The sequence below is a fragment of the Mus musculus genome, chromosome 2 (genome assembly GCF_000001635.26).
Source record: "Mus musculus strain C57BL/6J chromosome 2, GRCm38.p6 C57BL/6J".
Taxonomy (NCBI): domain Eukaryota; kingdom Metazoa; phylum Chordata; class Mammalia; order Rodentia; family Muridae; genus Mus; species Mus musculus.
The window spans coordinates 85,620,758-85,764,936 of NC_000068.7; the positions used below are offsets into that span (position 1 = coordinate 85,620,758).

Below are 144,179 nucleotides of genomic sequence, written 5' to 3' on the forward strand. Positions count from 1 at the left end.
AATGTAATGTGTTCCCTGAGGGCTGAGAATGAAAACAATCACTCAAGTCAAATATCGTTGACCATAGCAAGAAGTCTGTATCCAAAAATCGTGCCTACAATTGATTCCTTGGCACAGCAGAACTGTCAACTCTTAGCTTATCTACTATGGAGGTAAAATTCTTTGGTGATGTGAGGGACATTCAAGTACAGCCTTATTACAATGAACTCCAATGTCCAAAAACTGTTCATATTTTGTGTTTGTACCATAGTAAGAGCCAAGATTTTAAGTTCTAAATTAAAACAAAACAAACAAACAATCAAAAAGACTTTATCTATTTATGTTCATTAAAAAACTAATAGTGATATATTATTTTAAAATATCATAAGTTAATATATTTGGAGTTATTAAAAATTTATATTGAGAAAAACATATGTATTTCCAGAATTGCTATATAGAAATATCTACATAAGTTGGTATAATTGATTGTTATATCAAACAACTTTTATAATACTCATTTTTTCTGTTACAATATTTTATAAATTATAAATAATATGATAAAAATGAAAGGTATTGCAGGTTTTGAAGGGGGTTTGTCTGGGAGGAGTTATGGTAAAAAAGAGAAAGAAGACTGTGATGTAAGTCTATTTACTCAAAATATGTTTTTAAGTGTTAGCAAATTCAGATCAATTGAAATCATGAATCTTTTATCATCATAATGTAATAAAACTTAAATCATAGAAAAAAAAAAGAACCTCAACAGATAACCAGGTATACTGAATCTAATAGAAGAGAAAGTTGTGAAGAGCTTCAAACACATTGGCACAGGGAAATATTTCCTGAACAGAACACCAATGGCTCAGGCTCTGATATCAATAATCGATAAACATGACCTCAGGAACTTTAAAGCTTCTGTAAACAGAGGACACTGCCAATATGACAAAATGGTACCCTAGATTGGGAAATGTTCTTCACTAGACCTACATCTTATAAGGCTAATATCCAAAATATACAAAGAAATAAGAAAGTTAGATTCCAAAAACCCCCAAAATAACACAATTTTAAAAATGAGGTACAGAGCTAAACAGAAAATTTTCTATAGAGGAATCTCAACTGTCTGAGAAGCACTTAAAAAAGTCTTCAACATCCTAGTAATCAGGGAAAGTCAAATCCAACAACCCTGAGATTTCACCTTTCACCAATCAGAATGGCCAAGATAAAAACTCAAGGAACAGCGCATTTTGGTGAGGATGTGAAAAAAGGAGAACACTCCTCCATTGCTGGTGGGATTGCAAACTGGTACAACCACTCTAGAAACAAACTTTGTCTCTGTAACTCCTTATATGGGTATTTTGTTCCCCATTCTAAGGAGGGACAAAGTATCCACACTTTGGTATTCCTTCTTCTTGAGTTTCATGTGTTTTTCAATTTGTATCTTGGGTATTACAATTTCTGGGCTAATATGCACTTATCAGTGAGTGCATATCATGTGAGTTGCAGACCCCTTCAGCTCTTGGGTACTTTCTCTAGCTCCTCCATTGGGGGCCCTGTGTTCCATCCTATAGATGACTGTGAATATCCACTTCTGTATTTGCCAGGCACTGACATAGCCTCACAAGAGACAGCTATATCAGGGTCCTTTCAGCAAAATCTTGCTGGCATATGTAATAGTGTCTACGCTTGGTGGCTGATTATGGGATGGACCCCCAGGTGGGGCAGTCTCTGAATGGTCCATCCTTTCGTCTTAGCTCCAAACTTTGTCTCTGTAACTCCTTCCATGGGTATTTTGTTCCCTATTCTAGGGAGGAATGAAGTATCCACGAGTTGGTCTTCCTTCTTGATTTTCCTGTTTTGCAAATTGTATCTTGAGTATTTTAAGTTTCTGGGCTAATATCCACTTATCAGTGAGTGCATATCAAGTGACTTCTTTTGTGATTGGGTTGCCTCACTTAGGATGATATCCTCCAGATACATCCATTTGCCTATGAATTTAATAAAGTTATTGTTTTTAATAGCTGAGTAGTAATCCATTGTGTAAATGTACCATATTTTCTGTATCCATTCCTCTACTGAGGGACATCTGGGTTCTTTCCAGCTTCTGGCTATTATAAATAAGGCTGCTGTGAACATAGTGGAGCATGTATCCTTATTACAAGTTGGAACATCTTCTGGATATATGCCCAGGAGAGGTATTGCTGGATCTTCCAGTAGTACTATGTCCAATTCTCTGAGGAACTGCCAGACTGATTTCCAGAGTGGTTGTAAAAGCTTACAATTTCACCAGCAATGGAGAAGTGTTCCTCTTTCTCCACATCTTTGCCAGCATCTGCTGTCACCTGAAGTTTTGATCTTAGCCATTCTGACTGGTTTGAGGTGGAATCTCAGGGTTGTTTTTTTCAGGTGCTTCTCAGCCATTCGGTATTCAGTATTCCTTAGTTGAGAATTCTTTTTTTTGTTTGTTTGTTTTTTGAGACTACAGGGTTTTTCTGTGTAGCCCTGGTTGTCCTGGAACTCACTTTTTAGATCAGGCTGGCCTCGAACTCAGAAATCTGCCTGCCTCTGCCTCCCGAGTGCTGGGATTAAAGGCATGCACCATCATGCCCCGCTTCAGTTGAGAATTCTTTATTTAGCTCTATACCCCATTTAAAAATTTTTTATTAGATATTTTCCTCATTTACATTTCAAATGCCATCCCAAAAGTCCCCTATACTCTCCCCCGCCCTGCTCCCCTACTCAGTCACTCCTACTTCTTGGCCCTGGAGTTCCCCTGTACTGGGGCATATAAAGTTTGCAATACCAAGGGCCTCTCTTCCCAATTATGGCTGATTAGGCCATCTTCTGCTACATATGCAGCTACAGACACGAGTTCTAGGGGTACTGATTAGTTCCTATTGTTGTTCCACCTATAGGGTTGCAGAACCCTTCAGCTCCTTGGGTATTTTCTCTAGCTACTTCATGGAGGGACCTGTGTTCCATCCTATAGATGACTGTGAGCATCTACTTCTTTATTTGCCTGGCAATGGCATAGCCTCACAGGAGACAGCTATATCAGGGTTCTCTCAGCAAAACCTTGCTGGCATATGCAATAGTGTCTGCATTTGTTGGCTTTTGGTTTTTGAATTCTTTGTTTAGCTCTGTACCCCATTTTTAATGGGGTTATTTGAATTTTTGGAGTTTAGCTTCTTGAGTTCTTTGTATATATATTTTTAATGGGGTTATTTGATTTTCTGGAGTCCAGCTTCTTGAGTTCTTTGTATATATTGGACAATTGTTACTTACTAGATTCAGAATTGGTAAAGATCCTTTCCCAATCTGTTGGTTGCCTTTTTGTCTTATTGATAGTGTCTTTTGCCTTACAAAAGCTTTGCAATTTTATGAGGTCCCATTTGTTGATTCTCAATCATACAGCACAACCCATGGCTGTTCTGTTCAGGAATTTTTCCCCTGTGCTTATATCTTCGAGGCTTTTCCCCACTTTCTCGTCTATAAGGTCTATAAGTTTCAGTTTCTCTGGTTTTATGTGGAGTTCTTTGATCCACTTAGACTTGAGCTTTGTACAAGGTAATAAGAATGGATCAATTCATATTCTTCTACATGCTAACCGCCAGTTGAGACAGCATCATTTGTTGAAAATGGTGTCTTTTTTCCCTTAATGGTTTTAACTCCTTTGTCAAAGATCAAGTGACCATAGGTGTGTGGGTTCATTTCTAGGTCTTCAGTTCTGTCTGTCCCTGTCCCAGTAACATGCAGTTTTTAACACAATTTTATATTATTTGTGCCTATTGTGAAGGGTGTTGTTTCTCTAACTTCTTTCTCAGCCTGTTTATCCTTTGTGTAGAAAAAGGCCACTGATTTGTTTGAGTTAATTTTATATCCAGCTACTGCACTGAAGCTGTTTATCAGGTTTAGGAGTTCTCTGGTGGATTTTTTAGGGTCACTTATATATACTATCCTATCATCTGCAAATAGTGATATTTTGACTTCTTCCTTTTCAATTTGTATTCCCTTGATCTCCTTTTGATGTCTAATTGCTCTGGCTAGGACTTCCAGTACTATATTGAATAGGTAGAGAGAAAGTGGGCAGCCTTGTCTAGACCCTGATTAGTGGGATTGCTTCAAGTTTCTCTCTATTTAGTTTGATGTTGGCTACTGTTTTGCTGTATATTGCTTTTATTATGTTTAGGTATGGGCCTTGATTTCCTGATCTTTCCAAGACTTTTATCATGAATGGGTGTTGGATTTTGTGAAATGCTTTCTCGGCGTCTAATGAAATGTTCACGTGGTTTTTGTCTTTGAGTTTGTTTAAATAGTGGATTACCTTGATGGATTTCCATATATTAAACCATCCCTGCATCTCTGGGATGAAGCCTACTTGATCATGATGCATGACCTTTTTGATGTGTTCCTGGATTTGATTTGTGGGAATTTTATTGAGTAATTTTGCATCAATATTCATAAAGGAAATTGGTGTGAGGTTCTCTTTCTTTCTTGGGTCTTTGTGTGGTTTAGATATCAAAGTAATTGTTGCTTCATAGAATGAATTGCTTAGAGTACCTTCTGTTTGTATTTTGTGAAATAGTTTGAGGAGAATTGGAATTAGGTCTTCTTTGAAGGTCTGCTAGAACTCTGCACTAAACCCATCTGGTCCTGGGCTTTTTTTTTGGTTGGAAGACTATTAATGACCGCTTCTATTTCTCTAGGGTATATGGGGCTGTTTAGATCGTTAATCTGATCCTGATTTAACTTTGGTACCTGGTTATCTGTCTAGAAAACTGTCCATTTCATCCAGGTTTTCCAGTTTTGTTGAGTATAGCATTTTGTCATAGGATCTGATGATGCTTTGGATTTCCTCAGGTTCTGTTGTTATGTCTCCCTTTTCATTTCTGATTTTGTTTAATTAGGATACTGTCCCTGTTACCTCTTGTTAGTCTGGATAAGGGTTTATCTGTCTGGTTGATATTCTCAAAGAACCATCTCCTGGTTTGGTTGATTCTTTGAATAGTTATTTTTGATTCCACTTGGTTTGATTCCATGAGTTTGATTATTTCCTGCTGTCTACTACTCTTGGGTGAATTTGCTTCCTTTGTTCTAGAGCTTTTAGGTGTACTGTCAAGCTGCTCGTGTGTGCTCTCTCTAGTTTCTTTTTTGTTGCATTAGGGCTGCTTTCATTGTGTCCCAAAAGTTTGGGTATGTTCTGTCTTCATTTTCATTAAATTCTAAAAAGTCTTTAATTTCTTTCTTTATTTCTTCCTTGACCAAGTTATTGTTGAGTAGAGGGTTGTTCAGATTCCATGGAAATGTTGACTTTCTATTATTTATGTAGTTATTGAAGATCAACCTTAGTCTGTGGTTATATTTTAGAATGCATGGGATAATTTCAATTTTTTTTTTATCTCTTGAGGCCTATTTTGTGACCAATTATATGGTCAATTTTGGAGAAGGTACCATGAGGTGCTGAGAAGAAGAGATATCCTTTAGTTTTAGGGTAAAATGTTCTATAGATATTTGTTAAATCCATTTGTTTCATAACTTCTAGTAGTTTCCATGTGTCTCTGTTTAGTTTCTTTTTCCAGGATCTTTCCATTAATGACAGTGGGGTGTTGAAGTCTGCCACTATTATTGTGTGAGGTGCAATGTCTGCTTTGAGCTTTGCTAAAGTTTCTTTAATGAATGTGGATGCCCTTGCAGTTAGAGCATAGATATTCAGAATTGAGAGTTCATCTTGGAAGATTTTTAACTTTGATGAGTATGAAGTGACCCTCCTTGTCTTTTTTGATAACTTTGATAACTTTTGATTAGAAGTCGATTTTATTAGATATTAGAATGGCTATTGCATCTTGTTTCTTGGGATCATTTGCTTGGAAAATTGTTTTCCAGCCTTTTACTCTGAGGTAGTGTCTGTCTTTGTCCCTGAGGTGGGTTTCCTGTATGCAGCAAAATGTTGGGTCCTGTTTGTGTAGCCAGTCTGTTAGTCTATGTCTTTTTATTGGGGAATTGAGTCCATTGATATTAAGAGATATTAAGGAAAAGTTATCGTTGCTGCTCGTTATTTTTGTTTTTAGAGTTGGGATTCTGTTCTTGAGGATATCTTCTTTTAGGTTTATTGAAGGATTCTTGCCTCTTCTAGGGCATAATTTTCCTCCTTGTGTTGGGGTTTTTCCCTTTATTATCCATAGAAGGGCTGGATTCGTGGAAAGATATTGTGTGAATTTGATTTTGCCATGGAATACTTTGGTTTCTCCATCTACGGTAACTGAGAGTTTTGCTGAGTATAGTAGTCTGGACTGGTATTTGTGCTGCCTTAGGGTCTGTATAAGATCTTTCCAGGATCTTCTGGCTTCCATAGTCTCTGGTGAGAAATCAGGTGTAATTCTCATAGGTCTGCCTTTATATGTTACTTTACCTTTTTCCCTCACTGCTTTTCAAATTCTATCTTTATTTAATGCATTTGTTGTTCTTATTATTATGTGTTTGGGGGAATTTTATTTTCTGGTCCAGTCTATTTGGAGTTCTGTAGGTTCCTTTTATGTTCATGGGCATCTCTTTCTTTAGGTTAGGGAAGTTTTCTTTTATAATTTTGTTGAAGATATTTAGTGGTCCTTTTAAGTTGAAAATCTTCATTCTCATCCATACCTATTATATTAAGGTTTGGTCTTCTCATTGTATCCTGGATTTCCTGGATAGTTTGACTTAGGATTTTTTTGCATTTGCATTTTCTTTTTTTTTGTGTGTGTGTCCATGTTTTGTATGAAATCTTCTGCACCTGAGATTCTCTCTTTCATCTCTTGTATTCTGTTGATGATGCTTGCATCTATGGTTCCTGATTTCTTTCCAAGGATTTCTATCTCCAGAGTTGTCTCCCTTTGGGTTTTCTTTATTGTTTCTACTTCCCTTTTTAGGTCTTCGATGGTTTTGTTCAATTCCATCACCTATCTGGTTGAGTTTTCCTGTAATTCTTTAAGGGATTTTTGTGTTTCCTCTTTAAGGACTTCTACCTGTTTAGCAGTGTTCTCCTGTATTTTTTTTTTAAGTGAGTTATTAATGCCCTTTTAAAAATCCTCTACCATCATCATGAGATATGGTTTTAAATCCAAATCTTGCTTCTCAGGTGTGTTTGGGTATCCAGGCCTTGCTGTGGTGGGAGTACTAGGCTCTGATGCTGACGAGTAGTCTTGGTTTCCATTAGTAAGATTCTTACATTTGCCTTTTGCCATCTGGAAATCTCTGGTGTTAGATGTTCTAGCTGTCTCTGGATGGAGCTTGTTCCTCCTGTGATTCTGTTAGCTTCTGTCAGCACTCCTGGGAGTCCAACTTTCTCCTGTGTCCCCAGTGGTCAGAGCTCTCTCTCTCTCTCTCTCTCTCTCTCTCTCTCTCTCTCTCTCTCTCTCTCTCTCTGCAGACAAGCTCTCCTGTTATAGGGAAGGTATCCAGAGGTCTGGGTCTCTGATCTGCCTCCTGGCTGAGGCTGAAGGCCCAAGGACCCTGTCCAAGAAGCTATTTTGCTTCTGTGGCCCATGTGTTCTCCTGCGTGGACTGGTCTTTGAGAGACCCAGGATACAAGATGGTGCTCTCACCTGAGACCCGGGGTCATAGCCCTCTCCGGAGGCCTACTCTCCTCAGTGATCTGTAGATCCTGATATGCTAGGGTTCCTGCAGCATGGAAAGTCCTCTGGGGACAGTGGAACAGTCCACAGAGTTTTCACCCAAGGTGGTGCAGGGCTTGCAGTGACCAGAATGAACTCCATTTGCTGGTTGGGCAGATTTCCTGTGTCCCTGTTCGTGCTCGCACAGGCCACACCTAGTTCCTTTGGAACAGATGTTGTGTGTTCCACTCACCAGTGATCCCAAGATCCTGGGTGTGCTAGGGTACCATGGAAAGTCCTCAGGGAACCATGGGACCATCCACAGAGTTTGTGCCCAAGGTGGAGAAGGGCTCCGGAAATAATTTTTAAAATAAATTCCTCATCAAAGAGAGAGAGAAAGCTAATATCATATATATTACATTATACCATATTATATTATATTATATCTCTCTGTGTGTGTTTGTGTGTGTGTGTGTGTGTGTGTGTGTGTGTATAATTTAAAAAAGCAGACTAGATCTCAAAATTAAAAATTAAAATTGATGTAGGAGGACCAGCAGTCTCAATTAACCTGGGCCCCCAAGATCTCTCAGACACTGGACTACCAACCAGGCAGCATACACCGCTGATATGAGGCCCCCAAAACATAGACAGCAAAGGATTTCTTGGTCTGGGTTTAGTTAGAGAAGATGCACTTAGCCCTCAAGAGACTGGAGTCCCAAGGGAGTTTAGAAGTCTGATGGGGTTGGGGGTTGGAGGATGGGGACATCTTTGTGGAGACAGGGGGCAGGGAGGAATTAAGGGATGGGGAACAGTCAGAGGGTGACTGGGAGGGGAATAAAATCTGGAGTGTAAAAAAATAAGATTAAAAAAAATTTTAAAAAGAGAAAAAAATTAAAATGGAGTAAAGATCAAAGGAAAATATCTTAATATAGGACAATCAGATGACTATGAAACACTCAAAAATAAGTTCAAAATCATTGGACATCAGGAAAATGTAAATTAAAACTACTTTAATATTTCATCTTCTATTCCTTAGAATGGCCAAGATCATCAAGACAAGTGATGGGTCATGCAGGTGGGAAGGTGGAGTAAGGGAAACACTTATCCATTTCTGGTAGGAAGGCAGACTTGTACAGATACTATGGAAATCAGTATGTTGGTTCCCCCAGGAAGCTGGGAATTGATCTAGCACAAGATCCAGCTATATCACTCTTGGGTATATATCCAAAGAGCTCTATCATTTACTACTGAGACACTTGCTCATTCATGTTCATTGCTGCTCCATCTATAGTAGAGAGAATTTGGGAACAGCCTTTATATCAGCCAATTGAGGAATGGGTAATTCAAATGTGATACATTTACACAATGAAATATTATTTACCTATTAAAGTACAGATTAATAAAAGACAAGTCACATATTTTTTTATATGTGGATGTTGGCTGTTAAGCCTTCTATTAGGGTACTACAATCTGCATAACGACAGATATTTGTGTAGAATAAGGTAGTAGGGAGCAGAGGAAAATCTGCCAAAGAAAGTAAAATAAAATAATAAAATACGTAATTAAAAGAGAGGATTAAATGGAGAGAGGGAGAGGAGACCTGGGTAATGGAGAAATTCACTAATGGCCATTTGAGGGGGTCATAGGGCAACCTACTATAGTTGTAGCTTCTTAAAATATATTTATATATATAAAAGAGTCACCAAAACAGAGGAAACAAAGCCCCAGATAGATATATATTTTGCTAAGTGAAACTTTCAGTGACAGGAATAGACTATAATGGAAGTGTAGGCCAATGGGGCCAAATGGGAACATTTAAACAACTCAGACTATCACCATGGGTACAAGGTACAATCCACATACTTATAGTTAATATAGTTAATAATATGTTGAAGACAACACACACATAATGCATTGCACATGGAAGAGTTGAACTTGTGTTTAACTAGAGCCTTACCATTACTGATTAATGTTCATGGTACTGGAAAATACTCTTCATGCAACCAGAGGAGAAAGGTATACTGCAAACCAGGAATGAACCCTGAAATCTACAACAGTGGCCTGTCTGCATGATAAGCTGGTAAAATAGTGGTATAAACAGGATTTTTTTCAATGTTGTATCATTGGATATATAAACCACATTTAAGGAAGGCCCCCAGACAAGCATTAGATGGCCAAATACCAAAAGAAAAAACAACAACAAAACAACAACAACAAAAATAACCCTCAGTGGTGTTTTAGGGAGCATTTAAAAAAATCTCATTATTATTTGTTTGGTCATTTTTAATCATTTTTGTTTGTTGATTTTTTTTGTTTGTTTGTTTTTTGAGACAAGGTTTCTCTGCCTAGCCCCTGGGCTGTCCAGGAACTCACTCTGTAGACTAGCCTGGCCTTGAATTTAGACATCCACCTTCTTCTGTCTTCTGAGTGGTAAGATTAAAGGAATGTGCCACCACTGACCACTGCTCAGCTTCTTACTGTTTTTTTTTTTTTTTTTTTTTGTTTTTTTTTTTTTTTTTTGCTTTGCTTGTATATTATGGTTTCTTCTTTTGTGTATTTATAAGTTTGTGTGTGTGTGTGTGTGTATGTGTGTTTGTATATATGTTTGTGTATTAGTGCTCATGTGTTCTAGTGCTTTCTGTTTGTTTTGTTTAATTATGATTTAATTTTTTATTTGCCTGCTTGCTTTCTAAAGAAAGAGAAAGAGTATTGATGTTGGACGGTTGGGATGGAGGAGCATCTAGGAGGAAAGAAGGGGGAGGACTGCTATCAGAATATACTGTGTGAAAACACTATTTTTAATAAAATCAGCTAGAAGATAGGAACTTAAAGCAATCATATAAAATCTTGATATGAAATGAAGATAATGCTCCTTGGAGATTAACTCCCAATATACAGATTAATTGAGGCATTATAGCCTATCTCATATTACACACATGTATGATATAAATATACTTTCCCAATCTAAAGTTACTAGTTTTCCTATTTTGATGTCATGTTTTGATCTGAAAATCAGGTGACTTGAATTTACTATTTTAATCTTTTAGCATATTAATAGCATTTAGCATTTAGTCACAATGTGAATGTGATCAAAGAAGCTCAAATGCATGGTTGAATATGATGCTATATCTTTATAATTAAAATATTCTATTCAAAAAAAAAGTAAAAGGGAAAAAGGTTGTTTTACCAGTGAGAGTCTGAAGAAATGTATATACATGCTCATGTGCACATCCCCCCCCCCCATACTCATACCCTACTCATACACAATTTCATTAAGAATATTCTCTCTGAGAAAAGATACAGTTAAGCAAATTGTACTTGGTCATAATGTTTGATATCTAGTTGATTTTGTCCCTTCAGATGTAAGCCCTTGAGGTTTAATTTCTTTGGGGATCTGCTTCTGAATAATTGTAAGGTCCCAGGATCAAGATTTTTTTTATTTTATGAAGTAAGTGAGCCATTGTTCAGATCAAGTTTTCTCTCTTTTTTTCTAGGCCGGCCAGGATAGGAAGTTCAGCTTTTGCATCAACTTCAGGAAAGCCGTGCATCTCAGAAGGTTCACTGCCATGAAAGCTGTTTAAATTTCTTCTACCTTCTAGAAAATGATCATTGCCTTGAAATAAACAAAGAGGATGCAAAAAGGATATCCTTAAGGATGTGAGTACATTGAATTTTGGACTATAGAACGTGCTTGAAACATAGGTTGAGGAGGAATAGATGGTTCAGTTTGAACTTTGAAAGCACAAGTACCTCTGTAGGTCCTGCATTTTGTTCACATTTACTAAATCACTGGTCTGTGCCACATTTTTGAACTTATTTGCCTCATTTTTTTGAAAGAATGTATATAGTCTTGAACAATTTTAGAAGGGCTAAAATGTTCTTAAACCCCCTTTTGTATATTTTACAAGTGTAAACAAAATATGACAAAACAATATATGTATATGTATGCATACATATAAAATAAGTTAATTAGCATATATTCCCACACTCTCATTATAATTACCATTACTATCCCACAATATATGTGTTTCATAACACCACATTTTACATGGAATATGCACAAAACTTTTATTATCAGACATAACTGCAATATATACTTTTGACATCTTACATATATTAAACTGATTTTACAATCTGTATCTAGGAATTTATATAAGATGTTGGGAACCATGCAATCTTTTAGTTGTTTTATCTCACTAGACACTTCTCCCATATACAATTTCATTACAAGTTTTCCCAACATTTGTTAGCTTTGTTAATGTCAAAGGCAAAACACTGATGTCATTTGATGACAGCACATTCTTTGGCTATAATTAAGCAGTTGGAGATATTTCTACTACTCCACTCCTCATTCAATACCCTTCATTTTGTAATGCTGCTTTTAATATATCTGCCAAGAACTACATTTTATATTTCTAAGGGCAGAACTTTATGACCATGATCAGTTCTAACTTTATTACTAAACACAGTAATTTAATTAACATTTAAATATTATTTAATAATCTGAAAGATTTATATGTATATTATTCATATAGGCAAAACCAATTTGGTGGTAACAGTTACAAAATCAAAAGAGATCAAGGATGAGGTAACTCCAAGGTTTTGCAAGATATTTGCAGAATAAATAAAATTGCACAGACATAAAATTTAAGAATGTTATTTCTCAGTTCAATATTTCCAATCATACAGAATATCTAAGGTAAGGATATTAGATTTTAAAAAATCACCTGTAGCTTGTAGTGATTATAATTAAATACTATATTTCACATAGTAAGTTAAAACAGAATAGTTTTAACTGTTCTGAGTAGTTTATCATGTCAAATATAATTATAAAATGTGAGAGAACTTTACATCACATGGTAGATAACACTTGATGAGAGAGGAGGCACGGAATCCAAAGAATTAAAGGTAAGTTACTGAAGTTTGCATAGTATTTTTGCATAGCTGCCTAGATCCTGTGCTGGGAACATTACCTTTACAGTTCAACAATGTTGACAAGTTGCCTGCAATAGATCTATTGTGGACATTCTGCCATTAATTTAAAAGATTACTTGACTAAATTTGGTAATTTTTGGTAATTCTTGTTCTTTAGACAGATTTTTAACTGACCAATGGAAAGAAAGAATCAGACCACAGTGCTTGAGTTTCTTTTCCTGGGCCTTACAGATTATCTCCATCAGAAGGTTGTTCTCTTCATCATATTTTTCCTTGTGTATCTTGTCACCCTGGCAGGTAATGTGGGTATGATCAATCTCATATGGGTAGACCCCAGGCTGCACACGCCAATGTACTTTTTCCTCAGCCAGCTGGCCTTTGTAGATGTGTGCTCCTCTTCCTGTGTAGCTCCCAAGATGCTGAGTGACATTTTTGCAGAGAAGAAAGCCATTTCTTTTATGGGCTGTGCAGCACAGATGTGGTTCTTTGGTCTTTTTGTGACAACTGATTGTTTCCTCCTAGCTGCCATGGCTTATGATTGATATACGGCTGTCTGCAAACCCTTACTGTACAGTGTCATTATGTCCAAGAGGGTCTGTGTTCAGTTTGTCATAGGACCTTATCTTTTAGCTGCTATAAACATCACAACTCATACAACATTGACCTTTTGCTTACCGTTCTGTGGTTCAAATACCATCAACCATTTCTTCTGTGATGTTTCCCCACTGCTTTCATTAGCATGTGCTGACACATGGATTAACAAGGTAGTACTTTTTGTCCTGGCTGGAGTGATAGGTGTTCCCAGTGGCTTGATAATCATAGTTTCCTATGTGTGCATCCTGGTGGCTATCTTGAAGATCAAGACTGCTGATGGGAGACAGAAAGCCTTCTCCACGTGTTCTTCTCACCTGGCAGCTGTCTCAATTCTTTATGGCACTCTTTTCTTCATATATGTTCGGCCTAATGCAAGTTCTTCCCTAGATATTAATAAAGTGATCTCTTTATTTTATACGGTGGTGATCCCCATGTTGAATCCCCTCATTTATAGCTCGAGGAACAAAGAGGTGAAAGATGCAGTTAAGAGAATATTGAGAAGTAATCACTTCTTAACAGGTGCTTAAGAGAATTCTCTTTGTGTGAGACCTAAAATGTGGCTGTAAACTTTATGTTAAAGAGCACTGAAGTACGAATCAGAGGCCACATGATGAATCTGGTAATGAAGTTTTTATTCTGTTTGAAAAGTCAAGATAGTCCTAAATAGTTTTATACTCTGTCTCTTTTTGTGATGTGGTAATGCTAGTAAAATATAGATGTAGATTGAGAAGAAATGCAAATATATACTAGAAGATAACTTAGATGAATATTTATATGAAGGTTTGATTATTTTTCATAATATTATTTGGAATATTTGGGAATTTCACATCGTGTGTGAAATCATACTTCCCAGTCCTCCCAGATCTACCCTCTACCTTGTGACCTTCCCCCCCCCAAAAAAAAAGAAGAAAAAGAAAGAAGGGGGGAAGGAGAAGGAGGAGGAGAAGGAGGAGAAGGAGGAGGATAACAACAACAAAACCAACAACAAAGTCTAATTTGTGTTGCCCATATACTCACTGGAGCATGGTCAAACCTCCACTGGTCAGTCCCTTAAAGAAGAGAGTCCTTGCTCACCCTCATCCCTGCCAGAAGCCATCAATTATAGAGAGCCACACTTAAGCATTTTTTTCCACAATTTTTAAGAGTTCTTTTCAGGGTTTCTGTCTAGACTTAGTTTTGGGGAGCCATAGTGGTAGGGTTTGACATATAGGCCTTCTGTGTCCTTCTCAACCGTGAGTCTACAGTCATTAATACCATGGCAAAAGTAGTTTCCTTGATCTTTCCCATCAGTGGGAGCATCGATCATGGACATTCACATGGTATCCAGCATTACTCTGAGGCTAAGAACCTCAGTATGGTCTCCTGTGGAAGTACTGCACAGACCACAGACATCAACATAGCCCTCACTTTCTGCAGGGGACACAGACACCATCATAGCTCTCAGAAGCAGCACAGGTCAAGGACATCAACATGGTCTCGGGTGGCAGGCCACTCATATCAATATGGTCTCAGGAAGCAGCACAGATCATAGACATCCACATGGCCTTTGGTGGTAACATGGGACATGGACATCAACGTGACCCTGGTTGTATTAGAAAACAAACTCAGACATGGTGCCTTGGTTCTTTGGAGCCTCTATTGGTCTCCCAGACTCCTCTCTACTGCTGTGTTCCTGGAAGTTGCTGCCATCTTTTGAGACTGACTATGGATAATTCATTTTATTGGTTGTTTTATTTATTTACATCCCAAATGTTATCCTCTTTCCTAGTTTCCCCTCTGCAAACCCCATATCCCATTCCCTCTCCTCCCCTGCTTCTATGAGGGTGAGTCCCCCTCCACCCATTCATTCACCACTTATTCACCCTCACCACTGTAGCATTCACCTACACTGGGACATCAAGCCTTCGCAGGACCAAAGGCCTTCTCTCCTATTGATACTAGATAAGGCCATCCTCTGCTACATATACAGCTGGAACCATGGGTCCTTCTATGTGTACTCTTTGGTTGGTGTTTTAGTCTTTGGGGGCTCTGGGAGTTCTGGTTGGTTAATATTGAATAATTCTTAATGTAGAAAGAAAACTAAAAGTTACAAGTGATAGGTCAAAGCATGTCAAATAAAATATAAAAAAATAAATACACTTTCATACATGTTTCACCACTAATAATATTTATAAAGGAGTTTTATAGAAATAAACAAACAAAAGGTTAAAAATAGTTAACTGGGAAAAATGAACTAGTAGACAATAAACAAATGAGTAAAAATCACCCAATTCATGTCATGAGAGAAAGTTAGTCTCGTTCATTTAATCTCATTTTTTGGTTTTGGGTCTTTTTTCTTTTATCTGTCTCTATCTATCTATCTATCTATCTATCTATCTATCTATCTATCTATCTATCTATCTATCTATCTATCTGCATTTCAAATGCTGTTCCCGTCCCAGTTTTTGTTTTTTTTTTTCTTTTTTAATATGTTTTTCATTCATTCATTCATTCATTCACTCATTCATCCATTCACTTACTATCTCATTTATGTATTTATGTATTTATATCTAAAATGCTGCTCCCCTTCCCTTCTGGTTCCTCCCACACAGAGTCCCTGTCCCCATACTTCCTTGACTTCTCTGAGAGGGTGCCCCCCCTAGGTCTCCCCTGACCCTGGCCCATCAATTCTCTGTCAGACTAGGTACATCCTCTCTCACTGAGGCTAGACAAGGCAGCCATGGAGACAGAGCTGCATGTCTGCTACATATGTGCTGGGGCCTCCTTCCAGTCTGAATATGTTCTTTGGTTGGTGGCTCAGTCTTTGAGACCTACCATGGCTCCTTGTTAGTTGACTTTGTTGGTCTCCCTGTGGGGTTCTCATCCCCTTTAGGGTTTGAAACCTTCCCCCAAATCTTCATTTAGAGTCTCAACCTTTGTCCAATGTTTGGTTGTGTGTATATGCATCTGTTTCAGTCCCCTGCTGGGTAAAGCCTCTTAGATGACAGTTATACTAGGCACCTGCTTGCAAGCATATAATGAGATCAGGAGTTGGAGCTTGCCCATGGAATGGGTTTCAAGTTGGGTTAGATATTGTTCAGCCATTCCTTTAATCTCTGCTATATCTCTGCATTTCTTTCAGAAAGGACAAATTTTGGTTTGAAAGTTTTGTAGGTAGGTTGGTGTCCTTATACCTCTTCTGGGGGTCCTGCCTGGCTACAGGAGTTGTTCTCTTCAGGTTCCATGTTCCCACCATTGGACATCCTAGCTAAGATCACCAGCATTGACTCCTGGGAGCCTCCCATATCCCAGAACTATGGGATATCTTTAGATTCCTCACCCCTTCCAGCTGTAGATTTCAATTCATTTTCTCTCTGCTCCTGATCCTTTCTCATCATTCCCCTCCCCTCCCGTTTGCCTCCTATGACTATTTTGTTTAACCTTCTAAGTGGTATTCAAGCATTCTTCCTTGGGCATTTCTTCTTATTTAACTTCTTTGTGACTCTGGGGTGTGTCATGGCTATTCTGTACTTTATGGCTAATATCCACTGTTCTTTGTTTTTTTCAGTAATAAAGTGTTGAATTTATTATCAAAAGTTTACACCACAAAACTGATCAAAGGAAAGTTTATCCAATAGCACCTCAATAACTAAATAACATGCAGTTTATAAAAGTTTTTTCATTTATTTATTTATTTATTTATTTATTTATTTATTTATTTATTTATTTATTTGGTATTTTCCTCATTTACATTTCCAATGCTATCCCCAAAGTCCCCCATAACCTCTGCTCCCCTACCCCTGCTCCCCTACCCACCCACTCCCACGTTTTGGCCCTGGCGTTCCCCTGTACTGGGGCATATAAAGTTTGCATGTCCAATGGGCCTCTCTTTCCAGTGATGGCCGACTAGGCCATCTTTTGATACATATGCAGCTAGAGTCAAGAGCTCCGGGATACTGGCTAGTTCAGAATGTTGTTCCACCTACAGGGTTGCAGATCTCTTTAGCTCCTTGGGTACTTTCTCTAGCTCCTCCATTGGGGGCCCTGTGATCCATCCAATAGCTGACTGTGAGCATCCACTTATGTGTTTGCTAGGCCCCAGCCTAGTCTCACAAGAGACAGCTATATCAGGGTCCTTTCAGCAAAATCTTGCTAGTGTATGCAATGGTGTCAGCGTTTGGAGGCTGATTATAGGATGGATCCTTGGATATGGCAGTCTCTCGATGGTTCATCCTTTAGTCTCAGCTCCAAACTTGGTCTCTGTAACTCCTGCCATGGGTGTTTTGTTCCCAATTTAAAGAAGGGGCAAAGTGTCCACACTTTGGTCTTCGTTCTTCTTGAGTTTCATGTGTTTTGCAAATTGTAACTTATGTATTGGGTATTCTAGTTTCTGGGCTAATAATCACTTATCAGTGAGTACATATCATTTGAGTTATTTTGTGATTGGGTTACCTCACTCATGATAATGCCCTCCAGGTCCAACCATTTGCCTAGGAATTTCATAAATTCATTCTTTTTAATAGCTGAGTAGTACTCCATTGTGTAAATGTACCACATTTTTTTTTTTTGTATCCATTCCTCTGTTGAGGGGCATCTGGGTTCTTTCCAGCTCCTGGCTATTGTAAATAAGGCTGCTATGAACATAGTGGAGCATGTTTCTTTCTTACTAGTTGAAACATCTTCTGGATATATGCCCAGGAGAGGTATTGCAGGATCCTCCGGTAGTACCATGTCCAATTTTCTGAGGAACTGCCAGACTGATTTCCAGAGTGATTGTACAAGCTTGCAACCCCACCAACAATGGAGGAGTGTTTCTCTTTCTCCACATCCTTTCCAGCATCTGCTGTCACCTGAATTTTTGATCTTAGCCATTCTGACTGGTGTGAGATGGAATCTCAGGATTGTTTTGATTTGCATTTCCCTGATGATTAAGGATGCTGAACATTTTTTCAGGTGTTTCTCAGCTATTCAGTATTCCTCAGGTGAGAATTCTTTGTTTAGCTCTGATCCCCATTTTTTAATGGGGTTATTTGATTTTCCTGAGTCCACCTTCTTGAGTTCTTTATATATATATTGGATACTAGTTCCCTATCTGATTTAGAATAGGTAAAAATCCTTTCCCAATCTGTTGGTGGCCTTTTTGTTTTATTGATGGTGTCTTTTGCCTTACAGAAGCTTTGCAGTTTCATGAGGTCCCATTTGTCAATTCTTGATCTTACAGCACAAGCCATTGATGTTCTATTCAGAAATTTTTCCCCTGTGCCAATATCTTTGAGGCTTTTCCCCACTTTCTCCTCTATAAGTTTCAGTGTCTCTGCTTTTATGTGGAGCTCCTTGATCCACTTAGGTTTGACCTTAGTACAAGGAGATAGGAATGGATCAATTTTTCTGTGAGTACATATCATGCATGTAAATAGGTGCATCTGTTTCAGTCCCCTGCTGGGTAAAGCCTCTTAGAAAGCAGTTATACTAGGCAACGGTCTGCAAGGAAAACAGAATATCTATAATGATGTCAGGAGTTGAAGCTTGCCCATGGGTTACCTTGCTCAAGATGATATTTCCTAGTTCTATCCAATTGCCTGCAAATTTCATGATGCCCTTGTTTTTAATAGCTGAATAGTATTCCTTTGTGTAGATGTACCAGATTTTCTTTAGCCACTTTCCAGTTGAGGGCCATCTGGGATGTTTTTAGTTTCTGGCTTTTATGAATAAAGCAGCTATTAACATAGTGGAGCATGTGTCCTTGTGGTATGGTGGAACATCTTTTGGTTGTATGCCCAGGAGAGGTATAGCTAGATCTTCAGGTAAAACCACTTTACAAACAGTAGATTGATTTCCAGGGTAGTTATAAAAGTTTGTAATCCCATCAGCAATGGAGGCGACTTCCTCTTACTCTACATCCTCACCAGCACACACTGTCAATTGAGTTTTTGATCTTAGTCTTTCTGATTGTAGTAAGATGGGATTTCAGAGTTATTTTGATTTGTATTTCGCTGATAACTAAGGATGTTGAGAATTTCTTTAAGTGTTTCTTGGCCATTTGAGATTCCTCTGTTGAGAATTCTCTGTTTAGTTTTATGCCCCGTTTTTTAGTTAGGATGTTTAGTTAGTTGGAATTTAATTTCTTGAGTTCTTTATATATTTTGGATATTAGCTCTCCATCAGATACAGGGCTAGTAAAAATCTTTTCCTAATCTGTAGGGTGCAGTTTTGTCCAGTTGACAGTGTCCTTTGCCTTAAAGTTCCATGAAGTATCATTTATCAATTGTTGATCTTAGGGCCTGAGACTTGGTGTTCTTTTCAGGAAATTGTCTCCTGTACCAATGTGTTCAAGGCGATTTCCTACCTTCTCTTCTATTAGATTTAGTGTATATGGATTTATGTTGAGATACTTGGTCCAGTTGAACTGGTATTTTCTGCTAGGTGATAAATATGGATCTATTCTCATTCTTCTACATGCACATATCCAATTAGACCAATACCATTTGTTGAAGATGATTTCTTTTTATTCATTGTACATTTTTGTCTTCTTTGTCAAAAATCAAGTTTCCATATGTATTTGGGTTTATTTCTTGATCTCTGATTTTATTTCATTGATCAATCTGTCTGTTTCTGTATCAATACCATGCAGGTATTATCACTGTTGTTCTACAATATATTTTGAGGACAGGGATGGTGATTCCTTGAGAGGTTCTTTTATTGTTCAGAATTGTTTTGGTTATCTTGTGCCTTCTATTTTTCCCTATGAAATTGAGAATTGGTGTTTTAAGGTCTATAAAATATTCTGTAGGAACTCACTTGAATTTTCTTTCCCTGTGGACTAGCTCTCATGGTACCAGAATGTACCATGCAAGTTTTTGAAGAAGGGAAGCAACCAACACATCCATCATGATACCTATGAAACCCTTCAACAACCAGCATTGCAAATAACACTAAAGTATAGCACTGGCACACATACCTTTGTGGTAACCAATGGCTCTCTAATCAGACTTAAGATGTACTCCATAAGAAGAAATGATAATTGTACTGGAAGCCTACCTAAGTATCCAGGGCTAGGAAAATCATAGTTATTGGAGGAGAATCTACAACCACTAATTTAGTAAATCAACATACCCCTAACAATAATCTATAAACATTTGTTCTTATACCCACAGATAATGTGGTCTTTACTTTCATCAAGGTCATTTCTCTTTTCAACACACAAAAACAACTATCCAAACCCCAAACAATCAAAATGCAGAGTTGTGGCTCCTAGTCTCAATGACCACATCTACTCATGCTCCCACACCTAATGTCACGGGACTCCGGTGGAGTCAGCTTGACAGATGAAAGTCTGAAAGCTTTCTCATGAGGAAAGAGTTTCAAGGAAACTTACTCCCGGATCTTTGGCTATTCCCCTAACTCATAAAATTAATTTTCCAAATCCACATTAGTCTAGTATATGGATCCACGTGCACTCTATATAGTATTACCTTATAGTAAATGCCTTTTAAGATTGTATTCTAACATAGCTAAAGCCTTTTTCCAGTGTTCTTAGATTCCAGATAGCAGCAAGGAGCTTAACCTATTCAGTAACTAATTCAGCTTTACCATAAAACAATACAGCACCTGCTATTTACTCAGCTGTCTGTAGATAGAGACTAAAAGTCTCACTGAGATAGAAATCTTTTACTACAGGCTACATTCTATGTCAAGTATAAGTTGATATACTACCCTGATAAGGGGGAACTCTCCAGACAAGATAAGTTTTACTAGACCTAAGAATTTAGAGCTCTGTGATAGCTCATTACTCTTAAGGCCTGTCAAGAGTTAACAACCCCCTGATGCTTTTAACCTTAAAGTGTGAAATTCTTGCCTGGCATTAGGCTGATCCTAGGCAGGGCTTGTTATCCCTAATGTAAACATTTAATTAGTCCATGCAAATTCCTTTCTGCTGTAACTGGTGAATTTCAGTGTATCTTGTCTTTTTGTGATTTGTATCCTCTGATAATTCGTTGTAATATAAGTCTGAAGCTCAACCAGAACATTACATTCAGATCCAACATCATTCACCCGTGTTTGACTGTCTGTCACTACATCCTATCTTGCCCATCTACTCTAGAGACTCTTTTCTACGCAGGCACAGGGGACCAGAGGGCCTGAGGCAACCTAAGGCTCAGGAAGCATTTCAGAAGAGGGGCAGAAAGATTGTAAGAACCAGAGGATCAGGGAGTTTCTGTGAGTGTAGCTTCTAGTAACATCAGAAGCTACAATCATAAACTCTGACTAACGTGACTGCCCAACTGTGAGCTAAACAAGGATTATACTAATGGATATGCCAAAGTGGACAGGTAAAAGCCCATAGAGACTCAACCCTATACAAAGATTTATAGGGAACTAAGAAAAGCAGGGAGCAGAAGAGGTGGGTTTCCCCAAGAAAGAGCACACTAATTGGTTATCTAGTAACAAATGGTTAGTCTGAGAACATACACAGAAATTACATTGCATGACTTCAACATAATATATTTGGCAACACACACACACATGCATGTGCATGAAAAAAAAATTGATCAGAGTCCATGAATTTGAAGGAGAGTTTTGTTTTTTTTTTTTCATTTTTTATTAGGTATTTAGCTCATTTACATTTCCAATGCTATACCAAAAGCTATACCCACCCACCCCCACTCCCCTGCCCACCCACTCCCCTTTTTTTGGCCCTGGCGTTCCCCTGTACTGGGGCATATAAAGTTTGCAAGTCCAATGGGCCTCTCTTTCCAGTGATGGCCGACTAGGCCATCTTTTGATACATATGCAGCTAGAGTCAAGAGCTCCGGGGTACTGGTTAGTTCATAATGTTGTTCCACCTATAGGGTTGCAGATCCCTTTAGCTCCTTGGGTACTTTCTTTAGCTCCTCCATTGGGAGCCCTGTGATCCATCCATTAGCTGACTGTGAGCATCCACTTCTGTGTTTGCTAGGCCCCGGCATAGTCTCAAAAGAGACAGCTACATCTTGGTCCTTTCAATAAAATCTTGCTAGTGTATGCAATGGTGTCAGCGTTTGGATGCTGATTATGGGGTGGATCCCTGGATATGGCAGTCTCTACATGGTCCATCCTTTCATCTCAGCTCCAAACTTTGTCTCTGTAACTCCTTCCATGGTTGATTTGTTCCCAATTCTAAGGAGGGGCATAGTGTCCACACTTCAGTCTTCATTCTTCTTGAGTTTCATGTGTTTAGCAAATTGTATCTTATATCTTGGGTATCCTAGGTTTGGGGCTAATATCCACTTATCAGTGAGTACATATTGTGTGAGTTTCTTTGTGAATGTGTTACCTCACTCAGGATGATGCCCTCCAGGTCCATCCATTTGGCTAGGAATTTCATAAATTCATTCCTTTTAATAGCTGAGTAGTACTCCATTGTGTAGATGTACCACATTTTCTGTATCCATTCCTCTGTTGAGGGGCATCTGGGTTCTTTCCAGCTTCTGGCTATTATAAATAAGGCTGCTATGAACATAGTGGACCATGTGTCCTTCTTACCAGTTGGGGCATCTTCTGGATATATGCCCAGGAGAGGTATTGCTGGATCCTCCGGTAGTACTATGTCCAATTTTCTGAGGAACCGCCAGACTGATTTCCAGAGTGGTTGTACAAGCCTGCAATCCCACCAACAATGGAGGAGTGTTCCTCTTTCTCCACATCCATGCCAGCATCTGCTGTCACCTGAATTTTTGATCTTAGCCATCCTGACTGGTGTGAGGTGGAATCTCAGGGTTGTTTTGATTTGCATTTCCCTGATGATTAAGGATGTTGAACATTTTTTCAGGTGTTTCTCTGCCATTCGGTATTTCTCAGGTGAGAATTCTTTGTTCAGTTCTGAGCCCCATTTTTTAATGGGGTTATTTGATTTTCTGAAGTCCACCTTCTTGAGTTTTTTATATATGTTGGATATTAGTCCCCTATCTGATTTAGGATAGGTAATGATCCTTTCCCAATCTGTTGGTGGTCTTTTTGTCTTACTGACGGTGTCTTTTGCCTTGCAGAAACTTTGGAGTTTCATTAGGTCCCATTTGTCAATTCTCGATCTTACAGTACAAGCCATTACTGTTCTGTTCGGGAATTTTTCCCCTGTGCCCATATCTTCAAGGCTTTTTCCCACTTTCTCCTCTATAAGTTTCAGTGTCTCTGGTTTTATGTGAAGTTCCTTGATCCACTTAGATTTGACCTTAGTACAAGGAGATAAGTATGGATCGATTCGCATTCTTCTACATGATAACAACCAGTTGTGCCAGCACCAATTGTTGAAAATGCTGTCTTTTTTCCACTGGATGGTTTTAGCTCCCTTGTCGAAGATCAGGTGCCCATAGGTGTGTGGGTTCATTTCTGGGTCTTCAATTCTATTCCATTGGTCTACTTGTCTGTCTCTATACCAGTACCATGCAGTTTTTATCACAATTGCTCTGTAGTAAAGCTTTAGGTCAGGCATGGTAATTCCACCAGAGGTTCTTTTATCCTTGAGAAGACTTTTTGCTATCCTAGGTTTTTTGTTATTTCAGATGAATTTGCAAATTGCTCCTTCTAATTCGTTGAAGAATTGAGTTGGAATTTTGATGGGGATTGCATTTAATCTGTAGATTGCTTTTGGCAAGATAGCCATTTTTACAATGTTGATCCTGCCAATCCATGAGCATGGGAGATCTTTCCATCTTTTGAGATCTTCTTTAATTTCTTTCTTCAGAGATTTGAAGTTTTTATCATACAGATCTTTCACTTCCTTAGTTAGAGTCACACCAAGGTATTTTATATTATTTGTGACTATTGAGAAGGGTGTTGTTTCCCTAATTTCTTTCTCAGCCTGTTTATTCTTTGTATAGAGAAAGGCCATTGACTTGTTTGAGTTTATTTTATATCCAGCTACTTCACCGAAGCTGTTTATCAGGTTTAGGAGTTCTCTGGTAGAATTTTTAGGGTCACTTATATATACTATCATATCATCTGCAAAAAGTGATATTTTGACTTCCTCTTTTCCAATTTGTATCCCCTTGATCTCCTTTTGTTGTCGAATTGCTCTGGCTAATACTTCAAGTACTATGTTGAAAAGGTAGGGAGAAAGTGGGCAGCCTTGTCTAGTCCCTGATTTTAGTGGGATTGCTTCCAGCTTCTCTCCATTTACTTTTATGTTGGCTACTGGTTTGCTGTAGATTGCTTTTATCATGTTTAGGTATGGGCCTTGAATTCCTGATCTTTCCAAAATTTTTATCATGAATGGGTGTTGGATCTTGTCAAATGCTTTTTCTGCATCTAACGAGATGATCATGTGGTTTTTGTCTTTGAGTTTGTTTATATAATGGATTACATTGATGGATTTTCCTATATTAAACCATCCCTGCATCCCTGGAATAAAACCTACTTGGTCAGGATGGATGATTGCTTTAATATGTTCTTGGATTCGGTTAGCGAGAATTTTATTGAGGATTTTTGCATCGATATTCATAAGAGAAATTGGTCTGATGTTCTCTATCTTTGTTGGGTCTTTCTGTGGTTTAGGTATCAGAGTAATAGTGGCTTCATAAAATGAGTTGGGTAGAGTTCCTTCTACTTGTATTTTGTGAAATAGTTCGTGCAGAACTGGAATTAGATCTTCTTTGAAGGTCTGATAGAACTCTGCACTAAACCCGTCTGGTCCTGGGCTTTTTTTTGGCTGGGAGACTATTAATAACTACTTCTATTTCTTTAGGGGATATGGGACTGTTTAGATGGTCAACTTGATCCTGATTCAACTTTGGTACCTGGTATCTGTCCAGAAATTTGTCCATTTCGTCCAGGTTTTCCAGTTTTGTTGAGTATAGCCTTTTGTAGAAGGATCTGATGGTGTTTTGGATTTCTTCAGGATCTGTTGTTATGTCTCCCTTTTCATTTCTGATTTTGTTAATTAGGATTTTGTCCCTGTGCCCTTTAGTGAGTCTAGCACAAGCCATTGCTGTTCTGCTCAGGAATTTTTCCCCTGTGCCCATATCTTCAAGGCTTTTCCCTACTTTCTCCTCTATAAGTTTCAGTGTCTCTGGTTTTATGTGAAGTTCCTTCAACGATCCATACTTATCTTCTTGAAGGAGAGTTTAAAAGGGTTTATGGGAGATTTAGATGGAAGAAAGGAAAAGGAGAAATGTTCCTATTAAAAACAATCTCAAAAATAAACAAATAAACAGAGATCTAAGAAAGAGAATTGGATAAAGCTTGAATCAGTTTATTTAATTTTTTTATCCATCTGTGCAATCTAATTGTTGAAAATTGATTTAATTGCTCTTATATTCTTCCAGAGATAGCCAGAAAAATGCGTTCTCTTTTTGATCTAACTCCCAAAGACTTGAGAGTATTAAACCTAGTAAATGATAGACATGGTTATTGACATGTTAAAAGAATCAAGAAAGAACATACAGTTTTGGGTTTACTAAAATAAATTCTCTATGAAATCATGCAAGGACCATACATTTCATGACACATCAGTCTAAATTTCCATCAAGGTAAACAGAAGTTCCAGGTAGTCCTATCAGGAAAAATAAATATCAAATACAACAAGGATGTAAGTTTTCCAAAGCAGTAACAATGTGGTTGGGGGAAAACTCACAAGGTCTCTGCTCTAATAATGAACTACAAGAAACTAAGTATTTCTATGAGTGAGAGAAATAGTCTTCCCTAGGGAAGAATACACCAACTGGTTATTAAATACCAAATGGTCAGCACCAATATATATTATATATATGCATATACAAGCAACATTATAAATAATGAGCATGTATTTATGTATGTAACAACAATTAAAGATATAAAAATCATGAATCTGAGATAAAGCAGGGAGGGGGATAAATGGATGTTTTAGAGCGAAAAGAAGGAGAAAAGGATGTAATTGTATTTTAATCTTGATACATATAAAAAATTCTCTTAAAATGTTTTAGTAAATCATTATTGCTTCATGGAAGTAAAAAATAATTGTTATGAACAAATTAGAATGTACCCAAAAGTGAAATGATATTTACCTATGTTGAAGGACAAAATAATAGTTATTACTGTGGAAAATGTCAATGCATTTTTTCCTTAGGTACAGAATACAAAGTTATATTATCATAATACCAAAATCTACTAGGATAGTATAGCCAGATTCTTCAGTGTGTGTACAACTGCTTTGAAAAATATTTATTTCAAACACGAAGGGATTGTGGTTTCCTACTACATGATTATACACTTTACCAATTTTTTGGGAACACACCCAACATTAAGCATTATGAATTATCCTATTATAGAAGACAATTTATGGAAATGGCCTTCTGTAAACCCTATTTTCATATTACATATTGAGATATTATTAAGTTCCTTGCTTACTAAATTTTATTTTTTCAAAATTTAGCATAATCAGTTATTTCTAGTTATAAGACATCATAATTTTGCTAAAGTTATACACCCTAAAACCAAAAACATCTCAGTTTAAAGTTCAAAACACTTTCTTATTGAACAACAAAAAATGAAGTAGGTTCACTGGTATATAATAATGTCTATATCTATAATATTTTATCTTGCAAGCTGTAGCAAAACTTCTTTTCAAATGTCCTGATTAATGCATCTTTGACTTCCTTATTTCTCAAGCTATAAATGAATGGGTTCAACATAGGGATTACAGCAGTGTAAAATAGTGACACAACTTTATTGATATCCAGAGAGAAGCTGGAGCTTGGACGTACATAGATAAAGAAGAGAGTCCCGTAAAGAATAGAGACTGCTGTCAGGTGTGAAGAGCAGGTGGAGAAGGCTTTGCGCCTCCCATCAGCAGAATTGATCTTTAGGATGGTGATGGCAATGTAAACATAGGACACCAATATGATTATACCACTGAATACACCTAGGATCCCAGCCATGATGAAAAGCAAATGTTTATTCATCTGAGTATCTGCACATGCCAGTGAGAGGACAGGAAGAAGGTCACAGAAAAAGTGATTGATGAGATTTGGACCACAGTATGGAAGAATAAATGCAGAAGTAGTATGGACCACAGTGCTTATAAGGCCTATGCTGTAAGGGCCAATCACTAACTGTACACAGACTCGCTGGGACATGATGAGAGTATACAGCAAAGGCTTACAGATGGCAACATATCTATCATAAGCCATGGAGGCCAGGAGGAAACATTCTGTCACTACAAACTGGCTGAATAAACAAAACTGGATAGCACAACCTAAGAAGGAGATCACCTTTTTATCCACAAAGATGTCAGACAACATCTTAGGACTTATGACAGAAGAGGAGCAGGCATCCACAAAGGACAAGTGGCTTAGAAAAAAGTACATGGGGATGTGGAGTCGAGTGTCCTGGTGAATAAGAATGATCATTCCCAGGTTCCCCAGAAGAGTTGCGAGATAAACACAGAGAAATGTCAGGAAGAGGACAATTTGGAGATGGAAGGAGGAGGTTAATCCAGTGAAGAAGAACTCAGTCACAACAGTTTGATTTCTGTGCATCATTCCTGTGGATCAACCTGTTATGACAAAGAGAGAATTTTCCAATGCAGTAGATTCACAAATAAAGTCTTAGTTAATTTAAGTTTTGTTAACTTGAGTTTTACTCTTTCTTTTCCTACTAATCATTAGGGATACTGTCTTCAAAGCTTGGGTACCTTTCAGTCTGTAACATACCTCACTGAGTTCTTTGGTTTCCAAGTGTGTGTGTGTGTGTGTGTGTGTGTGTGTGTGCATTTAACGTGAGAATTTAAGACCTAAAGTGTGAACTTTGGAGATAATGTCACACATTTTCTAACTTCAAGTGCTGCATATCTGTCTCAAAATACCTGTTTATGAAATAAGGGTATTTTTAGGAAAGATTGAAAACATGAAAAACAAAGAAATTGTGTCCCAGTGAATTTGGATTATCTTACCAGCTTAATCACAGGCAAGTGTTGTATGTATCACCTTCATCCCTACGCAACTCAGTCTCCATGTTGTCTATAATATAATTCACAATGTCTAAGATATAGAATGGTATACTAAGAAAAAGAGCTCAACCATTTGAATAAGATGTATGCAATAACACACCACCCTTTCTGCCATGCATTCTCTGACCAGTCTATGTCCTTCCTATCATAGCCATAACTGTCTAATGATACATGTGTGGCTCACCAAAGGCTCCATTCTTAAATATTGATTGTTTACAGGGTCTTTCTACAAAACAAATTATTTAAGAATAAATATAGACAATTCACATTTATCTAAGAGAAATAATTCATATCCACATAACGACCTATACATAATTGTTCACAGAAATTGTTCATTTATAGTAGCTGAGAACATGAACACAAAATTCTTTTAGGATGTTGAAATTTGCAAGTATGGTACAGTCAGCAACATGGATAAAGATAAAAAACATTTCACTGAGTTGAAGAAAAGCCAAGCCCAAAACAAAGCATCATATAATTTAACCCTTTTGTGAGATGGCTTTCTACTTGCCAGGATATTGTGACTCTGGAAGAAACGTCTTGTATTTATCTACATGGGGATGGAACATATCTGGCTGTGGGGGTTTTTTAACAAATACACTCTTGTGATAGAATGATCAAAAATAATACAAACACTCTGTTTCCAACATCATTACTGATCATGATGCTGACCAGTCAGTCACAGAATATATTACCACTGATAAATATTAGAGAATCATTGCTAAAGATGTAACAACATCCTTTTTTGATCTATGATTTTTTTAATTTCAGCATTTATTTAGCAAGATTGAAATCACATGGAAGAGCAGTACTAAAGAAAGAGCAGTGCAGTAAAACCAGGGAAGAGGAACATGCAATTAAAACAATCATAGCTCTTTCAAAAATAGCACAGAAATAACCTTAGGGTACAGGATGTGTTATAACCTTGGGTTGTTATCTCCCTAAACTACCAGTCGGTGTCTACTGACTTTGTCTCTGGTAGGAAAAGTGGAAATGGTTTTGATTTACTGAAAGCCAGGAAAGAGAAAAGTTTTCAATACTTCCAGTTTCAAAGCCAATGGGAGTGGGGAAGGTTAAAAACCTGGAGGGGTATGATGAGGTTGGTCAGAAAACTACTATTAGTAGTAAAAATGCTTCATAATTTTATACTTTCTAGGCACAGCAACTCATTTCTAGTTATTCATATTTTTCATTATTAGATCAAAAAGATAGAAACAACTCATTTTAAGTGCCACTATTAAAGTTATAGAAAAAAATGTGAGGCAAATGCGGATGCTCCAAACCCTGTCTCATATAATTGACTCTACTAAAGATGTTAAATGTATATTTTTCATGACAGCATTACACTTTTAAAGTCTGTGTTGTACACGAAATGTTGTGTGAAATGATATTCTGACTGTATAAAAGCCCATTAGACTTTATGTCTTCCAGTCTCACCTTGGGTGTTAGCAGACTGAAAATTTAAGTGAACTGATTCAGATGTGTGTTTGTTTTCCAATTAAGATTGAAGCTAAGGATGAGCGAATAAATTAGATCCCACAGAAAACAAGACTTCTCAGTTCTAACATTTGGTTAGCCAATAAATCTTCCTTCATATTTCACCAGCTCTATGCTAAGTCCTATTCCAGCTACCTCAACAGAAATCTGCTATAATATACATTCTAATTAAGCTATTTAAAGCAAAAGCCAACCATTGCTTTATTTTTTTTCATGGTTAGCTCACAAATGGTACTTTCTGTTGTCACTGATTTCATTTTATTTACCTGGCCCCTGAAAGTATTTACATATTAAATAGTCCATATTTCAGAAGAAATTCACCACAAACTACATGCCCATGTAACAGAGAATTATCAAATTTATAGTTCTTTATATAAGAGTGAATTGCCATGTAAAAATATACCAGTACTCTTTGGCTGTCCTGGTTGTCCAGAAGGTTAAAGACTATGTAATAACATCTTGAAGCTGAATCTTATTAAGACGCTCACTCATTTAACTCTGCATATGATACATAAGAGTGTTTTCTAAAGACTGGAAATAAATTAGTGTCAACTCCCTCAGGGAATTGGCAGCCCAAGAGATCAGCAGCCCAAGAGATAAGGTGTATAAGGAAATTGTTAACAAATTTTTATTATTAGATTTATTAGGCTATAGATGATAAATTAAGGAATAAAGAGATGGGGATAACTCATGACTGGAACACTTGTATAGCTCCAGCCTTATAGAAAATGACAATATTTATATACAAAATGATATTTTAATAATATACATTATAATATCAAGCTAATTAAAATATTTACTCTTTGTTAGTAACACATGAGATCTAGTCTCTATAAATTTTCATGTAAAAAGATAAAGTTTTATTTATATATTTATTTATTTATTTTTGTCTTTTAAGACATGGATTTTTGAATTTATAAAATTAATTTATTCTCACGTGTATTATATCTGGACAACAGTTCTTTTCTCTATTCTACCACACCTCCCCCACTCCCCCCATTTCCTCCCTTCAGAAAAGGCAGGCATTCTAGTGATATCAACCAAACATGGCATATCATGTTGCAATAAAATTAATTATATCACTTCATATTAAGGCTGAATAAGGTAACCCAGTAAAAGTCCAGGGGTGCTAAAAGCAGAAAAAAGCATCAGAAATAGGCTCTGCTCACTCTGTTAGGTATCCAAGCAAAACAACAAGCTATACAACTATCATATAATTATAGAGGTCCTAGGTTAGACCCATTCAGGCTCCCTGATTATACATTCAATCTCAGTGATCCCCTATGAGTCCAGGCTAGGTGACTCTTTGGGTTTCCTTGTGGTGACTTTGACTCTTCTGCCTCCTACAATTCTTTGTCCACATTTCGCCATAAGTCTCTGATCTCCATCTAATTTTTGTTTCTTTCTTTCTTTGTTTGTTTGTTTTCGAGACAGGGTTTCTCTGTGTAGTCCTGGCTGTCCTGGAACTCACTCTGTAGACCAGGCTGGCCTTGAACTCAGAAATCGCCTATCTCTGCTTCTCAAGTGCTGGGATTAAAGGTGTGTGCCACCAGTGCCTGGCTCCATCTAATGTTTGACTGTGGGTCCATCAGTTGCTGGATGAAGCCATTCTGATGACAATTGGGTTAGCCAACAAACTATATATAATAGTATATTTTTAACATCTATCTATCTATCTATCTATCTATCTATCTATCTATCTATCTATTTATTTATTTATTGCTAGTTGTATTTGGTGCCAAGTGTTTGGGGGCAGGTGGGACAGAAACAGGAAGGATCATGTGGGGAAAGGATAGAGGCAGAGAGTAATGGGAGAGACAACTGGAATTGGGGGGCAATTCATGGGTGAGGAAGAAACCTACTGCAATGCAAACTCCCAAGAATCTATTAGAGTGACCCTAGCTAAGACTCCTAGTAATGCGGGAAAAAAGATCCTGAACTAGTTGTCTCCTATATCCAGGAAAAACTTGTAGTAGAGGGGTTGGTGGACCAACATAAACCTTCAGCTAACAATTTGTCCTGTCATCAGGATATACTGGGATAAAGGTAACACACACACCAATGACCAGTCCAGCTTGAGACTCATGCCACTAGTCCACCCATGACACTGTCTGGAGTACCAGAAACCAGAAACTGGTTGTCTCAAACACTGGGTTTCTTATCAAATAATATTAACTAGAATTATTATGCCGTACAAAAAAATCTACAGACTGTAGCAGAATTAGTTTTGAGGTGAAAATCATATTGGAGACTGAGTCAAATTCAAGGGTCTAGAATAAATCTCTTATGTCGAACACACAAGACATGCATTTTTCTTTCTTTCTATAGATATACTTCTAAAAGAAATACCATAATGGGAAATGAGTTAATTTAAATGTTCAGTAACAACTGTTGAACATGGAGAAGGCTGAGAGGATAGGCAGATTTGGGAAAATAGATTTTTTTTAAACACAGATGAATGGGAACAATATGTCCTAATTTTCTTTACTTTGTGATAACTTAACTTGTGGTGCATTTAAGGTTTGTATAACTTTCTGTTGTCCTTCATTGTGCAAAGCATGTATTTTCCTGAGAGAAATCAAGCCTCTGTAAAGTAGTATAATTGAATATGATAGAATCAGTAACTCATTTGAATGTGAGCAGTCAATTGAGAGACTCTTGCAAGAGCAGTGAAGATGATGTGTTGTGTGTAATTATGTGATTTACAGCAAGAAAGAAGCACATTTTCATGTTTGCAGAATAAGTACACTGGTGAACTCTTCAGGGAACCTTGAAAGATGTTAACCATCACCTCTTCATTTAACTGATAGCACTGTTTGGCTTAGCCCTCTGTCATGTTCTCTCCTCATGATCTTCGAAGTTATTTAGTATGAGAAATCAGATATGTTATTACTCAAAATCCATAGGTCTTATTATCAGAATGAAATGTGCACCTTTTCACTCTGCTGATCTCCCAAGTCCCATAGGCCACCTTTACCCCCATAATTCTCAGGCAAAATCCAAGTCACATATGCTATGCCTCAGTCCAGTGTAGCGAGTCTCTGGATCCTATCTCCCCTGTCTTCTCTGAGACTTAAGTATTCCTCTGTCTATATCGTAAGATCCTAGTAAAACCTGTATCTCTGAAGTCAAAAGCATCTCCTTGCTAGATGTCTGTTTCAGTTCTTCTCTGCTGGATTGGGTGCCATGGCTTATGATTTCTATGCCATCATCTCTAATCCACTGCTGTATGCTCAATCTATGTCAAAGAAGTTGTACATCTACTTACTTGTATATTCCTATAAGGAGTGATGTCAACACAATAAATGTTATTAACAAGCAACACATTCACGTTGAACTTTTATGGTGACAGTGTCTTTGATGATTTTTTTTTTCTGAGATGTCTGGTGAGGTTGGCATGGGATATTAAGAAGAGTTACAAGTTTGCACTGTACTTCCTTCTAACATGTAATGTCATTACTCTTACCCTGTTTATCTTGGCTTTCTAGATCTTCATCATTGCTGCCATTTTGAGGAGCCAATCCACTGAGATTACTTCCTTGTTTTTTTTACACCTGCTTCTCACACCTTATCTCTGTGACCTTATATCATGAATCCATTCTCCACATATACTCTTGCCCAAGTTTTAGATACTCCCTAAAGAGGGACAGACTGGTGTCTACCTTTTATATTCTATTATTTCCCATGCTGGATACCATGGACTACAGACTAAGGAATAAAGATATATAGGAAGCTCTGAGAAAACTCTTCAAGTTATCTCATTCTGAAGTCTAAATTGACATATACTGAGCAAGACAGGATTATGTGATTACAAACTATTTGGGTCAAGGTAAAGGTGCTGAGAATTTATAGGTAAAAATTTTATTGCTTGAAACTCAACAGAAACTGTTTCATTAGTTTACATGTTTTATGTAGTAGTATGAACTTTTTATTTTTTAGTGTAATAAGTTATAGGTTTTCTTGTTATGCTTTCATGCACAATATATTTTACACTCATTCAGTTTTTATTAGTTGAGTAATTGAACTGTAATCTACTATTGACAATTAATTTATACTATTAATGCAGTTTTAAAACACAAATCTTTATTTGGATGTGAAAGAGGAAAGCCTATCATATTTCCTTAATTGATTGATACTTTACTTATTCTCTCTCAGTAATACTGACCCAATTCTTGTCCTTGTACTACAAGTATTATGGACATGTGACAGAAACACATTATGAATTATTATTGTATGTATAACAACCTGTCATTTCTAATAGGTACTGAAAGGGATTCCTCATTGAACAAAAGATGTGTAATGTTAAAATTGGTTTTAGGGAAGGAAGAAGAAAATTATATATGGAGAACAACTACACACAAATAAAAAAAAATCAGAAAGTTGGAGGTAATTCACCTGGTGTAATGTCTGCCACTATTGATCCCATTTAAATTCTACTGAATTTATAAAGGTGCTCATTTTATCATTTGCAATAATAAAATCTAATATCTGACTTAGAAATTTAATAACTATACCTGCCATGTATTAAATATCAAAGTACCCAAAAGTATCTTTTCAAAGTGCCTGTAACAGTAATACATGGGTTGAGTCTAGAGCATTATTTTACTGATCTGAACATATATGTGTACATTTCCTGTAGAGGTAACAGAAGATTTGCCTCTAAGGATTGATACACACTGTCCTAAAACACCATCTGTTAGAATTCCAAGAAAACAAATAACTAAATATCATGTCAATTGATCCACTGCAACATAGATATGAAGGTAATTAGAGCAAGCCTTTAAAAGACAGTAAATAAAGGTTTTATTTCTGATGGAATTTACTAGAGGGTTAAGGCATTGAGTTCACATGAAGTTTTAAGGAAATTGGCTCATAGCCAGGGGTTCCAACTATTTGATCCTCCAGGGTTTCTGGCAGCATCATAAACAGCTTTGTTAGGGTTGGAAATATGCTGACATTTCCCCTGCTTTTGGCCAGGCCTAAGAGACAAGCAGGCAGCTGCTGGATGTGGAAAGATACAGACTAAAGAATCTGGATAGTATATTTCATCTAAAGTTGTTTTTCTTCCAATTGAGCCTTTTTGTTTGCTTGCTTTTTGGCTTTTGTTTTGTTTTGTTTTGTTTTGTTTTGTTTTGTTTTGTTTTGAGACAGAGTTTTTCTGTGTAGCACTGGCTGTCCTGGAACTCACTTTGTAGACCAGGCTGGTCTCAAACTCAGAAATCTGCCTGCCTCTGCTTCCTAAGTGCTGGGATTAAAGGCATGCGCACCATACCTGGCTTGAGCCATGTTAATATGCCACGTGACTGGGAGTCCTTCAAAGTATCTACTCTCCTTGGAAGACTACACAATAGTTAGGGTGATAAACAACCAAAAAGACACACATTTTTTATAGATTATAAAGTGTTTTATCGATATTTTTAGCTGCATCTTCATCAAATTGACAACTCCTAGATACTTTGTCTGATACTAAATTGATATAAACGATATATGATATACCAACAGTGCTTTTGCACACTACATTTATGCTTTATTAAGGAATTTATTGGAGCTATCCTTGTATTGAAGTAAAACCCCACAGTCTTGCCTATACACCCAAGAATCTTAACAGTCAAAAACTACTTTTAAGAGATCAACAATGGCTTGACCAACTTAAATTTAAACTATGTTTTTTGAAAGTGTAATTTTATTTCTCTCCAACTCTTTAAAAATTAACCAAGATGAATTTTATGAAAAACTAAGGGACAAATATAATATGTAAGAGCATTAAGTGCTCAAGCACATAAACTATAGGTATTGAATGAATTATATTATACATACAATACAAAAATAATAATTAAAAGTCATTTGCTCATCATTTCACCATTCAAAGGACCACTTATTCAATTTAAGTGAAATGCATAAATGTGAGAACACATGGAAAATGGACTTATTGGGAGAATAGGTTAACAGCACTTAGCCAAAACTGATCATCTTCGTGTGTGGTTGTATTGTCTGTGATGCTTTCCTGAAGGCACCTTTGACATCTTTGTTTCTTAGGCTATAGATGAGAGGGTTGAGCAATGGGTTGACTACAGTATAGAAGAGGGCAGCCACTTTGTCCTTTTCTAGAGAGTAGGTTGAACTAGGCCTTGAATACATGAACAGGAAGGGACCATAGAACAGCATGACGGAGACCAGGTGAGAGGCACAGGTAGAGAAAGCATTATGTCTTCCTGAGGCTGAGCAGATCCTCAAGATAGCCAGCAGGATGTTGAAGTAGGAAATGAGGATGGCAAGAATGCTGGAGAGCATTGTGAAGCCCACAACACCCAGTAGGACTTTTTCATAGACACGGGTATCTGTACAGAGCATTTTTACCAAGGGTGGTGCATCACAGAAAAAGTGGTCAATAATATTTTCACCACAGAAAGTTAGCTGGAAGGTGTTTGCAGTATGCGCTATGACATTCTACTCTCGCCCCACCCCCACAATTGTAACACTCAGCTACTAGCCCAGTATAGAGAGAAGATGACATGATGCTTAAATGCTTGAATAGAGCAATGGACTACAAAGATTCTGACCATAAATTCTATCTCGTAAAGATGATAGAGACCTTTAAAGAGGATATAAAAATTCCCTTAATGAAGTACAGAAAAACAATCAAACAGGTATAAGCCCTTAAATAGGAAACAAATAAATCCTTTAAATAAATAAATACAGGAAATACAATCAAATAGGTGAAGGAATTGAACAAAATTGTCTAAAGTCTAAAAATGGAAAAAGAACCATGAAGAAATCACAAATGGAGGCCACATTGGAGATAGAAAACCTAGGAAAGAGAACAAGAACTACAGACACAGCCATCACCAAGAAAAATGCAAGATATGGAAGACGGAATCTCAGACATAGAAAATACAACATTAGATATTGATACATCAGTCAAAGAAAATACTAAGTGTAAAATATTCTGAACTTAAAATATCCAATACATTTGGAACACAATGAAAATAACAAATCTAAGAATAATGGGACTAGAATATGGTAAAGATACCACGACAAAGGGCCAAGATTATAGAAGAAAACTTTCCAAACCTAAAGAGATGGTCAAAACATACAGGAGGACTACAGAACACCCAATAGATTGAACCAGAAAACAAAATTTCCTGCCACATAATAATTAAAACACTAAATGTACAGAATAAAGAACAAATATTAAAAGCTATACAGGGAAAAAACTAAGTAACATATGAAGGCAGACATATCAGAATTACACCTGACTTCTCAACAGAGATGTTAAGATCCAGAAGATCTTGGACAGATGTCTTATAGACCCTAAGAGACCACAGATGCCGTCCTAGACTACTATACCCAACAAAACTCCCAGTCATTATAGATTGAAACACCAATATGTTCCTTAATATAACCAAATATCAATAATATCTCTCCACTAATTCAGTCCTACAGAGGATACTAGAAAGAAAATTTCTGCACAAGGTGTTTAACTACACCCAAAACACACACACACACACACACACACACACACACACACACACACACATCTCACAAAGAAACCCAAAAGAAAAGAATTACATATATAGACACACACACAATACCACTACCACCACCAAAATAACAGGAACTACAGTCATTGGTCATTAATACCTCTTAACATCAATGGATACAATTTCCCAATAAAAAGATATAGATTAATAGACTGGATACATAAACAGGATCCAGCATCCTGCTACATACAAGAAACTCACCTCAGAAAAAAAGATAGACACTACCTCAGAGTAAAGGCCTGGACAAAAATTTTCCAAAAATAAAAAAAGTTACCAAACAGGCCTCAACAGATACCTGAAGATATAAATAATCCCATGAATCCTATCAGATCACTACAGGCAAAGGCTGGTCTTCACTAAAAACAACAACAACAACAACAACCAAAAAGCCCATATACACATGGGAGCTGAACAGTACACTACTCAATGATAGCTTGGTCAAGGAAGAAATAAAGAAAGAAATTAGAGGCTTTTTAGAACTTAATGAAATGTATGTATGACATACTAAGACTTAAGGATCACAATGAAAACAATCCTAAAGAAAATTCATAGCTCTGAGTGCCTCCAGAAGGAAACTGGAGAGAGCATACACTAGCAGCTTGACAACACATCTGAAAGCTCTAGAACAAAAAGAAGCAAATACAACCAAGAGGAGTAGACAGCAGGAAATAATCAAACTCAGGGCTGAAATCAACCAACTAGAAACAAAAAGGACTATACAAAGAATGAACCAACAAGGGGCTGGTTCTTTGAGAAAGTCAATAAGATAGATGTACTCATAGACTAACCAGAGAGCACAGAGACAATATTCAAATTAACAAAATCAGAAATGAGAGAGATATAACATAGAAACCGAGGAAATTCAAAAAATCATCAGAACCTACTACAAAGCCTGTACTCAACAAAACTGGAAAATCTGGGTGAAATGGACAATTTTCTAGACAGCTACTAAAGTTAAATCAAAGTCAGATAAACCTTCTAAACAGTCCCATAGACCTAAAGAAATAGAAGCAGTTATTAAAGTTTCACAACCAAAAAAAAAAAAAAAAAAAAAAAAAAAAGCCCAGGACCACATGGGGTTTAGTTAGTACAGAATTCTAGCAGACCTTCAAACAGACCTAATACCAACATTCTTCAAACTCTTCCACAAAATAGAAACAGAAGGAATTCTACCCATTTTCTTCCATGAAGCCACAATTATGCTTATATCTAAACCACACAAAGACACAACAAAGAAAGAGAACTTCAGACCAGTTTCCCTTATGAATATTGATGCAAAAATACTCAATAAAATTCTCATAAACCAAATCCAAGACCACATAAAAACAATCATCCAACATGATCAAGTAGGATTCATACAAGTCATGCAAGGATGGTTCAATATTGAAATCCATCAACATAATCCACTATGTAAACAAACTCAAAGGAAAAAAGGCACATGATCATCTCAGTAGATGTTGAGAAAGCATTTGGTAAAATTCAACACCCCTTCATGATAAAAGTTTTAGAAATATCAGGAATTCAATTCTCATACCTAATCATAGTATAAGTAATATACACCAAATCAGTAGCCAACATCAAACTAAATGGAGAGAAACCTGAAGCAATCCCACTAAAATCAGGGACTAGACATGGCTGCCCACTCACTCCCTCCCTATTTAATATAGTACTTGAAGTCCTAGCTCAAGCAATTAGTCAACAAAAGGATTTTAGTGGGATCGCTTCAGAGGTAACCCAGTACCAAAAGAACACACATGGTATGTACTCACTGATAAGTGGATCTTTGCCAAAAAGCTTGAAATTCCTATGATGCAACTCACAGAATATAGACCAAAGAAGGAAGACCACAGTGCAGATGCTTCAGTCCTACTCAGAAGGGGGTGGAAAATAATCTCATGAGGTAGAGGGAGGGAGGATCTGGATGGAGAGAAGAAGGAGAGGGGAAGGGGGGGTCAAGATAAGATGCAGGAGGAGAGAGGGAGAACTACAGAGCCTCAGGAATTTGAATAGAGGTATATAGCAATGGAGAATGGGAAACTGGGAGTAGCCACTAGAAAGTCCCAGATGCAAGGGATCCAAGAGGTTCCAGGACCCAACAGGGATGACATTAGCTGAAAACCCAACAAAGGGGAGATAGAACCTGTAGAGACAGTATTTAGTGGATAGGCACGGCCCCTGGTTGAGCGATGGAGAGGCACCCCCCATCTCAAAATATTAATCCAAAAGTCCTCCTGTAAAATGCAAATGCAGAGACAAAGAGTGGAGCAAAGACTAAAGGAAAGGCCATTCAGAGACTGCCCCACCTAGGGATCCATCCCATCTTCAGTCATCAAACCCAGACTATTTCTGATGCCAAGAAGCACTGGTGACAGGAGCCTAGTATAGCTGTCCTGAGAGGATCTGCCAGAGCCTGACCAATACAAATGCAAATGCTTGCAGCCAACTATTAGACAGAACATTGGGAACCCAATAGAGGAGTTATGTGAGGGACTTAAGAAAATGATGGAGTTTACAACCCCATAGAAACGGGTGGTTCTTTAAGAAGGTAGAATGAGGTGAATACAGAAGAAGAAGGAAAAATACTAAAGGAGGCGTTTCAGAATACAAATAATCTGATAGGAGAAACAGACAATAAAGGGCTCCTTTGAGAATAGGGAAGGAAGTAAACATAGAAAAAAGAAGGAGTGAGTTAAAATAACAAGGAATCCTACTACTCTTTACCAAAATTGGGAATTAATCATGCATGTAATTCAGTGTATAAACATACATAAATAGTTTAATAAACTTTTCTCATCTTGCCTGATAGTACTCTCTCCAAAGGCCACAGACCTAGCAAAAGCATCAACACCAGACTTGAGAACTCCTCTCTTGAATTTTTGGTTAGAGCTTCCCAAGAGACCCTCAATACATATAGCCTATGGCTCTAACCTTCACTTACTCCCTGGAGGTACAAGGTAAGTCCCTACTGCTACTTGCCAGAAATAGGTTCCTGAGTCTGTAGCTAGAACTCACTTGAATTTTCTTTCCCTGTGGACTAGCACTCATGGTACCAGAATGTGCCATGCAAGTATTTGACTAAGGGAAACAATCAATACTTCCATCCATCATGATACCTATGAAACCCTTCAACAACCAACATAGCAAATAACTCTAAAGTATAGCACTGGCACACACACCTTTATGGTAGCCAATGGCTCTCTAATCAGACTTAAGATGTGCTCAATAAGAAAAAATGATGCTTTGTACTGGAAGCCTAACTAACTATCCAGTGCTAGGATTATAATGGTTATTGGAGGAGAATCTATAACCACCAATTTTCTAAATAAATATACCCCTAACAATAATCTGTACACATTTGTTCTTATACCCACAGATAAGTGTGATCTTCACTTTCATCAAGCATATTTCTCTTTTCAACACACAGAGACCACTACTCAGACCCCAAACAATCAAAATGCAGAGTTGTGGCTCCTAGTCTCAATGACCACATCTACTCATGCTCCCACACCTAAGGCTCAGGAAGAAATTCAGAAGAGGGGCAGAAAGATTGTAAGAACCAGAGGATCAGGTAGTTTCTGTGAGTGTAGCTTCTAGTAACATCAGAAGCTACACTCATAAACTCTGACCAACATGACTGCCCAACTGTGAGCTAAACAAGGATTATACCAATGGATATGCCAAAGTGGACAGGTAAAAGCCCACAGAAAATCAACCCTACACAAAGAATTACAGGGAACTAAGAAGAGGATGGAGAAGGAGGGGTGGCTTTCCCCAGGAAAGAGCACAGTAATTGGTTATCTAGTAACAAATGGCTAGTCTGAAAACATACACAGAAATTACATTGTATGACCTCAACAGAATATAATTGGGATTACACACACACACACACACACACACACACACACACACACACACACACACACACACAAATATGAATGTTCATTCAAAAAAAATTGATCAGAGTCCATGAATTTGAAGGAGCATTTGAAAGGGTTTAAGGTGAGGTTTTGATGGAAGAAAGGAAAAGGAGAAATGTTCCTATTAAAAACAATCTCAAAAATAAATAAAGATATAAGAAAGAGAACTGGATAATACTTGAATCAGTTTATTTAATTTTTTAACCATCTTTGCAATCTGATTGTTGAAAATTGAATTATTGTTTTTATATTCTTCCAGAGACTGCCAGAAAAAAATATTCTCTTTCTGATCTAACTCCCAAAGACTTGAGAGTGTTAAATCTATTAAATGATAGATTCAAATATAGACATGTTAAAAGAATCAAGAAAAAACACACAGTTTTGGGTTTACTAAAATAAATTCTCTATGAAAACATGTAAGGACCATACATTTCATGATAGATCAATCTAAATTTCCATCAAGGTGAGCAGATGTGTCAGGGAGTCCTATCAGGAAACATATATATATTTTTTTAAAGATTTATTTATTTATTATATATAAGTACACTATAGCTGTCTTCAGACACTCCAGAAGAGGGCGTCAGATCTCGTTATGGATGGTTATGAGCCACCATGTGGTTGCTGGGATTTGAACTTCAGACCTTCGGAAGAGCAGTCGGGTGCTCTTAACCGCTGAGCCATCTCACCAGCCCCCAGGAAACATATTTATCAAATACAGTTTTCCAAACAGTAACAATGTAGTTGGGGAAAAACTCACAAGGTCTCTGCCCTAATAATGAACCATAAGTAACTAAGAATTGCTATGAGTGGGAGAAATAGTCTTCCCAAGGGAAAAGTACATCAACTGGTTATGGAATACCAATTGGTCAGCACTAATATATATTATATATTATGTACATGCATATACAAGCAACAATATAAATAACGAGCATGTTTTTATATATGTAATAACAATTAAAAATAGAAAAGGTCTTGAAACACACACACACACACACAGAGAGAGAGAGAGAGAGAGAGAGAGAGAGAGAGAGAGAGAGAGAGAGAGAAAGAGAAAAAGAGAGAACAAGGATGTTTTAGAGGGAAAAGAAGGGAGAATGATGTAATTGTATAATGATATTTATATATACAAAATGCTCTTAAATTGTTTTAGTAAATTATTATTGATTCATGGAAGTAAAAAATAATTATTATAAACAAAGTATAATGTACCCAAAAGTAACATGATATTTACCATTATGTTGAAGGACAAAATAATATTTATTAATCTGGTAAAAGTCAATTCATTTTTCCCTTAGGTATATAATACAAAGTTATATTGGATTAGTCCCAAAAGCTAATAGAATAGTATAACCAAATCCTTCAGGATGTTTACAACTTCTTTGTAAAATATCTATTTCAAATATGGAAATACTTACAAAAAGGGATGTGGTTTCCCACTACATGATTATACTCTTTACCCAATTTTTTGAACACATCCAACATTAAGAATTATGAATTAACTGATTTTAGAAGACAATTTATAGAATTGACCTTCTGTAAACCATAGCAGTTAATTACTTACTGAATTTGTTTTTTCAAAACAGCATAATCAGGTATTTCTAGTTGTAAGACATCATAATTTTTTTTAAAGTTATACACCCTAAAACCCAAACATCTCAGTTAAAAGTTCTAAACACTTTCATATTGAATGACAAAAATTGAATTAGATACCCTGGTATCTAATAATGTTTATATTTATAGTATTTTATCTTGAAAGCTGTAGCAAAACTGCTTTTCAAATGTCCTGATTAATGCATCTTTGACTTCCTTATTTCTCAGGCTATAAATGAATGGGTTCAACATAGGGATAACAGTGGTATAAAATAGTGACACAACCTTATTGATATCCAGAGAGAAGCTGGAGCTTGGACGTACATAGATAAAGAAGAGAGTCCCGTAAAGAATAGAGACTGCTGTCAGGTGTGAAGAGCAGGTGGAGAAGGCTTTGCGCCTCCCATCAGCAGAACTGATCTTTAGGATGGTGATGGCAATGTAAACATAGGACACCAATATGATTATACCACTGAATACACCTAGGATCCCAGCCACGATGAAAAGCAAACGTTTTTTCATCTGAGTATTTGCACATGCCAGTGAGAGGACAGGAAGAAGGTCACAGAAAAAGTGATTGATGAGATTTGGACCACAGTATGGAAGGACAAATGCAGAAATAATATGGACCATAGTGCTTACAAAGCCTATGCTGTAAGGGCCAATCACTAACTGTACACAGACTCGCTGGGACATGATGAGAGTATACAGCAAAGGCTTACAGATGGCAACATACCGATCATAAGCCATGGAGGCCAGGAGGAAACATTCTGTCACTACAAACTGGCTAAATAAACAAAGCTGGATAGCACAACCTAAGAAGGAGATCACCTTTTTATCCACAAACATGTCAGACAACATCTTAGGACTTATGACAGAAGAGGAGCAGGCATCCACAAAGGACAAGTGGCTGAGAAAAAAGTACATGGGGATGTGGAGTCGAGTGTCCAGGTGAATAAGAATGATCATTCCCAGGTTCCCCAGAAGAGTTGCGAGATAAACACAGAGAAATGTCAGGAAGAGGACAATTTGGAGATGGAAGGAGGAGGTTAATCCAGTGAAGAAGAACTCAGTCACAACAGTTTGATTTCTGTGCATCATTCCTGTGGATCAACCTGTTATGACAAAGAGAGAATTTTCCAATGCAGTAGATTCACAAATGAAGCCTTAGTTAATTTAAGTTTTGTTAACTTGAGTTTTACTCTTTTTTTTTCTTTTTAGGGATACTGTCTTCAAAGCTTGGGTACCTTTTAGTCTGTAACATACCTCACTGAGTTCTTTGGTATATATATACAACATGAGAATTTAAGACCTAAAGTATGAACTTTGGAGATAATGTCACACATTTTCTAATTTCAAGCTCAGCATATCTGTCTCAAAACACCTGTTTATGAACTAAGGGCATTTTAGGAAACATTGAAAACATGAAAAAAAAAAGTAATTGTGTGACCCAGTAAATTTGGATTATCTTACCAGCTTAATCACAGGCAAGTGTTGTATGTATCACTTTCATCCCTACGCAACTTAGTCTCCATGTTGTCTATAATATAATTCACAATGCCTAAGATATAGAATGGCATACAAGAAAAAGCACTGAACCATTTGAATAAGATCTATGCAACTACCCAGCACACTTTCTCTCATGCATTCTCTGACCAGTCTATGTTCTTCCTATCATAGCCATAACTAATGATACATGTGTGGTTCACCAAAGGCTCCATTTTAAATATTGATCGTTTACAGGGTCTTTCTACAAAACAAATAATTTAAGATATAAGATACAACTTGCCAAACGCATGAAATTCAAGAAGAACGAAGATCAAAGTGTGGACACTTTACCCTTTCTTAGAAATGGGAACAAAACACCCATAGAAGGAGTTACAGAGACAAAATTTGGAGCTGTGACAAAAGGATGGACCATCTAGTGACTGCCATATGCAGGGATCCATCCCATAATCAGCTTCCAAATGCTGACACCACTGCATACACTAGCAAGATTTTGCTGAAAGGACCCAGATATAGCTGTCTCTTGTGAGACTATGCCGGGGCCTAGCAAACACAGAAGTGGATGATCACAGTCAGCTATTGGATGGGTCACACGGCCCCTAATGGAGGAGCTAGAGAAATTACCCAAGGAGCTAAAGGGAACTGCAACCCTATAGGTGGAACAACAATATGAACTAACCAGTACCCGGGAGCTCTTGTCTTTAGCTGCATATGTATCAAAAGATGGCCTAGTCGGTCTTCACTGCAAAGAGAGGACCATTGGACTTGCAAACTGTATATGCCCCAGTACAGGGGAACGCCAGGGCCAAAAAGGGGCAGTGGGTGGGTAGGGGATTGGGGGGGTGGGTATGGGGGACCTTTGGGATAGCATTGAAAATGTAAACGAAAAAAATACCTAATTAAAAAAAAGAATAAACACAGACAGTTCACAATTATCCAAGAGAAATAACTTATATTCACATAGCAAACTATACATAATTGTTCACCGAAGCTTCTCTTATGGTAACTGAGAAAAAGAAAACGAAATTCCCTTAAGTTGGTGAATTATTCAAGTATGGTACAGCCAACAACATGGGTAAATATAAAAAAAAATTTCACTGAGTTGAAGAAAAGCTAAGCCCAAAGCATCATATAATTTAACCCTTTTGTGAGATGGCTTTCTACTTGCCAGGATATTGTGACTCTGGAAGAAATGTCTTGCATTTATCTACATGGGGATGGAACATGTCTGGCTGTGGGGGGTTTTTGAACAAATACACTCTTGTGATAGAATGATCAAAAATAATACAAACATGCTGTTTCCCACATCATTAGTGATCATGATGCATAACAGTCAGTCACAGAACATATTACCACTGATAAAATTGGAGAATCATTGCCAAAGATGTAAGTACATCCTTTTTTTGGTCTATGTTTTTCTTTTTTTATTTCAGCATTTATTTATCAAGAATAAAATCACATGGAACAGCAGTGCTAAAGGAAGAGCAGTGCAGTAAAACCAGGGAAGAGGAACATGTAATAAAACAATCATAGCTATTTCAAAAATAGCACAAAAATAATCTTAGGGTACAGTATACCTCAGGTTGTGCTACAACCTTGGGTTGTTATCTCCAGAAACTACCAGTTGGTATCTACTGACTTTGTCTCTGGTAGTAAAAGTGGAAATGGTTTTGTTTTACTGAAAGCTAGTAAAGAGAAAAGTTTCCAATACTTACAGTTTAAAAGGCAATGGGAGGGGGGAAGAGAAAAAACCAGGAGTGGAATCATTGAGGTTGGTCAGAAAACTATCTTAGTGTTAAAAATGTTTCATAATTTTATACTTTCTAGGCACAGCAACTAATTACTAGTTATTCATATTTTTATTATTAGATCATAAAGATAGAAACAAATCATTTTAAGTACCACTACTAAAGTTATAGAAAAAAATGTGAGCAAAATGAGGATACCCCAAATATGTCTCATATAATTGCCTCCAGTAAAGATGTTAAATACATAAAGATTTTTTATGACAATCACTATACTTTTAAACTCTGTGTTGAATATGAAATGCTGTGTGAAATGATATTCTTACTGTTTAAAAGCCCATTAGACTTTATGTTTTCCAGTCTCACCTTGGGCGTTAGCAGACTGAAAATTTAAGTGAACTGATTCAGATGTGTGTTTGTTTTCCAATTAAGATTGAAGCTAAGGATGAGTGAATAAATTAGATCCCACAGAAAACAAGACTTCTCAGTTCTAACATTTGGTTAGCCAATAAATCTTCCTTCATATTTCACCAGCTCTATGCTAAGTCCTATTCCAGCTACCTCAACAGAAATCTGCTATAATATACATTCTAATTAAGTTATTTAAAGCAAAAGCCAACCATTGCCTAATTTATTTTTCATGGTTAGCTCACAAGTGGTACTTTCCCCTGTCACTGAATTCATTTTAGTTACTTGGCCCCTGAAAGTATTTACATATTAAATAGACCATATTTCAGAAGAAATTCACCACAAACTACTTGCCCATGTAACAATGAATTATCAAATTTATAGTTCTTTATATGAGAGTGAATTACCCTGAAAAGATATACCAATACACTTTGGCTGTCCTGGTTGTCCAGAAGGTTAAAGACTATGTAATAGCATTTTGAAGCTGAACCTTATTAAGATACTCATTTAACACTGCATATGCTACATAAGAGTGTTTTCTAAAGACTGGAAATAAATTAGTGTCAACTCCCTCAAGGAATCTGCAGCCCAAGAGATAAGGTCTATAAGGAAATTGTTAAAAATTTTTATTGTTAGATTTATTAGGCTATAGATGATAAATAAAGGAATAAACAGATGGGGATAGCTCATGGTTAGAACATTTTTGTAGTTTCAGTCTCATAGAAAATGTCAATGTTTATATACAATATGATTTTTTTATAATGTCAATCAATCTAATTAAAATATTTACTCTGTGTCGGTAACAAATGAGATCTATTCTCTTTAAATGATTTTATGTAAAAAGATACAGTTGCTTTATTTATTTAATATTTATTTATTTATTTTTGTTTTTTAAGACATGGCTTTTTTAATTTTTAAAATTAATATATTCTCTCATGTATTATATCTGGACTATAGTTCTCCATGCCCCCTCCCTAGTCCTCCCATCTCCTCCCTTCAGAAAAGGCAGACATTCCAGGGATATCAACCAAACATGGCATATCATGTTGCAATAAAATTAATTATATCCCTTCATATAAAGCTGAATAAGGTAACCCAGTAAAAGTCCAAGGGTCCCAAAAGCAGAAAAAAAGCATCAGAAATAGGCTCTGCTTACTCTGTTAGACATCCAAGCAAAACAACAAGCCATACAACTATAACATATTTATAGAGGGCCTAGGTTAGACCCATTCAGGCTCCCTGATTATACATTCAATCTCAATGATCCCCTATGAGTCCAGGATAGTTGATACTTTGGGTTTCCTTGTGGTGTCTTTGACTCCTATGACTCCTACAATTCTTTGGCCACATCTTCACCATAATTCTCTGATCCCCATCTAATGTTTGACTGTGGGTCTTTGCTTCTGTTTTCATCAGTTGCTGGATGAAGTCATTCTGATGACAATTGGGTTAACTAACAAACTATATATATTGGATATTTATTTATTTATTTATTGCTATTTGTATTTGGTGCCAAGTGTTTGGGGGCAGGTGGGACAGAAACAGGAAGGATCATGTGGGGAAAGGATAGAGGCAGAGAGTACTGGGAGAGACAACTGGAATTGGGGGGAGGGCAATTCATGGGTGAGGAAGAAACCTACTGCAATGCAAACTCCCAGGAATTTATTAGAGTGACCCTAGGTAAGACTCCTAGTAATGGGGGGAAAATTCCTGAACTATTCATCTCCTATATCTAGGAAAAACTTCCAGTAGAGTGTTTGGTGGACCAACATAAACCTTCAGCTAACAATTTGCCCTGTCATCAGGATATACTGGGGTAAAGGTGACACAGAAATTGTGGAAGTGGAGATCCAATGACCAGTCCAGCCTGAGATGCATGCCTGTAGTCCACCCATGACACTGTCTGGAGTACCAGAAACCAGAAACTGGATGTCTCAGACACAGGGTTTCTTATCAAATAATATTATTGACTAGAACTATGATGCTGTGCAAAAGACCTATACACTGTAGCAGAATTAGTTTTGAGGGGAAAATCATATCAAAGACTGAGTCAAATTCAAGGGATTTGAATAAAACTCTTATCTCTAACACATTAGACATGCATTTTTCTTTGCTTTGTATAGATATACTTCTAAAAAAAAGGCCCTATGGGAAAATGAGTTAATTTAAATGTACAGCAACAATTATTGTACATGGACAAGGCTATGAGGACAGGCAAATTTGGGAGGGTAGACTTTTTTAAACACAGATGAATAGGAACAATAGGTTCTAATTTTCTTTGCTTTGTAATAACTTAACTTGTGGTGCATATAACTTTCTGTTGTCCTTTAGTGTGCAAAGGATATATTTTCCTGAGAGAAATCGAGCCTCTGTAAAGTAGTATAATTGAATATGATAGAATCACTAACTCATTTGAATGTGAGCAATTGAGAGACTCTTGCAAGAGCAATGAAGATGATGTGTTGTGTGTAATTATGTGATTTACACCAAAAAAGAAGCACATTTTCATGTCTGCAGAATAAGTACACTGGTGAACTCTTCAGGGAACCTTGAAAGATGTTAACCATCACCTCTTCATTTAACTGATAGTACTGTTTCGCTTAGCACTCTGACCTGTTCTCTCCTCATGATCTTCGAAGTTATTTTGTATCAGAAATCAGATGAAAATGGTCTTACTCAAAATCCATAGGTCTTATTATCAGAATGAAATTTGAACCTGTGTAGTCTGCTGAGCTGCCAAGTCCCATAGGGCAAATTTACCCCCACAATTCTCAATCCAAATCGAAGTCATACATGTTATGCCTCAGGCCAGGGTAGTGAGTCTCTGGATTCTATCTCACCTGTCTTTTCTGAGACTTAAGTATTCCTCTGTCTATATTGCTAAGATCCTTGTAACCTGTATCTCTGAAGTGAAAAGCATCTCCATGCTAGATGTCTGTTTCAGATCTTTTTAGCTGGATTGGGCAATAGTCAATGTTACCTGCTGGGTGCCATGGTTTATGATTGTTATGCCATCTAATCCACTGCTTTATGCTCCATCTATGTAAAAGAGTTTGTACATCTATTTACTTGTATATTCCTATAAGGAGGATTGTCAGCGCAATAAATTTTATTAACAAGCAACACATTCACATTGAACTTTTATGGTGATAGTGTCTATGATGATTTTTTTTTCTGTGATATCTGGTGAAGTTGGCATGGGATGTTAAGGAGAGTTATGAGTCTGCTCTGTATGTCCTCTTAGCGTTTAATGTCATTTTCTTTTTTCTTTTTATTAGGTATTTATTTCATTTACATTTCTAATGCTATCCCAAAAGTCCCCCATCCACTCCCCCACCCACCCACTCCCACTTCTTGGCCCTGGCATTCCCTTGTACTGAGGCATATAAAGTTTGCATAACCAATGGGCTTCTCTTTCCACTGCTGGCTGACTAGGCCATCTTCTTATACATATGCAGCTAGAGACACAAGCTCCGTAGGGGGTAGGGGGTATTGGTTAGTTCATAATGTTGTTCCACCTATAAGGTCCCCCCCCCCAGCTCCTTGGGTACTTTCTCTAGCTCCTCCATTGGAGACCCTGTGTTCCATCCAATAGCTGACTGTGAGCATCCACTTCTGTGTTTGCTAGGCCCCGGCATAGTCTCACAAGAGACAGCTATATCTGGGTCCTTTCAGCAAAATCTTGCTAGTGTATGCAGGGGTGTCAGCGTTTGGAAGCTGATAATGGGATGCATCCCCTGATATCGCCGTCTCTAGATGGTCCATCCTTTTGTCTCAGCTCCAAACTTTGTCTCTGTAACTCCTTCCATGGGTGTTTTGTTCCCAATTCTAAGAAGGGGCCAAGTGTCCACACTTTGGTCTTCGTTCTTCTTGAGTTTCATGTGTTTCACAAATTGTATCTTATATCTTGGGTATTCTAAGTTTCTGGGCTAATATCCACTTATCAGTGAGTACATATTGTGTGAGTTCTTTTGTGATGGGGTTACCTCACTCAGGATGATGCCCTCCAGGTCCATCCATTTGCCTAGGAATTTCATAAATTCATTCTTTTTAATAGTTGAGTTGTATTCCATTGTGTAAATGTACTACATTTTCTGTATCCATTCCTCTGTTGAGGGGCATCTGGGTTCTTTCCAGCTTCTGGCTATTATAAAAAAGACTGCTGTGAACATAGTCGAGCATATGTCCTTCTTACCAGTTGGAACATCTTCTGGATATATGCCCAGGAGAAGTATTGTAGGATCCTCTGGTAATACTATGTCCAATTTCTGAGGAACCACGAGACTGATTTCCAGAGTGGTTGTAAAAGTTTACAATCCCACCAACAATGGAGGAGTGTTCCTCTTTCTCCATATCCTCGCCACCATCTGCTGTCACCTGAATTTTTGATCTTAGCCATTGTGACTGGTGTGAGGTGTAATCTCAGGGTTGTTTTGATTTGCACTATCCTGATGATTAAGGATGCTGAACATTTTTTCAGGTGCTTCTCAGCCATTCAGTATTCCTCAGGTGAGAATTCTTTGTTTAGCTCTGAGCCTCATTTTTTAATGGGGTTATTTGAATTTTGGAGTCCACTTTCTTGAGTTCTTTATATATATTGGATATTAGTCCCCTATCTGATTTAGGATAGGTAAAGATCCTTTCCTAATCTGTTGGTGGCCTTTTTGTCTTATTGATGGTGTCTTTTGCCTTACAGAAGCTTTGTAATTTTATGATGTCCAATTTGTCGATTCTTGATCTTACAGCACAAGCCATTGCTGTTCTACTCAGGAATTTTTCCCCTGTGCCCATATCTTTGAGGCTTTTCCCCACTTTCTCCTCTATAAGTTTCAGTGTCTCTGGTTTTATGTGGTGTTCCTTAATCCACTGAGATTTGACCTTAGTACAAGAAGATAGGAATAGATCAATTTGCATTCTTTTACATGATAACCACCATTTTCTTACCCTGTTCATCTTGGCTTTCTAGCTCTTCATCATTGCTGCCATTTTGAGGGTCCAATCCACATAGAAATCTTCCAGGCTTTTTCCACCTGCTTCTTACACCTTATCTCTGCGACGTTATAGTATGAATCCATTCTTCACATCCAGTCTTGCCCAAGTTCCAGCTACTCCCTGATGAGGGACAGACTGGTTTCTACCTTTTATACTGTTTTATTTCCCATATTGGATACGATGAACTACAGACTAAGGAATAAAGGTGTATAGGAAGCTCTGAGAAAACTCTTCAAGTTATCTCATTCTGAAGTCTAAGTTGACATATACTGAGCAAGACAGGAGTATGTGATTACAAACTATTTGGGTCAAGGTAAAGGTGCTGAGAATTTATAGGTAGAATTTTTATTGTTTGAAACTCAACAGAAACTGTTTCATTAGTTTACATGTTTTTGTAGTAATGAGGAATTTTTATTTTTTAGTGTAATAAGTTATAGATTTTCTTGTTATGCTTTCATGTACAATTTTCTTTACTCTCATTTGGTTTGTATTAGTTGAATAATTGAACTGTAGTCTACTAATGACAGTTAATTTATATTATTAATATAGTTCTAAAACACAAATCTTTAATTGGATGTGAAAGAGGAAAGCCTATCATATTTTCTTAATGGATTGATGCTTAACTTATTCTCTCTCCTAATACTGACCCAATTCTTGTACTACAAGTATTGTGGATATGTGACAGAAACACATTATGAATTATTAATAACAACCTGTCATTTCTAATAGGCACTGAAAGGGATCCCTCATTGAACAAAAGATGTATAATGTTAAAATTGGCTTTAGGGAAGGAAGAAGATAATTATATATGGGAGAACAACTACACACATATCGAAAAATCAGAAACTTGGAGCTAATTTATATGGTATAATGTCTGCCACTATTGATCATATTTAAATTTTACTGAATTTATACAGGTGCTCATATCAATTGCAGTAATAAAATTTAACCTCTGGCTTAGAAATTTAGTAACCACACCTGCCATGTACTAAACATCAAAGTGCACATTTCTTTTCAAAGCGCCTGTGACAATAATACATGGGTTGAGTCTAGAGTATTATTTTACTGACTTAAACATATATGTGTACATTGCTTCAAGAGGTAACAGATAATTTAGCTCGAAGCATTGTTACACACCATCTGTTAGAATTCCAAGTAAATAAATAACTAAATAACATGTCAATTGATCCACTGCAATTGTTAATGGAACTTTGATATGAAGGTAATTATAGCAAGTCCTTAAAGGACAGGAGATAGATGTTTTATTTCTGATGGAATTCACTAGAGGGTTAAGGCATTGAGTTCACATGAAGGTTTAAGGAAATTGGCTCATTGTCAGGGGTACCAACTATTTGATCCTCCAGGGTTTCTGGCAGCATCATAAACAGCTTTGTTAGGGATGGAAATATGCTGACAATTCCCTAGCTTTTGGCCAGGCCTAAGAGACAAGCAGGCAGCTGCTGGATTTGGACAGATACAGGCTAAAGAATCTGTTTAAAGTTTATTTTATCTAAAGTTGTCTTTCCCCTAATTGAGTCATTTTAATATGCAACCTGACTGAGGGTCCTGCAAAGTATCTACTCTTCCTGGGAGACTACACAATAGTTAGGGTGATAAATAACCAAAAGGATGCATAATTTTCATATCTTACAAAGTGTTTTATTGATATTTTTAGCTGCATCTCATCATATTGACAACTCCTAAATACTTTACCTGATACTACAATGATATAAAAGTTATATGATGTAAAAAGAGTGCTTTTGCCTATTATATTTATGCTTTATTAAGGAACTTATTGGAGCTCTCACTGTATTAAAGTAAAACTCCACAGTCTTACATACAAACCCAAGAATCTTAGGAGTCTAAAACTACTTTTAAGAGAACAACAATAGTTTGACCAACTTAAATTAAAACTATGTTCTTTCAAACTGTAACTTTATTTTCCTCAAATTCTTTAAAAATTAACCAACAAGATGAATTTTATGAAAAACTAAGAGACAAAATATAATATGTAAGAGCATTAAGTGTTCAAGCACATAAACTATAGGTATTGAATGAATTATATTATACATACAATACAAAATAATAATTAAAAGTCATTTGCTCATCATTTCACCATTCAAAGGGTCACTTGTTTAATTTAAGTGAAATGCATAAATGTGAGAACAAATGGAAAATGGAGTTATTGGGAGAATATGTTAACAGCACTTAGCCAAAAGTGATCATCTTCATGTGTGTGGTCGTATTGTCTGTGTTGCTTTTCTGAAGGCATCTTTGACATCTTTGTTTCTTAGGCTATAGATGAGAGGGTTGAGCAATGGGTTGACTACAGTATAGAAGAGGGCAGCCACTTTGTCCTTTTCTAGAGAGTAGGTTGAACTAGGCCTTGAATACATGAAAAGCAAGGAACCATAGAACAGCATGACAGAGACCAGGTGAGAGGCACAGGTAGAGAAAGCTTTACGTCTTCCTGAGGCTGAGCGGATCCTCAAGATAGCCAGCAGGATGTTGAAGTAGGAAATGAGGATGGCAAGAATGCTGGAGAGTACCGTGAAGCCCACCACACCCAGGAGGACTTTTTCATAGACACGGGTATCTGTACAGGACATTTTTACCAAGGGTGGTGCATCACAGAAAAAGTGGTCAATAATATTTTTACCACAGAAAGTTAGCCGGAAGGTGTTTGCAGTATGGGCTATGGCATTCAAAACCCCCCCTATGTAACACCCAGCTACTAGCCCAGTACAGAGAGAAGATGACATGATGCTTGAATAGATCAATGGACTACAAATTGCAGAATGTCGGTCATAAGCCATGGCTGCCAGCAGGTAGCACTCAGTGTATGCTACAACACAGGAGAAGAACAGCTGAGCCCCACATCCAGCCAAGGAAATGCGTTTGTCTTCTGAGATACAAGTGGCCAATATTTTGGGGGTATATACAGAAGTATACCAGAAATCCAAAAATGACAGATTGCTGATGAAAAAGTACATAGGTGTATGCAGTCTAGAATCAATTCGGATTAAAACAACCAGCAACATGTTCCCTGACAATGTCAACAAGTAGATGGTTAGAAATATTCCAAATAGAGTCAGCTGCCAGTGGGGGTCTGCTGAGAAGCCCACAAGGATGAATTCAGTCAGGATGGTACGATTGTCCAACTCCATGTCCACAGAGGAAAACCTGGTCATCAATAAACATCAAATAATAATAGCAAACATTTCAGGTAATTTATGAAATACCAGAAAGCCTATAAGCTTTTATTTATTATTCTAAATTATAAAACTTTAGTATATGATTTTAAAATATAATAACAATTGTGGTATAAATGACTTTCAAATTAGAAAAATTTACATAGTAGCTTCAAGGCATGGCATGAAATTGGTGAGAGAAATAGCTGATAGAATTGTTCAATAAACAACTGGCATTTCCCCCAATTATATAAAGAATATAGGTATAAAAATGCCCAGAACAAAGTTTGGTCAGTTGTCATCACTCATAATATTGAAGTACTCTGGGTTGGACATAGTGTCATAAGCCTATACACAGGAGATTGAGACAAGAGGATCCTAAATTCACATTCATCTTATGCTTTCATAGTATCTCTAACAGAAAGTTCACACACACACACACACACACACACACAACTTTAATATGTTTCCATAATTAATTAAGAATTTCTCATGTGTCAAGAATTAAAGGTCATATGCATCATTTTTCTGCTCATGTAACACTGAAAAGAACACACTTATTATAAATCATATTGCAGGTACTATATTGAACTCTATGGTTAATTTAATTTACAGAATTCACATATTATTTGCATAGCTCATGTGACATTGCATACTTTATGACATAATTCATGAAGCTCAAGTGTATAGAATGTATTTAATCAGTCACACAGCCAAGTAAAAATGTGAGTTAAGGAGACTTAGAAACTACACACACACACACACACACACACATATATATCATACCAGTACGCTATTGTGCCATAGACTATAGACAACTCTTAATATTTACTTCAAACTTTAGAAAAATATTTCACACATTCTCCCATTAAAGCGTAATTAATGGGACTAGTGAAGTGATTCATCAGGTGAACACTCCTGCAGCCAAGATCGACAATCTCAGTTTGATTCTCAGAACCCACATGGTAGGAGGAGAAATGTGATTCATATTCAAATTATCCTCTGACTTGTACACCTCACACACACACACACACACACACACACACACACACTCTCACACACACACACACACACTGTAGTAACAACTAAACGAGGTGAAAATCAAAGAAAACATTAGTGTTTGAGGATGTTGTATTCAATCCAGTTATACTATTTTATATTGTTTTTAAATGTCAGATAGTACTATATGAATTTGCACAGATTTTAATATTTTGGGGTGTCTGTAAAAAGAGTAATTTAAATTTTAAATAGTGAGAAATGGAATTAAGAGAGGGTGACAGGAAGTCTGGCAAGTCTGAAGGGACAATGGGAAGGAGAGAGGAAGGAAGGAAACAAGGAAGGAAGGAAACAAGGAAACAAGGAAGGAAGGAAGGAAGGAAGGAAGGAAGGAAGGAAGAAAGGAAAGAAGGATAAAAGGAAGGGCAAAAGTGACTCAGGGAGAAAGAAAGGGAGGGAAGAAAGTCGTGTTTTCAAAGATGTGTATGTCTTATAGCGATTATACATTTCACCCATATTTCTGAAGATAATATCAAGTCAGAATTATTTTATAAATAAAAACCATGTACTATTTACTTTATTCCATGATATGAGATACATAAATATCAGTCAGGATTTTCTTATGTAGTAGATATTAAACACAAGGAAGAACTTTTCTTTTGCTTAGCTTATAAGAGACTGAGGAACAATGAAGCATGAACTTAGAATGCTGTTGTCCCCAAAATGCTAAGAATTCCTTAAAACACAATCAAAATCAGAACCATAATAAAGAGTAGATTTTTACTTCCAGCTGTTCATGCAGAGTGAGTATCTAGAAACAAACAGTAGTTGTTGATGCATTACAATTTTCAAAACGCTCACTTTTGAGCACAGCCAGATAATATTATCACTACAAGTGTACACTCAAGATTTTTTTCCCTCTTCACAATCAGGATGCAAGGAACCTGAAATTGTTTCACTAAGCACAGAATTTAACTGAGGTATTGTGGTCAGCACAGCTTGAAGATGTAAAGCTGTTGACTTCTATCACTTCTGCTATACTATCCATTGCTTTCATTAACATATAGGGTGCAAGCAGTTTAATCCTATCCTTGATGTTCTGTAATCAGGCTATAACTTACCTTGAGACTATCACTCTCACTAGTCCTATCTTATTTTATAACTCAGCATTCTAGATACTCACATCTGATTTGTTCATAATGTTTAACATGGTATAGATGTTCCAGAGGACCCAGTTTTCTTTGTTTTGCTCCCAAGCCGTGGATTTGTTGTTTTGGACATTCCCTAATTACAGGGTTTTATCTTTGAACACTTTCTTTAACCTCTAATTCTACTTCACCCCCTTCTTTTCTTTTTATTTTTCAAATATAACATCTGTGAGCAGTATCAAAGGACTTTTAGCAGTGTGTTTCCTGTTCCTGCAACACTAGTTGATGGACATCTTCATGGTTAATATACTAGTCTCTTTAAGGCCATTGAAAATGCCTTTATCTGGTTATGACCCATTGTTAATCACTTAAAAACAACATTCCTTATTTCTCACCAATAACTCTCATCCTTATGACTCCACTGAGCTCCTACTGCATTAATCACTGTTGAAATAATCTCATTTACCAACCTTTATCTGTTTTTAATGCATTAATCACTCATTTCTCTTCACTAAAATTCAATTTCATTGGGCAAAACATTTTTCTGCTAATTCCTGCTATATTGTGGCACTGAGAATTTTTATGTGATAAACAAATACATTCATGATCATATATCTTGAACTTTTATTTACTAAATGATTGCATACATCCAAAAGAACTTCAACTATTTATATTTAAAATTCAGTGTACTATTATCATTAAATGTCTGACAACAAAAAATTTTCCTCAAGGGTGGCATACTATATCACAGCAATAAGGAAGACTGAGTAAAAGAAAATTCATTCACAGAATCTCAAATCCATTGTGAATCTGAAAAAAAAAATGCTGACTATACATGGTCATTAAAATACAATGCACACAAAATGCCAGAACAAAACACGATATGGCACACAGACAGGATGGCTTTTTAAAATGCATTGCCTGTGTATCTGCCCTGTTCCACATTGTTTCAATGAAGTAAGAAAACTGTTTAATTATATCACTTTGATCTCTAAAAATCAGTTCTAAGAAGGGAAAGAAACACATACCACTTGTCAAACTTCACAGAGTACCACAAACAATGGAGCTGAAAGCAATTCACACATTCTGATGTTTCACTGTGTAATTAAACACATGAAGTTTCAGTACAAATATCAGACATGTAGTCAAATTGTATAATAAGAACAATCAATAGAATATTAAGTAAAATGTATATGCTTATATGTATATATTCTGTGCGTGTGTGTGTGCATGCATGCATGTGTGTGTGTGTATACACATTTATATTTATGTCTAGCATAGCAGTGATCTTTGGGTGGCCTAGCCCAAATCTATATAATATTTTCTTATTTATTGTAGCTGAGGTTCCAGCTAGAGAATAATGCTTAGGTTTCCCTCATTTCAGGTACTTACTCTTTGTCTGCAAAGCCAGTACTTGGAAGTGACACAGTTTACTTTTTTTTTGTATTTTGGTGTGTCTTTGTTTGACCTAATATATATTATTTCTTCATTTGTCCATTGAGACTACTACATAGCAACCAGAAATATATACTTCATTCTCCAAAGACACAATTAGAATTCACTTGGAGTTTGGGGGATGATGTATCATTTAGGGTATAATCAAAGGAGTCATGCTATATTAAAAATTGAGTATACACAACTAAGCCACAATATAAGCATAAAATATTTGATGATAGAGTTTCCCAAATTATGCTACACAGAATTTCTAGAATATAACATTGTTCTAATTTTTTTTTGTTTGTTGCCATATTCTTTTCTCTGTGTACAGACTACCATCCCTATGTAGCCTTAGAAGCTGACTAATGTCTCCTACAACTAATATATTGAATCTATAGATTCTAGTGGCCCATAATACAATTTATTATGTGATAGAGCCTTTTCTATAGGATGATGGTTAAGATCAGAGGAGGTAATGAATGGACCCTCACCCTAATTTTTGATATACAAAGAGATGCCAGGGACATAAGTAAACAGAGAGGTCACTTGTGAGCATAGAATAGAGGAGCCAACTTTAAGGTAGGCAGAGAGACATCAGAAGAAATCAGTTCTTCCAAGATCTTGAACTTGGATTATATTCTGAGAGAAATTCTGAAAGAAAATGCATGCTTAGTTTGACTAGAGTATCATGTTTCCTTATGGAGTTCCTTGTATATTAATATGCTTGATTATCCATACAAAGATTTTTATGGTGGTAAATGTCATGCTTTATATGCAAAAATCCTCTCAAATGTGATATCCCACAATAAATTTTCTCTAGATTTTAATTACTTTACACAAAAACAAAATAAACAAGCATAATATAGTTGCTTATTTTGAGAGAGAGAGAGAGAGAGAGAGAGAGAGAGAGAGAGAGAGAGAGAGAGAGAGAAGAGAAGAGAAGAGAAGAGAAGAGAAGAGAAGAGAAGAGAAGAGAAGAGAAGAGAAGAGAAGAGAAGAGAAGAGAGAGAAGAGAGAGAGAGATCAACGAAAACAAAATCTGGTCCTTAGATTTCATCATGTTACCTGGAGTAACCGAAGAAACTAGAAAGTAAAATGGTATTGTTGCAGAGTTGAGGAGCTATATAGAGAGGAATAGCTGGACACACATGATGAATCTGAAGAAGGAAATTGAAAAAAAGGTGGGAAAATCAAGGGGAGATAAAACAGAAGGAAAGAGGAAGGAAAATAACAGTAGTGATGTCTGAAAAAATTAAAAGGAATCCTTGTATTGAATATTTCTTCCCAAATACCCTTAACACACTTAGGTCTGTGAATACATATGTGTAGTTTAAAATAAATTGTCCTATCTGAGCTGACAGTGCCCCTTCTAAGAGCCATATAGTATCACACAAAGGCTCCAATGCCAAGCATGAAAAGATTTTTTTTTCATTTTGTTAAAAAGGGTTGTCACAGAGACTCCAAAAACATAATAGGCTATTAGCATTGCTTTTCTATGGCACAGAGGTAAAAGGAACATTCCTATTGCTGAGGACATCATGGACTTCAGAGATAGGATGCAGAGGGACCAAGCTGTATCTGACCTGGAAGTTTCTTTTCTGCGGACTAGCTTTCTTACTACCAGAAGACACCTATAAACTTTAAAGGTGGCAAACAACCAATAGCCCTATACTACTATGAAACATATAAACAAGGAAAACAAATAGAATGGCACAACAACCAAAAGTATGAAATTGAGGCATACATACTTTTGTGGTAGCCGACAGCCCTCCAGTTAAAGTTAAAGCCATCTGAACAACAGTGAAATCATGCCTAGTACTGGAAAAGTTGCTAACTACCTGGGGCTGTTAAAGGCTTGAGTCTTGAAGGAGAAGCTATAACCACCATTTTGTTATACCAGTAAATTCTATAACTGTGTTCTAAGTCCTTGTCCTTATATCACAGATACATGTACTTCTTACCCCTCATCAAAGCGGTGAGAAGGAAATATATATTTTGCAGGAGACCAGAAGAATTACAGAAAATCACAATTCATCTATCTATCTATCTATCTATCTATCTATCTATCTATCTATCTATCTATCGATCTATCTATCTATATGTATCTATCTATTTATCTATCTATGTATCTATCTATGTATCTCTGTATCTATCTATCTATCTATCTATCTATCATCCATCCATTTATTTATCTATGAGAAATTAATGAAAATAGTGGCTATGAATTTGAAAAAGAGTAATAAGTTGTATATGGAAGAGTTTAAAGAATAGGAAAAGGAATAGTAAAGTGCTGTAATTATATTATAATATGAAAAAGAATAAAGGAAACAATAAAAATCATTAAATCTAAAGATGAATGAATTACACTAGTAAGTGTTATATTGATGAGGTAATTGAAGTCTTCCCCCTCCCCCAAAGCCATCTCTTCTCTGGAATCTGGCTTTAAATCTTTTGTATGCTTAATCTGGAACAAAAATGTAAAGGAGCTTTGATGGGGCATATTAAGATGATAGAAGGTTATAGACAGAAGAGAAGTAGTGCAATGGACTATTGGTGGCAGAAAGGCTTACTCACAAAGGATGTGTGAATATGAGAGAAATCTGAGTGGAAAGGGGAAGGATAACTCAGAATAAAGAGATATGAACAAGTAATAATAACTATATTCTCACTACTTAATAAGTAGGAGATAATCAAATACATGTAAAATGAAATAAGAAGGCAGAACTACTGAAGGTTAAAGAATTAAATGGTTGTAGGGTTTGGGAAATGTGGAGGAGGAAGAGGTAGTGATTATGTTTACTAAAACTAAAGATTTCTGCAAGGACCTTATATAAACACACTAGCTAATAAGCTATTTTCAATATCAACTTTAAGAAAGGTATTTGAATGAAACTACCCAGCATGGATAGACAGTGTTGCACACATTTACTTGGGTTATTAAGTGAAAAGCCACAGTATTAGGAATTGAATGCCTTTCTGTGACTTATTGTCCAGTGAAGCCCTGGTGGTTTCCAAAACATCACACACTATTGTCATTGCTTTTGGTTATCTCAATAACTGCATACTAATATTCTGTTGATAAATGCACCGTTGAGCTGAGAGACAGAGAGAAATCATTCTCAGTGTGATTGAGAAAGCTTTTCCCCATTGGCTAGATTTTCTAGTGCCAAAATGTACAACATATGCTATTTGGAAAGAAAATGCATCAGTGGTATTACCCAATGATGGACCCTGGTTCCTTCAAAGCTTATCTTCCAGGCAAGATATGTAATACTTCTGCAATATAGGCACACTTACGAAGTAACTCATTTATGTTATGATTGGGATTTAGATTTGTTCCACAGGAGAGGATTTTATACTTAGTACTGAAAGATATCATTTTTAATTTCTTTCTTTTTTTCTTTTCTCTTTTTTTATACAATGTCCCTTTATTAACTAAACAAAAACAGCAATCTCTCCAACCCAAGATAAATGAACAGCAAACAAAGAAAATTTTTCCAACCTCTGGCGGGGTGAATCATAGACCATACTGGAGAATTCAATGCTGTTATTCTGTTAGATGGACATAGCTATAAACTGCTCTCTAAGTACTTATCTTTATATGAGAGTTTAGCACAACTCTCAACCCTTATCAGAAAAGCAGTAAATTGGAAGGGTACAAAATTAACCTATAACAATAGGTAGCTTTTCTATACACAGTAACAATCACATTGAGAAAAAATTATAGAAACATTTCCACTCACATTAGTAATGTAAAAAATATCTAGGAATAAACCAAACAAAGGATGTAAAATAGTCTACAGAGAAAACTTTGAATCTATAAAAAAGAGATTGAGATAGATGCTTAAAGATGGAACTACACGTCATGCTCATGGACTTGTAGAACTGAGCATTTGACAAAAGAATTGTATTGATTTAGTGCAATTTCATTCAAAATCCATATATTGCAGAAATAGAAGAGACAGTACTAAAATTTGTGTGGAACCACAAAATACCTGGAGAGGCAAAGCAATCCTAAGCAAAAAGAAAAATGCTGGAGAGATTATCATTCCAAATTTCAACATGTATTATTGAGCTACATCAATAAAGTCCTATATCTTACTGGTGCAGATCGGACATGTAATTCAATGGAATAAAATTAAAGACTCAAACAGGATTGCTTGTAACTACAGCCATTGGTATTCAATAAATATGTCAAAGATATATACAGGATAAAGACAGTTTCTTCAAAAAATGATACTGGGAAAACTGTACGTAGACGGATGAAACTAGATCCCTATATAAATACCCTACACAACTCCAAATGTATGAAAAACCTCAGTATGAAACCTAAAATACTGTAACTGCTCAAGGAACTATACCACAAGATATAAAGGCAGGAAGGGGCATTCTCAGATTTATCTAATTTACATTTGATTTGCATGTTACAAATTCTCCCAGGTGATAGTGCAGAAAAAATATTGGATATGCTGATGTATAAATCCAGAACAGTTTGCTATAAGCCCAGATGGAGAAACAAAACCACACAGTGGTGACTGGATTTATCCTTATGGACATCACTGGCTGGCCTGAGCTTCAGGATCCATTGTTCAGATTGTTGCTCATCATCTACCTGATCTCACTGATGGACTTCTCTCACTCATCAGAAAAGCTCCCTCCTGCAGCAGGTGGGAATGAATTCAAAGCCAAATACCCATATATTATGGAGAGAGAGAGAGGGAGACAGAGAGAGAGAGAGACAGAGAAAAACAGAGAGAGAGAGACAGAAACACAGAAAGACAGAGAGACAGAGAGAGACAGAGAGACAGAAACAGGCAGACAGGCACACACACACACACACACACACACACACACACACACACACACACGGAAGGGGAGACAGTCCTTAGAATGCTGAGCTCTAAATGGACTGTATCCATAAAATTTCTTCCTTAAAACACATAGAACCCTGCAGAAGAGGAAACAAAAAGAATGTAATAGCCACAGAGAATGAAGAACACAAGAACATGGCCCTCTATATCAACTGAGCAAAGCTCATAGGAATGCAGAGACTGAAGCAGCAAGCACAGGACTTGCACAATTCTGTACCAGGCCCTCTAGGGATATGTTATGGCTTTCAGTTTAGTGTTTTTAATAGGACTCCTGAATGTGTGTACAAGTCAGTCCCTGATTCTTTGGCATTCATCTATCTGGCTGTTTTCCTTCGGTTGATTTGCCTTGTCCAATTTTGATGTGTCAATTTTTATCTTATTATATTTTTATTGTTATGCTTTGTTGTTTTCTCTTAGAAGCCTGTTATTTTTAATGAGAGTCAGAAAGTGGGTGGATCTGGAAGAGAAAGGCAGTGATGAAGGGAGAAGGAAGTTATAGGATGAGTAAAGGGAGAGAAAACTGTAATATTGATATATTGCATTAGAGAAGAATCTAATGTCATTGAAAAGGGGGAAATAAAAATACAGTAAAGTTATGCAATACTGTCATACAGCAAAATTTAAAAGGATTATTTTCAAAATAAACAAATTATTAAAAAGCTAAGTAGATCTTTTTATCTCTTCTAATATAAAATATATAGCTATATATTAAAAGGCAATCAGTACTTGAACCTGGGATAATATTTGGAAATTAAAGGATGAAATAAGTTTGTAGTAAATGACGTGACCTAGAACACAGAGAAATTTTTCTTTGGTGTTGAAAATATTTTGTATATTGACTTAGGTTTTGCACAAAAAACTCAAAGAACATACAGTTTTAAAAATATCAATTTGTTCAGGTGCTTCTCTGCCATTCAGTATTCCTCAGGTGAGAATTCTTTGTTCAGTTCTGAGCCCCATTTTTTAATGGGGTTATTTGATTTTCTGAAGTCCACCTTCTTGGGTTCTTTATATATGTTGGATATTAGTCCCCTATCTGATTTAGGATAGGTAAAGATTCTTTCCCAATTTGTTGGTGGTCTTTTTGTCTTATTGACGGTGTCTTTTGCCTTGCTTTGGAGTTTCATGAGGTCCCATTTGTCAATTCTCGATCTTACAGCACAAGCCATTGCTGTTCTATTCAGGAATTTTTCCCCTGTGCCCATATCTTCAAGGCTTTTTCCCACTTTCTCCTCTATAAGTTTCAGTGTCTCTGGTTTTATGTGAAGTTCCTTGATCCACTTAGATTTGGCTTTAGTACAAGGAGATAAGTATGGATCGATTCGCATTCTTCTACATGATAACAACCAGTTGTGCCAGCACCAATTGTTGAAAATGCTGTCTTTCTTCCACTGGATGGTTTTAGCTCCCTTGTCGAAGATCAAGTGACCATAGGTGTGTGGGTTCATTTCTGGGTCTTCAATTCTATTCCATTGGTCTACTTGTCTGTCTCTATACCAGTACCATGCAGTTTTTATCACAATTGCTCTGTAGTAAAGCTTTAGGTCAGGCATGGTGATTCCACCAGAGGTTCTTTTATCCTTGAGAAGAGTTTTTACTATCCTAGGTTTTTTGTTATTCCAGATGAATTTGCAGATTTCTCTTTCTAATTCGTTGAAGAATTGAGTTGGAATTTTGATGAGGATTGCATTGAATATGTAGATTGCTTTTGGCAAGATAGCCATTTTTACTATATTGATCCTGCCAATCCATGAGCATGGGAGATCTTTCCATCTTCTGAGATCTTTAATTTCTCTCTTCTGAGACTTGAAGTTTTTACCATACAGATCTTTCACTTCCTTAGTTAGAGTCACACCAAGATATTTTATATTATTTGTGACTATTGAGAAGGGTGCTGTTTCCCTAATTTCTTTCTCAGCCTGTGTTCAACATCCTTAATCATCAGGGAAATGCAAATCAAAACAACCCTGAGATTCCACCTCCCACCAGTCAGAATGGCTAAGATCAAAAATTCAGGTGACAGCAGATGCTGGCGAGGATGTAGAGAAAGAGGAACACTCCTCCATTGTTGGTGGGATTGCAGGCTTGTACAACCACTCTGGAAATCAGTCTGGCAGTTCCTCAGAAAATTGGACATAGTACTACTGGAGGATCCAGCAATACCTCTCCTGGGCATATATCTAGAAGATGCCCCAACTGGTAAGAAGGACACATGCTCCACTATGTTCGTAGCAGTCTTATTTATAATAGCTAGAAGCTGGAAAGAACCCAGATGCCCCTCAACAGAGGAATGGATACAGAAAATGTGGTACATCTACACAATGGAGTACTACTCAGCTATTAAAAAGATTGAATTTATGAAATTCCTAGCCAAATGGATGGACCTGGAGGGCATCATTCTGAGTGAGGTAACACATTCAAAAGGAACTCACACAATATGTACTCACTGATAAGTGGATATTAGCCCAAAACCTAGGATACCCAAGATATAAGATACAATTTGCTAAACACATGAAACTCAAGAAGAATGAAGACTGAAGTGTGGACACTATGCCCCTCCTTAGAAGTGGGGACAAAACATCCATGGAAGGAGTTACAGAGACAAAGTTTGGAGCTGAGATGAAAGGATGGACCATGTAGAGACTGCCATTTCCAGGGATCCACCCCATAATCAGCTTCCAAATGCTGACACCATTGCATACACTAGCAAGATTTTATCGAAAGGACCCAGATGTAGCTGTCTCTTGTGAGACTATGCTGGGGCCTAGCAAACACAGAAGTGGATGCTCACAGTCAGCTAATGGATGGATCACAGGGCTCCCAATGGAGGAGCTAGAGAAAGTACCCAAGGAGCTAAAGGGATCTGCAACCCTATAGGTGGAACAACATTATGAACTAACCAGTACCCCTGAGCTCTTGACTCTAGCTGCATATGTATCAAAAGATGGCCTAGTCAGCCATCACTGGAAAGAGAGGCCTATTGGACATGCAAACTGTATATGCCCCAGTACAGGGGAATGCCAGGGCCAAAATAAATGGGAATGAATGGGTAGGGAAGTGGGGGGGAGGGTATGGGGGACTTTTGGAATAGCATTGGAAATATAATTGAGAAAAATATGTAATAAAAATAAATAAACAAATAAAAAATATATCAATTTGTATGGTTTATATTCCATTATATGTAAATGTAACTTAATTCTTATGCATATGGAAGGCATGTCAGATTTTAATATTCATATCACGGCAGGGCTTCTTATCCAGAAGCACTCTGGCTTTTATTCAGGATATACAACAATTGGTTCCTCAGTGTAATAGCATTTTGGACTACAATAAGTTACAAAGGTTTTTCATATGACAGAACAGACATATGTTTCTCAAACTCAAGAAGATATATTTACCTTGAATATTTTAGCTTTTATAATATGGTTTTGAGAAAGATATACCTGGGTGTCTTCAGGAATTGGAATAACTTACTCACAAATATTGCTTGATAGGTAAGTCTAACATCTCCTATATGTTTTCCTGAGTAATAGAAGAAAAATGCCTTGTGTGATAGCAATAATTCATATAGAATTCTATCAGGATTTGGAAAGTCTCACACTTTTACAGGGTAAAACGGTTAATAAGCTAGTTCCCATCTTTAAATGAATGAATAAATTATTTAAGTTATTTATGTCTCTGTGGAAATCACAGGTTGTTGATATCCTTTCAATAGTTAACTTTATATTTCCCCTTGGGGAATACACAGAGTGTCCCAGACAATTAGAAAACACAACAAAGTTTTCAGTCTCTCAGATTATCTAGATGTGATCATTTGAACAAATTGTCTGATGCTTCCCCCGGGAACACTGGAAAGAACAAAGAAATCCATAAATTCTTGCCACCTTCAAGAGAAAGTATAACTGATTTAGAATATGAGATTTGATATTTTTTCCAAAGGTAAGTGGTTTCATTTTTTTGATACAGATATAAAGCAGCATGCAAGTATTTTCATATTGTGCCTGGAATCTGGCTGCTGGGACTCTGATTCCTTGAAGTGCAGAACAAAAATAGTACATTCACTTGTGTTTCTTGGAGTTGTACAGTTGTCTCAACACTTTACCTTTTGATATCCTGAATCTATGATATTTATGAGGGTTTTTAGTGAGAAGTGGGAGATATATCAAAAATTCATTACTGGTCTCCCACACTAAAAAATTAACAAGGTAATTATTTTCAGAAGCAAAACAGGATGGGGTATTGTATTTTCTTTACATAAAATTAAAAAAAAAACATAAGTTTTGGTGTGAATCCTATATAAAGTTAGACAAAAAATACAGTATTTTATAATTAAAACAAACTGACTTTATTTAGTAGTAGATGTAAATTTACAAGTCAAAAATACAAACAAGAAATATATACATGATAAAATTTCCTATTGAAAATGATACATTCACAAAAGAATCTTTTTGCTGAAAATTTCCATAAAATATCTTAAACACTATGTATTTTTACTGAGTATTTAGCAAAGCTGCAGCTATCACAGATATGATGTTAACATCAGTGCTGTACATGCTAACAAGCCTACCCTGCATTTTCTTCATTGAATATTAAACTCTGATTAGTCCTACAACTGGAAATCATGTTGACAATGGTGAAGATTCCCACTGACCAGGGCCTGAAGGACTAAAGGGAAGGAATCAGGTAGAATTAGCTAGTGCATCTTCATTATCTTGTCTCAGTGAAAAACTACTTTGCTGATCAGATTGTGCAAATTTATTAAAGGAAGAGGAATACCACTGAGATATAGTCAATCACGATGTTGAGATTTATAAATACTTCTTCAGTTAAATTAATAGATAGTAATATCTGATGTAAAATGGGTAAGTAAATACATCTTACATGCTCTATCACTTCTTCTGTATGGTATTACAGAATAATTATGCAAAAGTATACAATGGAGATTTTAAATATTAACCCATTAGCTGGAATGTATCCAAACATTGTTTCTGGAAGCTTAAAATAGGTTGAGTTTTCTACTGAAAGGAAAATTGATTGCTTTTTTTTTTCCACTAGCAATACAAGCAATCAAAACTTAAATCTCAGTGGTGCACACACATGATATTTATTAGTATGATATTTTATTTATACAGTACATAACTCAATATATATTGTGCTAACTGATTTTAGAAGCCTTTTTTTGTGCCAGATTAGAAATTTCTATAGACTGACAAGTGTTCTCTACTTCATTCACCATTATTAAATCCCACATAGTTGTAGAGGTCTACTTACCAATGCATTTCCTAAAAGCATAAGTAAAACAGAGTGGAAACTGACATAGAATATTAAAATGAGCACACCTCACTATGGTAGAGTACAGTTGTTTGGAAATATTTATAAAGATATACAGCTATGTATTTTCATTTCAATATGTCTCCCATAACTTGGAAGGATCTGATATGAGGGACTATAATAGTCAAAATGATTTAGCTTCATTCTATCTCTGTCTCAATTTTCAAGAATACAAAAATTACATACAAAATATAGGCAAAATGAAGATGCATTCTAAAGTAAATCAAGCTCTTTGTGTAAAGTAGCATTTTAATATGAAACATATGTGTATGATTGCAATATATATATCACATTACATATCTCCTGGAAGAGATCATTTGCAAAGTAGAATACTATATACATTCACTTAGAAAATTATGTGCAAATTTTGTCTGTGACCATTTACTTTTAAAAATATCTGTTCATCATATAAATATAACTTAATAAAAGTTGAAAACAATGGTTTGCTTCTTTTGGAGGATATAATTGGATGACATGGGGCAACAGAATACAACATCACTGCCTGGGTTCATCTTGATGGGAATCACACAGAGCACTGAGCTTCAGCTTCCTTTGTTTGGGGTCTTCTTCATCATCTATGCAGTCACAGTCATGGGCAACCTGGGCATGATCATTTTGACCAAGCTGGACTCTCGCCTACAAACCCCTATGTACTTTTTCATCAGACACCTGGCTTTCATTGATCTTGGAAATTCCACTGTCATCTGTCCCAAGATGCTGATGGATTTTGTTATGGATGAAAAAAACATTTCTTTTTATGCATGTGCCACACAGATGTCATTCTTTGTTTTGTTCATTATCAGTGAACTCTTTATCTTGTCCTCAATGGCCTATGACTGCTATGTGGCCATCTGCAACCCTCTGCTCTACAGTGTGATCATGTCTCAGAGACTTTGCCATGTGCTTGTGGACATCCCATATCTCTACAGCACCTTCCAGGCTCTGCTATTCACCAGTAAAATTTTCACATTAACTTTCTGTGGCTCTAACATCATCAGCCATTTCTACTGTGATGCTGTTTACTTGTTACCCACCTTGTGTTCAAATGCTGAAGAAATACAACTGCTGATCATATTATTTTCAGCATTGAATTTGCTCTCCTCTCTTCTGATAGTCCTTGGATTATATGTCCTGATTCTGATAGCCATATGTCGAATGCATTCTGCAGAAGGCAGAAGAAAAGCGTTCTCTACATGTGGGTCTCATCTGACAGTGGTTGTGGTGTTTTATGGTACTCTACTGTTTATGTACTTGCAACCAAAATCTACTGACTCCTTAGAGAATGATAAAATAACCTCTGTGTTTTATACTTTAGTGATCCCCATGATTAACCCCTTGATATACAGTTTAAGGAACAAAGAGGTAAAAAATGCTTTCAACAGGGCATTAAAGAATCCATTTAAAATTAATACTTAACATTCAGTATTATATATCAGTATAATACAGTATAACAAGATAAATTTTATAATTTTTTTTTGTTTTTGCATGTCACTATGACAACTTGGACTTTTCTCATCTCACATTCTTTATCTTTCATGTCAACATACTTTATTATTTATTTCTTTTTTTCTTGAGATTTTGATTCTTTCTTCCAACATCTTCCATAAACTCATTGTCCTTTCATTTTTTAAAATAATTGTTATTACATGTAATTTTTTTTATTTTTATATGCCAATATAGAGAAAGATAATAGATATTGAATTACCAACTATAGATTTAGAGGTAGAGAGATGATGTAGAGATACACATAAATTCATTAATAGAGTCCATTCACTTCATGCAAAGTTACTTGTATAATTGTGTATAAAATCTTCCTTTTGTGAAAGCTTAATATTTAGTACAATTCTATTGTATATAATACTCAAGCTATAACATAGATGTTTAGAATTCTCATTATACTTAACACTTTGCATGTAGCAATGCATATTTTTTCACTCTCCCTTTCCATTTCCAGTAATTTGTTTATTATTTTTTGATTTTTAAAAATTTATTAGTTGGCTATTTTATTTATTTACACTTCAAATGTTGTTCCACTTTCCAGTCTTCCCTCCACAAAGCCCCATCCCCTCCCCCTCCCCTTTGCCTCTATGAGGGTTCTCCCCCACCCACCCACCAATCCATTCCTGATTCACCCCTCTAGAATCTCCCTATTCTGGGGCAACAAGCCTCCACAGGACCAAGGACCTCCCATCCCATTTGATGCCAGATAAGGCAATCCTCTGCTACATAAGTAGGTGGAGCCATGGACCCAGCCATATGTACTTTTTGGTTGGTGGTTTAGTACCTGGAAGCTCTAAAGTTTCCGTTTAGTTGATAATGTTTTCCCTATGGACTTGCAACCCCCTTCAGCTCCTTCAGTCCTTCCCCTAACTCTGCCATTGGGGTCCCTGTGCTCAGTCCGATAGTTGGCTGTGAGTATCTGTATCTGTCTTAGTGAGATGCTGGCAGAGTCTCTCAGATGAAGTCGTACTAGGCTCTTGTCTGTGAGCACTTCTTGGCATCAGCAATAGTGTATGGGTTTGGTGTCTGCAGATGGGATGGATTTCCTGGTGGGGCAGTCTCTGGATGGCCCTTCCTTCAGTCTCTGCTCCACTTTTTTTTTCATTACTTTTTCTTTTTTCTTTCTTTTTTCTTTTTTTAAAGGCAGGAACAGTTCTGGGTTAAAAATTTTGAGATGGGTGGGTGGCCCCATCCCCAAACTCATGGCCATGCCTATATTCTGGAGGTGGTCCCTTTAGGTTTTATCTCTACTCTGTTAGGTATTTTTGGCTAATGTCATCCCACTGGGTCCTGGAAACTTCTTGCTTCTCTGGCATCTGGGACTTTCTTGTGGTTGCTCCCGCCCCTCCTCATTGCCTACTCCCCACTACTACATATTTCTATTCATTCTCCTGACTGTCTGGACATCTCTCCTGTCTCCTACCATACCTGATCCTGTTCCCCCTTCCGCCATCCATTCAAGATCCCTCCCTCCCTTCTTTTGTTTCCCCTTCTAAGTAGGATTGAAGCATCCATACTTTGGTTTTGTTAATCCTGCTGATCCATGAGCCTGGGAGATCTTTTCACATTCTGAGGTCTTTTCCATTTCTTTCTTCAAGGACTTGAAGTTCTTGTCATACAGATCTTTCACTTGTTTGGTTAGAATCACATCAAGATATTTTATATTGTTTGTGACCATTATGAAGGGTGTCGTTTCCCTAATTTCTTTCTTAGCTTGCTTATCCTTTGAGCATAATACAGCTACTGACTTGATTGAATTAATTTTATATCCGGCCACTTTGCTTAAGTTGTTTATCAGCTGTAGGAGATTTCTGGTGGAATTTTTGGGGTTGCTTATGTTATCAAACCATCTGCAAATAATGAAATTTGCCTTTGTCCTTTCCAATTTGTATACCTTTGAACTTCTTTTGTTGTCTAATTGCTCTAGTTACCACTTCAAGTGTGATATTGAAAAAGTAAAGAGAGAGCGAACAGCCTTGTCTTGTCCCAGATTTTAGAGGGATATCTTCAAATTTCTCTTCATTTATCTTAATTTGGCTATTGGTTAGCTGTATACTGCTTTGATTATGTTTAGGTATGTGCCTTGAATTCCCAATCTTTCTAAGACCTTTAACATGAAGGGGTATTGTAGTTTGTCAAAGGCTTTTCTAGCATTTAATGAGATAATCATTTGTTTTTTTTTATTTGAGTCTATTTACATAATGGATTAAGTTGATGGATTTCTGTATATTGAAACATCCCTACATTCCTGGGATGAGGAAACTTGATCATGCTAAATGATCACTTTGATGTATTCTTGGACTCGGTTTGTGAGAATTTTACTGAGTAATTTTGCATCACTATTCATAAAGGAAATTGATGTGAAGTTCTCTTTCTTTGTTGGTCTTTGTGTGGTTAGGTATCAGCATAACTGTGGATTCATAGAACGAATTGGGTAGTCTTCCTTCTGTTTCTATTTTGTGGAATAGTTTGAAGAGAATTGGTATTATGTCTTCTTTGAAGGTCTGATAGAATTCTGCACGAAACCCATGTGATCCTGGGCTTTTTTTTTTTTTTTTTTTTTTTTTTTTTTTTTTTTTTTTTTGGTTGGGAGACTTTTAATGACTGCTTCTATTTCTTTAGGAGTTATGGGACTGCTTAGTTGTTTTATCTTTTCCTGTTTTAACTTTGGTACCTGGTATCTGTTCAGAAAATTGTCCATTTCATCCAGATTTTCAAGTTTTGTTGAATATAAGCTTTTGTAGTAGGATCTGATGATTTTTAAAATTTCCTCAGTTTCTGTTGTTATATCGCCCTTTCCATTTCTGATTTTGTTAATTTGGATACTGCTTCTGTGCTCTCTGGTTAGTTTGTCTAAGGGTTTACCTATCTTGTTGATATTTTCAAATAACCAGCTTTTGGTTTTGTTGATTCTTTGTATAGTTCTCTTTCTTTCTACTTGGTTGATTTCAGCTGTGAGTTTGATTATTTCCTGCCATCTACTTCTCATTGTTGTATTTGCTTCTTTTTGTTGTAGAGCTTTTAGTTGTGCTGTTAAGCTGTTAGTGTAGGACTTCTCCAATTTCCTTATGAAGGCACTCAGCTATGAGTTTTCCTCTTAGAACCACTTTCATTGTGTTCCTTAAGTTTGTATATGTTGTACCATCATTTTCCTTAAATTTTGAAAAGTCTTTAATTTCTTTATTTCTTCCCTGACCAAGTTCTCATTGAGTAGAGTGTTGTTCGGCTTCCATGAGTATGTGGGTGTTCTGTTGTTTTGTTTTTATTGAAGACCAGCCTTTTCTGTGGTGGTCTGATAGAATGCATGGGGTTATTTCAATCTTCTTGTGACTGTTGAGGCTTGTTTTATGTCTGAGTATATGGTCAGTTTTGGAGAAGGTACCCTGATGTGCTGAGAAGGTATATTCTTTTGTTTTAGGGTTAAATGATCTGTAGATATCTGTTAAATCCATTTGGTTTATAACTTCTGCTAGTTTCACTGTGTCTCTGTATAGTTTTTGTTTCCATAATCTGTCCATGGAGGAGAGTGGGGTGTTGGAGTCTCTCACTATTATTGTGTGAGGTTCAATGTGTGCTTTGAGCTCTAGTAATGCTTCTTTTTCAAGTGTGGGTGCCCTTGTATGTAGTTTGGTGTCCTGCATCCACTCTGTCACAGGGCTCAGGCCACTCAGGGAAGTACCATGTGGGAGTTTTGACTGCGCTGACCCCACATAGTCACTGAGCAAGGGCTATGGGAAGCTACTGGACCCTGCTCCAGGTGTGGGAGGAGCACAGCCTCAGGTCCCAGGTACTTCTTGAACTGGCTTGGCAGTCCCCAGGCCTGTGCAGAGGCCTGGGCCATCTGACCCATTCTTAAGCTCTTGGGCACCCAGGTGCCACTGGATGCCATGGAAGAGCTGAAAACAGAGTCGGGGACCTTGGGCTGGATCTAGGCTGGGGACGAGGGGTAAAGGAGGGGAGAACTCAGGCTGGGTCCCTTGGGGAGGAGAGTCCTTGGCTTGTCAGTGGCTGGCTTGGCTTGGGCTTGGTAGTTGTGGTGGCTGGGAGCACAGAGAGGCCTTCCATAGGCGATTAGGCAGCCGACTCTTTAGGCAAAGACTTGTTCTATTGTTCCCCACAGTGTGTTGGGAGCCGCGCCCACATTCGCCGTTACAAGATGGCGCTGACAGCTGTGTTCTAAGTGGTAAACAAATAATCTGCGCATATGCCGAGGGTGGTTCTCCACTCCATGTGCTCTGCCTTCCCCGTGACGTCAACTCGGCCGATGGGCTGCAGCCAATCAGGGAGTGACACGTCCTAGGCGAAATATAACTCTCCTAAAAAAGGGACGGGGTTTCGTTTTCTCTCGCGCTCTTGCTTCTTGCACTCTGGCTCCTGAAGATGTAAGCAATAAAGTTTTGCCGCAGAAGATTCTGGTCTGTGGTGTTCTTCCTGGCCGGGCGTGAGAACGCGTCTAATAACAATTGGTGCCGAATTCCGGGACGAGAAAAAACTCGGGACTGGCGCAAGGAAGATCCCTCATTCCAGAACCAGAACTGCGGGTCGCGGTAATAAAGGTTCCCGTAAAGCAGACTGTTAAGAAGGATTCAACTGCATGAATTCAGAACTTTTCAGCTGGGGAACGAGAGTACCAGTGAGTATAGCTTTACGAGGTAAGCCTGGCCTTGAACTTTCTAAGGAAATTCAAGACAGTCTATCAGAAGTAAAGTGGAAAATGTTTGGCCTTGAATTTTTTCTAGTGTTAGAAGCCCTTTTGTTCCTTTTCACATGTTATCAAGTGGTTAAGGTAGGGCGGATTCTAGATGAAATTCAGGACAATCTATCAGAAGTAAAGCGGGGAGAGAGAGTAGGAGCAAAGAGAAAATATGGTACACAAAATAAGTATACAGGCCTTTCCAAGGGTCTTGAACCCGAGGAAAAGTTAAGGTTAGGTAGGAATACCTGGAGAGAGATTAGAAGAAAAAGAGGAAAAAGGGAAAAGAAGAAAGATCAATTAGCGGAGGTCTCTAGGAAAAGGAGCCTGTGCTCATCGCTGGATGGGCTCGGGGAGCCAGCTCTTAGTAGCTCTGAAGCAGATGAAGAATTCTCCTCTGAAGAAACAGACTGGGAGGAAGAAGCAGCTCATTATGAGAAAAAAGGGTACCAGCCAGGTAAAGTGCTAGCTAATCAGTTAAGGAAGCCAAAAGCGGCTGGCGAAGGCCAGTTTGCTGATTGGCCTCAGGGCAGTCGGCTTCAAGGTCCGCCCTATGCGGAGCCCCCGCCCTGCGTAGTGCGTCAGCAATGCGCAGAGAGGCAATGCGCAGAGAGATGCGCAGAGAGGCAGTGCGCAGAGAGGCAGTGCGCAGACTCATTCATTCCCAGAGAGGAACAAAGGAAAATACAACAGGCATTTCCAGTCTTTGAAGGAGCCGAGGGTGGGCGTGTCCACGCTCCGGTAGAATACTTACAAATTAAAGAACTCGCCGAGTCGGTCCGTAAATACGGAACCAATGCTAATTTTACCTTGGTGCAGTTAGACAGGCTTGCCGGCATGGCACTAACTCCTGCCGACTGGCAAACGGTTGTAAAAGCCGCTCTCCCTAGTATGGGCAAATATATGGAATGGAGAGCTCTTTGGCATGAAACTGCACAAGCGCAGGCCCGAGCAAACGCAGCTGCTTTGACTCCAGAGCAGAGAGATTGGACTTTTGACTTGTTAACGGGTCAGGGAGCTTATTCTGCTGATCAGACAAACTACCATTGGGGAGCTTATGCCCAGATTTCTTCCACGGCTATTAGGGCCTGGAAGGCGCTCTCTCGAGCAGGTGAAACCACTGGGCAGTTAACAAAGATAATCCAGGGACCTCAGGAATCCTTCTCAGATTTTGTGGCCAGAATGACAGAGGCAGCAGAGCGTATTTTTGAAGAGTCAGAGCAAGCTGCGCCTCTGATAGAACAGCTAATCTATGAGCAAGCCACAAAGGAGTGCCGAGCGGCCATAGCCCCAAGAAAGAACAAAGGCTTACAAGACTGGCTCAGGGTCTGTCGAGAGCTTGGGGGACCTCTCACCAATGCAGGCTTAGCGGCCGCCATCCTTCAATCTCAGAACCGCTCCATGGGCAGAAATGATCAGAGGACATGTTTTAATTGCGGAAAGCCTGGGCATTTTAAGAAAGATTGCAGAGCTCCAGATAAACAGGGGGGGACTCTCACTCTTTGCTCTAAGTGTGGCAAGGGTTATCATAGAGCTGACCAGTGTCGCTCTGTGAGGGATATAAAGGGCAGAATTCTTCCCCCACCTGATAGTCAATCAACTGATGTGCCAAAAAACGGGTCATCGGGCCCTCGGTCCCAGGGCCCTCAAAGATATGGGAACCGGTTTGTCAGGACCCAGGAAGCAGTCAGAGAGGCGACCCAGGAAGACCCACAAGGGTGGACCTGCGTGCCGCCTCCGACTTCCTACTAATGCCTCAAATGAGTATTCAGCCGGTGCCAGTGGAGCCTATACCATCCTTGCCCCCGGGAACCATGGGCCTTATTCTCGGCCGGGGTTCACTCACCTTGCAGGGCTTAGTAGTCCACCCTGGAGTTATGGATTGTCAACATTCCCCTGAAATACAGGTCCTGTGCTCAAGCCCTAAAGGCGTTTTTTCTATTAGTAAAGGAGATAGGATAGCTCAGCTGCTGCTCCTCCCTGATAATACCAGGGAAAAATCTGCAGGACCTGAGATAAAGAAGATGGGCTCCTCAGGAAATGATTCTGCCTATTTGGTTGTATCTTTGAATAATAGACCTAAGCTCTGCCTTAAGATTAACGGAAAAGAGTTTGAAGGCATCCTTGATACCGGAGCAGATAAAAGTATAATCTCTACACATTGGTGGCCCAAAGCATGGCCCACCACAGAGTCATCTCATTCATTACAGGGCCTAGGATATCAATCATGTCCCACTATAAGCTCCATTGCCTTGACGTGGGAATCCTCTGAAGGGCAGCAAGGGAAATTCATACCTTATGTGCTCCCACTCCCGGTTAACCTCTGGGGAAGGGATATTATGCAGCATTTGGGCCTTATTTTGTCCAATGAAAACGCCCCATCGGGAGGGTATTCAGCTAAAGCAAAAAATATCATGGCAAAGATGGGTTATAAAGAAGGAAAAGGGTTAGGACATCAAGAACAGGGAAGGATAGAGCCCATCTCACCTAATGGAAACCAAGACAGACAGGGTCTGGGTTTTCCTTAGCGGCCATTGGGGCAGCACGGCCCATACCATGGAAAACGGGGAATCCAGTGTGGGTTCCTCAATGGCACCTATCCTCTGAAAAACTAGAAGCTGTGATTCAACTGGTAGAGGAACAATTAAAATTAGGCCATATTGAACCCTCTACCTCACCTTGGAATACTCCAATTTTTGTAATTAAGAAAAAGTCAGGAAAGTGGAGACTGCTCCATGACCTCAGAGCCATTAATGAGCAAATGAACTTATTTGGCCCAGTACAGAGGGGTCTCCCTGTACTTTCCGCCTTACCACGTGGCTGGAATTTAATTATTATAGATATTAAAGATTGTTTCTTTTCTATACCTTTGTGTCCAAGGGATAGGCCCAGATTTGCCTTTACCATCCCCTCTATTAATCACATGGAACCTGATAAGAGGTATCAATGGAAGGTCTTACCACAGGGAATGTCCAATAGTCCTACAATGTGCCAACTTTATGTGCAAGAAGCTCTTTTGCCAGTGAGGGAACAATTCCCCTCTTTAATTTTGCTCCTTTACATGGATGACATCCTCCTGTGCCATAAAGACCTTACCATGCTACAAAAGGCATATCCTTTTCTACTTAAAACTTTAAGTCAGTGGGGTTTACAGACAGCCACAGAAAAGGTCCAAATTTCTGATACAGGACAATTCTTGGGCTCTGTGGTGTCCCCAGATAAGATTGTGCCCCAAAAGGTAGAGATAAGAAGAGATCACCTCCATACCTTAAATGATTTTCAAAAGCTGTTGGGAGATATTAATTGGCTCAGACCTTTTTTAAAGATTCCTTCCGCTGAGTTAAGGCCTTTGTTTGGTATTTTAGAAGGAGATCCTCATATCTCCTCCCCTAGGACTCTTACTCTAGCTGCTAACCAGGCCTTACAAAAAGTGGAAAATGCCTTACAAAATGCACAATTACAACGTATTGAGGATTCGCAGCCTTTCAGTTTGTGTGTCTTTAAGACAGCACAATTGCCAACTGCAGTTTTGTGGCAGAATGGGCCATTGTTGTGGATCCATCCAAACGTATCCCCAGCTAAAATAATAGATTGGTATCCTGATGCAATTGCACAGCTTGCCCTTAAAGGTCTAAAAGCAGCAATCACCCACTTTGGGCGAAGTCCATATCTTTTAATTGTACCTTATACCGCTGCACAGGTTCAAACCTTGGCAGCCACATCTAATGATTGGGCAGTTTTAGTTACCTCCTTTTCAGGACAAATAGATAACCATTATCCAAAACATCCAATCTTACAGTTTGCCCAAAATCAATCTGTTGTGTTTCCACAAATAACAGTAAGAAACCCACTTAAAAATGGGATTGTGGTATATACTGATGGATCAAAAACTGGCATAGGTGCCTATGTGGCTAATGGTAAAGTGGTATCCAAACAATATAATGAAAATTCACCTCAAGTGGTAGAATGTTTAGTGGTCTTAGAAGTTTTAAAAACCTTTTTAGAACCCCTTAATATTGTGTCAGATTCCTGTTATGTGGTTAATGCAGTAAATCTTTTAGAAGTGGCTGAAGTGATTAAGCCTTCCAGTAGAGTTGCCAATATTTTTCAGCAGATACAATTAGTTTTGTTATCTAGAAGATCTCCTGTTTATATTACTCATGTTAGAGCCCATTCAGGCCTACCTGGCCCCATGGCTCTGGGAAACGATTTGGCAGATAAGGCCACTAAAGTGGTGGCTGCTGCCCTATCATCCCCGGTAGAGGCTGCAAGAAATTTTCATAACAATTTTCATGTGACGGCTGAAACATTACGCAGTCGTTTCTCCCTGACAAGAAAAGAAGCCCGTGACATTGTTACTCAATGTCAAAGCTGCTGTGAGTTCTTGCCAGTTCCTCATGTGGGAATTAACCCACGCGGTATTCGACCTCTACAGGTCTGGCAAATGGATGTTACACATGTTTCTTCCTTTGGAAAACTTCAATATCTCCATGTGTCCATTGACACATGTTCTGGCATCATGTTTGCCTCTCCGTTAACCGGAGAAAAAGCCTCACATGTGATTCAACATTGCCTTGAGGCATGGAGTGCTTGGGGGAAACCCAAACTCCTTAAGACTGATAATGGACCAGCTTATACGTCTCAAAAATTCCAACAGTTCTGCCGTCAGATGGACGTAGCCCACCTGACTGGACTTCCATACAACCCTCAAGGACAGGGTATTGTTGAGCGTGCGCATCGCACCCTCAAAGCCTATCTTATAAAACAGAAGAGGGGAATTGAAGAGATTTTACCCCGAGCACCAAGAGTGTCTGTGTCTTTGGCACTCTTTACACTCAATTTTTTAAATATTGATGCTCATGGCCATACTGCGGCTGAACGTCATTGTTCAGAGCCAGATAGGCCCAATGAGATGGTTAAATGGAAAAATGTCCTTGATAATAAATGGTATGGCCCGGATCCTATTTTGATAAGATCCAGGGGAGCTATCTGTGTTTTCCCACAGAATGAAGACAACCCATTTTGGATACCAGAAAGACTCACCCGAAAAATCCAGACTGACCAAGGGAATACTAATGTCCCTCGTCTTGGTGATGTCCAGGGCGTCAATAATAAAGAGAGAGCAGCGTTGGGGGATAATGTCGACATTTCCACTCCCAATGACGGTGATGTATAATGCTCAAGTATTCTCCTGCTTTTTTACCACTAACTGGGAACTGGGTTTAGCCTTGATTCAGACAGCCTTGGCTCTGTCTGGACAGGTCCAGACGACTGACACCATTAACACTTTGTCAGCCTCAGTGACTACAGTCATAGATGAACAGGCCTCAGCTAATGTCAAGATACAGAGAGGTCTCATGCTGGTTAATCAACTCATAGATCTTGTCCAGATACAACTAGATGTATTATGACAAATAACTCAGCAGGGATGTGAACAAAAGTTTCCGGGATTGTGTGTTATTTCCATTCAGTATGTTAAATTTACTAGGGCAGCTAATTTGTCAAAAAGTCTTTTTCAGTATATGTTACAGAATTGGATGGCTGAATTTGAACAGATCCTTCGGGAATTGAGACTTCAGGTCAACTCCACGCGCTTGGACCTGTCGCTGACCAAAGGATTACCCAATTGGATCTCCTCAGCATTTTCCTTCTTTAAAAAATTGGGTGGGATTAATATTATTTGGAGATACACTTTGCTGTGGATTAGTGTTGCTTCTTTGATTGGTCTGTAAGCTTAAGGCCCAAACTAGGAGAGACAAGGTGGTTATTGCCCAGGCGCTTGCAGGACTAGAACATGGAGCTCCCCCTGATATATGGTTATCTATGCTTAGGCAATAGGTCGCTGGCCACTCAGCTCTTACATCTCACGAGGCTAGACTCATTGCACGGGATAGAGTGAGTGTGCTTCAGCAGCCCGAGAGAGTTGCACGGCTAAGCACTGCAATGGAAAGGCTCTGCGGCATATATGAGCCTATTCTAGGGAGACATGTCATCTTTCATGAAGGTTCAGTGTCCTAGTTCCCTTCCCCCAGGCAAAACGACACGGGAGCAGGTCAGGGTTGCTCTGGGTAAAAGCCTGTGAGCCTAAGAGCTAATCCTGTACATGGCTCCTTTACCTACACACTGGGGATTTGACCTCTATCTCCACTCTCATTAATATGGGTGGCCTATTTGCTCTTATTAAAAGGAAAGGGGGAGATGTTGGGAGCCGCGCCCACATTCGCCGTTACAAGATGGCGCTGACAGCTGTGTTCTAAGTGGTAAACAAATAATCTGCGCATATGCCGAGGGTGGTTCTCCACTCCATGTGCTCTGCCTTCCCCGTGACGTCAACTCGGCCGATGGGCTGCAGCCAATCAGGGAGTGACACGTCCTAGGCGAAATATAACTCTCCTAAAAAAGGGACGGGGTTTCGTTTTCTCTCGCGCTCTTGCTTCTTGCACTCTGGCTCCTGAAGATGTAAGCAATAAAGTTTTGCCGCAGAAGATTCTGGTCTGTGGTGTTCTTCCTGGCCGGGCGTGAGAACGCGTTTAATAACAACAGTGGATCCTGATGAAAAGAAAATCCATGGTTTTAAGGCATTTATTGTCATGGCTGAGAGTAGCAATGAGTAAAACTGTGCCCCACTTCTCAGGAGCTGGCCTGAAGTTAAATACATTTTGTAGTTAGGAGTGTCTTGGAAGGAAAGTTTAATTGGCTAAGCCTCCAGGCCTTTAGGTGCCTCATTAAAATGGAGATCAGTCTTGAGGCTAAGTGACCTGTGGTCATATCCTCTACTTGTGGAGTGGCTTGGGGCATTGTACTTACATGACTGATGGCTTCAAACCTATGGGGAGCTGTATCCACATGCCAGGAGCCTGGTGTCCAGGAGTATAGCTCAACATCTACAGGGTCACCAGGGTTTCAAGCCTGTGCTCTACCAGGGACCAGACTGCCTTTCATGGTCCTACACTTATATTTGGTGGATCGATGTTGTGAATTGAGGGTTTATCTTGGTAGATTTTTCCTTTGATGAGAATGAAGTGTCCTTCCCCATCTTTTTTGATATCTTTTGGTTGAAAGTAAATTTTATTGGATATTAGAAATGGCTACTCCAGTTTGTTTCTTGGGACCATTTGCTTAGAAAATTTTTTATAGCCTTTTACTCTGAGGTAGTATGTCTTTGTTACTGAAGTGTATTTCCTGTATGCAGCAAAATGTTGGGTTCTGTTTACGTATCCATTCTGTTAGTCTTTGTGTGTGTGTGTGTGTGTGTGTGTATCCTTTATTTACATTTCAAATATTATCCCTTTTCCTAGTTTCACTTTCAAAAATCCCCTATCTCCTCTTCCCTCCCCCTGCTCCCCAACCCACCCACTCCCATTCCCAGTCATTGGCATTCTGCTATACTGGGGCATAGAACCTTCACAGGACCTAGGGCCTCTCCTCCCATTGATGACCAGCTAGGCCATCCTCTGCTACATATACAGCTAGAGCCACAAGTTCCACAATGTGTTTTATTTGATTGGTGGTTTAGTTCCAAAGAACTCTGGGAGGGGGGAAGGTACTGGTTAGTTCATATTGTTGTTCCTTCTATGGGGCTTCAGACCCCTTCAGTTCCGTGGGTACATTCTCTAGCTCCTTCACTGGGGACCTAGTGCTTCTTCCAATGGATGATCATGAGTATCCACGTCTGTATTTGTCAGGCACTGGCAGAGCCCCTCAGCAAGCTCTTGTTAGCATTTGCCATAGTGTCTGGGTTTGGCTGTTTGTCTTTTTATTGGAGAATTGTGTCCATTGATGTTGAGAGAGATTAAATACTAGTGATCATTGCTTTCTGTTATTTTTGTTGTTAGAGGTGTGCTTTGTGTGGTTCTCTTCTTTTGGGTTTGGTGTGAGATTAATTTCTTGGTTTCTCTTACGTGTATTTTCCCTCCTTATGTTGGCATTTTCCTTCTGTTATCCTCTGTAAGGCTACTTTAGTGCAAAGATATTGTTTAAATTTGGTTTTGTAATGGAATATCTTGGTTTCTCCACCTATGGTAATTGAGAGTTTTGCTGGGTATAATAGCCTGTGCTGGCATTTATATTCTCTTATAGTCTGTATTCCATCTGCTCAAGTACTTCTGGCTTTTAGAGTCTCTGTTGAGAAGTCTGGTTTAATTCTGATAGGTCTGACTTTATATGTTACTTGACCTTTTCCCCTTACATCTTTTAATATACTATCTTTGTACTGTGCATTTTGTGTTTTAATTATTATGTGACAGGAATAATTTCTTCCATTCTATTTAGCCTTCTTTAGGGTTCTTGTTGTTTATAGGCATCTGTTTCTTTAGGTTAAGGAAGTTTTCTTCTATGATTTTTGAAGATGTTTATTGGACCCATCTGCTCTGGTGTTAACTGGCCTGATTGTCTCTTTCTGGAGGCTGTCTCTCTTGTGAGTCTGATTATGTTGGGAAACTTCACTCTCTTCTATACCTAATTTCTTAGGTTTGGTTTTTTCATCATGTCCTGAATTTTCTGGATGTTTTGGGTTAGGAGATTTTTGCACTTTGTATTTTCTTTGACTGTTGGATCAATGTCTTTTATGGTATCCTCTATGACTGAGATTCTCTTTTCTATCTCTTGTATTCTGTTGGTGATGCTTGCATCTGTGACTCCTGATCTCTTTCCTTGGTTTTCCATCTCCTGGGTTGTCTCCCTTTGTGATTTTTTAAAATTATTTCTATTTCTGTTTAGATACTGGATGGTTTTGTTCAATTCCTTCACCTATTTGATTGTGCTTTCCTGTATTTCTTTAAGAGATTTATTTGTATCCTCCTTAAGGGCTTCTACCTGTGTTTTCTTGTATTTCTTTAAGGGAATTATTTATGTCTTCCTTAAGGTCCTCTATCATCTTCATAAGATGAAATTTTAGATCAGAATATTACTTTTCAGGTATTTTAGGGTATCTAGGGCTTACTATTTGGGAGAACTGTGTTCTGATAATTCCAAGTGGCAATGGTTTCTGTTGCTTTTGTTCTTGTTCTTGCTTCTAGCCATCTGCTTATCTCTGGTGGTAACTGGCCTTGTTGTCTCTGACTGGAGGCTCTCTCACCTGAGTCTAGTTATGTTGGGACTCTGGGTAAAGCTGTCTCTAGGTATGGGTGAGGGTCTTGAGTGCCTGATCTGTGAGCCTGGCTGTGCTAGACCCCCAGTGGGTCAAGCTGACCTCTGGGTGTGGGCAAGTTGAGGGGTGCAGGGAACAGTTGTGGACAGGAAGCAAGATGTGTCTCTGTATAGGCAGGAGGTTCTGTGTCCTCTGTGTCTTTGGGGTTAGGAGAAGTTTGGTTCCAGTTAGGCTGGGTATTAGGTCAAGAGACACTCACCTGTGAGCCTGGTAGTGTCAGAACTCCAGTTGTTTCTGAGTGTAGGTGGGGTGGAGATGGGGCCTGGAGTACATGATCTGCTCTTGGGTGCAGCTATGAACTGAAAGGAAGATGTCTTTTTATTCTTTTGAATTTCTTCATATACATGTAATAATGTAGTACATTTTGTTCTGTATGTTACTTTATTTTTCTTTATTATATTTATTTATATTTCAAATGTTATTCCCTTTCTCTGTTTCCCCTCTGCAAACCCCTATTACATACCCTCTTACCCTGCTTCTATAAGGGTGCCCCCCTCCACCTACCCACTCCCACCTCACTGCCATTCCTCTACACTGGGGCATGAAGTCTTCACAGGATCAAGGGCCTCCCCTCCCATTGATGCCAGATAAGACTCCTTCAGTTCCTTCTGTCCTTCTTCTAACTCCTCCATTGAGGTCCCTGTGCTAAGTCTAATGGTTGACTTTGAGCCTCTGCATCTGTATTGGTCAGGATCTGGCAGAGCCTCTTAGAGGACAGCTGTATCATGCTCCTGTCAGCAAAAACATCTTGGCATCAGCAATAGCGTCTAGGTTTGATGTCTGCAATTGGGAAGGATCCCCAGGTGGGGCAGTCTCTGAATATCCTTTCCTTCAGGCTCTGCCCCACTCTTTGTCCCTGTATTTCCTTTAGACAGGAGCACTTCTGGGTTAAACTTTTGGAGATGGGTGGATGGCACAATCCCTCAATCCCCTTAGGTAGGGGCCCATACCTAACCTCTGGATAGGGTCTTGACAGGTTCTCCCTCCCCTTTGTGGGGTATTTCAGCTAATGTCGTACCCGTGGGGTTCTGTGAGGCTCTTGCTTTCCTGGCACCTGGGACTTTTTGGTTGCTATGTTATTGTCATTAGCATCATTTCCAATAGGCTATTCTGTATTATCACAAACTGCAGCTTCAACTTCCTACTTTAAATTTAAATAAACATTATGTGTGTGGGTATATGTATAATGCTGAAATTAATATGGGAGTGGGATATCTTTATTATGTTTTTTGAGACAGATTTTATTTTCATGGCTGTATACTCAGAGGAATATTTGAATATTATGTTTGATTTTTAAAATGAAATCATTAATATTCTCTATCTTGTATGCCCAGTACGGTCACACCAATATCTCCACCTTCTATGAGTCTAGAAGAGTTTTCTTTTATTATGTATTTGACAATAGTTCTTTTATTTTCATTTAAATGGAATATACTTTTGTCCCACTAACACACTACCCCTATGTTTATTATGCTCTTTCAATTTGTTTAATATATTCTTAAATGTGTTGTATTAATGATTTATTGATATTTTCTTTTTAAAAGATTTAATGTTTGAGAATATATTTAATTTTTAGAGATTATAATTTAATTTCAACATTTCTCCCTTCGTTTTCTTCCCATCAATTGCTCCCATATACCATTTCACACACTCCTTCAAATTCATTATCTCTTTTTTCTTGATTGGTTACTATTACATGCATATATGTCTATATACATGATATATCACTAAATATAAGCTATTCAATCTGTATAATGCTAAAAATATTAACATATGTATATTTTTTAACATCAAATGTACCCCACCCACTCCCCTCCAACTCTTCTCATACTTTTCCACTTTGTTTTCAGAAATTCGTGCATTTTTCTAATCTAGTGCTGCTAGTATGTGCATGGGTGAAGGGCCATCAGCTTCCTGTATTCAACATAAATATTGAGTGCCATTTATACTTTCTTTGTAGAATACTTGTTGGTGTTCAGGTGGTTTTGGTCTCTTAAAATATATTTGTAAGTATTCTGTTTGCTTATGTTTCTTGAAACAACTGGAGCAGGGAATGCACTGACTCTGTTGCCTGCTTATGGATGCTTTTCCACTAATTGAACTGCCTTGATTGTCCTCAGAGGGAGAAGATATGCCTAGTCCTGCTGTGATTTGATGTGATAGGGTATGTTGGCACCGAAAGGGGACCTCTCTCTTCTCAGAGGAGAATGGAATGGGAGATGTGGGAAAGGTTTGTGTGATGGCAAAGATAGGAGGAGAGGGCTTCTTGATTGGGATATAAAATTAATAAACAAATAAATTAAGCAAACCCCAAAACAATAGTGTATTTTACAAATGTGTTGAAGATAAATGTGTGTGTATATATATATATATATATATAATGTATATACACATCTTGAGATATATATATATAAAATGTATATACACATCTTGAGATATATATATATATATATATATATATATATATATACTTTAGAATATACATCTAAGCTATCTATCTATACCACTATGTTCATAGGAGCATAGCAGCCTGGTTTGTAATAGCCAGAAACTGAAACAAAACAAAACAAAACAAAACACACAAAAAACAAAAAAACAAACAAACAAACAAACAAAAAAACAAATGCCCTCAACTGATGAATAGATACAGAAAATGTGGTTAATCTACACAATGGAATACTATTTAGCTATTAAAAAGAAGGACCTCATGAATTGTGCAGGCAAATGGATGGAACTAGAAATATTACCCTGAGTGAGGTAACCTAGATCCAAATACTATAGAGCAATAATGATCATACCTGCAAGGTTTTTGTACAGACACAGACATGTTGATCAATGAAATCAAATCAAAGACCCAGGAATGGTGGAGAAACCTCTGAGACAGCAAATCACAGTTGGCCACCCAAAACATAATTTAAATTTTATAGACAGAATTTTCCTGCATTAAAAAAACGGGAACCTCCATTTCAGGTCCCTTCAGACCTATGGTAGACGTTGAGGGAATAGAAACTTTATATGAAAAAACTATTCACACTGGAGTAAACTCTTCCATACTTTTTGTGTTTGTGTGTGTGTTCTCTTTTTATTTTATTATTTTATTTTATTTTATTTTATTTTATTTTATTTTATTTAAATTTCTCAAGTGTTATCCCCTTTCCCGGTTTCCCCTCTGCAAACTCCCTATCCCATCCCCCCTTACCCTTGCTTTTCTGGTGTGTTGAGCTATCCAGGGCTTGCTGTGGTAGGAGAACTAGGTTCTGACATTTCTAAGTGGCATTGGTTTCTGTTGCTTATGTTCTTGTCCTTGCCTCTAGCCATCTGGTTATCTGTGGTGTTAGCTGGTCTTGCTGTCTCTGACTGTGGCTTGTCCCTTCTGTAAGCCACAGTGTGTCAGCATTCCTGGAAAACCAGTTCTCTTCTGGAGGAATTTGGGTATGGAAAGCTGTGGCACAGGGTCAGCTCTGGTGTGCAGAAGGAAACCTGAAGAAGCCTGTCACCCACTGTTCCTTGGTTACTGTGTCCTGATCTCTCTGGGCCAGTCCTTCCTTGGCCAGGTATTTAAGCAGAAGTGGTGGACTCACCTGTGCTTTCAGGCGTGTCCGCACTCCTGGGAGACCAGTTCTTTTCCGAAGGGACCTGGGTATGGAGAGCTGTGCTCTCAGGTGTGTCTGCACTCGTGGGAGAACTGTTCTCTCCTGTTGGGATCTGGGTATAAAGAGTTGTGGCACAGGGTCCCCTCCAGGTACAGATCGAAACCAGAAGGCTCCTGTTCCAGGCTGCTCCTCGGGTTCCTGTGTCCTTAGGGCTCTCTGGGTGGGTCCCTTGGAGTGGAAGTGGTGGTTCTACCTATGCTCACAGGTGTGTCAGTACTCCTGGGAGACTAACTCTCCCCTGGCAGGACCGGGGTATGGAGAGCTCTGGCACGGGGTCAGCTCAGGGTGCAGATCTCTTCCCTACTTTGTTGTTGTTTGTTTTTGTTTTTTGAGACAGGGTTTCTCTGTATAGCTCTGGCTGTCCTGGAACTCACTTTGTAGACCAGGCTGGCCTCGAACTCAGAAACCCGCCTGCCTCTGGCTCCCGAGTGCTGGGATTAAAGGTGTTCGCCACCACGCTGGGCCTCTTCCCTACTTTTAAGTGCAATCATTATATATTTTCTTTCAAAACAGGTAGAAAAATAGCCATATAACAAGACAAACTTTTGTTATGATAATACAAAAGCCTGAGAGAGAAAGACAAAGGAAACAACAAACTAGAAAGTACTTAGCGGTGAACCCACAGTACCTAATGAAATCGAGAATCAAGATAGACAGCCTATTTGACCTATGGTGTCACCCCTTAGTGAGATTGAGGAAAGGCAATCATTTCCACTGACTTTTCCAGTTACTGGGGAACAAATGCCAGAAAATGGTAAAAATCAACATATGAATAATTAGACTGGAATCCTGTTAAAATGCAAGGTCATAAACATTTTCAAGAATCAATAGTAAGCTTGGCAGTGGTGGCACATGTCTTTAATCCCAGCACTTGGGAGGCAGAGGCAGGCAGATTTCTGAGTTCAAGGCCAGCCTAGTCTACAGAGTGAGTTCCAGGACAGCCAGGGCTACACAGAGAAACCCTGTCTCAAAAGACCAAAAACCAAAAACAAACAAACAAACAAACAAACAACAACAACAATAACAAACAATCAAAACCCAAATTCAATAGTAAGTTATGGAGGACACTTAATCTATGTGAAAAAGATGTTTAATTATCTGAGCTACCTAAAACAGCATTATCTTCCAAGACTGGAAAGATTTAGTACAGCTGTACTGGAAGTTAGTTCTAAATTACAGCATCTGACATGGTGCTGAGAAGAAGCTGCAATTATGGAAAATTGTCATATGGAAACTTGCTTTTTCTTTGAAAGTGCACTTTGTTGTATAAGCCACAGATTTTTTTTAATAGATATACATAATCATCTAAGCAATATGCAGTATGCAGTATGGTTGTGTTTTAAGCAGTTTAACACACAATTCTAGATTTTTTTCTAAGTATTGTCCATTGCAGAGTTTGTTCATGTTTTCTATTACATTAAGAGAGACGTGTTAGGACAAAGCAAAATATAGATTGCTTCAAGTTTAATAATTTATTTACAATATAAATTTATAACATAAATTTATTAATATAATAAATTTAATTTTTATTTATCAATGACCTTAGTGCAAGTTATTTTGAATCATTCATAATGTGAAGAAAGGGATTATCATAGCTTTTTCCATATCTAATTTTTATTGTTTGTTATTTAAGCCTGAATGCCAATCCCAGGTTTACTCATTGTAGTGTTAAGTAAGTCAAGACTCTCTGTGCCTTATTATTTGTTCTCTAAAACAAACAAACAAACAAACAAACAAACAAACAAAACCAATATCTAGTTGACATAGATGGTATTAGGCATGCTAACTGAATATTTCCTATATGATAATTTCTCATAGTTTTTCACTTTTGTTTATTATTATTAGTTCATTTCTAGCTATATCTATTTCAGAGCATGTATATGTCTCTCCTCCCTCTCTCTCTCTCTCTTCCTCTCTCTCTCTCTCTCTCTCTCTCTCTCTCTCTCTCTTTCTCTCTGTGTGTGTCTAACATAATTGAGCAGATCATGGTTAGACATAAATATAAAAGATCAGGTCAAATTAGTATTTGCTTATCTCTAGAAAACAAGAGCTCTTGAACTGCAAAGAAAGTTGGAACAGCTTTTTCATAGAAGAAATTGTCAGTAAAGGTGAGAAGCTTTTGTTTAATTAAAGTTAAGAGAAAGTAAAACAAAGGATATTTTTTTTTTAGCCACGGGAAAGCAAGAACAGAAGGGCCTCATTAAAGAAAACAATGTACAATGCTGGCTGACACACATTGTCTAGGTAAGTCACCACTTTCTGAAATTTTTATTGCTTGTTCCATTAGGAGATCTAATGGAAAGTCTCACAATATTTCATTACCATTCTGTTTTTATATTAGTAGGTATTCATTTCAGGAAAAGGTACCCTTGGCTATAGCTATATTAACTTTGCAACAAGCATATTTTGAGCCTAGGAAAATTATCAAGCATAAGGATGATAATTTCTATGTCAGGAGCCATAATAGGACAAGCTAATAACTTGCAGATCATCCTGAAGTGGCCTGCCTTGGATTATTATATAATTTGGGACAGGTGAGCCCTCATTAAGCAAGGCTGTGAGGGACTAATTTTAGGAAAGATTCCTGCTCTTAATATGTTTTTCCTGTTATTACTAAACATATATAACAATCATTAAGTAGGAGCCCCTCTGGAGCAGATCTCTGTAGATCCACAAAGATGTATTATCTTGTAGTGATGCTATATAGACAAATAGATGACTTAAGTCTTAATGATGATCCTATAAGAATTCCTAAAATTATATCTGTGATTATTAAGCTCTTTCATAATAGGACTGCTATTAGGTTCTTTTCTGATAGTCAAAGCTGCAATAAGAACTCTGATAGTCTCCCGAGTATCTCCAGTTATTTGCTCCTAGATGGTAACCAGACTTTCTCCTACTCAGAGCACATTCCAAGAGGTTGTAAAACAATTAACCAAAGGTCATTAAAAAGCAACTAAAGATATATTATAAATGCTAGGACAGCAGATAAAATACCGACTGAGTTTATCTATTCAGAACTTCACTAATAAGTTAGTTATGGTTTTAAACCTTCAGTGAACCTGTGGAGCTCAGACAGATGATGGATGTTTAGCCAGATAATTACTCCTAATGGATATGCATGTAAACATTCGCTGTTATAAACATCTATTTCAATTTATGATTTGATTTTTTGTGTGAACATGTGATGAACTTTGTAACATGTGATCATGTATTCTGAAAGATGTATAAGTACTGAGGACAAAGAGATCATGGTGAACTAAAATCAATAGAGGAGACTTTTTGCCTTTCCCCACTTAGGATCTTTCTGCTTTTCCCCTTAGATAGCTTTCATAGGAACCTTTGAACAACTTGGTAATAAACTTTATAATCACTTATCTAAGTGTCTTCTCTTTCTTCGTTTCTGACTAGCAGGCTGAAAGTTAGAACCCAGCAGCTCCTGCTGAGATAGAACAAAGACTGCATTGCTTAATCCTCTGCTGTTATACTACAGGTGTTAATCACCTAAGATTTTACCCTCAGAAAGAACAAGAGAGTTTTTAGGACTTTGTAGACTTTTTATCATCAGCATTTCAGTATAATTAGAGAGCTAGAAAGCCCCAAGACCCTCAGACTTTAAAGCCATAGCCAGAGTCCTACCCTGTGAATCCACCACTACCCTGGCCCAAGCTGGGAGGCTCCTGGCATCCATAGTTTAATGGGCTAAATTATTATAAAAAATGTACAGTCCTAAATATTTATAAAATTAAAAACACAGCCTTAAAATATTATGAAGCAAATTAGATAGATCTGTAAGAAGAAACAAATGTTTTACAGTGGGAAATATTCATATACTTTTCTCAATAATAGAACAATTAAACTTAAATATAAAAAAGAGTATAAAGAGCTCATGCAATGATATGTTTAAAAACTGACAGAATATTTCAACCATCAGCATTAGTAATCTACTGCTACTAAATATACTTCAAGTAATTACCAAGAGACCATATTTGAGACCAATCTTTAAAAAATATTAACAAATTTAATACAATCTAACACATATTACTGACTCAAAGTATTTAACATAGAACACAAAATTATGTGTACACATTAAGTTGTAAAGAAAAAAATATGAAATTCACAAATTTGTTCATGGAACTAGAAAGGATAATACTGAATGATAATCATACATAGAAATATAATTGGTGCATATTCCCACTAATTCACGAATTCCACACTTAAATTTTTAGAGCAGGGCAGTGATGGTACATGCCTTTAATCTCAGCACTTGGGAGGCAGAAGCAGACAGATTCCTGAATTCGAGGCCACCCTGGTCTACAGAGTAAGTTCCAGGACAGCCAAGGCTACACAGCAAAATCCTGTCTCAAATATATATCTTTAAAACTCTGTGTTTAACATGGTAGTATTTATATTCAGTAGTTTGAATGAGAAATGTCCCCCATCATATTGATGATCTTAACATTTGGTTCCCAATTGGTGGTGTCTCTAGACAGAAGTAAAACCCAAACTAAGACAGAAGTTGGTACCAGGAGTAGCGTATTGCTGTGCTAGGACTAACAAGACTTTTGCTTGGAGGACTGGGAATTTGGGGACTTTGGAAAGCAGTAGAATGCTTTAAGTGGGGCTTAACAGGCAATCCTTATAGGACTATGGAAGACTGTTGCTGAGAGTTATTTGAACTATGCAAACCTGTTCTAAGAGGTTTCTGTGAGTCAGAATTTCAGTATGTGGCCTGGGACTGTTTTTGTGGTATTTTTAGTGATGAATGTGGATTATTTTTGCTCTTGTGCAAAGAGTCTACCTGAGGCTAAGGTGAAGAGAGTTAAATTAATTGCATTGGCAAAGGAGGTACCAACACATGCCAGTTTAGCCTCTGGGTTGTAGTTTAGTCTCATGAAGAGTGTTTTGATGAAGCTTAGCAAGCTTACAAAGAAAAATTTCAAACTATATGGTTTAAGTATTAGAGCTGCTAAGATGGCTCAGCAGTTAAGAGCATTGACTGCTCTTCCAGAGGTCCTAAGTTCAACTCCAAGCAACCACATGGTGACTCACAACTGTGTATAAGGGAATCTGATCTGGCCTTTGGGTGTATATGCAACAGAGCACTCATACATTAAATAAATAAAAATTGAAAAAATAAAAACAGTATTAAAGGGGTACCAGGAAGTAGAATGGAGCTGATCTAGGAGATAACAGAGTAAGGGAGTGGTGAGTTTGGGGCAAGATCCCACTTAGCTAAATTTAGGTCTAGTCATAGAAATATTAGTCTTTAATCCCAGGAGATACAGGCAAGGCGATCTCTTGAGTTCAAGTCAATCTTGGACAGAGCAAGTTGCTGATAAAGAAAAGCTTAAATTCAGGTGGGGCAGTACATACCTTTAAACCTAGCATTCAGGAGAAAGACTCATGCAGGTCTCTGAGTTCAAGGACTATCTACAGATTAAGTTCCAGGACAGCCAACTCAGGTAGTCAAGGAGTTGGAAAACAGAAAGCTGGTGATAATGTAATAAAAAAGGGGGGGGCATGTTCCTGCTCTAGCAAGCAGCAGAACTTGGAAGCTTCAGCCATGTGGCTCTGGCTTTAGAATGAAAAAAACAGAAGGGACTACTGGGACAATTGATGCTGGATAGTTGGAGCTAAGAAATTAGCCATGATTAAAAAGAGACTAGCATCTCTGCAGTGAAATCTGGGAAGTGCTTTCTGAGTGCACAAAGAAGCTGTGTTCCAGAGACAGCCAAGGTTGTACCTTGTGCTTCTGCTGGACTTGGTAATCTGTAAGAATCATCCAGGTGATACTGGTTTTGAAGGTATGAAGGGATCATCAAAAACAGCTGAGACTTGGCACTGTAAGAGGCCAGGAAAGACCATTGGTGAAGGTGCAGCCTCAATTGCTGTTGATGGCCCAGGACTGATGGGTCCTGCAAAGAATTTGAGACTTGGCAACATGAAGAGAGCCTATGAGAGGCTATTAATGAAGTCTAGTTGCAGCTGATGATCTCAGCATATTGGAGATACTAATACCATAGGATGATTCCCAAGAACAGCGGCAGTGGAGTGTTATAAACTATAGCCTAGAGTTTTACAGAAGGCAGAGCTGGAGAAGTGAGGCAAGCCCTTTGGGGGGCCCCAGGAGATTATGTGTGGATCCCAGACATTGGAACAAGAAGCTATAATATTAAAGTTGTCTTGAAGATGTCAAGATATTTGAGATGGCAGAGCCATGGAATATCTGCTGAGGAAAGCTGCTAATAGGGAGTAGAACAGTCCAGGAGAAAGAAGTTTGTTGCGGTCAACAAAGATTAAAAAGGAGTAGAGATCTTAAGACTGCTTTGATAACAGACATGGAGATGCAGAATTTAGAATTTGCTCAGCTGGTGTCCTGTCTTGCTTTGGGGATTACAGTTAAGTGATTGGATGAATCTCAGAAGAGATGTTGAATTTGGACTTTTAATATTGTTGCTATATACTATGTGGACTTTTGAAGTTGGACTAAATGTGTTTTGCATTATGCTATGTATAGGTATGGCTATACAGATATACAGATATGGCTTCTATAGACTCATATGTTTGAACAAGCCTCTGGTGGACAGGGAGTGGAATGTGGTGGTTTGAATATGCTTGGCCCAGGGAGTGGTACTATTTGGAGGTATGGCCTTGTTGGAGGAAGTGTGTCACTGTGGGCATGGGCTTTAAGACCCTTGTCCTAGTTTCCTGGAAGCCTGCCTTCTCCTGTCTGCCTTTGCATAAAGATGTAGAACTCTCAGATCTTTTTGCCTCTCTCCTGCCTGAATGCTGCCATGCTCCTGTCTTGATGACAATGGACTAAATCTCTGAACCTATAAGCCAGCCCCAATTAAATCTTGTCCTTTGTACGAGTTTCCTTGTTCATAGTGTCTTTGCACAGGTATAAAACCCAAACTAAGACAGGAGGAAAATGCATCATTCATCTTACTCAAGTATTAACACTATGGTCTATAATACCAATCCCTAGGCAAGATTTATGCATGGCTGAAATAGTGGCACCACTGTGATGAGAGTAACCAACAGTTCTCTGTATTTGGGGCATTTTCCCAAGAAGGAATCTAAGCCTGATAATATAAGCCTGTTCAAATGTTTGAGGCTAATGAAGGTAAAAAATTCTAGGGAGGAGCTTACTAGTGTTGTTTGGAAAAAGTGACATGATATCAAACTATCTACTAATGTCGAAATGTAGTACTTATGCTATTTATTAAAAAGGTTTATCTTGAAGCTTTTTATTCTCATTAAAGAATTAGCTCAACAAAACAATTTATTCAGAAATAAATTGATCTCACTAGATTTTCCTTAAAGAATTTCATGATAACAAGTACATTTAATTTACTCCTCATTCAACAATAAAATCCCCAAGATACAGAACAGTTTAGAAATATAAACTCCCTTAAGGTGGAAAATGATGTAATTGCTTCTGGGGATTTCATGTAGGTGAAGCATATTTTGTTCCAGAGAGGAGTTGTACTTGTTCTTTGGAAAGAAGAATAAGAATGAGTAAGAGTTAACTCCTGGAAAACCTGGCCTCTTCCCTGTACAGAGGCACAGGCAGAACCAGGGATGCCTGCATTTTAGAGGGAGTCTAGTTTATACTCTATTTTAAATTTAATTATTTTTATCACCACCAAAGGAGAAAGGTATTTATTTAAATGTAAGCTAAGGTCACCTTCAAAGTCTATTCTTGTATCTCTATCACTCTCTTTTTTTACTTTTTATAGAAATTTGAGGTGAATTAAATGGATTTGTAGGACACCAAAATAATACAAGTTAAAAATGTGACATAGAGAGATATGAATTGTCAGATTACAATTATATCAAAATTTAACAAGAACTTAATCTGAAGTAATTGTGATCTTCTCTGCTCTCGGAAATCATCAGTCAATGTCAGTCCATGGAGCAAAGGAAGCAGAGATGAAGGGCAGGGGCTTCAGAAGCCCCATGAGTGTGTAGAGTGAACGACGGCACTGCGATCAGCGATCAGCGGCAGGGAAGCAGTTCAACTTTACTCGGGCTGATTCAGGGCTTATAAAAGTTTGAGAATGGGATTCAGAATATTCAGGATTGGCAACGGTCATTGGCTGAAGGCTTGAGGTACTGAATGCCTCATTAGCTCAGGGAAGCATTTCAGGAGCTAGCTGAACTGGTTCTCATCCGAAGAAAGGAAGTTGAACCTGTAATCTAATTAAGGCTACAAGACATTCTGCAGGTGGGGAGGGGGTGGTGTTGAACTCCCCAGACAAGATCAGAGAAGAACAATTGTTTCAGAATAGAACAAATAGAGGACTCCTTTTATTGACAGGAAGTCCTCCATTATGTGCTGAGCGGAGAAGGCTATCCAGTCAATGATAGATTTCAACCTTAATTAGCAGAGTATCCCTACATTTCCCCTTGATTTATTTTATAATAGAAAGGTATCCTTGTACCCCTCAGCCTCTTTGCTGGGGATGACTGGGTATTGAACCAGAACCTGATTAGCAGTGAATTTTACAATGCTGCTTACATCTAACATTTAAAAAATTAGACGAGTCAGGGTGCCAGGTAGAGCAGGATTCCGATGTCCAATACATGGTTAAGGAGGGGAAGAAGCCAAGCCACAAAAAGTTTTGAGTACCAGGGGATTGGGCTGTGGGGGTGAGGTGGGCAAATAACATGCCCTCAGATCCTGTAGGAGATCAGACTCATTAACATAAAAACAACATTCCTTCCCACAATAAAATACAAGTCCAAAATACAAAATACAAGTTCAGCAATAATTAAATCTAAGGCCCTCAGGTTTTGGAGCACAATCCCTGCTAGGGAGGCTCTCTGTCTTTAAAGGGACTCAAGACTGTCTATTGTGGAGGCCATCACTAGGTTGAGTTTGTCCTAGCAATTGCTGGCCAAATGGTGTGTTTTGATAAGAGTTGTTCCAGCAGTTTTGGCTGTATCCAACAAGAAAGCATCAACTAATCTGAGAAGTAAAGGGATGAAGACTTTTTTTTTCTCTTCCTAGTTGTAAAGTGAATTCCTCAGGGTCATAGAGATAAACCTGGGGAACAATTATCACAGATGTGGAGTAACCTTGAAATGGGGGTTTAAAGAGGGAACTAGTAGTGTTATGGCATTGTAGAAGAGCAGGTTTATTAGCACATATTGTCTTAGTGACAGTGATATTATGAGAACATGTAAGGGGGTGGGGGGATCTTGATGAGGACCCTGCAAGGCAAAGGGGAGGAATAGGTTGAAGAGAGGAATGCTTTATAACTTCTCTGTAGGTAAGGCCCTTTCCCAGAAACCCTAAGACAGGCCCCATGGAGTTCATAAAGAGAGATGTTAATGGGAATAGCTGCCAATAATAGCTAGAAGAGGGGAGCACAGAAGTATTGGGAGGAAGTATGGTAGGTAGTACGAGGAAGGAGTTTGGCTGTATACTGGGTGTATAGTAACCAGGAAAGGCTTGTTTGAATCTGTGTCCAAGTTTGATTTTCTGTTGAAGAATATTAATGTGAGTGAAGATTGGTTTGGCAATGGGGACACGCTGGCCGAAGATGTGTAAGTCAGCCACGGGGTATTTACCATATCCATTATGGTAGAATTTACCTGGGACTGGTATCTGACATTGATCAACCCAGGAATTGTGGATGAAAAGCAGAAAATGAGTTTTAACATTAGCAAGCATGGTGCTACCTCCAACATCCTTCCAGCAGGCAGTCCTGGGCTCTTATAATTTTGTTATGTTTGTTGTATTGAAGACTCTCCAGAGGTGGGTATTGGAAGGGTTAGGAAGAAGCTGGGTTGTAACAGAGTTAGAATGGAGGATAACAAAGACATCCATAAGAATAGACGAAAGGGAATCTTGTGAGGGGCACATGTACTGGGCAGCGGCCACTAGGTCATGGCTGTCCTTCCAGAGATCTTATTGTTTGGTCAGGGGTGGTGTCTCTTCCATTTTTTCCATTCTTGATCTGTCAGTGGGAGTTGTGTTATCTTCTAGGTTGGTAGCGTGGGGTCAGACATTCCTGGCAGGGACCCAACTTTCCTATTGTTAGCAGGGCTGTTGTCCTCCATCCAACACCCATCTTGTGGGTCCTCCCACCTGACCAGGATGGGTGGTATGTGTATTTTCTGACTCCAGGGACAGACAATTAGAAGTTCATCTTGGGTAGCACAGACATTTATTACAGTGAGTGTGAATAATATCGGGTTTAATTGGGTGTTTGGTGATAGAGGGGCTTATGTTGGGTTTGATTAATATTTTAAGTGTTTGATATGTTCTTTTAGCTGTGCTAAGACATGTAATCTAACTAAGGCTAATGACATTCTGCAGGTAGAGATATGTGTGGGTTTTTGAACTCCTCAGACAAGGTCAGAGAAGGGTAAACCCTGCTAATGAAGGGAGTCCTCCATTATGTGCTAAGCTCAAAAGATAATCCACTCAATGGTAATCTTTGACCTTAATTAGCAGAGTTTTCCCACAGTAATTATGATTAAAATAAATCCATTTCAAGTACACAAAATTGATACCCCTTTAGGTTACACAGGATAGATAAGGTAAGTTCTTGGGTCTCTCATTGCGTGTGTAGTATCATATGTACAGTGTTTCTAGGCTACAGAATTTATGTGTGCTAGGGAGTAACATCAAGCTGACGATAACAGAGAACAACACAGGACAGAATAATTTACAGCCAAACTTCAGCATCAAACAGCATTTCTCTGGGAGTTCTCTGAGTTCTTTAAATTTAATAACCACTGCACTTTTAGGTGTGCTTTTAAACACTGAACATTTTGTGTTCCACAGCAATGCATAAGCTGGTGTTGGGATATTAGGAGATATCAGGTTCCTAGATAGACAAATCTTAGTGTGGAAAGTCCAGGTGCACTGAGTTTGGTCAGAGTGATAAAAATCCCCTAATGCTTTTAGAAAACATCAGCCTTGGGGCCTTAGATACATCCCAGTCCACTGGTCCGCAGCTTAGAGTTTGTTCTCTATCACAGTGATGACCCAGGCATAGGTGAACCCAACACACTGATCCTGAGAGGGAGAATCTGTTACTGCCCAGTGAAAAAAGCAACTTTCACAACTATGGCTGACAGATCCTAGATCTGTGAGTTTAAAAATAAATGTTTAAGAGCTGGATTGGCAATATATATGAATACAGTTGTTGAGCAGAGAATATTACTGTTGCAGTTTCATTTCGGAGATTGTAAAAGAGAAATTACTACTGACACTGGGCCTATTGACACTTCTGCTAACCTGGAGTGAAACTGTTTAAACTGTTTACTCCTCATTCCATTTATCTGCGCTAAGTTGACATGTGGGGCTGTACCAGCTATGGTTATCATAGTTTTTCTATTCTTGTTTATCCTAAGAAGAATACCATACTGTTCTAATTACTGTATCTTTATAATGTGTTTTGCCATTTGTCTAATGGATTATTCCCCTCTATATCGTTTTTCAACATGGCTTTGACTGACTTAATGTTTTTCTCTTGCATAAATTTTGCAATCGGAAGTTACATTTTAAGATGTGATTAGATGTTTGATTGGACTTGCATTGAATTTGTCAAATAATTTGATGAGACTCCTAGCCCGGTTAGTCTAAGTTGTAAAAAGGACAGGAGAAAACAAGTCTTCTGACAAAATCGTTCACAGGAATGAAGGAAAATCAGGTTCCAGTCACATCGGTGGGAAAGATTGAATTTGTATGAGAAGGATATAAAGCAAATGTTTGATTGCCTGAAAGCGAAATGGAACATAGGTAAGGTACCGCTATTTATATGTAACAACAAATAGACACTGGATTCTGTCTTCTTAAACCAAATATTTAGAAACAATGCATCCGTGAGCATCCCACTTGTCTGTCTGCCTGTGTTACAAATTGAGGCTGTATCACTTTGTCAAAGCAACATAGATCTTCCAAAAAAGAATGAAGACTTCCCATCTACTGATGGAATTTTCAACAATAGAGACTAGAGGGTAATGGTTTAATAGAAAGAGCAATGGTCACTGACAAGAAAACCCTGTTAGGACACTGAACAGCTGTAAAATTATCCATGAGACAAATGTTACTTCTTCCTGACTTCACATCGAGTTTATCTGTGTCTGCCACCTAACTGAGGGGCAAACCAGGAAGTGTTTGCTTTTCCAATGGGATAACCCCCCCCCCAAGAAGAAAATGTGTCCTTACAACTAAGATTTTACTTATACATTTATCTGTTCCATTTATTTAGTTATCTCTCTGCTTCATTGAACATGCCATAATTTGTGTTTTTTTAATTAAAAACTTTAAAAATCTTTTTTGCAAGGTTGAGAATGGAAACTAGAACCTTGAACATTCTTGCTATATTCCTTACCTCTGAGCCACCCATGTAGCTATTTTCACTGAAAATTTAAATGTTCTTTTCTGTGCTTATTAATGGTTATTTTAACAACTGCTATCTAAAATATGAATTTTTTTCTGCTGATACTTTGTATGTTGTTATTTTTTCATTTTTTCACATTGCACTGGAATTCCAATGATTCATTGAACAGTTCTAACTTTTATTGATTAATTTTGTTGCTTGACAATTTCATAAGTATATATGATGTATAATATATTTTAATTACTTTCTTCCACACTTTTTAGCATTTACCCATATCAACCTCCATCTATCTTAGTTAATTATTCAAAGTTTTCTATGAGTCATTTTGTCAAACAGTGACATTTCTCTAGTTCTTATTTTTCTGTAATTTATATTTAAAAATATTTATCTCAATTAAAAATATTTTTGTGTTTGTGTGTGTTTATGTATCTATATGTAAGTGCTCTTAACTGTCACAGAGTCATCTCTGTAACTCCAGCATTTTCTATTATTCTTATATTTTGTTTTCTTTATAGGTTTTGGAATGTTGTGGTCTCTATTATCATGTTCAATCCATAAGCTCTATGCAACCTTATAAGACTTATGATCATGTCAGTATCTACATTGCTTATTTTTAAGAAGATTATTTTTTATTATGCTAATTACTTTATTAAATAGGATCAAAAGTAGAACCCGGCATTTACTAAGTAAGGTATTATTTTATTTAGCTTCCACCCCAGCCCAAATGATTGTTTTTATTTTTATTTTGAAAAGGACATTTGAGATCTACCTCTTATAAAATGAATTCAGAGATATCGTGAAAATAACAATAATGTTTCCCCCTTTAGTCTGTAAAGGCATTGGAGGGTTTCAGGTATAATGCCTAAGCATTTCATACTTACACCGGAGTTTTCTCTTTATGACACTTAAACTCATGTTACTCTTCAGATAGTATATATTACATTTACTAGTACTTTTTTTTTTTAATCCAGAAAGTCAAGTTTCAGATTTTAGCCTGTAGTTTCTTCTCTTGTGCATTACCAAGAAGTTTTAAGACACAACTATCATGTTGCTCTTCATTGTTCTTGCCTTAGAGACGAACCTTATTAATGGCGGATGAGAACTATACAAGGATCACAGAATTCATTTTCATTGGCTTGAGATACCACCCTAATCTGCAGGTCTTCCTGTTCTTGCTCTTTCTGCTTTTTTACCTGGTTACCATGACGGGAAACTTAGGTATGATCATTCTCATTCGGGTAGATTCTCGCCTTCACACTCCAATGTACTTTTTCCTCAGCCACCTGTCATTTGTGGACATTTGCTTCTCGTCAGTCGTGGCCCCCAAGATGCTCACAGACTTCTTTGCAGATAAAAAAGCTATCTCTTTTCTGGGCTGTGTATTACAGCAATGGTTCTTTGGGTTCTTTGTGGCCATTGAGTGTCTTCTCTTGGCATCCATGGCCTATGACAGATATGTAGCCATCTGTAACCCCCTGTTGTATTCAGTAGCCATGTCCCAGAGACTCTGCATACAGCTGGTGATCGGACCCTATGCTGTTGGCTTTTTTAATACCATGACTCACACGACAGCTGCTTTCCGACTTCCCTTTTGTGGCTCCAATATTATCAATCATTTCTTCTGTGACATGTCTCCTATCCTTTCCCTCATATGTGCTGACATACGGATCAACAAACTGTTGGTTTTCATCGTGGCAGGCGCTGTATTGATTGTCAGTAGTACCACCATCATAGTCTCCTACTTTCACATCCTCATTGCCATCCTGAGAATCCGCTCAGCTGAAGGTAGGAGGAAAGCCTTCTCTACCTGCTCTTCCCATGTTACAGCAGTTTCTATTTTGTACGGGACTCTCTTCTTTATCTATGTGAGGCCAAGCGCCATTTCTTCTCTGGACCTCAATAAGGTGGTGTCTGTTTTCTACACAGCAGTGATTCCCATGCTTAACCCGCTCATCTACAGCCTGAGGAATAAAGAAGTGAAATCGGCCATGGGCAGGACAGTTGCTAAAGCCAAAGTTTTCCTCAAAAATTAAACTGTCATTTGGAGTACAAAATAGATTCAGAGCAAAGCTTCCAGACATGATCTGATCCCCCTAGGCAGCATCTCAACATGACAAACATTTTGCAGAGTTTGTAATTGACATCCTTTTATCTTTCTGTGTGACTTTTGTTTTACTACATAAAATACATTTTATTTTAGTAAATAAAGCTTTATTTCATCATATTACTATGAATATAACTTTCTACTTAAGCTCAGGGTTCTTTCCCTTAAATATATTTATTTTTTGAAAGTAAGATAAAATCTAATAAATACAACAGCAACCAGATATGAATCATATATTATAGAATGCATAACCCAAGATTTTATATGTGTAAAATTGAAAATAACAAGCAGAGTGTTTTGCTTAGCTTGAAAGTAATTTTAATTAAATGATTTTCTCATTTATTTAATTTTATGCCATGTAATCTATTTTCATGCTAGTTTTTATCTTATATAAAAACAAGCCAACAAACAATAGTTGTTGAAGTTTATAGAGAGTTTGAACAACTTTCTGTTAACTTGAAACCATTTAAGAGTTCAAAAATGGGATAGGGGATGGATTTGATCAAAATGTCACAGATGTACGTGTGAGATTTTCAAAGCATAAAAATAAGCCTAGTTATTTTGTAAAGATAAAATTATGCTTGAGTGACTTTCTGGTATAAATCAGAACCTATGACTATTTTTAATTTTTCTGATTAGACATGGTATAACATACAATTATGTCAAGATCTATAGCTGAGTAAATAAAAATAAGTGAAGAATGCTATAGTGCTACCAGGCCAAAACTATTTATCTCAAGCCCAGTCCAGAAGGGTTTCACAATGAGGTTGTTGGGTTATGGTGTCCCTTGTCAGGAGTGACTGGTGGAAAATCAATGGTGGGATGAACGAAAATCATCCTGGTTCTTTCTTCTCTACAGGGCACCTGGACATGCTTTGAGCTTTCTTTATTTTCTTTACTTTTTCATTACTTTCATTTTTTTTTACAGTCCAGTCTTTGCCCCATCCAGGTCCACCCTCCCACAGTTCCTTATCCTATTCTTCCTCCAACCTGTCTCCAAGAAGATGTTTCAGTTTCAGCTCCTCACTCTCTGAGGCCTCATGTTCTCCTTTTCCCTCCCCCTCCCCACTCCCACCCAGCTTGCTCTCTCCCTCTGCCTCTGGTGATTACTTTCTTCTTCCTTCCAAGTGTGATTGAAGCATCCTCACTTAGGCCCTTCTGCTTGTTTACCTTCATGAGCTCTGTGGATTGTATCCTGGGTATTCTTTACTTTTTTGGCTAATATCCACTTACTAGTGAATACATACCATGCATGTCCTTTGGGTCTTAGTTACCTCACTCTGGATGATATTTTCCTAGCTCCATCCATTTGACTGCAAAACTCATGAAGTCCTTATTCTTAATAGCTGAATTGTATCCCTTTGTGTAAATGAACCACATTTTCTGTATCCATTCTTCATTTGTGGGACATCTGAATTGTTTTTAGCTTCTGGCTATCACAGATAAGGCTGCTATGAACATAGTGGAATGTGCTCCTCTGTGGAATGGTTGGGGCATCTTTTGGGTATATGCTTAAGAGTAGTATAGCTGGGTAGACCTATTTCCAATTTTCTGAGGAACCTACAGATTGATTTCCAGAGTGGTTGTACCAGTTTGCAATCCAATCAGCAATGTAAGAGTGCTCTTCTTTCTCCACATCCTCACCACATGTGCTGTCACCCCAGTTTTTGATCTTAGTCATTCTGCCTGGTGTAAGGTGGAAAGGACTTTGAGTTTTCAATCACTATAAATACAGCACTTTACTACGATTGAGAATAGAATAGTTTGGGTTTAGATTGATTGATCATGATCTCCCAGGAACTGCAGATCAAAAGACATTATAATGTATTTGACAGTAATTCCCATTAACAAGAGAATGCCTATAGAGGATAGAACCTACATGCACTTCACACTAGTAGCATCTAGAGCTGGGAAGATGGCTCAGTGAGTACAGTCCCTGAGTTCAGGTCCCTAGATCCCTCATAAAACTAATGTAGAATTTTTCATCTGTGATTCTAGCTTTTTGGCAGGTGAAGGCAGGAGAACTTGAACTTTGTAGGTCAGCTAACATGCCATACAGAATTCTGAGCAATGCGAGCTGAATAGTATTTCATTGTGTAAATGAAGCACGTACTCATTGTATGCATTTTATTGTCTGAGGGACATCTGTGTTGTTTTCAGGGTTTGGCTACTACAGCTGCTATGAATATAGTGGAACTTCAGTCCTTGTGGTATGGTAGAGCCTCTCTTGGGTTTTTGCCCAGGAGCAGTATAGCTGGGTCTTCAGGTAAAACCATTTCCAATAAGGATACCAACCTACCCACAAAACTTTTGACCCCAAATTTGTCCTGCCTAAAAGAAATGCAAGAACAAAGATAGAGCAGAGACTGCAGGAAAGTCCAACCAATAACTGGCCCAACTTGAAACCCATCCCATAAGCAAGCACCAACCCCTGAAACTATTAATTATACTCTGTTATGCTTGCAGACAGGAACCTAGCATAACTGTCCTCTTAGAGGTTCTACCTAGGAGCTGACTAAAGCAGATGCAGAGACCCAAACGTCAGATGTAGTATGGGGACTCTTACGGAAGAGTTGAAGGAAGGATTGAACAACTGGAGTGGAGGCTCTCCTTAAAGCTGTAGCCTGACTGTGGTACCTGTTACCCAACAGGACTGCTTGGTCTGACCTCAGTAGGAGAAGATGTGTCTAATCTGGTAGAGACTTGATGCACCAGGGTGGGGGGAATACCAGGGTTGGGGCACCATCTCAGAGGAGAAGGGGAAGAAGGATAGGGGAAGAGACTCTGTTAGGAGGGGACCTGGAAGAGGAGGGGTGCAGTTTGAGATGTAAGTAAGTAAGTAAATAAATAAATAAATTTGTAAAACTTGGTTTGTTTCCAAATTTCTGGGTGTGGAGAATGCGGCCTTTTTTATGGGGTATGCCGCACACTATCATGATAATATGATTACACAGACAAGGACTAAAAACAAGCCAATTGTAATAAATTTACCTCTGTGGTATAAATGTCCACAAAAGGATCCCAAGTTATATTATTATAATTTCACTAAAAAACCCTCCATTTTAATTATAAATCTAAGTGCTTTCAGCCAAGATACATGATTGCATCTTCTTGATTGCCTTTTAAGTTTAGGCTCCTTTTCATGTGGCAACCAATGGCAAATATTCAGTGGAAGGTGATTTTGTTTTCAAGTCTCCTTTGGTTATTGCCATCTGATCAAGTGTTAACCAATGATATTTGTGAGTATTTCTGGGAAATGCTAGATTTTCGTGACTATCCCTGACATATTTTGATTATTTGGAATGTGGACCATTACACGCACGGCATATAGGACATGGCATGGTCGTTTAGGATTACAGAATCCTTGTACTTCCCATCTCCCTCCTTGTGATGTTTCTTGAGCTTTAGGTTAATAAAGATTTTTTCAAGATAACTTTATATCCCGGCTTTTTACCAACTTAGTTTTAGACACTAGTATTTTAGAATATGAAAGTTAAATTTTCCGCCTGTGATATTACTACATCAGGCCAGTAGATGGCAGCATGAGCACAGAAACCACAATAAAATGCCCAGCCATGTTTCCATTTGTTCTTAGAGCAAAAGGAGATGACAGGCTTGGGGCAATCTTCAAAAGACTAAAAATTGGTTTGTGGAGACTGAGGGATCATAGGGAAGTTTACAGTGTGCCTGTGTGCATTTATTTCCTAGGGAAAGGCCAGCACTTTCGTTGTCTTATAAAATTTCATTGACACAGAAACAATCAATCTTCACTAATGGATTTTCACATTCATACCTTCTGATTGTAGAACAAATTATAGATAGTTTCCTATGGCATACAGCAGAGCTTGATGATGTGCATCCTAGAGACACATAGTTTAGACCTGGTTCATCAAATATCCTTACAGGTCTGCTGTCATTAGAACAAAAGCAAACAAAATAAAAATTTAAAAATGCTGCTAACTTAACTGCAAATATCTTTCCTAGTTGGTAATTTACTACTGCTAAGTGCACAAAGTGATTGTTGTTGCTTTTATTGCTCTTTTCTAAACTTGAATATTAGAATATTTGTTTTATTTCCCTATTTTTTGACAAGTTTTCATCATTCAGGAACTTTAAAATAGCCTTAGTTTAAAATAGTCTCTTTTTTGTGGGGCAATGCAGATAGAATAATAATGGAGGCTGTCTGCCTCCATCCCTTGGTGGCACTCCTGTTCTCAGTAGTTCTTTCTCACTTATGTTCATTCTGCCAAATACAAAATGGAAATGTTTTTTAAAAATTGAAAATACTTACACTTGTTGAATTCTTAAAATATACGTTCAGCATAAAAATATAGAAAACCGCATAAGAGGTGGTGTTGTAATATCTGTAAAAATAAATTTGTTTCAACACAACACTGACAAGTAGAAATCTTCTTTGAGAGACAGAGACTGGGGTTTGTAGGTGTCACTGGCTTCATGAAGCTTCCTGGATCACAAAACAAAACAACTGAGCAGTTGTCAAATTAGATTCTGCTCAATTTTCAATCACGAATATCCTGTCATCAAAATGCTTTTACATATGTGTTGGACTAGAAAAGATACCTTAGAGTGATACTGATTTTATTCAGCTTTCTTTTTTGTGTCATTTATTTGGTTCCAACATTCATTTAGGTAAAACATTTATTATATTTTATTTATTACTAACATTTATTTCTTAGTTATTAAATTTTAGTCTTACTTATTACAAGTGGATCTTTAGTGCCCTGTGATTTTTTGTTTTTTCTTAGGTATGTCAGTGGCAGTTAAACTTTGTTACCTTTGTTACCAATAGAATTATCTGGCAAACATATTTTTGGATGCATCTGTGATTTTTTTTTTTTTAAGAGCCTTCTTGAATGCTGGCTGGGATCCTGTACTGGGGTGGGGGGTGGGGGGTGGGGGGTGGGGAGAGGGAGAGAATGGTTTTACTGCTGTTTAGGATTGTATCACAAAACCAGAAAACAAAACAAAAACAAAGGGGATAATCAAAACAAAAAATAAAGCAAAAGGAAACAAAACAAAACCAACCCCCACAACTATCCTTCCTTAAATAACGTTTGTCAGAAGTTTGTTTGTCCTAGCCAGGAAAAAAAGAACCCACACAATTTCCTTGTAAAATATTTCATATGTATTAGATTGAATTTTCTCAATTAAAAAATGAAATATTGCCTGAGGATGAAGCTCATCTGGTAAAGTGTTTACCAACAACGCACGAAGCTCTAGGCTCAATCCCAGTACACATAATCCCAGTTTGATAACATACTCTTATAACTCCAGCACTTATTATTACATCCATATTTATATCACTATATAGATAGCATAGTTTCTTCAGGATGTATGTATATTAGAATATATATTAAAATATATACCATATAATTATGTAATATTGTATAACTATATATGGCATATTAGAATATATATTCCATATATTATTATTCCATATGTACATGTTTTAGAGTCACCACTTGGGATTGAATAGTGTATCACAGGCTTCTGCTCTGCAGAAAACTGGTGGTCTTTTTCAGCAGCCATTGATGGCCTAAAGCTACTCATCTAGGGAAGGGGCCTTAAAGTCCAGAATACCCAGGATACAATACACAGAACTCACGAAGGTTAACAAGCCAAAGGGCCCAAGTGATGATGCTTCAATCCCACTTGGGAGGGAGAAGAAAGCAGAGGACAGAGGGAGGGAACTGAGAGGGAGAGAGGAGGAGGAGGGGTAGGGGAAAAGGGGAACATGATCAGTAATTGCACGTGTGTGTGTGTGGGCAACCGGGAGTGAAGCACCCAGGACTTGCAGAATGAGTGAAAATATACAACCTCAGGAGGTGGGAGGTGGGGAACCCTCTAGAAGGTACCAGAGACATGGGAGGTGAGCGAATCTTCAGGCTCAAGGAAGGGACCTTACATGAAATGTCCAACAGTGGGGAGAGGGAACTTGTAGAATCCATCTGCAGTAGAGGGACAGGGCATCAAGTGGAGGGATGGGGCTGGCATTCCACAGTCAAAAACTCTGACCCAGAGTTGTTCCTGTCTAAAAGAACTGCAGGGACAAAAATGGAGACGGGACTGAGGGAAAGGACGTCCAGTGATCAGTCCAAACTGGGACCCATATCAAGGGGATGCTCCAAGGCCTGACACTAATACTGATGCTATGATATACATACAGACAGAAGCCTAGCATGGCTGCCCTCCGAAAGGCCCAACAAGCAGCTAACTGAGACAGAAGCAGATACTTACACCTAAATAATTGTCTGAAGTTTGGGACCCTGTGGTTGACCTAGGGAAAGGCTGGAAGAAGTTGAGGAGGAGGGCAATCCCACAGAAGACCAACAGTCTCAACAAATCTAAACCCCAAGATCACTCAGGCACTGAGCCCTCAACCAAGCAGCATACTTGGCCCCTGACACATATACACCAAAGGACTGCCTGGTCTGGCTTCAGTGAGATAAGAGGCACCTAACACTTGAGAGACTTGAGGTCCCAGGGAATGGGAAGGCCTAGCATGGTGTGGGGGAGTGTGGAAGTATGGGGATATCCTCTTGCAGACAGGGGAGGAAGAATAAGATAAGGAACTGTCAGAGGGCAGAACAAGAGGTGGGTAATGACTGGACTGTCAAAAAGATTAAAGATTAAAAAATAAAAAGATTTCTTCCATCCAAGTTGGCATATCAACTGGTGTTTTTATTATACAAGTCATGCTCATGTTTCATGTTGAAATTTCATAGATATAGCATCCTTGTCATCTCTAGAAGATACTACATTACAGCAGACATTCCTCAGCCTCTCAAAATCCCTTTAGTACTTCTAAAGCTTAGTACTCCTGAAGCTTAGGTCTAAGTGTTGTGTTGTGTTGTATTTATCAATAAAGGTAAGTACCCTATAGTTCTCTACATTTTGATTACTTGTGGATTTCTGTAATAGTTTCTCTCTGAACTTATCTAGTGGAAGGTGAGAACTATATTCATATAGTGAGATTTGGAGTGCAGACTTTGCAAAACTTAAGGCCGAGCGTCTCTATGGCTTGGCAGCCTTTTTCTTATCTGTCATCTCTTGATTCTGGTTGTACATGCTAATTCTATCCAATTATTGTTTTGCTAGATGTTCCTTAGACTTGATACTTTTAGCTGCCAAACCACACAATGAACTAATTTACATGCAAAATGCAACTCTACTATTGCTTGCAAAAATAGTTCTAACCTATTTTTAGATTAAAATGATTTTCATCCTAAATGTGTTACCTACAACACCAATGGGATTCTCAAATGCTGATAAATACAGATTTGGAATGGACTCACTTTATTAGTTATTTTGCCTGCCACCATGTTCAACAAAATACCTTTGACACTTGTGTCATGGAAAGAAAACTAGATAAGTATTACTGTGCCCTTGAGTAATATGTGTATAAGACAGAGGACAAAATTGGGTGTTTTACTCTACCAGCCTTCACCCTAATTTTTGAGTTAGTTTCTCAGTGAGTTTGTGGCTCTAATTTCAGCAATTCTGGCTAATTACCAGGCACTAGGAATCTGACTTTGTCAATCCCACCACCCTCGGATAACAGACCTGTGCTACAGGAACTAGGTTTTAGTGTGTTGATGATCCAAACACACGTTCTCATGCTTGCAGCTAAGAAAGAGCCTTGGGCTGAGAATGACAAAGGTAACTATACAATGGTGACCTTATCTATGTGTTGAATTTTTCTGTCTCAGGCACATACTAAATACATTATCTCGTGCAATTTTTCACTGATGATCTCCATTTACACTGAGAGAATGAGAATACTAGACTTTGAGTCAGTTGCTCCAGATCAAAAGCTGTTTTCAGTGTGATCATCTGGAAAGATTTCTGCTCTTTCACACAATGAAGATTTGAATTGTAGTTTTCTACTACAACTTTCAATTTTTATTATTAGACCTGCTAGTTGTGGGATTGAGTGTGTTGTGTTCATTTTTATTTGTCTGTTGTGTGAGAAAAGATCTAAGGCTCAGATTTAGGACCTAAGTTAATGAACCAATGATGTTACAGACTGGCCCTTCTGCCTTTCATCAATCTACTTATCATAAGAAATGTTCTCTCTTTGCTATCTGCCAAATCCTTGGAGATGACTTCAGAACTGAACAGCAATTAACATCCAGGAAGTTTTCTAACTTGAAATTGCCCTAATTAATTGGTTCCTCTGAAACTTGTTTAGCAGTGTGACAGATCATTTCTTAAGTTTGGCAATTATTTTCCTCTGAGCACCTAATCAAGCTTAATGATGCTCAAGGCAACTTGTTAGGAAGATATGTAGCAATGTTTACTCTTGGAGACCCAGTCCTACACTGGTAGGATGAGTTTAAGTTAATGGTTTCTCTGGAGCATTAAGTGCTGTAGCCCAGGCTCCAAACTCATGGAAAATTTTATCTAGTCATAAAATACTTGAATAGAAAATTACTCTACTGTGATCTGCGCTATTCCTTTTCTTAAGTGAGAAAAGTAAAAATAATGAATGGGGAATTAATCTGTTCTACACAGAATAAGTTACAACCATAAACTAACTGGTTTAGAATCTGACCATTCTGATGGTTTAGAGTAATGTGATATGTTCTCAAAAAGTCAGGTTGGAAAGGGCATGAGGAAAAAGATGGCATATACATTAGGGAGGAAGAAATGAAGGTAGGGCCAGGAGAGTGGAAAAGAAGCTCAAAGAGATGTCAAACTGGAAAGAGACTATTAATTTTTTTATGATTAACACATATTTTCTAATGGAATTAACATTTTAAAGATGAAAAAACTTATGAGATGGCAGTGAGGAGATTATTTGACATGACAGTCATTATTTCCTGATAAAGCCAGTAAGTGGAGGAAATAGCTTTGATCTCTCAGGGGAATAAAATCTTGCTTGCCTCCTTCTATTCACTTTCCATTTTTTCTCCACATGCTTATCTGTAAGTTTATCTAGATTTTTATTCTGAGAAACATTTGGTAAAATGAATGATATGTTTTCAAAATATTTTATAGTTTTATATGAATAAACAGGTACACAAATATTTTATTTCTTGAGTTTGAAAAGTCCTTGTGTATATAGACATTTATCACTACAAACATGTAAATTAATCTACAGGAGGTCCAGAAATTAAGAGTGTGAATACCAATACACTGCTGAGGCTTAAGATAGAAATAGGAAGCTTTGAAACTTGCACAGTTTGCAAATATTTTCTTCCATTCTGTAGTTTATCTCTGTTAGTACAGCATATCCCATGTTCTACTTTGGGTTTTATTATCCACATTACTTAAAAATATCCTTGCCCATGTCAACTATTGAGCTTTTTTTCTAAGTTGTGTAGTTCCATAGTTTGATTATTACAGTTATATTTTTAATCCACCAAGAGATGAATGTTGTATGAGGTGAAGGAGGTCGTCTAATTTTATTTATATTCATGTAAATACACAGTTTTTCCTATACTATTCATTAAAAATAACTTATTTCTACAATATGTGGTCATGACATATTTGTTTAATAGTAGGCTGTATTTAGTTCCTAATATATATGTGTATACACACACACACACATATACATATACATATATATGTATATATTCTATATGTTTATATATCTGTTTTAGTGCTAGCATTATTCTTTTGTTTACTACTGCCTAATAATTTCAGTTGCGTCAATCCTAGTCTGAGTCTGAGATATATATATATATATTCTATATGTTTATATATCTGTTTTATTGCTAGCTTTATTCTTTTGCTTACTATTGCCTAATAATTTCAGTTGCATCAATCCTAGTCTGATTCTGATGTCTTTTGTGATTTCATATGAATTGTAGCTAATTTTATGTTTTAATGAGGCATGACATGGTATTTTCCCAGGGATGACCTTGAATCCAATGACTGCTTTGGGTAATATGAATATTGTAACAATATTAATATTAATTAATGGCTATGGTGTACAGTACTGCATGGGATAGAACTTGTGCAAGTCAGTATCCTTGGATAAAGAACTTGACCCAGTAAAAACCAAACCAACCAAAACCACAATAAAGACCAAATAAGGCAGTAAAATACCTAATATATATTTCTCTAAACAAGATCTATGGTGATCAACAAATATATGAAAAATGCTCAATATATGAGTATATCAGAATCATTCAGGTTGTTTTTTCTTTTCTTTTCTTTTCTTTTCTTTTCTTTTCTTTTCTTTTCTTTTCTTTTCTTTTTCTTTTTGCCTGTCATCATAGATGTTTCCTTGGGCAACAGATGGGAGTGGGAAATTATGTGAGGTGGGGAAGACATATGCAGAGGCCCTAGTAGAGATATATTCAGGATATGTGCCCATATGAGGCATGCTGGTTTTTTGCTTAGGTAATTCAGTGAATTTCCATGGTTTTAGGAATTATTATTTTCTTAATATTCAAAGTGTAAAATTAAAGCCTTTAACTCTGGGTATGGTGACTCCATGTTCAATTTAAAATATGACACTTCTTAAAATATCAAATTGAGATGGAAAATAAAATTATGTTAATAAAAAATTTACAGTCAACATTCTCATAATAATGGGTAGAATTCTGAAAATGTCATCCATGTCTGAAATGTTTTTATTGTCATTTCTGTCCTAGAAATCTAAGATAAATGTCCTAGAGAAGCAAAATCAAATCTCCCATACAAAATTTTTAAAATACATTTTTGTTATTTTATTTAAATTTAATAATATGTCACTGCATTTTATTTTATTTCACAGAAGGGTTTTATATTTATTTAACATTGGGGTATGTATGTGTGTGTATGTGTATTTGCGTGTGTGTGTGAGTGTGAGTGTGTGTGCGTGCATGCGCGCCTGAGCGCACACGTATGATGCTAATGTCATTGAACACATTAGGAGGTCAGATGACTACTCTAGCAAGTGGGTTCTCTCCTGCCCACCCCTATTTTTTTTAAATCTGGAATCTAAAATGAAGTCCTTAGGTTTGTGAACAAGGGATGCTTCATGCTGAGCTGTCTTAGAGGCTCTGTGTTATATGAATATACAGTATGGAGTACACACAGCCATGAAGAAAGTATAAAGGAACCATAGATTCAAGTTCCTTAGAAGGGAGACAGCAGGATACAAATGATATTAAGTGTGGAATAGGATAACAGGGATGGGGATCTAACTGAGGATGGGGAAGAAAGGTCAATATAGGAAGGACAAATGATAGCAAAGTTGTTTAATAAGCCTCAGAGAATCATATTTACACACTGTACTGGGTAGGTTGATGTCAACTTGACACACGCTAATGTCATCTGACAGGAAAGAACCTCAAGAAAATGCGTCTATATGTTTAGGCTACTGGCAAGCCAGTAGGGCATTATCTTATTTAATGATTGATGGTGGAGGTTTCAGCCCATTTTGGGTTGTGCCATTCCTGGGCTGATGATCTTGGGTTCTATTAGAAAGCAGGCTGAGCAGCCATTGGGAGTAAGCCAGTAAGTAGCACCTCTCCACAGTCTCTGCATCAGTTCCTGTCTCTAGCTTCCTCCTCTGTCTAAGATCTTGTCCTGAAGACCTTGTTGCTTCAATGATGGACTAAACTGTATAAGCCAAATAAACCCTTTCTTCTCTAACTTGTTTTTTGGTCATGGTGCTTTGTCATAGCAATAGAAACCCTAAGCAACACACACACACACACAGACAGACAGATACACACACACACACACACACACACACACACACAATCTTAAAGGAAGTTATACCTCTTGGACTGACAGTACTTCCCACAAGAACCATAGATTAAAAAGAAAACAACAAACAAACAAACACAAAAACAAACAAAAACGAAGAAACCCCACAGTACCAGACATGAGAAACTTCTTTTTGAAAACTTGGTAAGGAAAGCCCCCGGTGACTCTCAAAGCAATGTTATCCATGTATGCTTTGCTTGCATTTTAAGAGCTTATGTTCAGTCCTTAGTGCTAAAGACTCAGTATACTTATTATATACAACTTGTATATAGAATTGGATCTGACCTGAAAGTGTCTTTTGTGTGTCTTTTATGTGGTCTATCTTTCATTGTACCAAAAAATTACTGTAGGAAGGGAGCAATTATAGAGTCCTAACTTGCTCCAATTACTGTGAACAACACCTGCCACCTACAGTTACCAAGATGGCAAGTTATGCATAAAGGTGCATACAGTGGCATTTACATGCTATTGAAAACCAATAGCTGTCCAACTGGCCTTAAGGGCCACTCAAAAAGGAAAATCTTGTATAGTACTAGAAACTTCACCAGCTTCTCTGGGCTAGTGGGGTCTTGGACCTTAGAATAGAATGTAGTGTCACCATTTTGCTAGAAGACGATAGTTGTTTACTCTATAATGAATCTTGTCCTTATACCCATAGATAAGTATAGTTATCAGCTCTATCAAAGAAACTTCATTTTACAGCAAATGAAGACTATCACAGAAAATAACAACTAGATACAATGGATATATCTCCATCACAGCTCTTGCTCAGGGAACATTTTAAAGAAGACTGCAAAAAGGTTGTAAGAGCCAGAATACCATGATGTCTGCCATGAAACAGTTTCTCCTAGAAATGTTTTCATAAACAAGATTGGAACAATGGCAATATCAACAATTATGTTAATATGGAAGGGGGAAAAGTTCCTCTTGTCCCACCCCTAGACAAATAATATGAATAATTAGTGACTGCTATGAGAAGTAGAATTAACTATCCCAAGGAGAAGCCCAGTTATTGATTGTCCTAATGAAAAATGGGCAGCCATATTGACACATAAAAACAAAAACAGACTCAGAAGGTGAAATTCATATTTGATTTACATGGAGGCATGCACACGTGTGCACTCACATGCATGCACACATACATACACACAGTGTATACAAGTATAATAATAATAAAAACGATATAAACTTGGAGGAGTGAGGGCAGCATGGAGGGATTTGAGGGAGAATAGGTGGGAGGAACCGGAGGATATAAAAGGAGGAGGGAAGTGGTCTAATTCTATTTCATTTTAAAACATTAAAAGTAAAATATAATAAAATACATTCTCATAGTACACATATTGATAAGATAAGTAAACAAATATTCAATATGGACTATAAGTACATACCTTATACCCCATCTCCTTTAACAGCAAAGGTCTTTGACTGTATCCATGATTACTTCTATAACTTTTTTTTTAGCAAGCATGTATCTTAATACATTTATAAGATGGACACCAATAAAATGATTAGCACTGATCACAGAATTTAATCTGTTTGCTTTTTTGATTTTCTTAATGTTAACTAATTAGTAACAACTCAATAAATATTCATAAAGTACTTTCTTGCTAATAATGAGGTCTTTAGGGCAGAGAACAAAAGCAGGGGGCTTTACGGTTCTGGGGTTATACAGACCAAATTTCAATCTGAAACACATGCAGATTTTACAACATAATAAAGGGTACAAAATAGGAGATTCTTGTTACAGAGAACCAGACGTGTTAACTCTCTGGAAGTTTTTAGAGCAAAATAACTCATGTATTGGAAGATGCAACTTCTTGTCTATAACATGGATTAAGTTGATGACCAGAGCATCACAACAAGATGGCAAGAATTCTCCAGGAAAGTAACTATCTACTCAAGGAAGATGCAATATGTTCAGAGGTTTATAATAAAACAATGTCATATAAGATAGTAAAAATAATATTACTAAGGTCATATTTTAAAATCAGCTACAATTCAGTGCCTCTTACTAAGAGTCTCAAATTTCATTGAAAGACATAGGTAAAACATGAATATCCTCTTCAAACTTCTACTTCATATCAACCCTTTCTCAAATTCAACTTGTATGTCCCTTATTTTTCTAGGGCATCTAATTTTTTAGATTATAATACAAAAATTCTCCTTTCCCGTTCCTCTATCTAAACCATCCCATTTATCCCTCGCTCTCTCCTTTAAGTTCATTGCCCAATTAAACATAATTGTTATTGCACACATGTATGCATATGTATTATGCATGTGCATATGATATATATAAAATCTATAATCTATATCTATATTTATATATCCATATCTATTGCTCTTTGATTTGCTGAATGTTAGATAATTAATAATAACTCAGTAAATATTTATGAAGTGCTTTCGTGGTAAGAATGAGGCTGCATTAGGGCAGGGAACAAAAGCAGGGGACTGAACATCCTTAAGCCTAATGGTTATGGGGTCACAAAGATATATCTATATATCCTAAATATAACCTGCTCATTCCATATAATGCTACCAGTATATATATTTTCAGGGCTAAGCATTGGGCACTGGACAGATATGCTCTTTCCTGGGGAAGATCACCTTTCCTGCTTCCAGGTTTCCTCAGTTTCTTATAATATTCCATGTAAGATTGAGGCATTGTGGGCTTTTCCCTGTTCAGCTTGGCATGATTATTGGTGGTATTCTTGTTTAAACTACATTTGGGTGGTCATGTTGATGAGATTTTACAGGTTCAGCTTCTGATGTTAGTAGGAAACATAATTTCACAGAAAGCTACTTGATCTTCTGGCTCTTGAATTCTTTCTGGCCCCATTTTCTGGAACATTTCTGGAACCTTAGATATGGAGGTGTTTTGTACATATTTGCCCTGGGACTGGGCTCTGCACTTGGCAGTTGGATTGTTTGTGATTTTCTTTGCTTATTTTTGTCTGATGCAAATAGAAGTTTCCTCGATGACTGGTAAGGAATACACATATCTGCATGTCTAATGTTAAATATTAACAGATTGTTGTTAGGGATTATGTTACTTTGGTAAATTAGTGGTTGCATATTGTACTCAAATAACCATGAATTAACTAACACTGAATAGGTTTCTAGTACCCATCATGGTTTCCCTTTTGTTGGGTGAGCCATAAGTCCAATTATTTACATTCCAGTTGCTGCCTGTTCCTCCCACACTGAGACCCTCCCCAATACACCTCTCCTTCCCATATGAGAGGGTGGGGCCCCCAGGATATTCCTCATCAACTCTCTGCAGGATTATATCCATCCTCTCCTGCTGAAGCAGGACAAGGCAGCCCTCAGCTACATATGTGCCAGGGGCCTTGGTGAAGCCCTTGTGTGATCTTTGTTTGTTGGGTCTGTCTTTGAGAGCTCCCAGGTATACAGGTTAGTTGACACTGTCTGCCTGTGGGGTTCTGCTTTTCTTCAGGGCCTCGAATCATTCTCCCTCCTCTTCAGTAAGGCACTCCAATATCCTGCCAATGTTTGGCTGTGGGTATCTGCATCTGTTTCAGGCAGCTGCTGGGAAGAGCCACTCCGAAGGCAGTTATGATAGACAACTTTCTGCAAACGTAATGGAGTATCATTTATGACGTCAGGGATTGGTATTTGCACTTGGGAAGTGTCTAAAGTTGAGCTAGTTATTGGTTGGCATTTCCTTCAGTTTCGGCTCCATCTTTGTTCCTGAATTTCTTTTAGACTAGAAAAATTGGGAGTTGAAAATTTTCTGGATGTGTTGGTGTTCTCTCTTCATTGTGGGTCTTGCCTGGCTATAGAAGAAGACCTGTTCAGGTTGCATGTCTCCACTCTAAGGCTAAGGTTACCTGCATTGATTCCTGGGAACTTCCTTCCTCCCAGGTATCGGGAACTGTGTGAAAATTTCCTCTAACTGCCCCTTCCCAGGCAGCTGCAGATTTCCATTCATTCTCCTGGCCCTCTCTGTGTCTCTCCTGTCTTTTCCTACACCTGATCCTGCCCCTCTATTCCTCTTTTGTTCCCCTCTCCACCTACTTTCCTCCCTTTCTCTGCCTCCCATGACTATTTTGTTCCCTTCTTCTAAGTGGTATTCAAGCAACCTCACTTGGGTCTTCCTCCTTGTTCAACTTCTTAGGGTCTGTGGGGTATATCAGGGTATTCTGTACTTTATGGCTAATATCCACTTATCAGTATCATGCATGGTACTGGGATTGGGTCTGGGATTCCTCACTCAGTATGATATTTTCTAGTTCCACTCACTTGCTACGAAATTCATGATGTCTTCGTTTTGAATAGCCAAATAGTATTCTATTGCATAAATGAACCACACCGACTGTATCCATTGTCCAGTTCAGGGACATATGCATTGCATCTAGTTTCTGGTTATTTTGAATAAGACTGCTATGGGTCGCCATCTGGGTTCCGGGACTCCGCGGGACCTAGGAAATTAGTCTGAACAGGTTAGAGGGTGCACCAGAGAACCGGACAGCTTCTGGGAACTGCCAAAGCAACACAGCTTCTGAGAGAGGCCCTGTTTTGGGCCTTCTTCTTCGACCAGGAGGAGGTCCAAAAACAAGATATCTGCGCACCTTCCCTGTAAGAGAGCTTGCCAGCACAGAGTGCTCTGAGCACTGAAACTCAGAGGAGAGAATCTGTCTCCCAGGTCTGCTGAGAGACGGTAACAGAATCACCAGAAGAACAATCTCTAAACAGAGTCAACTATAACTACTAACTCCAGAGATTACCAGATGGCGAAAGGTAAACGTAGGAATCCTACTAACAGGAACCAAGACCACTCACCATCATCAGAACCCAGCACTCCCACTTCGCCCAGTCCAGGGCACCCCAACACACCCGAAAACCTAGACCTAGATTTAAAAGCATATCTCATGATGATGGTAGAGGACATCAAGAAGGACTTTAATAAATCACTTAAAGAAATACAGGAGAACACTGCTAAAGAGTTACAAGTCCTTAAAGAAAAACAGGAAAACACAATCAAACAGGTAGAAGTCCTTACAGAAAAAGAAGAAAAAACATACAAACAGGTGATGGAAATGAACAAAACCATACTAGACCTAAAAAGGGAAGTAGAAACAATAAAGAAAACTCAAAGTGAGGCAACACTGGAGATAGAAACCCTAGGAAAGAAATCTGGAACCATAGATTTGAGCATCAGCAACAGAATACAAGAGATGGAAGAGAGAATCTCAGGTGCAGAAGATTCCATAGAGAACATCTGCACAACAATCAAAGAAAATGGAAAATGCAAAAAGATCCTAACTCAAAATATCCAGGAAATCCAGGACACAATGAGAAGACCAAACCTACGGATAATAGGAGTGGATGAGAATGAAGATTTTCAATTCAAAGGACCAGCAAACATCTTTAACAAAATTATTGAAGAAAACTTCCCAAATATAAAGAAAGAGATACCTATGAACATACAAGAAGCCTACAGAACTCCAAATAGACTGGACCAGAAAAGAAATTCCTCCCGACACATAATAATCAGAACAACAAATGCACTAAATAAAGATAGAATACTAAAAGCAGTAAGGGAAAAAGGTCAAGTAACATACAAAGGCAAGCCTATTAGAATTACACCAGATTTTTCACCAGAGACTATGAAAGCCAGAAGAGCCTGGACAGATGTTATACAGACACTAAGAGAACACAAATTCCAGCCCAGGCTACTATACCCAGCCAAACTCTCAATTACCATAGATGGAGAAACCAAAGTATTCCACGACAAAACCAAATTCACGCATTATCTCTCCACGAATCCAGCCCTTCAAAGGTTAATAACAGAAAAAAAACCAATACAAGAACGGGAACAATGCCCTAGAAAAAACAAGAAGGTAATCCCTCAACAAACCTAAAAGAAGACAGCCACAAGAACAAAATGCCAACTTTAACAACAAAAATAACAGGAAGCAACAATTACTTTTCCTTAATATCTCTTAACATCAATGGTCTCAACTCCCCAATAAAAAGACATAGACTAACAAACTGGCTACACAAACAAGACCCAACATTTTGCTGTTTACAGGAGACACATCTCAGAGAAAAAGATAGACACTACCTCAGAATAAAAGGCTGGAAAACAATTTTCCAAGCAAATGGTATGAAGAAACAAGCTGGAGTAGCCATCCTAATATCTGATAAGATTGACTTCCAACCCAAAGTCATCAAAAAAGACAAGGAGGGGCACTTCGTTCTCATCAAAGGTAAAATCCTCCAAGAGGAACTCTCAATTCTGAATATCTATGCTCCAAATACACGGGCAGCCACATTCATTAAAGAAACTTTAGTAAAGCTCAAAGCACACATTGCACCTCACACAATAATAGTGGGAGACTTCAACACACCACTTTCACCAATGGACAGATCATGGAAACAGAAACTAAACAGGGACACACTGAAACTAACAGAAGTGATGAAACAAATGGATCTGACAGATATCTACAGAACATTTTATCCTAAAACAAAAGGATATACCTTCTTCTCAGCACCTCATGGTACCTTCTCCAAAATTGACCACATAATAGGTCACAAAACAGGCCTCAACAGATTCAAAAATATTGAAATTGCACTAAGGCTGATCTTCAATAACAAAAAAAAATAACAGAAAGCCAACACTCACGTGGAAACTGAACAACACTCTTCTCAATGATACCTTGGTCAAGGAAGGAATAAAGAAAGAAATTAAAGACTTTTTAGAGTTTAATGAAAATGAAGCCACAACGTACCCAAACCTTTGGGACACAATGAAAGCATTTCTAAGAGGGAAACTCATAGCTCTGAGTGCCTCCATGAAGAAACGGGAGAGAGCACATACTAGCAGCTTGACAACACATCTAAAAGCTCTAGAAAAAAAGGAAGCAAATTCACCCAAGAGGAGTAGACGGCAGGAAATAATCAAACTCAGGGGTGAAATCAACCAAGTGGAAACAAGAAGAACTATTCAAAGAATTAACCAAAGGAGGAGTTGGTTCTTTGAGAAAATCAACAAGATAGATAAACCCTTAGCTAGACTCACTAGAGGGCACAGAGACAAAATCCTAATTAACAAAATCAGAACTGAAAAGGGAGACATAACAACAGATCCTGAAGAAATCCAAAACACCATCAGATCCTTCTACAAAAGGCTATACTCAACAAAACTGGAAAACCTGGACGAAATGGACAAATTTCTGGACAGATACCAGGTACCAAAGTTGAATCAGGATCAAGTTGACCTTCTAAACAGTCCCATATCCCCGAAAGAAAGAGAAGCAGTTATTAATAGTCTCCCAGCCAAAAAAAGCCCAGGACCAGAAGGGTTTAGTGCAGAGTTGTATCAGACCTTCAAAGAAGATCTAATTCCAGTTCTGCACAAACTTTTTCACAAGATAGAAGTAGAAAGTACTCTACCCAACTCATTTTATGAAGCCACTATTACTCTGATACCTAAACCACAGAAAGATCCAACAAAGATAGAGAACTTCAGACCAATTTCTCTTATGAATATCGATGCAAAAATCCTCAATAAAATTCTCGCTAACTGAATCCAAGAACACATTAAAGCAATCATCCATCCTGACCAAGTAGGTTTTATTCCAGGGATGCAGGGATGGTTTAATATACGAAAATCCATCAATGTAATCCATTATATAAACAAACTCAAAGACAAAAACCACATGATCATCTCGTTAGATGCAGAAAAAGCATTTGACAAGATCCAACACCCATTCATGATAAAAGTTCTGGAAAGATCAGGAATTCAAGGCCCATACCTAAACATGATAAAAGCAATCTACAGCAAACCAGGAGCCAACATCAAAGTAAATGGAGAGAAGCTGGAAGCAATCCCACTAAAATCAGGGACTAGACAAGGCTGCCCACTTTCTCCCTACCTTTTCAACATAGTACTTGAAGTATTAGCCAGAGCAATTTGACAACAAAAGGAGATCAAGGGGATACAAATTGGAAAGGAGGAAGTCAAAATATCACTTTTTGCAGATGATATGATAGTATATATAAGTGACCCTAAAAATTCCACCAGAGAACTCCTAAACCTGATAAACAGCTTCGGTGAAGTAGCTGGATATAAAATTAACTCAAACAAGTCAATGGCCTTTCTCTACACAAAGAATAAACAGGCTGAGAAAGAAATTAGGGAAATAACACCCTTCTCAATAGTCACAAATAATATAAAATATCTCGGAGTGACTCTAACTAAGGAAGTGAAAGATCTGTATGATAAAAACTTCAAGTGTCTGAAGAAAGAAATTAAAGAAGATCTCAGAAGATGGAAAGATCTCCCATGCTCATGGATTGGCAGGATCAACATTGTAAAAATGGCTATCTTGCCAAAAGCAAACTACAGATTCAATGCAATCCCCATCAAAATTCCAACTCAATTCTTCAACGAATTAGAAGGAGCAATTTGCAAATTCATCTGGAATAACAAAAAACCTAGGATAGCAAAAACTCTTCTCAAGGATAAAAGAACCTCTGGTGGAATCACCATGCCTGACCTAAAGCTTTACTACAGAGCAATTGTGATAAAAACTGCATGGTACTGGTATAGAGACAGACAAGTAGACCAATGGAATAGAATTGAAGACCCAGAAATGAACCCACACACCTATGGTCACTTGATCTTCGACAAGGGAGCTAAAACCATCCAGTGGAAGAAAGACAGCATTTTCAACAATTGGTGCTGGCACAACTGGTTGTTATCATGTAGACGAATGCGAATCGATCCATACTTATCTCCTTGTACTAAGGTCAAATCTAAATGGATCAAAGAACTTCACATAAAACCAGAGACACTGAAACTTATAGAGGAGAAAGTGGGGAAAAGCCTTGAAGATATGGGCACAGGGGAAAAATTCCTGAACAGAACAGCAATGGCTTGTGCTGTAAGATCGAGAATTGACAAATGGGACCTAATGAAACTCCAAAGTTTCTGCAAGGCAAAAGACACCGTCAATAAGACAAAGAGACCACCAACAGATTGGGAAAGGTTCTTTACCTATCCTAAATCAGATAGGGGACTAATATCCAACATATATAAAGAACTCAAGAAGGTGGACTTCAGAAAATCAAATAACCCCATTAAAAAATGGGGCTCAGAACTGAACAAAGAATTCTCACCTGAGGAATACCGAATGGCAGAGAAGCACCTGAAAAAATGTTCAACATCCTTAATCATCAGGGAAATGCAAATCAAAACAACCCTGAGATTCCACCTCACACCAGTCAGAATGTCTAAGATCAAAAATTCAGGTGACAGCAGATGCTGGCGAGGATGTGGAGAAAGAGGAACACTCCTCCATTGTTGGTGGGATTGCAGGCTTGTACAACCACTCTGGAAATCCGTCTGGCGGTTCCTCAGAAAATTAGACATAGTACTACCGGAGGATCCAGCAATACCTCTCCTGGGCATATATCCAGAAGATACCCCAACTGGTAAGAAGGACATATGCTCCACTATGTTCATAGCAGCCTTATTTATAATAGCCAGAAGCTGGAAAGAACCCAGATGTCCCTCAACAGAGGAATGGATACAGAAAATGTGGTACATCTACACAATGGAGTACTACTCAGCTTTTAAAACGAATGAATTTATGAAATTCCTAGCCAAATGGATGGACCTGGAGGGCATCATCCTGAGTGAGGTAACACATTCACAAAGGAACTCACACAATATGTACTCACTGATAAGTGGATATTAGCCCAAAACCTAGGATACCCAAGATATAAGATACAAGTTCCTAAACACATGAAACTCAAGAAAAATGAAGACTGAAGTGTGGACACTATGCCCCTCCTTAGAAGTGGGAACAAAACACCCTTGGAAGGAGTTACAGAGACAAAGTTTGGAGCTGAGATGAAAGGATGGACCATGTAGAGACTGCCTTATCCAGGGATCCACCCCATAATCAGCATCCAAACGCTGACACCATTGCATACACTAGCAAGATTTTATCGAAAGGACCCAGATGTAGCTGTCTCTTGTGAGACTATGCCGGGGCCTAGCAAACACAGAAGTGGATGCCCACAGTCAGCTAATGGATGGATCACAGGGATCCCAATGGAGGAGCTAGAGAAAGTACCCAAGGAGCTAAAGGGATCTGCAACCCTATAGGTGGATCAACATTATGAACTAACCAGTACCCCGGAGCTCTTGACTCTAGCTGCATATGTATCAAAAGATGGCCTAATCGGCCATCACTGGAAAGAGAGGCCCATTGGATATGCAAACCTTATATGCCCCAGAACAGGGGAACGCCAGGGCCAAAAAGGGGGAGTGGGCGGGTAGGGGAGTGGGAGTGGGTGGGTATGGGGGAGTTTTGGTATAGCATTGGAAATGTAAATGAGCTAAATACCTAATAAAAATGGAAAGGAAAAAAAAAAAGACTGCTATGAACATGGAGGTGCACATGTTCTTGTGCTACAGTGGATTATCTTTTGGGTATATGCCCAGGAGTGGTAAGACTCAGCTGGGTCTTGAGTTTGTATTATTCCCTGTTTTCTGAGAAACCATTAAATTGATATCCAGAGTAGTTGTACAAGTTTGTAATCCCACCAGCAATGGAATAATATGGCTCTTTTTTCACATCCTTGAAAGCATGCACTTTAGCTTGAATTTTTGATACTAGCCATTCTGATCGTTATAAGGTGAAATCTCAGGGTTTTTTGATTTGCATTTCCCTGATGACTAAGGATGTTGTTATTTCCTTAACTCTATATTTTCACTCTTCTATAAGTGCTCCTTGGCCATTTTAAATTGCTCTGTGGACAATTCTCTGTTTAGCTCTGTTCCCCATTTTTAGAATTGGGTTACGTAGTCTGTTGGGGTCTAAATTCTTGAGTTCTTTGTATATTTTAGATATTAGCCCTCTACTGGATGTAGGGTTAGTGAAGATATTTTCCCATTCTATAGGATAGCATTTTGTCCTACTGATAGTGTCCTTTGCCTTACAGAAACTTTTTAGCTTCACAAGGTCCTTTATCAGTTGTTGAAATTAAACCCTGAGCCCTTGGTGTTCTGTTCAGGAAATTGTCTCCTATACCAACACATTCAAAGATATTCCCCACTTTCTGTTCTATGAGATGTATCCAGTTTTATGTTGAGGTCCTTTATCTACTTGAACTTGAGTTTTGTCCAGTATGGCAAATATGGATCTATTTTCATTTTTCCATATGCAGACATCCATCTTTTCTACATGCTGACAGCATAATTTACATATGATGCCTTTTCCCCCCATAGTATAGTTTTCATTTCTTTGTCAAAAAATCAAGTATGCACAGGTGAGTGGGTATATTTCTCAGTCTTTGTTTCTATTTCATTGGTTAACCTGTCTGTTTTTGAACCAATACCATGCAGTTTTTCATCATGATTGTTCTTTAGTACAGTCTGAGCTCAGGAATGGTGATTCCTCCAAAAGTTCTTTTATTTTTCAGGATTGTTTTGACTATGCTGGGATTTTAGTTTTTCCATATGAAGTTGAGAATTGGTCCTTCAAGGTAAAATTGTGTTGGAATTTTAATGAAAATTGCATTAAAATTGTAAATTGCTTTTCATAAGATGGCCATTGTCACTTTGATAATTCTACTGATCCATGAGCATGGAAAAACTTTCCATCTACTGATATCTCCAATTTATTACTTCAGGGACTTAAAGTTCTTGTTATACAGATCTTTCACTTGCTTGGTTAGAGTCACACCAAAATATTTTATATTATTTGTGGCTATTTTGAAGAGTATTTTTTCATAATTTAATTATTGGTCCATTTATCATTTGTATAAAGGTGGGGTACTGATTTTTTAAATTTAATTTTGTATCTAGCTGCTTGACTGAAGTTGTTTATCTGCTTTCAGAGTTCTCTGATAGAATTTTTGGATTTTCTTATGAATATTATCATATCATCTGCAGATAGTGACACTTTAACTTTTCCCTTTCTAATTTGTATCTCTTTGATCTCCTTTAGTTGACGTATTGCTCTGGATAGAACTTCAAGTACTATATTCAAGTACTATATAGGGAGAGAATGAACATCCTTGTCCTGTCCATGATCTTAATTGGATTGCTTTAAGTTTCTATTCACTTAATTTGAAGTTGGTTATTGGCTTGCTGTATATTGTTTTTGATTATATTTAGGTATGCACCTCATATGCCGGATCTTTCCAAGTCTTTTAATATGAAAGGGTGTTGGATTTTGTTGAAGGCTTTTCAGCATCTGATGGGATGATAATTGATTTTTTTTTTTTTTTACTTCTCAGTTTTATATTGTGAATTATGTGGATAGATTTTCCTATACAGAACCTTCCCTGCATTCCTGGGATGAAGCCTACTTGATCCTGGTGAATGATGTTTTTTGATGTGTTCTTGGATTCCATTTGTGAACTTTTTATTGAGTAGTAGTTTTGCATTGATGTTCATAAGTTAAATTGGTCTGAAGTTCTCTTTCTTTGTTGAGGCTTTGTGTGATTTAGGTATCAGGGTCAATGAGGCCTCATACAATAATTTAGGTAGTGTTTCTTCTGTTTTTATTTTGTGCAATTGTTTGAAGAGTATTGGTATTAGCTCTTCTCTGAAAGCCTTGTAGAATTTGACAAGGTTCTGGTTTTGAGCTTTGTTTAGAGGAGGGTCTGGGAGGCTTTAGATGACTGTTTATATTTCCTTAGGAGTTATGGGACTGTTTATATAGTTTATCTGATCATCATTTAACTTTGGTGATTGGTATCTGTATAGAAGGTACTTCATTTCATTTAGATTTTCCAGTTTTATGGAGTATAGGCTTTTGAAGTAAGACCTAATGATTTTTTAAAAATTTACTTATTTTATATTATGTCTCTTTACCAAAGCTTTTACAAAGGTGTAGACCAGATGGAAATACAATATATTTTCTTAGAGAGCTTTGCGTCTGTAGTGCATAGTGACTTGAACAAAGCCATTATGGTTTGACAAAAGAGAAGAAGAAAGATAAGTGACATCTGTCCATATTTCTTTGTCCAGAATATAGTCATATGAACCCATATTTCAAAACTATGTGAGAATTTACAGTTTTTTTCTATGCTCAGCATGCAAATGGACTTAGCCAGCATCATTAGATAGAAACCAATTTTCTAAAATGAGGTGCATTAATCAGTTTTTTCTTTATTCTTCTTAATGAAAGGAAAGGCTGCTCATATAGACACTTATCCAGGGATGACCACTTGGGGTTGGATTACCTTCAAGAAGCAAATACCTGGAGAAATTGATTCTTTCTCTCTCAGAAGACATTGATTACCTGTAGCTCTGTCTGAGATGGGACCTATCTATGTTCAAATGCCAACTGCTGTACCCATTACTGACACAGGACAAGACTGACGGGGAGATGGTATGGGAATGATATAAATTAGTGCTTACATACAAATTCTCTAAAGCATTAAATTAAAATTTAAAAAGATTCAAACAATTTGCTTTAAGGGTTTCTTCCACCAGTGCTGTTATTTGTACTTATGACTTATGATTCATAACAGTTCTCTCTCTCATTCTCTGTCTCTCTCTTTCTCACACACATACACACAAACATGTTTTCCTGTCATCATTGATATTAATTTTATATGGACCAGAATAATTTCTATTGTTTTTTAGCATAACATATAGATAGTATTTCTGTGGTTTCTTTGCAAAATTAATATATATTTGATATTTTTATTCACTGATATTTTTGTACATATATAAACTATACTGGTCACCTCCCTGTCCTATCCTCTTTTGCCTCCCTCCTAACCATACCAACCCTTTTTTTTCCTAGAGGTTCTCATCATACTGTCATGTCTTTGGTTTTTGGTTTTGGTCTACTTAATTTAACCACAGCTTCCCACATGAGTGGGGAGAAAACATTGCCTTTGGAAAATGAGGAACTCACCAGTGGATACACCACTGAAGACAGTGGCTCTAGATAGGTTTTCTCCACTTCAATTTCATGAATTAACTCATAGTATAAAAAGCTTTTCTTTTAAAATAATGGGTACTTTTAATTACTTGATTGATCTCTAGTTCCTCAATTTGTTTTGGAAATACAACTGAGCACTGTAATTGGTCACTTGGCACCAGAATAGCACACGGAGATCTTTTCTTTAGCAATGTTTCCCAAAGGGATACACACGCTTATATGATCCCCTGGAAATATTGTCAATGGAAAGAGAATTTCTATGAGAAAACTGTTTTATTTTGAGTTGTTGCAGGAAATTCTGAATTCCAGTTTGAATAAAGATGAAGTGACAGTTATTGTTCATGCAAGTAAGTATTACATCTAATAAGCAAAAGTAAATAGACCATAAATTATGGTACAGTCAAGGGATATAATGATTCTTAATGTAAGCAATCCACAGTAGAATTCTACTTCATAAATACAATGAGGTTTCCTAGCTGTGATTATACATAATGGAAAGCTGAAGTCTCTTCACAAAGCTCAAAGTTAGGTTTTTTAAAAAACTATTTTTTTTTTGGTGAAATTGATGGTTTGATCAGTTCCTGGTGTATGATTTTAATTATTGTAAGTTTTATGTAGTTATGTCTGGCCTTCTATGAAAAGTAAAGACCATTTTGTAGTTAGTGCAGTTTAATTAGAAATATTATGAGTTAAAATTTTCATGATTGTAGAAATGTTTCTTTTTTACTGGTAAGCAATGTATGAATAAGTTTCTTCCTCAAGAGTAGGAGTGCACATTTACACACACACACACACACACACACACACACACAAACTTTTGAAAACAAGTTCAGTGACTCTTGTATATATGCTTTGGTTGGAGCCATCCACTGGAGCATGAGGACCTATTAGGGCCTTCATCCCCCAAAATCAAATCTTTCTCTCTCTAACATTATCCATTGTCAATGACTTCTTGGTGCATGGTGGGGACTGGATATCATCTACCTAATCTATACAATGATTTTTGCTGGCTTATTTGTATGAAGTTTGGATTTAGGTAATGACCACTGCTGTGAATTCATGAATGCAACAGCCATGCCATGTCTAGAAATTGAAATTTCATGCCACTACTCATCCATAGGTTCTTAAGTTCTTTATGCTCTCCATAAAGCCTTGGTATTGTGGTGATGTAGATGTGTGTTTAGGACTGGACATTAAGCCTATTATTCTTGGTTCTTTGGGCAGTTATATAACTCTCCACTGTCTGGTATCCACAGCAAAATCAAGTTTCTCTGACTATGATTGATTGTACCTTAGATCAATGACTATAAGCATAAATATTTACATTAAAATTCAAAAGCATTACCATTTAGCAAGATAATAATAGCAGGTTTGCAATAATGCCTATGGCCTCTGTAGTGATAAACTTCTAACCTGGATTGCAGTATGAGACATGCAATTCCATCTTATGAAGAAAGACATGAACACAATCAGAACAGTGTTTTCTATCCTAAAATAACAATGTTCTTATGGTACCAGTAGATATCTCAACACTCAAGGTCAGTCTCTGGGTAAAACTATTGATTTATTTTCTCCTTCAATAGCATATATAACACCTTTTGACACCATCAAAGCTACTTACTTGGAAGGGAACATCTAGACAGTTTGAAATTCTTCTTTTTCTTAGATATTTTCTTCATTTACATTTCAGATGTTATCCCCAAAGCCCCCTATACCCTTCCCCCTGCCCTGCTCCCCAACCCACCCACTCCTGCTTCCTGGCCCTGGCATTCCCCTGTACTGGGGAATATGAAATTCTTTTTGCTATGTTTGAAACTGTTTCAGTGTTTTCAGCAATAGGTTCTTACTATGTGGTTATGGTAACTGATAAGGGGCAAGGACAATAGACAGTGATGATTTAGAGATCATTCGGGACTCCCTAACTAAAAACTTATATAGGAAGACACTGAATGTCTTGAACTGTGATTTCTTTTTAATAACCCAGGTTTCTGGAAAGGACATTGTCTATCCATGCAAGGTAATTTAACTCAAATCCCTTTAAAAAAAAGATAAATTTTAAAATTAGATTACTAACTAGTAACAAGTAACTTACAGAAACTACTAACTAGTGAGTTTCTTTAAGGCTTTTTCATGCATCCTTAGTATTGTTTAAACCGAGCACAGCTCCTCTTCTTTCCCATTCTTCAACCCTCACACCTACTTAATTCCTTTTTTCTTTTACTAATGTATTTTTTTTTTAATTGAAAATAGATCCTTCTCAACACATCCTCTATATCCATGGATTCCCATTCCTCTACTCCTTCCACTTCCTCCCCCACTCCCCTTTGCCAGAGATCTACTCCCTCTGTTTCCATTCAGGAAAGAGCAAGCCTCTGAGAGTTAATTATGTTTGTTTGTTTATTTGTTTGTTTGTTTATTTATTTATTTATTTTTGAGACATGGTTTCTCTGTGTAGCACTGGCTGTCCTTGAACTCATTCTGTAGACCAGGCTGACCTGGAACTCAGAAATCCACCTGCCTCTGCATCCCAAGTGCTGGGATTAAAGGCATGCACCACTCCTGCCTGGCAACAGTTATTCCTTAACCTTTGGTCTTGCAATTATTTTGGTTTACACGTGTTTTGTTATTCCTCATTTATTTGCTTTAAGATGGGTTGTGTGGTAGTAGGTTCGGATATGACGTTTCATACTTCCTTCTTTGGCTCAGTGTCCTTCTTTATATTGATTTCTCCTATACTCTCAAACCCTCCCCGCTTAAGCCTTTCTTCACACAGGATTCCATCCTATGACTTTTGTTTTACCTATACCTACTAACACTCTTCCCTTAACATATCCCCAAGTCTCATTTCTAGTTTCTTGTCTTTCACGTTTGCTTTAAGTTAAAAATACAAAGCAAGTGATTTGAAGCTATAAAGAACGTATAACATTGGCTTTGTAACCTTGAGATACTTTTTCCAGTATTTCACCTGAAAGTTTCATATTTTTTTTCCATTTGTATGCTACATCTTCTTGTCAATGCATCTTCAGTGAGAATTTAGGATGATTCCACTTTATGGGTATAGTGAACTGAGTTTTTGTTTGAGATATGTTCTTACTCTGCAGGCAATGTGGTCTAGCTCTTAGGTTGTCCTCAAACTTCTGCTTCAGGCTTCCAAGTGCTTGGAGTACATTCATGAGCCACTATGCACTACTTAACTTTAAATTATATTCTAAGATGCAGTTAAAATAATGTAATAGAAAATGAAATAGTTTAAAGTTATAAAGAGAAATTGACTCATTCATTCAAGCTAGTGTTCTCATGTAGACCACAGGATTCCTAAACAACCCATCCATGTAAGGAAGAGCAATGCACAATTCAGATAATTCACTAGATTTTATCTGCTATTTTTACTTTATTGATAAAATTGAATATGCTCTGGATCACTCACCTTGCATATTTACTTGTTTTATCCCATTCTAAAGTTTCTATTTCTTATTGACTGTCTCCTTAACTTAGTTATGTGCAATCTCTCTTGTTTCCTGTGCTGCTATCATTATAAATATAATTGCCCTTTCTAAAGCCTTGAAGGGTTCTCACTGAGTTTTCTTAATATGTTAATAGTTTGGGGGCTTTACATTTAAGTATTTTTCACTAAGGATTTATCTGTGTACAGGGTGAGATTTGGAGGTTAAGATTTAATACTATGCATGCGATGTTTCAACCGCACCAATTAAAGAGGCTATTCTTCCAGTGGATATTTGTGGTAAATGTGCCGCAAATTAGTTATCTATACAGGTCTGAATTTATCTCTGGAATCTAGAATCTTTTTGTTCTATTGCAGACAATATTGAATACCACTGGAAAATACAGAAATAAAACCAAAAGTCTTCATGGTATATAATTTTACCTTAGTTAAAAAGGCTAATATAAACTGTTTCAGTTGGCTTAATATGTAATAAGTGCCAGTACAATTGTGAAGTAAAATTACTGTCATACACTGTTGTTAGGGATGTAATAGTATTTCTATTCCAGAGAATAATAAGGAAAATTATCAGAAAACTATAAAGGAATATATCTTAAGATCCAATATTTTCTCTCCTGTGTGTATACCCACAAAAACTAAAATCTTACATGCCCACACTTACTCTGGTACTATTCACTGTTACAAAGATATGAAATTTTATTCAGCCATAAAAGATGGACTCCTATGATTTTCACACAGCAGAACTGGAAACCCTTACAGTAATTGAAATAAGCCAAAAACAGTGGATAGACACTGAAGGTATACAGTCATAAGAGGAAATCATAAAAAGTCATCTTGAATGTAAAATAGTGACTATTTGAGTTCATGTAAGAGGGTTGAAGAGAAGAAACCTGCATTTGAATAGTTCACATTATGTGTTGTTTTTGAAATATCATATTTATGGTATTCTAATAATATGCATAATTAATAAATATGCCTAATGAAATAAAGCCAAAATGAAATATTAAAAAAGAAAAGATTTGCTAAAGGGGCTCAAAATGAATCTAGTTAGTTTGTTGAAGAAAAGTTAAACATCACTTTCCAGAAAAATCAGAACTCTTATCAATAAATCTTATTTTAATTAAATTAGTCTTTATTTTTTGTCCTGTCTTAACACAGTCTAATAAATGGTTCTCTAGTACTGTTCTGTTCTTTGAGAGTCAGTCTTACTTTCTTGGGATAGACAAGCCTAAGGCACTATGTATTTTAGAGTATACAGTTAATCTTACTACACTATATCTGCCAGTATTTGTGTGTAGCTTATAGCATCCATGAAAAATAGTTAATAATTATAGTGTAGAAATGTTAATAAAGCCATTTAAAAATCTTTTATTTTTGCTTTTGGGGACTTAAAGAAAACTAAATAGCATTTTTCCAGATATCACCATCAGTTATTTTAATTTCTGAAGTCATTTATGGAGTACTTTTATTTATTTCAGAAATTATCTGTGTCTTATGATATTCAAAGTAAAGAATAAAAGATTTTAACTACAAACACATAAGTTTATAAAGATAGAGACACTGGGTTGAAAATGTAAGTGATGTGCACTATTATCTATTTAGTAACTGACATCTCTGGGCAACATGTGGATAATTTGTCATTTGTAACAATAAGACCAATTTAATATTTTCATATTTAATAATAAGTTATGTTTATGGATCAGTGTTTTTACTTTCCAGCTTGTAGAATGACAAATAATGGAGAAAATATTTAGTGAAAAATTTCAACCATAATTTAATCTTTTCACAGAAAGCACCATAAATACCCAAAATCATGGATGAGGAAAATATTACTGAAGTGACAGAGTTTATTCTTTTAGGATTCACAGAAGATGCGGTGTTACAGCAAGTACTCTTTTTCATCTTCCTTACCATTTACATCATTAGTCTGCTAGGGAATATTACTCTGATTTCTCTCATCTGTGCTGATTCACGACTCCATACACCCATGTATTTCTTCATTGGAAACCTGTCATTCCTGGATCTGTGGTATTCTTCTGTCTATGCTCCCAAAATCCTGATAACATGCATCACTGAAGACAAAAGCATCTCCTTTGCTGGTTGCCTGGCTCAGTTCTTCTTCTACCCCCCCCTGCTGGGCTGGCCTATAGTGAATGCTACCTACTGGCTGCCATGGCTTATGATCGTTATGTGGCCATCTCCAACCCCTTGCTTTACTCCCAGGCTATGTCTCCAAGGTTACGTGCCAGTCTTGTTGCAGCATCCTATCTTGGTGGCTTTGCAAACTCCACCATTATCACCAGTGAGACATTTACCCTGAGTTTCTGTCGAGACAATATCATTGATGACTTCTTCTGTGATCTGCCTCCTCTTGTGAAGTTGGCATGTGATGTGAAAGAGAGCTACCAGGCTGTGCTCTATTTCATATTGGCTTCTAATGTCATCACTCCCACTGTGCTTATTTTGGCCTCCTACCTCTTCATCATTGTAGCCATTCTGAAGATCCGCTCCACCCAGGGCCGCCTCAAGGCCTTCTCTACATGTGGTTCCCACCTGACAGCTGTCACTTTGTACTATGGTTCAATCCTCTTTATTTACTCCCGGCCAAGCACAAGTTATGCCCTGGAGAGGGACAAAGTGGTGTCAGTGTTCTATACTGTAGTGATTCCAATGCTTAACCCTATGATCTACAGCTTACGAAATAAAGATGTCAAGGATGCATTGAGGAAAATGTTAGATACAGTCAAGTTGTCATGAAGGAAAAAAAAAAAAAAAACAGGCAAAGCAATTTAAAAATGTTGATCTTCATGCGATTGTTCTTAGTTGGTATTATCAGAAATAAGTATATTAGGGATGTAAAGGTAATCTCTCAGTGTGCATACAGAGGTCTGGGTTTTCTATTTGTTAAACTGTATTTCTTGAGACCATAAGATGCTATTAACTTTTTTTGTAAAATTAAAACAATTCTCTTCCCCACCCAATAGCCTATCATTTTCAAGTTTTAAATTTTTCATATTTTAATAATTATTCAAATGCATGTGTAGAATAAATTGTCATCATATTTAACAATTTAATGGCACAAATATATTTGTGTTTGTTTGTTTGTTTATGTTATGTGTGTGTGTGTGTATGTGTGTTAGTGTCAGCAGCACATAAAATGTCAAGGTGTGTAGATGGAGGTCAGTGTACAAACTCTGTTTCTATATTTTTTGAAATAGACTTTCTCTGTTTTTCATTGCTGTGTAAAACAGAGTGTATGTGTACAGTGTATTCCCAGCATCTAACTTTACTATAGGAACAGAAATATATAGAACATATACTTAATTTTATGTGAGATTTGAGAATTTAAATTCAGATCCTACTTACTTACCCAATTTTCTGCCTAACCTTATTTATTATTTAATTATCACACTAAGTATTGGATTTTATTATTACATTTTCTATCAAAATTTGTTTTTCCTTGATTCTCTTTTCCCCTGTCTGCATCTTGACATCAAGAATAGTGTTGGGGTTTGGTGTCTAGGCATGGGATGAATCCAAAGGTTGGGCGGTCTCTGGATAGCCTTTCGTTCAATCTCTGCTCCATTTTTTGACCCTGAATTTCCTTTAGTCAGGAACAATACCTGGTTAAAATTTTTGAGATTGGTGGGTGGCCCCATCCCTCAACTGAGGGCCATGTCTATCTCCTGGAGCTGGTCTCTTCAGGTTCTATTTCCACACTGTTAGTCATTTTAGCTAAAGTCATCCCCATTGGATCCTGGGAGCCTCTCACATCACTGGCATCTGGGACTTTCCATTGATTACCCTGGTGGTTTGCATGTAGAAAAATGCAAATTGATCCATTTTTAATCTCCTTGATCAAAGCTCAAATCCAAGTAGATCAAGGACCTCCACACAAAATCAGATATGACAGAATCTAACACTGAATCAAACAGAAGAGAAAGTGGGAAAGAACCTCAAGTACATTGACACACGGGAAATTTTCCTGAACAGAATATCAATGGTTCAGGCTCTAATATAAACAATTGACAAAAGGAACCTCATGAAAGTGAAAATTTTCTTTAAGATAAAGTACACTGGTCTTTGTAACTAGAAAAGAACTTAAGAAGTTAGAATCCAGAAAATCAAGTAACCCAATTAAAAAATGGGGAACAGAGTTAAACAGAGAATTCTCAACTAAGGAATCTCAAATGGCTGATAAGCCCCTAAAGAAATGTTCAACATCCTTAGTAATCAGGGAAATAAAAATTAAAATGACCCTGAGATTCCACCTCACACCAATCAGACTGGCTAAGATCAAAAAATCAGGGGTCTGCAACACTATAGGAGGAACAACAATACGAACTAACCAGTACACCCCAGAGCTATGTTTCTAGTTCCATATGTAGCAGAAGATGGCCTAATTGGCCATCAATGGGAGGAGAGGCCCTTGGTCTTGCAAAGATCATATGCCCCAGTACAAGGGAATTCCAGGGCCAGGAAGCAGGGGTAGGTGAGTTGGGGAGCAGGGTGAGAGGAGGGTATAGGGGGCTTTGGCGGTAGCATTTGAAATGTAAATGAAGAAAATAACTTATTTAAAAAAAAAACACCTCAAGTGACAGCAGATGCTGGGAAGGATGTGGAAAAGAGGAAAACGCCTCCGTTGTTGGTGGGATTGCAAGTTGGAACAACCATTTTGGAAATCAATCTGGTGATTCCTCAGAAAATTTGAAATGGTTCCACTTGAAGACTATGCTACACAATTCCTGTGTATGTTCCCAAAAGAGGTTCCACTATATCACAAGGATATGTATGCCACTATGTTCATAGAAGCCTTATTTACAATAGCCAGAAGCTGGAAACAACCCAGATGTCCCTCAATGGAAGAATGGATACAGAAAATGTGATACATTTACACAATGGAATACTACTCAGCTATTAAAAATGAAGGCACCATGAATTTTGCAGACAAGTGGATGTAACTAGAAAATAACTTCTTGAGTGAAATAAACCAGACCCTAAAGGACATACCTGGTATGTACTCACTGATAAGTGGATATTAGCCCAAAAGCTCAGAATATGCATGGTACAATTCACAGGCTTTCTGTTCTACACTGTGGTCATCACAGTGCTCTGATCTATAGCCTGAGAAACAATAGTGGCAAAAATGCCTTCAGAAATGAAACAAAGACAACACATCCATAAACATGGACATTATTCCTCCTGCTAGGGCTTTGACTATATTTTCTAAATCATTTAGTCATAGACATACTTGTACATTTATCAATTTCACTTAAATTCAGCAAGTGATCCTCTGAAAAATGAACTGTTGAACAAATGACTTTTAATTATCATTATTCCCCTGTTGTGTGATATAAACCATTTAATGTGCCTGTTATAGTACTTGAGTGTTTGTTGTTTTTCTATTTTGTATCTTTCATTGGCTATTTATGAATTGTATATGGGATAAGTTACAGTATTTCAAAAATTAGATTTTAAAAATTCTAAGCCATGCTACTGTCTGAAGATTTAGAAAGGTGAGATTCACAGATTTGTGAAAAAGATTTTATAATTACATTTGTATAGGTATTACCTATAATTACTTGATAAATCACCAATGGAGTATGTACAAATAATCTTATAAACCATACTACTTTTACATACTTGTAACACTAGTCAAAATATTTGAGTTTCTCTAAATTTTTGGAAAAACATGAATCCTTTGGTTGTATGTTACTCTAACTGGTGTGTTATCTTATAGGGAGGACTGGTACCTTTTTGTGGGATGCCCGACTTGCCAGCAAGTAAGATGCCACAACAGGATCCTTCTGCAACACATTTATTGGGAGAGCATGGACTGTGTAGGTGAAAGACCCTGAGCCCCAGAAATGACACTGCTTATATAGGCCTAGAAGTGATGTGTCCATACCTGATTGGTTATGCTACCAGTACCTCATTAATATGCCTCGGGCCAGGCAGTGACTTGCCAAAAAACTCTTATGCACATGCAACATTGGTTGTTTACCCATATTCATGGGCATCGGCTTATAAAAACCAGCACCATCTTGTAATGGCGTTTGCGGCTTCCCACATCTCTAGTAATGGCGTTTGCGGCTTCCCACAGTACTTCATAGAAGCCTCACACAGATCACACATTAACATTACACAAATCAGCAGGAAATAGTGACTTTCGGCAAAATGAAACAAATAAATCAATAGTAACAAAGTTTACAGGTAGGGTGCATTGCTCCTTCTTTTTGTACCTATCCTGATCCATCCAGATGCTGCCTTTTCTCTGTGCTCTTTGCTGTAAGCCAGTATCTTCACCACTATCAATCTCTGCAGAAGTTGTTTATGATGCTGCAAGATATCTTGGTGGATTAAGTACATTGCCAAACCTGTAAGAACTATGTTTGGCTCTGAGCCTAATTCCTTATAACCTCATATGCTCAATAACTCAACTCTTTTGTGGCCAACACCAGATAGAATACCTCTGTGCTGGTGTGTTGTCCAGGTCCTGCTGAGATCCTTTCTGTATTTAATTTGCAGTAATGGGTCAATATGTATGTTATTTACTGGGATTTGGGGGCAGTGGAGGAAAATCACTTCAGGTGTTATCTTAGAGTTGTGTGGGGAAACTCCTTTGGGGCAATTTCTCTGCAGTACATTTAGACTTAATCTAAATATATTTTCAGATCAATTAAATAACACCATGAACTCAAAACCAGTACATTTAAGCAGAAACATTTAATTAAGAAAGAACTAATATTAATATGTGACTGATTTAGGAATAAGTATTTTCAATATCATTTGCATAAATGGAAGTGAGGGTTTGCACATAAGAGACTTTTTCATCAGAGATTAAACTTGTATGTTATTTGGGAAATTCATGCATTCACTCACTGCATTTTAAAATTAAATGTACCTCTACTTTCTCCTCTTTCATTCATCCCCTACACCACCCATCATACCACTTTTCCTTATCCTATTCATGACCTCCATATGTTTGTTTTAAAGTTGCAGAATCTACTTAGTATTGCTTGTATGTGAGTGTAGGCCCTTCTACTGAAGTATAGGATATTTTTAGTGGTTGTATCCCTGAAGATAACATATTCTTTATCCCCTAGAAGTTGTCTTTGTCAACAGCTTCTCAGCTAATGGTGAGACTTCATGATTATATCCTTTATGTATGCTGGAGTTTTGGCTGGCACCAATTAGTAAAATGAATATATTTTAAGATTATTAAAATTAAAAATTTAACAAGTAGCTATAGATACCACATTGGGTATATGTTAGCTTCCAGTTTCTTATCCTTCCCTTTGCAATGATGTTTGTTGACACATAGAGACATGTTGACCCATCTCTTTCTTTAAAATAAAATTTTACAACCCATATTCATACTCATTGTTATTTAAGAATCCTTTCTAGTATTTGGACAGAAGAAATTAAGATATATTCCCTGTCATAATTCCACATGATGTTTTCTTCATATCTCTATAATAGGCATTATGCAAGGAAAATAAGAGGGAGAATAAAGTAATCTTCATTCTTTTGAGGAAGTATTATATACTGTCCTATTTCACACTCAATACAAACATCCAATCAAACCAGTTTTAATATTAACAAAAGGCTGTAAGCAGTACTATAGAATATAGTTCAATCATTAGACATAAGTAAACATGAAGTAAATATGAACGAGGTTCATTATATACTTACATGAAGATATTACAATATCACTCGTCATTTATTACACTAAAAATAGACTTTTAAATAAAAACCCATGTACCCTATTCAAAAAATTTTGGTGGAATTTCAAAAGATGGAAATTTAATTTCTGATACCTACTTTCTCAACCTTGTCCTCAAGTAGTCTGTTACCATTTAGTCCTGGCTTGCCAAGTGTGTGTCAGTTTAGACTTCAGAAGGAGCTAACTTAAAGAGTTTTCTCAGAGCTTCCTTTACATCTTTATTCCTTAGACTGTAGATCATGGGGTTCAACATGGGGAATAACACAGTATAAAAGGTAGACACCATTTTATCCCTTTCCAAGGAATAACTGGAACTTGGCCGAGAGTAGATGTAGAGAATGGAGCCATAGTACAAGGTCACAGAGATGAGGTGGGACGAGCAGGTGGAGAAGGCCTTGAGACGACCCTGGGTTGATCGGATCCTCAGGATGGCAGCAATGATGAAGAGGTAGGAGGTCAAGATGAGAAGAGTGGGAGAAATGACATTGGAAGCTAGGAGGAAGTACAGCACAGACTGGTAACTCTCCCTGACATCACATGCCAACTTCACCAGAGGTGGGACATCACAGAAAAAATCATCAATGACATTGTCACCACAAAAGTCCAATGTGAATGTGTTGCTAGTTAATATTATTGCATTGACAAATCCTCCTGTATAGGAATATACAACCAAACAGACACACAACCTTCGTGACATAGCTTGAGCATAAAGCAGGGGATTCGAGATGGCAGTGTAGCGATCATAAGCCATGGCAGCCAGTAGGTAGCATTCACTATAGGCCAATCCAGCAGAGAAAAAGAATTGAGACAGACATCCTGCAAAGGAGATGCTTTTGTCTTCAGAGATGCAGGTCACCAGGATCTTTGGAGTATAGACAGAAGAATACCAGAGATCCAGAAAAGACAGATTCCCAATGAAGAAATACATGGGTGTGTGGAGCCTGGAGTCATTGCATATCAATATGATGAGGGTGGTGTTTCCTAGCAATGTCAGGGAATATACTCCGAGAAACATGACAAATAGTATCTTCTGCATCACTGGGTCTGTTGAGAAGCCCAGCAAGATGAAGCCAGTCACTGTGTGATTGCCCCTCTCCATCCCTCTGGGAGCTTGCACCTAGGAGTACAGAAAAGCTTAGTTTTCTTTATGAGTATGAAATGTTAGCATTTTTTTCTGATAAACTCCTGTAACATAATCAGCACCAGGGTGAACACTGTATTTCTTTTGTAGGTGATAGAAATCTCCAAGTCTAAACACATTTTCAGTGACTGTAATAAGAATACAGCTACATGGGTTGGCCCTCTCTGAAATCCCAGTAGCAGCATGTTTGGAATAAATTTGAATTTTGCTTAGGGTACCTAGGACTTAAAGTATAGCTGGATTCAATTTGTGAGATATAAAGTATAAAGTATAAAGTAATATTAACATGGAGTGGGAGGATGGGGAAGACAGTGGTTACAAGATTAAACTGAAAGGTCACAAATAATTGCCATGCTTCTAAATCGAAAAAAATACAATGTTTCTTCAAATTTCAACTGAAACGGATTTATATGGAACTGATAAAACATATCATTTCTGTAAAAATGAGAAATCTCAGCAAACTTCGTGTCAGTTCTGGTGACCTCTATAGACATTGCAATGGCATATGTGCCTGCACTATATGAACATTGCAAAAAGAAATTCACATTTATCAAAGGAGATGGAAGGATGAATCAGCAGTAAGGAACACTTGCTGATCTTCAGACACTCACATAGTAGCTGACAACCATCTGTAACTTCAGTTCCTGGAGATTCAACACCGTCTTCTGGCATTTAATAATATGTAGTAAACAGATATGCATGCAGACAAATCATGATATACATAATATTACAATAACAACAAACACGAGATAATAACCTTAGAGCTCACTGCTGACAAACCTAACTTGGTGGTAACCAATAGCTCTTTAATTGATCTATTCAACAAGAAAGAAGTCATGCCTGAAATTGGAAAACTAGTCATCTACTAAGTGCTAGTGAAGTCATGGATCTTGGAGGAAAATCTATAACTAGTACTTTACTAATCTAGCATAATCCCTAGCAACAATCTAAGCATTTGTCTCCATACCTAGAGATAAGCATTGTCCTCACTTTTCAACAAGAACACTTCTATTTGCAGCAGAAAGAGACCATGATAGAAAATAACCGACCCAAATTGCAGATTTGTGGAATCCAATCCCAATGGATACATCTAAAAGTTATTTCCACAGCTAAGGTTTAGAGAGTATTCTGAAAGAGGGAAAGTAAAACTGTAAGAGCCAGAGGATCAGGGAGTTTGCTGTGAGATTGATTCCTAGTAATATTGGAAGATACTCCCATAAAGTGTCAGTAGCATGACTGCTTAAATATGAGCAGAACAAGGGCAACGGATATAGACATGACAACCTGAGGCTTCAACTCTACAAAAATAACTAGAGGCAATTAAGTTATACTGAGAGTAGAAGAGACAGTCTTGCCTAGGGAAGAGTAAACCAGATGTCTGTTGAATAGCAAATGCTCAGCCCTGAAGACATATATACAAGTAGTATTATACAGATTGAGCAATTTATATTTAGGAAAATATGTATGAACATATGTGCATGTAATGACAGTTAATGAGAAAAGGGGCTATGAGTTTGAATACAATATTGTTAATGCATAAAAATGAATGTGTAAATATGTCCTCCATACTATTATAACTTTCAAAAACATGAACTGTGAACAGTGCTATTTTCATTGTGATGCTAAGAACTTCTAGAGATATGATTTCAGATGGCTTACTTACATAATCCTAACCTGATTTTTCTCTGTAATGCAGATGATAACAATTTCTTCCTATAGTTACAGAAAAAGTGAAACATTGCAGATAAAATAATTAGTAGATTGTTATTCAAAATACCTGTTATATCAAACTGTTACACAGTTGGAATATGGTGGCTTTTATTGATTTTTTATTTAAAATATTGCAGTTGGTTAGATTTTTACTCACAATTTTTTTGATCTACTTCTATTCTTCATTGGCATTCTTTTTTCTTTTCTGTAACTACTTCTGAACTGTCATCTTCACACTGGGCTAACCAGAGGGATGCCTCTCAATATCGATCCTTTATTCTCCCATCTCAATTACTCTTGAGATATTCAGAGGGTATCTCTTTGGTTATGGCACCTGGACTCCTTGCTTCTACATTTATTAACTTTTCCTAAATTTTTTCTGTATTGTAAATTAATTTTTTGTTTCTATTAGTGTAAAATTCTACTTCTCTAGTCAACGATCAGCAGTTTCAAAAAGGGAAATGAAAGGTTGTAGATATAAGACACTCTTTCTCCAGCACATACCACATAGCTTTATCAAAATGCTATAGTGCTGATTTTACAAACAAATACAAGTCTAAAACAAACAGAAAAAAAAAAAAGAATAGGAATTTATAAAACTTACCTAGTTTTCACCAAAAACATCTTATACAAATTTACCTCTGCCTATCTTTTATGCCAGTTCTGGATTCCCAGAGTTATAGATTCCTGAAAGCCCTCAGGATTTCATAGCCTGCAGGGAAGGACCCACAGGACAATTAAAACTCTATGTTGATAAATTGGATATTCTTAAATATGATGGAGAAAAAGTTATTGTTAACTATGTTTCTGTAGTGAAAAATGAATCAATCAAAATTATTTCTCTCTTAATTCGTGTAGATAATCTAATAAAACACACACACACATATATGCTTTGTGTATTCATTTATGTAAATATAAACATTTTATTATATATTTTCCCCCATAAAGTTGATATTTCTGTTTGTTGTCTCTCCAAGTATACTTTACAGTTTTCCAATATTTTTGGATTATCATGTGAACTGTATTAATCAGATTGCTGGGATCTTTTACTGTCTGTCTACCTAATGACATTATCTAGAAATATCAATGTCAGAATAAAGGATCAACTCCTTAGTTGAATACGCAATATAGCTGGCTGCACTTCTGTGTGTGACAGCTTGGCCTCTCATATGGCTCTCTCTTCTATACCCATAACACTTTTTTCCCTGTACTTTTAAACATGGAGATCACAGGAGCTCTCAGTGGATAGGTCTCATAATTATTACAGAATTTTTATAGAACCCACTGCAAGATAGATATTCCTTTGTTTCTTTTGAGAATTTTGGTTTGTATTATATTTTTTTATTTTTGAAAATTTCCTAAGGTCATATTGTTATATCCTTCAGCTGATTTCCTTCCTACACCTTCTCCAACATGCCTCTCAACATGTTGCTGGTCTCAACCTTTTGTCTTTTTTAAATAAGCCTCTAAGTTAATTAATGGTGTGTATATGTGGATGGGTTTGTGATCTTGACCTTAACACAAGCAATTTACTAGTGGGAATACCTTCATAAAGAAAGACTTTTCTCCATCTGATAGTTGTCAGCTGTAATAATTTCTCATTAAGAGGGAGGACTTGCAAGTACCCAAGGAGCTGAAGGGGTCTGCAGCCCTATAGGAGGAACATCAATATGAACTAACCAGTACCAACAGAGCTCAAGTCTCTAGCTACATATGTAGCCGAGGATGGCCTAGTTGGCCATCAATGGGAGGAGAGACCCTTGGGCTTGCAAAGATCCTATGCCCTAGTATAAGGGAATGCCAGGGCCAGCAAGTGGGAGTGGGTAGGTTGGGGAGCAGGGGGAGGGAGAGGGTATAGGGGATTTTCGGAAAGGAAACTAGGAAAGGGGATAGCATTTGAAATGTAAATGAAGAAAACATCTTAAAAAAAAAAGAGTGAGGACCTGCAAAGTACCTCATCTATCTAAGCTGAAAGGCTGGTTGACTTAATCTTTGAAAGGTCTCATGCTAAGAACTGCAACTTCTGAGAGCTCAAGAGTATATTTCTCTCATACACAGAGGCCCCCATTTGTCATATCCGTCCACATTCTATAGCCCTTCTGTTCCTTATGCTTCCTCTCCTATAACATTCCTGAGCCTTGGCAGGGTAGTGTTGGTTATAAAAATGATGTCTCATTTTCATCTGACCACTCAGAATGTATTGAAGTTCTAAGATTAAGAGGCAATGTCTCTGTAACAACTTTTTACAAAAACTTATATAAATGAATGTATTTAGTTGGTTATATAAATACTGTCTGGTTTATAAGCAATAACATTTCTATAGTATCCTTAGAGTTCTAAAGTAGTTGCAAACTTCCCTTGATGAGAGAATAAGACTACATTTATCTGTAGTTATAACAACAAATGTTTAGATTATGGTTAGGGAATATGCTAATGTAGTAATGGATATAGATTCTTCTCCAGTAACCATAAATTCATTAGTACTTATTAGTTGGATAATATTCCAGTACTAGACATGTTTTATCACTTGTTGAACAAATCTTATATCCAGTTAAGAGAATTGTTGGTTACTGCGAAGGTATGAATGCAACTCCTGTACTCTTAGACTTATCATATCCTGACACCATGCTGATTAAAATACAGTTATGGAGTCCAGTCCCATTGGTTATGTCTACAAAATACTTCCACACCCAAAGCTCAGGAAGCACTGTAAAGGAGGGGGATGAGTGATCCTAAGAGCCAGAGGCATATTACATAGTTTGTTGTGAGACTATCTTTTACAAACATCAGGCAGAGCCTGAGGAGTCTTG

The 144,179-nt window shown here is 37.5% G+C and overlaps 6 protein-coding genes and 6 pseudogenes across 7 annotated transcripts; 7 read left to right on the forward strand and 5 right to left on the reverse strand.

The window, feature by feature from the left end:
- Olfr1001-ps1 (olfactory receptor 1001, pseudogene 1) lies at positions 12,674 to 13,615 on the forward strand (annotated as a pseudogene).
- Positions 26,606 to 27,562, reverse strand: Olfr1002 (olfactory receptor 1002). Its single transcript, NM_146573.2, has one exon. It carries the CDS (start codon positions 27,560 to 27,562, stop codon positions 26,606 to 26,608), a length of 957 nt encoding a protein of 318 aa, NP_666784.2.
- Positions 32,374 to 33,255, forward strand: Olfr1003-ps1 (olfactory receptor 1003, pseudogene 1; annotated as a pseudogene).
- Positions 35,501 to 36,096, reverse strand: Olfr1004-ps1 (olfactory receptor 1004, pseudogene 1; annotated as a pseudogene).
- On the reverse strand, positions 42,620 to 43,698 carry Olfr154 (olfactory receptor 154). The gene has a single exon (NM_013728.2). The coding sequence runs from the start codon at positions 43,673 to 43,675 to the stop codon at positions 42,719 to 42,721; it is 957 nt and encodes a 318-aa protein (NP_038756.2). The 5' UTR covers positions 43,676 to 43,698; the 3' UTR covers positions 42,620 to 42,718.
- Olfr1005-ps1 (olfactory receptor 1005, pseudogene 1) lies at positions 49,059 to 51,480 on the forward strand (annotated as a pseudogene).
- Olfr1006 (olfactory receptor 1006) lies at positions 53,454 to 57,984 on the reverse strand. The gene is made up of 2 exons (NM_146570.2): positions 57,953 to 57,984; positions 53,454 to 54,408 (listed from the first exon to the last, which is right to left on the reverse strand). The coding sequence occupies exon 2, from the start codon at positions 54,390 to 54,392 to the stop codon at positions 53,454 to 53,456; it is 939 nt and encodes a 312-aa protein (NP_666781.2). The 5' UTR covers positions 54,393 to 54,408; positions 57,953 to 57,984.
- Olfr1007-ps1 (olfactory receptor 1007, pseudogene 1) lies at positions 62,505 to 62,636 on the forward strand (annotated as a pseudogene).
- Olfr1008 (olfactory receptor 1008) lies at positions 68,674 to 69,615 on the forward strand. Its single transcript, NM_146866.1, has one exon. It carries the CDS (start codon positions 68,674 to 68,676, stop codon positions 69,613 to 69,615), a length of 942 nt encoding a protein of 313 aa, NP_667077.1.
- Positions 69,616 to 100,649: 31,034 nt separating this feature from the next.
- Positions 100,650 to 101,594, forward strand: Olfr1009 (olfactory receptor 1009). Its single transcript, NM_146572.2, has one exon. The coding sequence runs from the start codon at positions 100,650 to 100,652 to the stop codon at positions 101,592 to 101,594; it is 945 nt and encodes a 314-aa protein (NP_666783.1).
- Positions 101,595 to 127,594: 26,000 nt separating this feature from the next.
- On the forward strand, positions 127,595 to 133,549 carry Olfr1010 (olfactory receptor 1010; annotated as a pseudogene). Its single transcript, NR_160648.1, has 2 exons — positions 127,595 to 127,676; positions 132,582 to 133,549. The product of NR_160648.1 is annotated as an olfactory receptor 1010, transcript variant 1, non-coding (transcript).
- Positions 133,550 to 138,681: 5,132 nt separating this feature from the next.
- Olfr1012 (olfactory receptor 1012) lies at positions 138,682 to 139,617 on the reverse strand. The gene has a single exon (NM_146568.2). The coding sequence runs from the start codon at positions 139,615 to 139,617 to the stop codon at positions 138,682 to 138,684; it is 936 nt and encodes a 311-aa protein (NP_666779.1).
- Between the last annotated feature and the right edge of the window lie 4,562 nt (positions 139,618 to 144,179).

Coding starts and splice junctions, on each gene's coding strand:
- Olfr1002 (NM_146573.2), bottom strand. CDS start 27,562: ATGATGCACAGAAATCAAACTGTTGTGACTGAGTTCTTCTTCACTGGA.
- Olfr1006 (NM_146570.2), bottom strand. CDS start 54,392: ATGGAGTTGGACAATCGTACCATCCTGACTGAATTCATCCTTGTGGGC.
- Olfr154 (NM_013728.2), bottom strand. CDS start 43,675: ATGATGCACAGAAATCAAACTGTTGTGACTGAGTTCTTCTTCACTGGA.
- Olfr1009 (NM_146572.2), top strand. CDS start 100,650: ATGGCGGATGAGAACTATACAAGGATCACAGAATTCATTTTCATTGGC.
- Olfr1012 (NM_146568.2), bottom strand. CDS start 139,617: ATGGAGAGGGGCAATCACACAGTGACTGGCTTCATCTTGCTGGGCTTC.
- Olfr1008 (NM_146866.1), top strand. CDS start 68,674: ATGGGGCAACAGAATACAACATCACTGCCTGGGTTCATCTTGATGGGA.